The 144,179-nt window shown below is 39.9% G+C and overlaps 3 protein-coding genes across 6 annotated transcripts in view; 2 read left to right on the top strand and 1 right to left on the bottom strand.

The window, feature by feature from the left end:
• The window catches only part of LOC132773310 (receptor-type tyrosine-protein phosphatase V-like), a 76,996-nt gene extending 32,994 nt beyond the window's left edge, over nucleotides 1-44,002 (bottom strand). For 2 of the 3 annotated variants that reach the window (XM_060772490.2, XM_060772491.2), the window contains exons 1-15: nucleotides 43,817-44,001; nucleotides 29,906-29,988; nucleotides 25,381-25,441; nucleotides 21,858-22,124; nucleotides 18,150-18,416; nucleotides 16,580-16,849; nucleotides 14,543-14,815; nucleotides 12,246-12,527; nucleotides 10,480-10,752; nucleotides 8,109-8,378; nucleotides 5,755-6,024; nucleotides 5,052-5,324; nucleotides 3,222-3,494; nucleotides 2,103-2,375; nucleotides 1,350-1,622 (exon numbers count right to left, since the gene is read on the bottom strand). In XM_060772490.2, coding sequence (XP_060628473.2) covers nucleotides 1,350-1,622; nucleotides 2,103-2,375; nucleotides 3,222-3,494; nucleotides 5,052-5,324; nucleotides 5,755-6,024; nucleotides 8,109-8,378; nucleotides 10,480-10,752; nucleotides 12,246-12,527; nucleotides 14,543-14,815; nucleotides 16,580-16,849; nucleotides 18,150-18,416; nucleotides 21,858-22,124; nucleotides 25,381-25,441; nucleotides 29,906-29,988; nucleotides 43,817-43,901 — 3,493 coding nt within the window. In that variant the 5' untranslated portion in view covers nucleotides 43,902-44,001. Of the gene's footprint in view, nucleotides 1-1,349; nucleotides 1,623-2,102; nucleotides 2,376-3,221; nucleotides 3,495-5,051; nucleotides 5,325-5,754; nucleotides 6,025-8,108; nucleotides 8,379-10,479; nucleotides 10,753-12,245; nucleotides 12,528-14,542; nucleotides 14,816-16,579; nucleotides 16,850-18,149; nucleotides 18,417-21,857; nucleotides 22,125-25,380; nucleotides 25,442-29,905; nucleotides 29,989-43,816 lie in introns of all 3 variants that reach the window. The other variant, XM_060772492.2, reaches the window with a different exon arrangement.
• An 18,348-nt stretch (nucleotides 44,003-62,350) lies between these two features.
• PTPN7 (protein tyrosine phosphatase non-receptor type 7) lies at nucleotides 62,351-81,023 on the top strand. 2 transcript variants are annotated; one of them, XM_067468121.1, is made up of 10 exons: nucleotides 62,351-62,478; nucleotides 63,679-63,922; nucleotides 65,821-66,004; nucleotides 67,396-67,480; nucleotides 69,912-69,988; nucleotides 70,083-70,220; nucleotides 72,798-72,908; nucleotides 74,086-74,243; nucleotides 77,164-77,272; nucleotides 80,680-81,023. In XM_067468121.1, exons 2-10 carry the CDS (start codon nucleotides 63,789-63,791, stop codon nucleotides 80,701-80,703), a joined length of 1,020 nt encoding a protein of 339 aa, XP_067324222.1. In that variant the 5' UTR covers nucleotides 62,351-62,478; nucleotides 63,679-63,788; the 3' UTR covers nucleotides 80,704-81,023. The 2 variants fall into 2 exon arrangements, with proteins under 2 accessions (XP_067324222.1, XP_067324221.1); XM_067468120.1 differs by having other exon boundaries at nucleotides 77,159-77,272.
• A 13,510-nt stretch (nucleotides 81,024-94,533) lies between these two features.
• Nucleotides 94,534-139,328, top strand: ARL8A (ADP ribosylation factor like GTPase 8A). Its single transcript, XM_060772496.2, has 7 exons — nucleotides 94,534-94,808; nucleotides 117,605-117,685; nucleotides 118,778-118,851; nucleotides 129,791-129,884; nucleotides 133,298-133,365; nucleotides 135,932-136,002; nucleotides 137,373-139,328. The coding sequence occupies exons 1-7, from the start codon at nucleotides 94,686-94,688 to the stop codon at nucleotides 137,420-137,422; spliced, it is 561 nt and encodes a 186-aa protein (XP_060628479.1). The 5' UTR covers nucleotides 94,534-94,685; the 3' UTR covers nucleotides 137,423-139,328.
• The last annotated feature ends 4,851 nt before the right edge of the window (nucleotides 139,329-144,179 follow it).

Genomic DNA, 144,179 nt, shown 5'->3' with positions numbered 1-144,179 from the left:
TAAGCACATTTTCTGCACATAACGCAACTTTATCTGAATGAAAAATACATATTTTCTCCAGAAAAAAAATCCTGTGCAACACTTTGGGAAATCAGATTGTAGCTGTGTGCCTTCAAGTAATTTCTTTCAACTTTCAGATAAACTCATCACAAGGCTTTATAGTAGTTTCTTGGTTTTCAAAAACACTGTTTTTCAGCCTGAGAATAAATAATTGCAAATACTATTGCTATCCTTAATAAAGAGATTGTGAATCAGAACCATGCTGTTCATGACCAACACTTTAAGAGAGATAACAAGTTTAGAATCAGCAGATTGGTTATGTTACTTTATTTGCTATAAGTTATAGGATTCCCTAATGAGCATAGAGGATTCTGGAGGTACAGTCCAAAAATTAACTTTCCCAAGCTTTATATGGTTTTGACAATATAGATTTTGAGACATTTCACTAGTCTCTTTTAAAGTTTGAGGTTTTGAAATAGTTTTGGAGAGCAAAACAAAGATCTACGATAAAGGATGGTAGGATGGAGAGACTTCAGTGGAAGCCTTCTGTCTCTGGATAGGGTTGACCCAATCTCCTTGTAAAGCCATCCAAGGTCTGACATGTCCTAATGGTGACCTAGCATTGGCTTAAAGTCTTTGTCTTTTACTTGGGGATAGAGTCACCTGGAAGGTAACAACTAAAAATACTTTTGTTTTCACATATAGAGTATGAGCCCCATATCTGTAGGGATATGTTCTCAGACTTCACATGGATACATGAAACTGCAGATATCCATGATTCCTATTATTTTCATGGGTCAGCTATGGAGATACTGAAAACACGGAGTAGCTTGTAGAGGAGGTCCTAAGCCAGTGGTTCTCAACTTGTGGGTCCCCAGGTGTTTTGGCCTACAACTACCAGAAATCCCAGTCAGTTTACCAGCTGTTAGGATTTCTAGGAGTTGAAGGCCAAAACATCTGGGGCCCATAGGTTGAGAACCACTGCCCGAAGTGAGTGAATGAATGAAACCAAGGATAAGGGAAACGGAATACATTAGTCCAATTGGTGGCTAAAAGGTACAACTGATCCATGAACACATGTAAAACCTTTCTCTTCCGACAAGCTTTTGATGGGTGAATAACTCGGGACTATGTCTGTTCTTGTTTTTATTGTATTTTAAAGTTAATTGTATTGTTTTAATCTACTGCTGTACACCGCTCCGAGCCAAATTGGGAGTAGCGGTATACAAGTCAAAATTAATAAATAAAATTAATATGCCAACACATAAGCATGCACATCCCAATGAAAGAGAAAGCAAATCTTCTACAATCTTTACTTTCAGAACAATTACAGACAAATGCATACACACCTATTGGCATTGGCATCATCTCAGAACTATTCTCATACGGTCCTGCCGTGCAACTGAGGGATACAGAATAATTTCTCCCTGGCACCAGTCCCTGGAAAACATGTTGGATTTCCCACTGGACCAAGGTGTGACGCTGCAGCACAGTCTTGTTGCCAGAAAACCATAGCTGTAGCTGGCAATGTTCTGGCTTGCTGAGGGGCTTTCCCCAGGTCACTGACATTGCAGGGTTCCTCTTGTCGGACTTTATAGAAAGTTTCCTAGGAACTGAAGGATCTAGGATATAAAAACAAATTGAGAAATAGAGAGAGGTAATTGCTCAAAGCAGAGACTCAGAAGAATTAAAGGGAAAGAGTCAGCCTAGAGGAACTGCAGTGCTTGAGACAAATGAATGACTCCTTCCAAGTTTGGGATTTTCATACTATTTACCTGTGCTGACAAATATCTCTATTAAAGGGACTGAAACAAGAGGCTTTGTGTTATAACACCTGTGGCAAAATGAGATTATAATGCAGTGAGCTTTTAATATTTTTATATTTTTAATTAGGTGTATTATATTTTATATTTTTAACTGAACTGTCATTTAGTTGTTTCTAAAAACCTTTGATAGATCTATCTATCTATCTATCTATCTATCTATCTATCTATCTGCATGCTGCTTTTGAAATGTGTGTAAGCCAACTTGGATTCTATATAAGAAGAAAGGCAGGAAATGCATAAATAATTACATGAATTATTACACAAAACACTACTCACATGTCCAGTCACTGACATTCCGAGCTGGGATCCGATGGGGCCCAGCTGTGGAAGCAACTTCTAGTAAGTATTCACTTCCTGGGATAAGGCCTGTGAAGGTGAAATTTGTGACACCTTTCGCCACTGATGCCTTGGCTGCCACAGTGCCTGACCCAGTGTAATACAATGTTAATACATAGCCATCATGGCCTCCTGCAGTCGGCTCCCAGAAAGCATTTAGCTTGTCAGTGTAACCTTTGTTTGAAATATGCACTATGCGAGGAGGCAGAGGACCTATGAAAAGAAAAGGTCAGGTCAGAAAAGAAAATGGAAGCTGGGTGGAGTTCTACCTTTATGTAACTGTTGACACTGTGCTGTATGTTTGCAAATCCTACTCTATGAAGAATGTTCTACCTAAGCAATGTAGCCTTAAACAATAAGAATTCCTGCATGCCTTCAATACTGTTTCTAGAAATTTCCCCATTTGCTCATTCACCCAACTGTAATACATAGTGATCAAGACATCCAAGAAGCTATACCATGTGATAAGAAAACTTTCCAGATGTACCTATAATCACATTAAAGACTCCTTCCTATGTGTTAGTGCTTTACTTGAAACTATCTTCTAGGCAGCCTGGTCTAGGCAATGCATGTATATATGATTTGCATGTACTTTTTGGTGTAACCAGTAAGATGTTCTTGAGTTAAATAATTTGCATACTGATGTTTTCATTTTTTTGCCAGAGCTAGTCTCAAACAGACAAAAGAAAGTCCATGTGTTCACTTGCAAACTCTACTAGAGACTGATTCTTAATTGAACCAATTTTCATCCCTCTCAAAAATATGGCAACATCCTGAAAATTTAACCTAATCCAACACTGTATTTACGCATTTTATGTGCTGCTTTTCTTCTATATGGCTAAAGGAAGAGGTTCTCCTTAGAACAACCCTATAAAATACTTTCAGGGGACATAATGACCTGCCAACATTCATCCAGGCTGGATCTACACTGCCATATAATCCAGTATCTGATCCCAGGTTATCTCCTTTGAGTTGGATTATATGAGTCTACACTGCCATATAATCTAATTTAAAGCAGATCTCTAGACCTCTAGAAGAATGGCACCTTGCTTTACTCACTTGTCCAAGCACTGAAGTTCCCTGATGATGATCTAGTCGGCCCAGCCCTTGAGACAATCTCATACAAGTACTTCGTGCCTGGTATGAGACCTGAGAAGGTGAAATTGGTGGCATCTTTCCCCAGAGACGTATGTAGTGCTGTGGCAATGGGTTCTGAGGGGTACAAATTCAACTCATAGCTATCCAGTCTCCCAGAGGTTGGTACCCAAGACACACTCAGTCTACCTGGTCGCCTTTCATTCCATGTTTTCATAAAGGTGACAGGCAAAGGAGCTGTAAAAAAGAGAAGGAGCATATATGATAAAGTGAGAAATGGTGCTTGACATAACTGGCTAGTAGTTCTCCAGGATTTCCAACAAAAAGATTTTCGCAGAGATCACTGCTTGCAAAGCATGGACTTTGCTGCTCAGCTATAGCCTTCCACCACAATCTAGTTTCTTTCTTTTAGTCTTGTAGTAGGATCATGGATGGCAGAACAATTTTGTTTTAATGTTTATATATTTATATATTTTAAACTGTATTGAAATACTTTTAATGTAAACTGCTTTGAGTCTTCTTGTGGAAGAAAAATTAGGATATAAATAAACATAATATACACAATAAACATAATAATAATAATAATAATAATAATAATAATAATAATAATAATAATACCATCTGCCTGTGACAAAGAATTGGTGGGATCACAAGCCTGAAAAAGTTACAGAAAATGAACACGGCAAACTACTCTGGGACTTCTGACTTCAAATTGACAGAATTTTGGAGCACAATACCCCTGACCTCATGATCGTGTTAAAAAACAAAGTATGGATTGTCAATGTTGCAACCCCAGGCGACAGCAGGATCGAAGCGAAACAACAGGAAAAGCTGACATGATATGAGGATTTAAAGGTTCGAACTGCAAAGACTCTGGCACAAGGCAGTAAAGGTGGTCTTAGTGATGATCAGCACACTGGATGCAGTGTTGAGAGACCTTGGCCTGCAGTTAAAACACAATAGGCACTGACAAAATTATCATCTGTCAGCTGCAAAAGGCCACCCTACTTGGATCTGCTCTCATTATTTGCCAATACATCACACAGTGCTAGATGCTTGGGAAGACATGTGATCCAATACAACAGCCAGCATAGTGATCTTGTTTGCTGTGTACTAATCTTGTTGTGTTTCTAATAATAATAATAATAATAATAATAATAATAATAATAATAATAATTCAATCTTCCTAGGTGTTCTGGGGGTCCAATGTGTCTCCCAATGCCTGGTAGCTACCCATCTCTTCAGAATATAGGCTGCACCAAGGGTATTTTGATATTTTTCTTATAGAACATAGAGCTCATATTTTAACTTATCAATTCTATTCATATGTTCTATTTGCCATGTGCTGCGAAAATAACTGACTACGATGCACATAAGTAAAAATAGGCACGTTCTTGGTGTGTAAACTTCCTATGTTTGCCTTTGAGAAATTGTTCTGAAGAATTTATCAATAGCAATGGAATGTCTACATCTATATGACTTTACTCATGCATGCCCTTTTACTCATGCCCATACCAAGCAAATTTCTTTTTAATAATATGAACTTGGCATAACTAAGGATAGTAATATCCTAATATGGGGAAAAGTATTTTGATTCCATAGAAGATTGTGAAGAAAAAGGCTGGGAAGAAATCAAGTAGAGGGATCTGTAGGATGAATGAAGATCCAAGAAGATCCTGAGAAGGAAAGAAGTGTGGGCCTAGAACTACACAAAAAGGCTGTGCAGATATGAGTAATGGGTCCATCCCTAGACTTTAGGATCAGAGGGTCTAAAATCTAACCTATGTGACTTACATGTCCATGCAACAGCGATGGTTGAGGAAGCCTCAGCTTGGCCTTTCACTGCAGTGACCTGCACAGCAAACTGGCTTCCTGCTGGCAAACCTGTCCAGAGGAAATCCTGAGAATCTGGTCCCACCTCACGAATTCTCTCCAGCCCTGGAGGTAACAGACTGTACAGGATCATTCGATAGTGGTCCCTGCCTCCTGGGGGCTTTGCCCAAGCTGTGTACAGCACAGATGAGTTGGCAAGGTTTTTCAGGGTCAGGTTCACAGGAGGAGCAGGGGCTGCAGGATAAGATAGGAAGCTTCAATTAGAAATACAGGAATTCGACTTTCACAGCCCTACATAGCTCACAGTGATATTGCAAGAATAGAAATCAGCTTCTGTACTAACAAAATCAGCAACAGAAAGCGGGGTTATGCAAAATGCACTCCATCTAACACATGAAATACAGAATATAAACAGATCTCTTATCTATAGATCTAGGGTGTAACGAATGCCACAAGACATTCAGTGCATGAATCCTAGCGGAAGAGTCACATCTCGATGAAAACCTGTCTGAACCTTTCACATCAGAGTGCACTATAACTCCATGGCATTGCCAACTAAGATCAGCTGAATGTCACCATGAAACATTTTCTCAGCATTAGGCATTCTTTCATCTAAGATGAGGCAACTCACTGGTTCACCACCCCAAACCAATCCCGCACTTACGTGTGCAAGCTGTATCATTCCTGGAAGCAGAGCTATAGGGTCCAGCCAGTGACCACACTGCAATGAAATAGCATGTGCCTGGGGCTAGCCCCATTATTGTGGTGTTGGTGTTGGCTTTCTCGACTGCCACATGTCTTTTGGTATCGGTGGCTCCTTCTTCAGATACAGAGACCATATACCTGTCTCTCTGTCCAGTTGGAGCCTTCCACTGCACATTCAACACTGAAGAGATATGACTGGTCACCATCAAGGACAATGGCATCAAAGGCACTAAAAAGAGAAGTGCAAAGAGCTTCAAAAACAGTGACACAAAGTATGGCCCTGGCTCGGGTTTCATTTTTACCTATGTTGTGTTATCTCTTATTACAATTTAAAACTATTTAAATTCATTAAATTTTACAAAAAAGTTACGCTACAAATACAATTGCGCTGGTGGTGGACACTCATAAATAGTATTATCATATTCTAATGCGGCAGCATGAACGATAAAAAACTTTGAGCTCAACCACCACTATAATAAATCAAATTAAGAAAACAATCATGAATAGCAAAAACAATAACCTGGAAATTACTTGATATATTCAAGTATAAGCCTAGTCTTTCAGCCCCTATTTTAGACTGAAAAAGCTCCCCTCAGCCTGTACTTGAAACAAGGTTATTTATTATTTTATTCTGTTATTAGTATTATTTTATTACATTTATTATTTTACTCTAATATTACTGTTATTATTACATTTTCATTATTTTACTCTATTATTATTATTATTATTATTATTAGATTTATTATTAGATTTATTATTTTACTCTCATTATTATTGGAAGGAGATGTAAGCACATTTACATTGAAGAAGGTTACAATAATGGTTTAATCAGAATTGGACAGTCATATTTTAAATTACAGTTTTATGTAAATATTCAAAAACATTTAACCTACTGATACCAATAAAATTACATTAATGAAGGCATCTATTTTTATTTTGAAATTTAGCAGTAGCTGTTGCATTTCCCACCTCGGCTTATACTCAAGTCAATACACTTTCCCAGTTTTTTTGTAGTAAAATTAGGTGCCTCAGCTTATTTTCAGGTCGGCTAATATTTGAGTATATACGGTGGTTACAGGCACTCTTCATTGACTAGACTGGACAAATGGCCACTCGTCCCTTCCATTTATTATTTTTCTATGAATAACTTCAGAAAATTTATCAATACTTTTAATTTACAATGAAGTTACTAGAATGCAATGGTATTGTAAAAGATCATTATGTAATGTTTTGAAGTAACAGCTTGTATATAATGCTAAATCATGGTTAACAATAAATGCAGGTGATGGGCAGAAAGATAAATAGCAGGGGAGCTTGAGGGGCCACAATATTGTTTGTTTGGCTTTGTCAAAATGACAGAAAAAATAGCCTTGCACTGGGAGAAAGATGGGATATAAATAATTATAAACCTCAATTGGTTAGACCAGTGGTTCTCAACCTGGGGTCCTCAGATGTTTTTGGCCTTCAACTCCCAGAAAGCCTAACAGTTGGTAAACTGGCTGGGATTCCTGGGAGTTGTAGGTCAAAAACATCTGGGGACCCCAGGTTGAGAACCACTGGGTTAGACAGTAACTAAAATATGTTGAAAAAAATCTAGCAATACACAGAAGACGGACAAACAGTACGACCGCATAGGAAAAAAACCCAGAAATGAGCAAAAGAAAAACAACAACCCCCAAAAAACAAAACAAAAACAAAATTCAACCTGACATTAAAAAGTGATGCTGCTAAGAATCATAGACTTGTACAGGTCTTAAGAAAGACCTAGTCCACACAATCTACAATAGCCCTCAGTAAGCCTGACAAATGGCCACAGTTACTGGCTCTGATGATTGGGAGTTATGAGCACTGTAGTCCAAAAGTAATGTTTCTATGTTCTGGCATTGAAGCTGCAGCTGGTGTTTGGATTTAATAATAAATGCACCATTTTCTAGAAGATTACTTATAGGAAGAGTAAGAAAGATGGAGACTGCTGCAACTGGCTACATGACTAAGATTAAAAAAGGCAAAGTTGTTTGTGAGAGTTAAGTAAAGCTTGAAAGGAACCTTAACCACCTATTATCTTGTAGACATGTAGCTACTTATAAAAGCACAATTATACTTTTCTCCATTTCTGGTCATCATTAGACTCAAATGTCATAAGCATAGTTAAAAAGATACATGTGGAACATTTACAATTTCAAATTATTTTTCCCAGACTCTGCCCTTTCTAGCAGGCAAGTAAAAACTGAAAGGTGGTCCCAGTCCATTTAGCAAAATGTGTAATCCCAAACTGACAAGTGCATCTTAGATTGCATAATGCCTAGATTGTACCTGTGTATCCAATCGCCGTTTGAGATGATATGTAATGAGGTCCAGCTCTGGAGACAATCTCAACACGGTACCGGGTTCCTGGCACAAGGTTATCCAAAGTCACCTGGGTCGTCCCATGTGGCACTGACACATTTTGGATAATGGACAGGGATTCCTCTGAATAGAGTTGTACCCAGTATTCCCGTCCTCTCCCTGATTCCATCCAGCTCACAGTCAGCTGTTGGGGGCTCTGACCACATTTCACACTTACATTAGACAGAGACAGAGGATCTGCAGTGGAATGAAAACTTGGTTACAGAAGAAGTACACTAAGTGAAGCCCAAATCAGTTGTTTTAACAAAAGCATTTGAAGTTTACAGTACTATTTACTGCTTGGGTTGAAATTTGCCTTTTAAAATTACAATGATTTGAGTACTTACCTAGAAAGAAATCAGTTAGTATCATGGCAATTTTATTAGCTGTCATGTAGTAAAGTAAGGGTCAATTTGTGTTGGTGATTTTGTTGCATACTTCACATTAATTTAGAAGTGTGAGGCTGGATTGGAATGGTGACTTTTCTGCTACTAAACTACTTACACAGTTCTTATAGCTAGGAAGAACTGCACATCTTGCACATCTTGATTTTCCTTCTTTGTTTTGTGCTATATAATCCTTAGGGGTCCAACTTCCATTGACTTACCCTGGGAGGTTCACCCCAGCCCAAGTGACCTGGGTAGAAATAGTTGCTTAACGCCCAAATTCAACTATTGTCTGTGCAAAGACTGAAAATGTGGAAAGTGGGGGGAGGTGCAGAATAGGTATGGCACATGTCTTGAGATTCTTTTGTATGCCCAACTTTTAAAATCAATGATAGTATTGGTTAATTTTGTTCCAGCTCCAGAAAACTGCTTCCTGCACAGAAAATTCTGTAATAGGAGATGATTTCTGTACAAAGAATAAATAGTATTTTCTGTACAAAAGGGGCATTTCCTATACAGAACATGATGTAACTGGGGAACTGGGGTCCTAAATAACTGGCGCTCAGGCTATCCTTAGCCAACAATTCAGTTCAATTGCTGTCTAATGTATATGGGCCCTTGGACTGCTCTGCACCAACTTGGTGAGGCTGTTAAATGCTGGACTCCAAAAAGTTACATAATGCAGAAGCAAGCAAAATATTCCCAATGCAGAAATATTATTTTCAGTGCAGAAAGTGTTCTTTTGTTTATACAAATCAATCATGAATTTTGTACAAAAAATAATTCTTCCATTACATGTGAGGAGATGCTAGACAACATCAGGATAGGTACTAAAAAACTTCTCTACCATATCCTACCTTTATTGTTGTTGTGTTTCATTCCTGTCTTATGGTGACCTAAGGCAATTCTATAACTGGGTTTTCTGGAGCTGAAACTTGGCCAAGATCACCTAGTAGGCTTTAATGGCTAAGCAGGAACTCAAACCCTGGTCTCCAAAGTCATTGCCCAACACTCAAAGCACTACACCATGCTGGCTTTCTACCTACTACATTATTTATCAATAAACTGATCTTACAGCAATAGGTTGTGCCAGTGTTTGAAACCAAAACAAATCTTGGAGAGGGCTAGAACTACATCCAATTCCAGCACAGAAAAATATTCTCAAGGGTGGATATACAAGTACTGCTTATTTGCTAAAATATTAAATTGTAGAATTTACAGGTGAACAGTATGCCTAACATTTGCAGAATCCTGTCTAGACATTATGTATATATCTTCATATGACCATATAAAGATTGCTAATGCAAGTTAGGAAAACAGAACAGCAAACATACATTAACTAAACATTCATGAAGCATTAGAACAGCATTATCAGTAGTGGAGATATATGCTGCCCTGTTGATAGAGGAAGAGTCTATAATCAAAAACCACTATGATGATGCCAGGTAACTGATTCTGAACATATTCAACTTTCATTTAATTTTAATTATTGCCATAAGATCCATCGGAACTTCAGGGCAAACCTCAATATCAAAAGAATATTTAAAAATAATCAATTAGTAATTGAAGCTGTCCAGCATAAAGCGACAATAGCAAAATGAAGAAGGTAAGATCATTCAGATTAGCTTAAGTACATTGTCTATACTACTGATTGCTTAGAAAATTCAGTAGCAACTCAGTGCAGCCAGATCATGGCAACTGTCAGGATTATTAGTACAGGTACACTTTTCAGCTGCGTGGGAATAAAAAATGATCTTTACATAGCAGGTCGATTGAAGAAAGGTATCATTCCACATCCCCATGAAACTGAAAAGTGACATGTATGTCATTGTACCTATTCTTGAGTGTGGCAAATTAGGGAAGTCTCATTCCTGATGCCTTTACACCTTTCAGATACAGTTTTGAATACTCACATGTCCATGCAGAGACAACCTGAGATGAGGCTCGGTATGGTCCTGCCAATGCTGAAACCTCCAGAAAGTACTGGGTGCCAGGAAGAAGGTCCTCAAATGTGAAATTCTGCTTGCCTGATCCAATGGTAACATTCCTTTGCAGCAATGGATGCTCCTGGCTGTAGAAACGCAGGAAGAACTGGTCTCTGTCACCTGGGGGTATTTCCCAAGAGGCAAAAAGTCTGGAGGACCATCTGCTACTGACCAATGTCACACCTGAAGGAACCAATGGGTCTGAAAGGAAACAGATTTCTCACTGTGTGGTTGGTGACATCTGGACAGAAACAGCAGGGGAAGAGAGATGGAACATAAAGGTTTTTGCAGGTCTTCTCATGAATGGGAGGTATTTTAAGAAGAAAAAATGGCAATGTTGGGAAACTGGAGAATTCCTACTGGTAATTAACATTTACATGAGATTAAAAAACTGGAGTGCAACCAAGGAATCAAAATTGCATGCCAGATAGTTTAAAACCAATAAGAAGGGTTTCTTTGGTTATGTCAGTAGAAAGAGGAAGAAAAAGGAAATGGTAGGGCCTCTGCGCAGAGGTGGTGAAATGCTAACAGGCAGAGCTGCTCAATACTTTCTTTTCCTCAGTCTTCTCCCAAAAGGAGACTGGGGTCAACCTGAACTATATGGAACAGACAAATAAGTAAAGAAATAGCCCAGGAATACCTGGCTACTCTAAATGAATTCAACTATCCAGGGCCAGATAAACTACATCCAAAAGTACTGAAGGAACTAGCAGAAGACATTTCAGAACCACTGGCAATAATCTTTGAGAATTCTTGCGGAACTGGAGAGGTCTAGAGGACTAAAACAATTACCATTCAGTAAGTCTGACATCAATACCAAGAAAGATTCTGGAGCAGATCATTAAGGAGGCAGTCTGCAATCACTTAGAAAGTGATGTTGTCATTACTAAAAGTTAACATGGATTTCCTCAAAAACAAGTCATGCCAGACTAATCTTATCTCTTTTTTCGATAGAGTTACAAGCTTGGTAGATGCAGGGAATGCCGTGGATGTGGCGTACCTGGATTTCAGTAAGGCCTTTGACAACTAGTCAAATGTGGCCTAGGCAATGGTACTATTAGGTGGATCTGTAATTGGTTAAGTGACCGAACCCAAAGGGCGCTCACCAATGGTTCCACTTCATCCTGGGAAGAAGTGGCTAGTGGATGATGATGATGATGATGATGATTATAGCACAGCAAATGAGATATATCTACCGTATTATTATTATTATTATTATTATTATTATTATTATTATTATTATTATTATCTTTAGCCTGCAGAAGAGAAGGTTGAGAGGAGCTTCCTGACTATATCAACTGTTTAACTGTGGAACTCTCTGTGGTTGGAAGCGCCTTCCTTTGAAGCTTTTAGTTTGATTGTGCTTTTCCTGTATGTAAGAGGGTTGGACTGGATGGCCCATGGGGTCTCTCTTCTAAGAGCGAGTGTCACCAGCTGTTGCTGGTCCTGCATCTAGGTAATAAAAAAAAGAAACACCTGTGAAATGCTATTTTCTTCACAATTGTTAAATCTTCTATTTTTACCCTAAAACTATACTATAAAAACTCTGCTGGAAGTAGAGTCATTGGAGTCTGGGGGGCTTTGGGGCTGTACATGCTTTGTAATCCAGAATGCCTTCACCCCAAGGTACAAATATTCAGCAAAAGTGACTCAGGGAAACTTTCCATTATTTCTCCTGAGAATAGCATACTCACACGTCCAGTTGCTAACCGTCTGAACAAGGGATTGATGTGGTCCGGCTACTCCCACCATCTTCAGAGTGTACTGACGTCCAGGAAGCAGCCCTTCAAAGGTGATGTTTGTTCTCTGTTTGCTCATTTCCACAGTGACATTTGTGACCTCCAACTGAGATTTGGTCTCCATGACAGTTCCTATATAGCGGCCTCTCTCTCCAGGTGGGATTTGCCAAGAAGCTTGCAGAGATTTTGTGCTTTTACCTTTGTTGCTGAGGCTCAGGTGCTTTAGAGGCAAAGGATCTGAAAGGAAGAGATTGAAGGTATTTGTAGACATTTTTATGCAAAGTAATGTCCACATCTAAAATGCACCTTTTGGATCCAAAAGGAATCACCTAATCAGTGGTGCAAAGAGTAGAATGGGGGGGGGGGTTGCAGAAATCAGGGACATTGTCACTAGAATAAACAGAAGGATATCTAAATGCAGCAGGGCTGGCTTAACATGTTTTTATATATTAATTAATCAATGTGACTATTCAAAATGGGAAGATTACTAAATGCAGAGTCAATGATTAGTAAAATGCACAACTGCTCCTCGCCAAGCTAAATGTCTTCATGACTCAGTTGAATGTGTGCTTCCTACATTCAGAAACTGTCTATTGACATTGCAGTAGACAGGTTAGCATTCTCCTATTTTATCTCTCTGGTCCATGGATGACAGTATTCTGTTGTTTATCATCCATCCAAATCTCATAACATCTTTTAAACCATCCTTTAGATAAGGGATACACAGTTCTGTGTTGTTTTAAGACAACTTCATCACTGGTTATGTTGGTTATGGGTGACAGGAAGTGTATAACAAAATCAGACCATCAAGTGGAGTTTTAGATGTTTGAAGAGTATGCTATCATCTTCAGTTACATTTTCTGGTTGCCTTCCCAGTTGCAAGGTTATATTTGACCCTTTTCTTTTCTTTGTCTAAAACTGTTGTTGAGCAGTAACTTTAATTAGGTTAGTAAATTTTACGTCAAGTTTGGCTAAGAAATGAAAGTACTTCCTGAACCCAGAATTTCAAATTAGTAAGAATTGCTTTGAAGGACATATTTCAGCTAGAATGATTCACAAGCTACTCCTTTTTGCTTCACATCCTGCTTATATCCACTTCAATTGGATAAATTGATGTTTTGATGGTCACATTTTTTTTCAAAAAAGCACCTGGTCCTTTCATATACCCACTGGAATGCCTCTAAGACATATGGGTATATGTGGCTAAGGACAAGATGGTAACTCATAGTACATATACAAAAGCGGTGAAACTAGCTGATGAATTTTTACTTAATACTGGTCATGACTGTTTTCTTCTGCACCTGACTATTAACATAAGAGACACAGGGCAGATGACGTCACATTTATACATTGGTCTACTCCCTGTCCTTCAGCTTCTGGTGCCTGTGGTAATTGTGTTATTTTCTCCGATGACAGGATTGTCCCAGATGCCACTGTGGTTGCACTTGAAAAAAAATGGGGTCTCTGTGAGGTACAATCCTGCCATATAGTCAGCCCTAGTCATGTCTTGCCTGTAGACAAGAAGCAGATGGATACTACTTTAAAATGTTAAGCTTCCCCTTGATGGTCTGAAAGAGAGAAGCACAAACATAAATGCAGAATCCTGCATGAGAGAACTGGAATAATATATTTCAAGATCTTTGGGGAAGTAGAATGTAGCAGTCAATTTCCTCTAGGAAGGTAACGAAGAAGTCCCAAATACAACTGCATCCTCAGCTTCATGATTTGCAACAACAGATATAGAGAAGCATACTTTTTTCTCTGACATTGGAAGTGATGCATAGCCTTCCTAACTGGTAGCCATAGATAGCCCTAGCTTCCATGATCATGTTGATGCTCCAGTCTCTACCTTAATCTAGAATCATAGACTTGGAAGAAATCACAAATGCCATCCAGTTCAACACCCTACCATGCAGAAAAATCTAATTGTCTACTGGAGACCAGGGGATTTACTGTGGACTAAAATTAAATGACCGAAACTCCATTTAAGCTATTCTTTGAAGAATGACTGAAACTTCAAAGCTGTTCTTTGAAGTCATTCTCCAAATCCTATATATTAAAGTTGGTTGTATGATAGAAGGAACATCTTCACCTAAGCCTTCAGGCAACAACAAAGAAAGCAACTTATTTTGTACTGAAGAGATGGTGTATCTTCTTCTCCAAGGAAACATGTATGTCTTTCCTGCCTATCATTTAAATATCTGTTCCTTCTCTACCCATCGGGAAGACCAAAGTGTTGAGACATTGCTTACATGTCCATGCAGAGATGCTCTTTGCAGATACTTTATATGGTCCAGCAACAGCTGTCACCCAAAGAGTATAGAGGCTCCCAGGACTCAAGTTATGGAAGGTAAGTTGTGTAGTGTTGCCTCCAACTGACATATTTCTGATGGATACACTGCTTTCACCTTCTTGCAGAAGAACCAAATAGAATTCTCTTTCTCCAACTGATGAATTCCATGATGCCTTTAAAGTGTTACTTTTGCCATAGCTATTCAAACTTAGGTTAGTTGGCTTCATAGGATCTATGGAAAGCAGAAAAGAGGGATCAACACTGAATGCATTGGCCAGAAATGTAAGTCTCTGAGCAGATTGTTTGTCTCTCTTACTACATGTAGATAATCAATTTATTTTAATCAGGTTCTTTAAAAATAGCCAATCAATCTGATGGCTTCCTCAAATCTCAACTGCTCGGATTTCCTAACTGTTCTCTTTCTCATTTCTTGGAACAACAGTGGGTCTTGAAGAGGTTTAAAGATTGGAAATGCTAATGCTGAGAAAGCAAGATGATAAACAGCTGATTGGTTGGAATCCAAAGTTTAATTATTCACTTCCAGCAATCTGAAAGGCATTTAGTTCTCCATATACAAGTTTTTCCCTCTTCTGAAACTAGGTTTTGTCTGCCAATTTTTCAATGTATATCCAATCATTAGGAAACACATTTTAAATTTTATATGAAGGAAGGTATGGTAACTAATACTCTAAAGTCTCACAACCCATCTAAATTGGAAAGCTAAGTCAGACCAATCCTTGTACAGGAGACCAACAAAGAATACCAGGTACTCCAGGTAAAATTTCTTAGAAGTGAAATGCAAAACCACCTCTTGAGTTTTCCTTGCCTAAGAAAACCCTATTAAATTCATGGGATTGCCATAGATTAATGGGCAACTTGAAGGCATGCCTGCATGCACACATATACACTTAGAATACAGTTTGCCATTGAAGTAGTGTAACATATTTGTAGTTATTTTTAATTAAAAGTGCATTTGTATCCCAGTATCCTATAGTGGGGATGGGGGAGCGAGTATGGTCCTCCAGGTGTGTTTGGACTGCAATGCCCTTCATCCCTCACCACTAGAAGTTGCAACATAGTCACACTTGGAGGGTCATATCTAATACATATTCATGCTAACCAGTAATCAAGTACAGTTTAGACAAAAAAAATCCTGGGAATGGGCTGTGGAGAGTATTATTTACATTGCCTTGCTCATTTCACATAGACTCAGCAGTTTCTCGTTACATTTACATGATATACCTACAAATTATAGCTGACACACTAATGTGACACAGCACACAATTTGGGAAGCTGCACTAGATATTCTTTTTCACATACAGAGCTCGAGACATGAAGTTCCTTATGAAGGACACTAGGCATATAACAGCTAGAAACCAAATAGATGCAGTTTTACCAAAAGATACATTTTGCTCATATTTCAGCTTGTTAGGAGGGATCTGACAGATATGGCTTTATTTAATATCATGTATACTTTGTAGTAGCATTTCTCAAATGCTGGGCCAGGGACAGGCATGTAGCCGGGGGGGGGGGGGGCTTGAGGGGCTTCAGCCCCCCCCAAAAAAAAATTCTCATGGTGGTCCGCGAAAAGGCCTTCCTGGTGCATTATTTAAACTGTTATGTTTATTCATATCATGATCTGATCACCATACTCAATATATCCCATATGCATGGAGGGGGTATTGGGATAATGACACAAAAGGTTTGCTAGGCTAGACCCTCTTTCACTCAGACTCAGCCCCCCCCCCCGAAACTCAGCGCCCCCGAAACCCCCCTGAAAAAAATCAGCCCCCCCCCCCGAAATGAAATCCTGGCTACGGGCCTGGCCAGGGATTACCAATGGAGATTATCCTGTTTTTCAGGGATGCTGGTGCCACAAGCCACCCAATATTTTAGCAGGAGGGAGAAATTAAAGAAACGGTGTGATAATATGGTAGGCTTAATGTAAAATGTGAAAATGGAAGCATTGTGAGCACTACTGTGCTGTCATACTTACAGGTATAAGCCGTAACCTTGGACCCCTCAACCCGGTAAGGTCCAGCTGTGGCGCTGACCTCCAGTCGATAGGGGCTACCTGGCTTCAGGTGTTGAAAAGTATAGTTTGTTAGGCCCCTCTTTACTGAAACTGTAGTACTCTCCGTCATGGTATGGAGGTTCTGGAGAGTGAAATGGAGCCATTCTGCTCCACCTGCATTGGACCATGAGGCAGTCAAATTTGAGCTGGAGCCACTGTTCTGGAATACCAATGCTTCAGGCACAACTGGAGCTGTTGGGACAAAGGAAGTTTGAGATGGGTCATTCCTCAACACAAGGGAGTAATTACCCAGAGAAGCGGAATCCTTTCTCTCTTCTCTGTGGAAACAATTAGAAAACTAAATCCCAATAAAAGGGAATTTGGAAAAGAACTCTTAATTGCTTTACAAGCTATCCAGGATGTAAACATGCAAAGGCACATACATTTGATGACATCTCATGGATACAGGGGTTGTTTTTTTTTGGGGGGGGGGGATGTTAGGTGGTATATCCTACAATAGCCAAAAGCAAGAATGAGCAACTGTGACCACCCAGATAGTGACATGAATAGCATATTTGATACACAGAGTGGAGAGATGGGGATATGCATGGACCCCTTTGCCTTCTGAGCCAAAATAATACAACAGGGTTCCCAGGGAGAGGGAGAGGGAGAGAAGAGAATAGAGAAATCAGGGTTCTGTTGCCAACACCTCTGTTTCCCCCTTGGCAGCACCAGTGCTATTATGTTAAGCCTGACCTGGCCTATAAAAGACTAACAAAGACCTCTGTCTGTTGAGAACTGCTGCTCACAACCTCCACAGAGAGAGGACAATGAGGAAGTCTCATAGTAGGATGGCTGAGCTGTGTCAAGTGTAAAGAGAGAGAGTAAAAACAGCACTTCATGCAAGAAAAACCAATGAAGAGGAGGCGAAGAGAAAGTACGTACCATCACCCTTCATCCACACCCCACCTTGTTTCCTAGTGGTAACAATGGAAGTCCTCTGCAGTGAATGTAACGTCAGGTGTAAATAAAGGAATAAAGGCCAAGGACAGTAGCCACCCCTGCCCAGCAGCTGCTTTCACAGATTTCTGAGAGGAGACAATGTACTCCCTTCTTGCCTACACTTGGCACAGACCACTCCCAGGTCGCATCCATTATACACAATTGCACCCAGCTGTTTTTGGTCTACAAATCCCATCAGCCTCCCACTGCCAAAAAACATTTTCAGAGCCACAGTTGCCCATTCCTGGCCTAAAGGAACAGAGAGAAACTGATTTTCCTGCTTAATTGCTTAAACCCCAGTTATCCTCTGTGTACATCAGAGTAGATACTTGCATGCCTGTCTCACAAGCTGCATAGAAATTATGATTTAATGCTAAACTTGGCAGATCAGTCTCTGTGCATTTTATTCCTCCTGAACTTGCTACTTTTCAAGTTTGCAATGACAAGAATAGAGCTCTAGCTGATTCATCTCTAGAGACAGTTTCTCCTCCACAAACTTGATTTTACTCCCTAACTAACTCCTTGGGCGACAGTGCCAGTTTCCAAATACCTGTCCAATGCCGAGCAATGGTGCTTGCTTTGTAAGGTCCAGCAAGTGTAGTGATCTGTAGGGCATATTCACTGCCATTTAGAAGCTTCTCAAAGCGGTAAGTGGTGGCACTTTTGGGGATGGTTACATTCTTGACAGCTGTCTGGGATTTTATATGGTAGAGAACTAATTGGTAAGCATCCTTTCCACCGGTCGCTTCACTCCAGGATGCCAGTAGCACTGAAGGACTGTCATGGCTCAAGACCACATTCCGCACAGGTCCAGGAACTAAAACAAGATGTAAGATTGAAACACAGAGTAACCATTTAATAATGCCATGTAGTACTTAGTATTTTAGATTCTTTACCCATTGCCCTCATATCCTAATCAGACTTCCTTCACTAGATTACTGTGCATTTCAGGAGACTGTTTGTTGTTCCTGTTCCAGGTGATGTGATCTATATGTCTATAACAATTAGATATAACTTGTATTGCTAATTTCAGTGTCTATAAACTGAGATTTGTTTGGCCTAGTTATCCATTAGAGCTCATTCCCATAGGTTTTAATACCATCTAGGACTTTAAGATCATCTGGGGAGGCCCTGCTCTCGATCCCGCCTTTCTCGCAGATGCGTTTGGTGGAGACGAGAGACAGGGCCTTCTCAGTAGTGGTCCCTTCGCTATAGAACGCCCATTCCAGGGATATAAGATTGGCTCCCTCCCTTCTAACATTCCACAAAATGGTTAAGACCTGGCTCTTCGAGCAAGCTTTTACTACTTGAGCATAATTAGATGAAAACGAATATATGGAACAACCTATTTATTTATTTACTGTATTTGTATACCGCCTTTCTCAGCCTATCAGCGACTAAAGGCAGTTTCCAACAAAACAGTATACATAGTATCATAATACAATTTAAAACATTAAAATTACATAAATCACAACAACAATAAAACAACGTCATTGGTGTCTCCTTATTGTCAAGCATTGTCCAGTTCCAACTATGTAATTGGACAATGATTTTAGTAAGGCTATGCCAAGGATTCTGTTTTATAGACATTGTTTCATTTTAAATGTTAAATTATCTTAATAATTGTTTTAACTGTATTTTGATAATTGTTATGGCATCGAATTGCTGCCGACTGTGAACTGCTAATCCATTTCCAAATCATTTTATGCAGGTTGTATCTTAGCTTATTCAAACAGTACAGGTTGAGCATCCATTATCCAGAATTCCAAAATCCAAAGTATTTCACAACCTCAAATCATCTACATGGATGGCTGGGATAATGACACTTTTGATTTCTGATGGCTTCATATACACAAGCTTTGTGCCATGCACAAATTATTTTTAAAAATTGTACAATTACCTTCAGACTATGTGTATAAGATGTAAATGAGACCTAAATGACTTGCATGTTCAGACTTGGATTCCATTTCCAAAGTATCTCATTATGCACATGTATGCAAATATAGACATTTCAAAATCCAAATAAATAAATAAATCTAAATTACTACTGGTCACATGCATTTTAGATAACAGATACTCAATCTGTATTAGGAGGGTAGTATGAAATGAAGATGCATATGAGAAAGTGCATGACTAAGTAAATGTACTAAAAAAAAACCTCACTAAGTTTAGTCCTAGAATGGTGTCTGCAACCCTAAAGCTTCAACCCTAAAGCAGTCATTCATTATGCAAATGTCATAATTTTCCAGGTGAAGGTAAAGTATTAATAGATAAATAAATGTGTTCCTTTTGTATTTCAAAGGCACTTTCACAAGACCAATATGACTCAAATTCATTCCTGCAGCAGCTTGACCAAACTCAGTGAATCAAGTTCGTCCAGCTTCTCAAGGTCATGTGTGCTAAAAATAGGTTTTGTGAAAAAGTATAAATGGAGTGGGTTTCTTTTGGTAAGCGTCTGCACATTTTTGAGATTTAAAGAATTCTTCATAATTCTGAAAACAAGTTGCTGGGAACAGAACCACATATATTACTGACAGTGCCAGCAGAAAACTTTAGGCTGTTTCTGTAATTAGTAGTTCCTGCCGTTCCAGTGTCCACAAAGATCTTATGAAAGAGTTGCAGACAATACATACTGCATTGTTACATCAGGAACAGTCTGCCATGGAACAAAATTGCTGCCAATACCCTGCAAAAGTCACTCTAATGAGCAAACAAACAATTACATTGGTCTTCTGCACCAGTCATGTGGATGAGACGTACTTCTGTGCAACTTTGTATATTTAAGGGTACAATAATGGAAATGGAAATAGCAAGCCAGAGAATTATGAAAAAAAATATATCAAGCTGTATTTTATTTTGTGCAAACTGGAACTGCCATGACTCAATGTAAGGTATCCCAGGATCTGTAGTTTGGTGAGGCCCTTTTAAAACTAAATTTCAATAATTCCAGAGCATTGAACCTTGGCAGTAAAAGTGGTGTCGAACTGCATTAATACTCCGGGTAGTTCAATGGGACTTTTCAGCTGGAAAATATTTAAGAATGAGCATTTTCAGACCAGACTAGGAGGATAATGCTGTATCTACAAACACACAAGACATGCTGTTTTTGACTATCAGCTTTGCATGTTTCTGGAATTAAAGGGAGAAAATAAGAGTGAACTGCCTGCCCCCACCCATCCACATACACAGAAATAGCATCTGGAAGCTGTGAAGCAACGAGTATAGTATTGCATAAATGATGTGCCAGGAGCACATTTTATTGGCCCAAAATTGCATGTGCAAGCAGGAAAAAAGTAATGGTGCTGCATTTGTGCTAAATGCTAGAGGCAGAACCACAGAAACACCATGTTATTTTTAGCTTAACTCAGCTCAAGCAGCTCAGTTTACAAGAGGTAGTATAAAACCTCCTTTCATCCAAAATCCAAATCAGAATTAAGATAACTTTATGCATGACATAAATGTCAGGTTTTGCATTATGAAGTATGTTTCCAGAACATTTGCAAAACCAAGAACAGAACAAAGGCACCCAGGAACTTGCCTGCTATATCTTTTTAGGCTGTGGAAAGAATACAAATGGCAGAAGAAAGCAGATGAGAGCAGGATAATTTAATTGCTCTGTTGTTGTTTCCATTCAGTGGCTGCAGTTAGCTCTGGCACTCTAATGGGTTTTTGGTTTTTATACTATCAATGGCTGTATGAGGTTTCCACCTGGTACATAAAGCATTATGCCTGAACAATGGTTTGGATGCTTCAATTACTCCCAGTTCTTATTGGAAAGAGGCTTTATGTATCTGCAGAAGAAATACTTCTCTGTGTGACACCATGACTTCAAAATGGCTTATGGGATGCCTGTGGCGCCATCTCTATTTTTTGGGAGGACAGGTCAAAACATGTTTAAATGCCCAGGTATATTAACTGTATTTCATTTTAGCTGGCTGCATAATAATATATCTCATTTACTACACTGTTGTTTAAAGTCTTATTCTGTTGTACTAATGTAATAAATGTATGATTGGTCACATAAACCATAATGTAATCTGACTATTCTACACACATATATACTCCATCCTAGAAACACCTTTTTTGAAAGGTGCATTTTATATAAAAATCAAATCACAGATTAGTAAATCTGTGTTGAATTCTAAGTGTGAAAATGAGAGTGAATGTCTTTTACAAATAATCCAAATGCCAACAAACTATGTATTCAATATTGTGCAAGATAGCTATATTTATCTCTCGCTTAATCCCTTTCACTTACCTGTCCTCCCAGTGACTCTGCGACTGGAATTTTGTGTGCAAATTAGCAACGCAGTGACTTCAATGTTGTATTGTGTCCCAGGAAGCAAGCCCTCAAAGAGAAAGCTGGTGGCATTAAGCCCAGCCGATCCATTTTGCAACACTGTGCTTGTGTCAAATTTGTATAGAACAAGTGAGACGTTCTGGACACCTCTTGGGAGTTTTTCCCAGGTCAGAAAAAGGGAGTTGGAGCGTCCCTGGTTGCTGACACTCACGTTCAGAAGGTGGCCTGCAGAAAACAAATAACAAAGTGTTCACTCTTCGCCAGTGTATGCCACCCCAGAAGTTTGTTCTCTGCTAAATGCTATGTCTCTGCCTGACATAAACTATCCTCAACCATACTGGCTAGGGCTGTTTGATGTTGAAGGGCTAAACCCTTTGGAAATCCAAAGGTTTTCAGCTTGCAATCTACTTTAGTGATTCCTAAACTCTAGTCTTCTGGGTGTTTTGGCCTTTAACTCGTAGGAGCCTCAGCTGCCTTGGCCAATGATGAGGGATTCTGGGAGCTGAAGTACAAAACAACTGGAAGACCAGCATTTGGGAAACACTGATCTAGACCAGGCCTGCACAACTGTGTCCCTCCAGCTATTTGGGACTCCAGCTAGCTAGCTTTTCCAATAGTCAGGAATTTGGGGAGCTGAAGTCCAAAACACCTGCAGGTTGTGTAAGTATTTTTCTTCTTAAAGGATGAATACCTTTGAGAAATCCCACAAGGACATCAACAACACCTACAAACAATATCCACTTCCCGATCAACCTGAACCTGTCTTTTCAGTTGGTTACCTTCTAGATCCTATTGTGCAACTATGTCATAGAAATATATATACCACCTCATACCAGAAACACATTATATACATCCTGAATACAGGAAAAACAAAAACAAAAAAATCTATCAAGCTTTGTAATATCTAGAATTTTCCCCCTCTCTGTCCATGAATATCTGTTAATTGGGAATTACACTTCATGCATTTGAAGAAGTAAATTCTAGTCAATGATAATTGATACCACAATACAACTATTAGCCTTGATTGATCTGTAAGACACTTCTTCTTCTCTAGTAAGCTTTGCTAAGCAGGAGGGGAAATGTGTGAATATTTTGAATGTTTCATAATTAGCAGATCTCATTCTGTGTTCTTACACATGGTAGAGAAATACCATTAAGACGGAAACCATAATATTTTCAAATGATTTATAAATATTTCCCTCTGAAAACAAAGGTCTTTTAAATGTATCATTTATATATTAGAAATATATCTAATATTCTGTTTGCTTGCAAAAGCTGTTTTCAATCTGTGCAGCTTTATCTAAGATATTTACATATGGTCATTGCTAACACATTCCTGTTGGCTTGTGTTGAACTATTCTACTTGGCAACTCTGCAGACTGAAACTAATGTTTGCGTAAACATGTAGCCATGTTAATTCATAAAACTTCCAAACAACTGTCAGAACTTTTGCAGTCCCTGACCCAACAGAACATGGCCTCACTTGGTAATAGGGAAGAAAGAGAGAAACCTTCTGCATTAATCCGGGAAAAAATTCCCCTTCACAATAAATGGGCATTTGTTTAATATTTAATGCATTTCTACATCAATTTTAGTTGTAGAGATATCACATATGTTCGAAATACTCATTGTGCAACATTTTGTATCCAGATGTAATTAATACGTGCTTATCCTGTTTATAGGAACAACACTGCTTGAAAAAATGTTCCTAAAAATGTGCAGTCCACATTAATCAAGAGAATTATCTTTTCAAGATGTAACTAAGCCTTTGTTTCTAATAATATACTATAAAGACTTAACAATCTTTTGAGGCTTATCAAATTTGTTAAGAGACTTGAGTTATTACAAATTGGACCGTTAGTCACTTCTTTTACCACCTTATCATACTGTGGCATTTTGGCCCCTTACAACACTTGGAGGATGGGACTTGCTGAGCACCATCACATGATGCTCAGCAGGCTGTGCCCCATTTATTCTCAAAGTGCAGAGGAAGTGTCACAAGATGCTTCCTTGGCCACGATGCCTTGGTGTTTTTCAGCCATTTTCTCCATCTGATGGGGAAAATGGCAACACACATTTCCAACCTTTCCCCTATCTGATGGGGATAGGGACAGTGTCCCAATGCACCTTGTCATATTCTGCCCCCCCCCATCTGCTGGGGGAAGGAGAGAGGGTGCACAGAGCGCCCCGAGGCATCCCGCAAAACTTCCAGCAAAATAGTACAGCGTGGAGGAATATGTGAAGAGGTCCTTTGTCTGTTTTGTATACTTATTCATTCATCAGGGTGGGAGAACCTTCCCAGGATTTCTTGGGGATGGCTGTTAGAGTGATCTTTCCCTAAATAATAATAACAAATAATAGTAAACTTTATTTATACTCTGCTACCATCTCCCCAAAGGGGACTTGGGGTGGCTAACATGAGGACTAACCCAAGAATTATAATACAGCAAAGTAAAATACAGCAAGCAAACAATAAGCATCAAAGTAAAATACAAACAATAACAAATATACAATAAACAATGCAAAATAAATGATAGGGGAATAAAACCAGAATGGGCAGGCAAAATGCACAGAATAAAATGGATAAAACCGTGGGTAAGAGAAGCAAATGGAGTAGTGTGTGTCTGAGAGGAGAATCGTGTTTGGAACCCGTCATTCCAAATTTTGCCATTGCCATGGTTTCTGCCATTGTAGTTGCCACTGAAATTTGATGTACTGCACTGGCATTAATTACTCTCACTCAAAACCAATATGGGATTGGTTTTCTTTCCTTTGCTTGGGACCTCCACCCACTCTGTAGCCAAGACCAGCCAAGAATGATATCAATACCACCTGCTTGCTTTGAGGTCAAAATGAAAACCCCAAATATTTGATCAGTGGTGAGGGGAAAGCCTGATCAACCTCCTTGTTGCTGATATCACGGCTGGACACCTCATCCTGACCTCAGAGGAAGTGACTTTACAAGCTGGACTCTGCTGAAAAAATGCTTGGCAGCAAAAACAGTGATGATTGGTGCATCAACAACCTTGAGAAAAAAGACTCAATTTATTTTGCCATTCTGCAGATTTTCTAAAAAATGGAAATGCTTGCCACCCACGAATCTGTCCTGACTATTTCCTGATACCACCCCAAACCAGATGGACACACTATAAAACTATTTTCCCCCCAAATATGCTGAGTAAGAAGTAAATTTTTAAATACATGAAAGCCTAAAAGAAGCACTTTCACTGTTAAAACAGCTGTATGATAGGTAGGTGTTCCTACAGCACTGCAACAGAGGTGCATACTAATTTTTTAAAATTTGTTTTGGTGTAGACCACCCTCAACTCTTCCTTGGGGCTGTTTCTTAGGAAATTATTCTGATTTCAAAAATGTTTGCACCCATGACAAATTTAACAATACACCTTCAAAGTGATTATTTCAATAGTGTTTTAGTTTTTTCTGTCTGGGAACTTCCAGGGGAGAGAATAAGAAAACTTACTTTTTTTGTCAGACACACCTTCTGGATTCCTTTGCCAATCTGTTTGGTTGCATCTGTCATCCTGCAAAGTTGAAACAAATAAATTCAAGGAGTATTTATGTTTTCTGTTCCCACTTGCCAATTGCCTTGTTTGTTTATTGACAGAGCATGCTGGGACCTTGTTTGGTTATTGATAGGACCCAGTGGCTGCTGGGTTGGACCACTTTCTGTTCCTTTCCATCAGCAAGCAAAAAACTTTTTATTTAGATTTTGGCTGTTAATGGTTGCAGAACCATTAAAAACTATTATGGATTAATTGTGGTGTTGTCATTTTAATCTCATTGCTAAATATTTTGATATTGTTTCAAATTACTGCTGTTTTAAATAGAATAAAATCATGTTTGCACAAATCTTTAAATGTGTTATAATTTTGGGTGAGGGGATATTAGATATGTAGATGGATAGGCACTTCCTGATTGGACACAGGAAGTTTTTTAATAGCTTCATGGCTTTCATTAGTACTGTGATGTTAAATCAGGTCAGGAGAAAGGTACTGCAAAGAATTGCCAAGTTGCATGCACTTTTGCATGAGAGTTCTGGCTATACTGACATTGTGGATCAAGACTGTGAGAGCCAGGACCTCTCCGGACAAGCATTTTGAAGTCCCCTCCCCTAAACTACAAGCCCCAGAAGTCTGCAGGAGGCAGTCATAGGATTTAAGTTGAGATTCATACTCTTTGCCTACTCTTTCAGCTCTAGTGTGATACTGGCTACTCCACTAACAGTACTAGCCAGCTAGAAGGCTAGGAGGGAGAGGGGGAGAGAGGCGCTGCTTGGGCCCCACGCTTGGGGCCCGCGACACCTCTATCGCCTCTTCAGTGTCCCCTTTCTACTTAAATTCTTTTTTTTAAACCCACAAAACAATGAGTCTGTAATAAGCAAACCATGAAGGAGCGCAGAAACACTGTATAGCTTGATTCTTAGCCTTTGAATACCACTTTGATGTTCAGAAACCAGCAGGTTGAAATTTCCAGAACTTGGCAAGAAATATAATTTACTATAAACATCAGGAGAGAATGCTTCTGGAGCATGGGTATACAGCTCAAAAAACTTGCAACAACTCAATTTACTATCAGTGCATTCCTTTTTCTGCTAAAGCCACATTCCCAGTGACTCCCAGAAAGACTGGCAATTATCCCAGCCAGATAACCCTGGGAAAGTAACAAATAGTGCATGTTGGCCATTATGTCATGATAGCATCCTCTACATCCAGCAATCATAATAGTTATTTTACTTGATAGTACTGCTGGCTCTCATTCTGCTTTAAGAATTTAAGATCTTTATAAAAAATGCTTGAGAAGAGGCGCATGCTAGCCCTGCCTTCCATCCTGAAATATTCAGATTACTCTTTTCAAATGGAGAATGGTTTTCTGAAATAGTCAATCTCTTTTGTTTGGGGAAGTCTCTTCACACAGTTTGGGACCACGAATAATCAGTTTTCCAAATTTCACAGAGATCTTCTGGACTTGATCACCTTTCATGTGTAGAGGGCAATAAAATATGTAAGGAGTATATGGCGATAGCATGCATCCAGTCCTACTTTTCATATATTTATTATAGACATACTATTTGCAATGGGTCTTCATCACATCTTGCAACAGTGAGAACACTCTTGAGAATTATGCATCGTATAAAAGTGTACACTGTACATTTACCTTCTTACTGGAGGAAGTGGTCTTACTAGGATTTTGCTAGGGCTTCCAGACAATTCTGTAATATGCTTCCAATGGAAGCTGTCTCAGAGTTGCAGTGGATACTTCTCTAGGAATCTCTAGATCCTCCATCGCAGCTTTATTTTATGCTAGGAGTGGAAGTCAAGCAATTTAATGATGTTTGGTTATTGCCACCAATTCAGGAAACTGCAATCTGGATGGAAATGCAACTTCCATGGATATGTGGGTCTTACTCTACTTCATTGTGTTTGTCCTGAATATATTCCCCAAACCACAATGAATTAACCTAACATCCTTGGTGTCTAGAAGTCCTACTGTTGTCGAACATGACACTCTCTACCACAAAAGATTTATAATTCTCCTAGGACATGAAAGCAGGCTCCGTGAGGCCTCCATGACCCCGTAACAGGCCAGCAGCAGCCAATGCCCCTCAATGACCGGTTTCCAACTTTTATATATTTCTATTACAATTCATAAACATATGTTGATTCATCCTGGCAAACAAGTAAGTCTGTAGCAGCGAATCTCTTATACAATAAACCCAATCTTACATTTTTGATAAAATGTTTCCTATCCCTCCTCAAATGTGTCAATTTCCATCTGCTTTTACCCCTGCCCATCCTCCCTCACATGTTTCCCCCCATAATCCTATGCCTATATGCCTACTTATGTCTGCATACTTGCGCATGAGCAGATCCATAACAAAAATATCAAAACAATGTTTTTAATCTCTTAAATTAAACATAGCTATGTGATCTGATTAGACTGTACCCTTCCTCCTTATTTCGTAGTTTATGAAATGTATTAGTCAAATATGATTTCTGCACAAAGCCAGGCATCAAGGTCACCGTCCCTTGCCAATCCCACTGAGGAATTTCCCGAGACACCTGGAATGGCATGTCTTGAGTCAAAGGTGACAATCAAGATCCATTATGTCCACAGACTGGACAACAGGTGATTTCCTCTGCAAAATTTGATAACTGCCTGCTCACCAGCTGATTATTTCTATTAAGCTGACCATGATAAGTAGGAACTCCAAGGATACATGTATATTGGATCCCTTTGTCTGACATCCAAGGCAGGATTAAAGGGGGTCGTCACCTTTTGTCTCAGGGCACCTCAACCTCACCTTTCCCAGGAAACTTCCTCCTTACCCAACATCAGGACAATTAATAACAATCAAATACTTGTTTGCATCCCTGGGGGGGGGGGGGCTCACAGACTTTTCCAGGGCTTGCCTCCTCTCAAGAATCCTGCCCCTCAACAGCTGATTGGCCTTCCCTGGGCCAATCCCCCTCCATCTCCTCCCATCTGCCAGGGAATCCCCACCTGGAGGCAGCAACATCATCAAAGCAGTGACCAATGGAAGTGTGGCTCCTAGCCTATTCTACTGCTAGCCAATCAGGGAAGGAAGCAGATGGAGTGGGAAGTTTTGAATAGCTGTCAAATGTATAACGTCTTGCACCTTTTGTATCCATGTTATGCATGTATTTTTGGCATTAGCCTTACACATATCCCTCCTGGCCGGATTGCGAATAAAACTCTGTTGCTGCTTTCAACCTTGGTGAGTGTGTTTTTGATTGGGAAATATCCGGATTACTGTAACGCTTGCCAGGCAGACCTGCTATAGCCGTGGTCCTTACTCTAAATTCAACCACATTACTTTCTTATTCTCAAAGGCCTGTCTTGGGAGTAGGAGTGGAAGCCAACCTCCTCAAAAACTAAACAACTTGGAGTTGGATAGATTGGCCTTTTCCAGCTCTACGATTTATGATTCTATGGTGAATATCCTTACATATACACACACTGATTTTCAAATATTGGCAAGTATGGAAATTGTATAGATTGAATCACAATTCATGTTCTCATTAGTTGCAGGGCACCTAGAACATCTATTCCTATCCCAGCATGGTCCTGGGGTATGAAGAATGAAGATCTTAGAAACATAACCCTTTTTAATTACAGGTTCCAAGGTCCCCCTAGCTAGCACAACTGACCTCTGTGACTGAGAAAACTGGGAGTTGTAGTCCAAGAATAAACTTTTCCATGCTTGGAAGGAAAGTAATTTAGCTTTCTAGCAGAATCATCTGCTTAGCTGAGTAAACTTGCTCTCCAACTCAGAAAAAACTAGACAAAATGCTGAGGAACTGCAGCTAGGAATGCACTGTGGAGTAAACAGAAGCTAGCAGGCCCTTTCTAAGTGCGGGTCACAGGGCTATGTTTGTGTCTGACTAGCTCTCATCCATTCTAGCCACAAAAGCACCAATAGGCCCTTAGGGGTTGGCAGAAAGGTTACTTGGAAATCTCCCAAGGAGGGGTGAGGATTCCGCTATTGCCATGCAATTCCTTCAGTTAATTCTAACAAACTCAAAAGGCAGAACTTCATATCCCACACAGTTTGACTTAGTGTTCCTGAAATGTTGAAATATACCATCCCATTTAAGTCAGATTCAACTGCATATTCCACAATGAGGAAGGGGCCCAAATTGTTCTTTACTTTGGGTAGTGAAAACCAGTCCTGTTTTTAAGTAAATGTAGATTTACTATCATGCCGGGTTAGCCCACTGCCTCAACACAAGCATCTGTGGTTTAGTCAAGAGGAGAAATTGGGGGAGCACACAACAGCCAGGGAGGGGAGAACCAATATGTGGTAATGGGTAAAAGTGCTAATTCAATGCAGCTGTGTGGCCGGCAGACAAGAATGCTGTCATCCCCCTATGGGGCTAGTTGCTAGGGGCTGTACAGGTCCAGGTATCCAGTATTCACCACCACAATGCAAGAAAAAGCAGTAGAGGATGGAAAAGTGGACTTACCTCAACCAGGATCTGAGGATGTATTGGCAAAGGTGCCCAAACCATGAGCAGCAGCAGTAGCAACAGCATCTGGCACTCACCAGCTGGGGAAGGGAAGAAAAACCACAGGGGAAACAGGATGAGGATAGAGAAACAGCAAAGTTATTCCTCTTCTAATAGAAACTGTCCTTCATCCAGCAATTGTGTTCCTAGTACAGCAACTCCAGCCGACTTCCCACATTCGGGTGTGACATCAGGGCACTGGCATGCAGGATGCCAGCTAAAACACCACCAGTCAGCTCGCCGGGGAGTTCAAAGGTGTATGCATGTGCCCAGTGGGTTTGTGAGAGAGAATGAGGTGCAAGTAAGTGTGTGTCTGAGAGAGAGAAAGCAAAAATAAGAGAGAAAGAATGCTCCTGTTTGCATGGAGAAGCATTTACCACTCCCTCTGTGAGTGAGAGTCTGTACGTGTGTGGCTGTGTGTGCAAGCAAGCCTTGCCAGCAGTATTCCTCCATGTGGGAGTGTCTGTTTCTATGGGTGTGTGTCTCCGAGAGGCTGTCTTTGGCTCTGGTGTTTGGAGCTGCTCTCTTCGGAAAGAGACCAAGTTTGCTGAATCTGACAGAAGCTGCTGGGAGTGACTGGGGGAGGTTCACTCTTCTTGCACACAATTAAAACAGATGATCACCAAGGCAAGTTGTACATGTGTATGAAATCGGCATGGGTGTCTCCCTGCTCTCTTTGTCTCTTTCTGTAAGAGTTAAAGAAACAGCAGAAGCAGCATTAACCTACTGGAAGTCTTTCTTTGTTCCAGGAAACTCAAAGGTCCAGAATAAAAGTTCATTGCAACAGTTTGAAGAACACAGGTACCAAAGCCTCTGACACAAAGAGCAGCTGGTATCTCAAACTTGCCTGGAAAGGAGATTGTTTTGAATGCATTTGTTTTTATGGCATTCCAGTGAAGAGAGACGATTTACTGTACTGTTTCTAAGAGCCATTACGTAATGATTTGGACTCATTATGGGGTTCTGAGTTATTAGATCAATAAAGTCTTCTGAGTCTGGACTCATTTTCATGGCAACCTGTTAGCAAACATTGTCCCTCAAACTGATGATGTAAATGAGTTTGGTCTGAACTAACAAGTGTCACGCTAGGAAAGTGATATTTCAAACACTGCTGAGATCTCCAGGGTAAAATTAAAAACTTCTTGGTGTAGATGAGTTAAAAACTGCAAACTGCACAGCAACAAGCTGTTTCCTGCAAGGGTTTTCTGATAATCTTTTCTCCCCCTCACACACTCATGCACAAACACCAACATGCATATGTGATTTTTACTCTCAAAACTTTAAAGTTGTTTCACTATGGAATTCAGAGTTTCAGACAGATTTTGACATATTTCTAGTTATCAATATTAAAAATTAATATTAAATACTTTCATCTTTAAACAGATATCAACAAAGCCTCTTCATTGAATTAAATTCCCTTGAAATACATTTATTTTATAGAGTCTTGAGCTTAGTTCTTCCCACTTATGGGAGTGGGGAAGAATTATAGGGGTTAATAATTCTCACATAGAAGCCCCCAGTGGTGCAGTGGGTTGAAGCTCTGAGCTGCTGAACTTGCTGATCAAAAGGTCACAGGTTCAAATCCAGGGAGCGGTGTGAGCTCCCACTGTTAGCCCCAGCTTATCTAATTCTCACATACTGCTACTGGATTCAGAGCTGGGCGCATAAAACTAGGTTTGCAGAAGTGGACTTCTCCCTTCGCCTCACAGCCCCCTTCCAACTCCCTGAAAATGTTCTGGGATGTGCAGTTTAAAATTCTTAACCAGAGAGTTCTTGGGATTTTGAAATATCCCATTTTCTACTTCATAAGCTAGATGGTGTGAGATACCTGTGGACAAACATGTAAACAAATGAGTGGGGCAGGTGAGTTTGAACAGTAACAAGAATGCAAAATAGTAACAGAAATGCAAAAAACATTGGTAGGGTAATGAAGTGGCAAGTTCAGTTTCAACAAGGGTCATATAGAGTAATTAGGGGATAAAGATGTGAGCCCAGATGGGTTAATAAACATATGAATACAAGTTCCGTATCTGTTGTGTTGTATGGGCTCTGGTCCAGAAAAGATATATAACAAAGTGGGCATTAGAACCTGCTACTTTTTGTCTGCCCACTGGTGTTATAGTCTTTGTGGTTTGCCAGAAACCAGAGTTTCTATTCAAACCGCTGTCAATGGACTGGAGTTTACACACAAATCCTAATTCGCTTCTGACTAATTTTTGTTTTTCTTTTGGAACCCAGAGCAAGGTGGACAGCCTTGCAAGGAAGATACATATTACTTTGTTTACCCTCAACTGGAAACTAGTTCCTAGCTTACAATTTTCTGGGACAATAAGCAATCATTGTGTACATATTATAGTGATGAGATCTGGCGTGGGTGGCAGAATAGAAATGTGAAGGCAGCCTGTGTGTCAATAAAAAAACTGTGATGAAGGGGATGGCATTAGGAAATGAGAGGAAGAGTTTTAGGAAGAATTTGTCATACTCTTTTGGTAGTTTTGTGTTTTAAATACATTGTTGTCCTTCTTGACTGAATAGGCTTTAAAAAAAGAAAAGTATCCTACACTTTGTGATAAATTAAGGAGTGACAGAAAATTAAATTGCATTCTCTACTGGGTTGTGCTTTTTCCAAAACACTGTCTCTTCTGCTCCTTTCCTCCATTTCTTTTCCTTGAAGTTTATCACTTGGACTCCGCAAGTGAGCCTAGACTCACTTGTAGAGAGGAAGCCCAATGGTGAAGGAGTCCTACAAGGATGTGGTTAGTAATCCTTAGTAATTGGCTTGCTCTGCTGGATGATGGGAAAATCAAAAGGCCTGCTGCTCTGTGGGGAAGGGGATGGATATTTTTGCCACTGGACAGAACAGAAGACAGGAGGCCAGCTGGCTCTTGGAGGGGAGGCTATTTGGAAAGGCTCTTTTCCAGGCGTCCGCGGTTGCAGACTCAGGCTTTGCATTTCCTTTTGAATTGGGGGTTGCTGCCAGCTTTAGTTCCAATCTAGGCAGATCCCAGCCATGAAAGTGCACAGTAAACACACTTTTGCTGTGGCAAAGACACAAATAAGCAGGATAAACCCAACGTTAACCAACAGCCACAGGATAAGTGAATGTGGAGGAGAACAGGAGAATGACTAACCAGAGCATGCTTCAGAAAAGAAGTATTATTTCAGTTTACTGAAAAATGGACTGATAAACAGAGTTGTAGAGGAAATCAGTGAGTGTCATCTTTAATGGTTAGAGTAACACTGTAACATGGGGATCAAGATTTTAGTTGGCAGTATGCACTCAAACTTTCTGGGTGACCGTGGCCTTGTCATTTTGAATTCGGCTTGTCATTTTGTGGTGAGCATAAAGTAGGAAGGATAATAGCTATGTATGTATTGTCGAAGGCTTTCATGGCTGGAATGACTGGGTTGTTGTAGGTTTTTCAGGCTATATGGCCATGTTCTAGAGTAGGGATCCTCAAACTAAAGCCTGGGGGCCGGATACGGCCCTCCAAAGTAATTTACCCGGCCCTCACCCAGGGTCAACCTAAGTCTGAAATGACTTGAAAGCACACAACAACAACAACAACAACAACAACAGTCCTATCTCACCAGCCGAAAACAGGCCCATACTTCCCATTGAAATACTAATAAGTTTATATTTGCTAAAATTGTTTTTTATTTTAATTATTGTATTATTTTAAGTGTTTTTGCACATAAGACATGTGCAGTATGCATAGGAATTCATTCATTTAAAAAAAATTATAATCTGGCCCTCCAACAGTTTGAGGGACTGTGGCCTGGCCCTCTGTTTTAAAAGTTTGAAGAATGCCATGAGAGGCATTCTCTCATGATGTTTTGCCTGCGTCTATGGCAAGCATCCTCAGAGCTTGTGAGGTCTATGTATGCCAAATTAAAGTCATTGGAGTCTAAACAGGATTGAATAAATAAATAAATAAACAAACAAACAAACATAGCAGTTGAACAATAACTATACCTGCTAAATGAAGAGATGCAGCTATGAAGATGAGAGGACAGTATTCTTACTTGGCCTCACAAACTAGAACACAAACTAGAATTTCTGTATTGGGTAATGCTAGAGTTTTCACAATGACAAAATAATATGGAAGAATGTTATCCTTTACTGAAAGTTATTTACTGGGAGAGAGGAATATCTCTTCTTGAGTTAGTCAATTTAAAAGCATACCTCAGATAAATGTACACATTCACATGTTCATGTTACAGTAAATGTGAAAACACTGAGCATATACCATCATACAATGTGTGACAGTATAACACTGAAAGTTAAGAAAAGGGCATTGTATCATTCCAGATTGCCTTTGCAGTTACCTTGATTACTACTTTGGAGCTATATTCCTGTAAATTCAATCTTCACATAACAAATGAGCTTACATAATTTGAAGGGAGCAACATTTCTTTTTAGTACAACAGAAATGACTTTAAAGGGTGCTACCATCAAGCACTTCTGGACTTCAGTATTTTTTCAGCAAAGAACCTTTGGGATTTACCTTTATCTAAGCTACTCACTAGAATGGATTCTTTGTGAAGCAATGTTTTTTGGTTTTCACAATTATTGTTTTTTTTTATTACGATTTGTTTTATGATAGAATGCTTATATTGTTTATTTATTGTTCAATGTATTGCTTATTATTTTTGAGGCATTGAATGGCTGCCTTCGTGTTGTAAGCTGTCCTGAGTCCCCATGGGGAGATGGGGCAGTATATAAATAAAGTTTGATTTATTAATGATTGATAATGTAAATTGTCTCTAGTTCCATCTGAATCTTCTTTTGAGCAAGATAAATATAGTAAATAAATAAATAAACATGACCTCCTTCTTGTCTGTTCTTTAACCCTGTTTCACTGTTTAGGCCTGTCTGCTTATTTCATTCTTGAGGCTGCCTTTTTATTTACTCTTTCAGTCTGTTCCTACAGCCATGATCTTGACTTTCTCCACATTTCCTGGCTTTGAGCTGTTTGAGTTGTCAACAGCAGAGCTCTGGCGCTCACATACATTTAATCAACAACTAGAAACTCATGGAATTTATCCATGGTTCTTTGGCTTTCCACCATTTTAGAAAGCATTTTCCTAAAACAAATGTAAATCAAATGGCCAAGAGGAAATTCAGCAATTCATGGGCACAGTTGAAACTTAATGGGGCTGTAGCTCAGCTGTGGTGAATATGTGGCCCTCCACATCTTGTTGGGCTTTGCTTTCATCAGCCTCAGTCATGGTGATGAATGATAGTTGTTGTTCAAGAATTTCTAGAGGTACGTGTTTCTGATCCCTAATATAATGCTAGAACTAAAAAATGAGGCCTATGGTTTCTCCCAGGCAGAGCAAATCATGATAAATGATGAAGCACTGTTTGGCAGCTGAGGTTAGGAAGGGCCTTAGGGAAGTGTTGTGTCAGAGACTAGTGATATGAGCAATTACGAGCCTCCTCATATGACAGATATTGATTGCTGCTACCTGGGTGGAATCAACAAAACAAGTGTGATGGTAACACTTGGAGATTTTCACTGCACACGCTTTCTGTGTGCACTGTATAGAAATTCACTTATCTATCTTAACATTGAATTCTGAATACCCAGTTCTTCAATATACTTCTGCCTGATACTATTTAAAATCATAATGTAATTATTACAAGATTGAAATCAGTTCTATATTGAAGGGAGACATTTCCAGGCAGGACTGGGCCAAGATGTTTTGCTATTTCAAGTTAAGAACAAAAAGATGTTGTTCCTACGCCTAGGGCACATACAGACTCCAACTGGACTGGCAGTTGAATTTTACATTGGTAAAATTTAGGTGCTGTTATTTCACTTGAAAACAACATCCCACTACACATACAGGTCTGTCCAGTGATACTTAGTTGCCACTCCCCAAATACCAGAGTGTGTTGTCAGCATTTCATTCTACCAAATGATAGTGCCATCCCCTTTCACTCTCCTCTCTTTTCCACTGTTTTGCTAAGATACTGCTGCACTTCTGGTTGCTGTGTGTTGCGGTTTGTTAGTTTATATTGAATCTACACAGCAGTCTTCCCAGTTCCAGATCCCAAATTGAAGTACACAGAGTATAAAAGGAAAAATGTCTTTACTCTTGAGTAATTGACACATGCAGCTTTATAAAGAAAAATACAGTAGCCTTGAAAACACATTGTCCATCATTGTCCATCGCAGAAGAAAAAACACTTACAAAACAATGCATTAATCTGCTTCTTTCCAGCAAACCTTGCAGCATAGCTCCATCTCTGATTGCTTCATTTCACCCACTACTAGCATCAAGAAAACCTTCACCTGATATACATTCACCTTAACTTGATTGCTACATTGTCCATGTGTTCTTCCTCAACACACATATAAGCAAGGGATGATTCTTGTCAAGACTTACACAATCATTTACTGTAACACTCCTCCTTGTGTGTAGAGGAAAACACAATACATAATACAATTACATGGTACACTCAAAAATTCCCAAATCATTCAAAACATTCTGATGTTTCTGTACACTCAGTGGCTTAGTTAGTACATCAGCTAGATTTAGATTTGTATTACAATATACCACATCAATTTCACCATTTTTCACTGCATCCCTTACACAACTGTACTTAATATCTACATGCTTGCTTCTTTGTTTTACTCTGGCCTGTGTTGCCATTGTGATGCATGTCTGATTATCCTCATATATTGTTGTTGGATCTTCAACAGGTATTTGCAAGTCTTTAAGCAGTTGTTTGATTACACAAATCTCTGTATATGCTAAGCTAAGTGCACCAAACTCAGCCTCACTAGAACTTAAAGCTACATAACTCTGCTTCTTCGACTTCCAGTCAATTACAGCATTAGAAAACTTAACTAAAACCCCTGTTGTCGATTTCCTATCAGTACAGTTGCCGAAATCACTGTCTGTATATACCTGCAAGGATAGTGAATCATCTGGACTTAACGCCAAACAAAAATCTTGTGTTTGCTTTAAATATCTTGCCACCCTCTTAAGTCCATTCCATGCAGCAATGGTTGGGTTGCTTGCATATCTGCTTAGAAAATTCACAGCAAATGCAATGTCTGCTCTGGTGTAATTACATATGTACAATAACTGACCAATAATGCTCTTGTATAAAGCTTTCTCTTCAAATAGTTCAGCATTTTCCACTTCGTTTTGAAAACCTAAAATCATGGGTGATTTAACTCCTTTACAATCTTTCATGTTTAGTTTTCCCAAAATCTGCATTATCTTCCCTTTTTGGCTTAACACAAAACCTTGTTCAGTTTTCATAATTTGTACACCAAGAAAATATTGAATTGGACCAAGGTTTCTTAACTTAAAATGTTTTCCTAACTCTTCTGCAAACTTGTCAATTTCTGCTTGAGTTTCAGCCAAAAATGATACATCATCAACATACACAAACAATACTTGATAATCATGTTGTACATTTCTTACATACACGCATGGATCTGCTCTGCTTCTCTGGAAACCCATTTTGGTCAAAACATCATTTAAACAATCATTCCAGAGAAGTCCGGCCTGTTTCAATCCGTATAAGGCGCGATTCAACTTAAAATATGTATTGGTATCTCTGTACTTTGAACCTGGTGGAGGTACAATATATATATTCTCCTTTAGAGTAGCATTCAGATATGCTGTACTTATGTCAAAATGATATACCTTTAAATTCAAACATGCTGCAAGAGTTAAAATCAATCTTACAGAATTAGGACTAACAGTGGGCGAATACACCTCTGTGTAATCTATGTCCTTAATCTGTGTAAACCCTCTAGCAACAAGACGCGCTTTGTACCTTACTTGACCATTAGCATCAATCTTTTGCTTAAAAATCCATTTTGTGTCAATAGGATTACTCCCTCTTGGTAAATCTGCAGGTTCATACACATTTAACCTTTCCATGCTTTTCAGCTCTTCATCTATAGCCTCTAACCATTTTTCTTTCTCTTCTTGTGGCAAACTTTTTATTTCCTCAAAACTTTGAGGCTCATAATTAACTAAACATACTCTTACATTTTGTATTGTGAACCTGTCAGGTTTCTTTCTGGTTCTTTCACTTCTTCTGAGTAAAATTTCCTGACTAGTTCCCTCTCCAGGATCTTCATTCACCTCATCATCCTCATCTGAGGGCCTAGGCCTCTTACATTTTCTAATTATAGGCTTACTTATGAGTTGAGGTGTAGCAGCACTTTCTTGCTTTGTGTTTTGTCTACCTTGCTCATGAGTTTCCTCTTTTGAAATAGGAAAGAAAACTTCCTGATTAGCATGAATCTTATCCCAATTCTGGCTACAGGCAAAGTTAGCAGATCTTGATATAACAATGTTTCCTTCATTATCTAAAAATCTCCAAGCTTTGGCTCCCTGTGCATAGCCAACCATTGTTAATCTCCTGGCTTTATCTTGGCCTTTCCTTCTCAATGGTTTGGGTATGAACACCCATGCCTGTGTCCCAAAATTCCTTAAATGCCCTAATGGAGGCTTCTTGCCATATAACATAAAATAAGGAGTGTTCTGAATAGGCTCACACCAGAGTCTATTAATTAAATAACATGCAGTCATTACTGCTTCTCCCCATAGATTTTGGGATAATCCAGAATCTTCTAACAAAGAATCTTTCACTGTTTGAACTTTTCTTACTAGTCTTTCTATCTTTCCATTTTCTGCACTTTGATAAGCACATGTGAGTCTGTGCTTTATCCCCTCTTTTTTCAGAAAATTTTCTAAACTATGTGAGGTAAACTCTCCTCCTCTGTCAGTTTGGAGAGCCTTTACTCCTACTCCAAATTGTCTCTTCACATATGCCACCCAATTCTTAATAATCTCAAAAACTTCACTCTTTTGTTTCAACAAAAAACACCAAGAAAAACAAGAATAGTCATCTAATATACACAGTATATAACAGGCTCCACCCTTACTCGGTTGAAACGGTCCGATTAAATCAGCATGTACTAACTGAAACTTTTCTTCTGAGTTTCTTAAACTTTTCTTACTAATTGGAGCTGACTGTGCTTTAGTTTTCTTGCATACATTGCAATCTAGAAACTTCGTGCAATGTTTTAATTTTATGCCTTCACTAAACTCTGGCATTTTATACAACACTTTGAAACTTGGGTGACCTAATGTTCTATGTAAATCATGAATGCATCCCTGGTGTAATGGAGCATTCTTACTTACTACATTTACATCACTTGTGTTACCTCCTGAGGTCAACACATACAAATCTCCTTGTAATACACCAGTTCCACATAACTTATTCCCTTTCAAAATTCTGACTTTTCCTCCAGAAAAATTAACTTCATAACCTTCTTTATCCAGTTTTCCAACTGATAATAAATTGTACTCAATCTCTGGAACTAAAAATACATTCCTTAATGTTTTACCCAACTGCTTAACATAAACTTCCCCTTGTCCCTGTACTTTGTACTGTTTTCCATCTGCAAGGGTAACATTTGAACATTTAGGATTTAGAGGGTTACAAATCAAACTTTTGTTGTTCACTATATGCTGTGAACATCCAGAGTCCACATAAAATATGTCTTCATCTGTTGGACTCCCTTGGGACTTCACAATGCTGACATGCAAGGAACTCCTCCTCTGGTTCACCTTCTTCCATCCTTGCTTCTTCTGCTGCTGTTTTGGACAATTCCTCTTTAAATGTTTTGGAGACCCACAATTGAAGCACCTTCTTACCACACAAACTTTCTCTTTCTCCTCCTCGAGTGCAACTCCGGCTGACTGCTTTCCTTGAGAATGCCCTGCTGTATTTGCAGTCTCCAGGCAACGATCTCTTCGCCTTTCGCAATCAGCAAGAATTCTAGCAGAAATATATTGGAGGTTTAATTGTGCTTGTGGGAGTGATTCCAAAGAATTTACTATCCCATCAAACGAATAATCCAAGGATGACAGGACAATGAAACATTTGTTTGGCTCTGTGAGATGAAAGTCTCTCTCCTCCAATTGCAAAAACAAACTCTGCAATATCTGCAAATGGTCTTTCAGACTTTCATTCTTCTCCAGTCTCTTCCTGTAAAGTCGTCTTGCCAGTACAGCCACTGTTGCTGCCGAACTGGAAGCATGTACTTCTCTGAGTCTCACCCAAATTGTGTTGGGAGTTGGCAGACTGCTTATATGAACCAATTGTTCATCGTCGACTCCTAACATCAGAGTAGACCTTGCTCTTTCCAGAGCTCTCAGCTGCTCTGCTGTAGCTGGCTGCTGCACTGGGTTCTCTGTACATTCCCACAAGGATTCTCTCCTCAAATAACTTTCCATTCTGACTTTCCAAATGGAATAGTTATTGCCATTTAACCTGGCCATAGGAAAAGCAAAATTCATTCCAGTATCCATCTTCTTGTTTTGCCAACAAAACACACAATGCAAAATCAAAAATGTCTTCAAAACTGGAACTGGAGAAAAATAATATCCAACTGGGCAATCTGGTCAGACTGGGCAAACTGGGCAGACTGGGCAAGCTGGGCAGACTGGGCCCATAACCTGTTGCGGTTTGTTAGTTTATATTGAATCTACACAGCAGTCTTCCCAGTTCCAGATCCCAAATTGAAGTACACAGAGTATAAAAGGAAAAATGTCTTTACTCTTGAGTAATTGACACATGCAGCTTTATAAAGAAAAATACAGCAGCATTGAAAAACACATTGTCCATCATTGTCCATCGCAGAAGAAAAAACACTTACAAAACAATGCATTAATCTGCTTCTTTCCAGCAAACCTTGCAGCATAGCTCCATCTCTGATTGCTTCATTTCACCCACTACTAGCATCAAGAAAACCTTCACCTGATATACATTCACCTTAACTTGATTGCTACATTGTCCATGTGTTCTTCCTCAACACACATATAAGCAAGGGATGATTCTTGTCAAGACTTACACAATCATTTACTGTAACACTGTGGTCTTGTTTTTAAATGCCTCCCCTGCTCCTTTCGTATTTTTATATTACACAACTGCTAAATGATACCAACTACAAGTTTAACTCACTGGGCAACTCTAAGTAAACTTATCATCTTTAGGTATTCATCTGGAATATGAGCATATTAATGTAGGCCTATATTAACGTAGGTGATTATAGGGATTCATGTCATAATGCATGTGAAGTCTTGTCAACAGAGTGTGTAATGTGTAAAGAAATACAGGAATAAGATGCCTAAACTAAAATGGGCATAACTACAAATAAGTCATTCACATAACATCTTTATTTTTTTCCTGATGTGTACAGCTGCAAAGCTACAAGCAAAAAAGCACAAACTAATAGAGATAGAAAGATGCTGGCTTTTGAGTGTTCTGGCCCTGACCAGTACTAAATGGAGCCAAGTTGGCAGCAGTGCAGATGTGTTGCCTTTCTCTACATGCAAAGTAAAAAACTGAGCAAATCTAGACAACATAGTTGCCCTATTCCAGTTCCTAAGCTGGTGAAAAATGCACAACTCCTTGACTGTCATGTGAGAAGAGATGACAACAGGACAATAGAAGGACAATGAACTTGTGGAAGCCAACCTCTTCCTCTGCTCCCTGTGGCTTCAAGCAGAGTTGGACTCAAAACCAAGCTCAGGAGGTTTCTCCACCCAATGTCTGGAACAAGGCCTGGAAACAGGGGCTGCCTGCCGAGTCATCACATTTTCCATAGAGTGGTAGAAAACACTGCAGGGAGCAGGGTATGTGAGTGGGATTGGGGGTTGGAGATGCTAGAGAGCACATTGTAATTGGAAACAGAAAAGGCAGCAGGCTGAGACACTAGCTGCAGAAAGGAAAACCCTGAAGTCTTCACAATATTTCAGACATCCACTATAGGAACAGCTGTGAGATGCTTGGTGCATAGCTTTGGAGGAAGGAGTCCTACATACAGGATTTGCTAGGACTGAAGAACACGACAAGACAATCTTCTTGTTTATATGATATTTTAAAGAAAGGTAGTGATGGAAGAACTGCGGAAGAGAAGTGGAGGGCCTTTCTGAAGGTTTTAATCTTTCAGACATGAGCTAATTTCTGTATCTATGGCAGGCAAAATGTCAGGAGAGAATGCTTCTGGAACATGGCCATACAGCCCGGAAAACTTACAGCAACCCAGTTCTTAAAAATTGCTGACTGGATATTGAAATTGAAGTCAGGACTGCTGTCCCTTAAACATTAGGCAAAACAAGAATTTGGGGCAGGTAAGTGTTCTCATGAAGGAGAGAAGGATGCTGCCATTGTTGAAATACTGTCTGTTCACGACTGCAGGCTCGTAGCCAAGAGTGCAGGATGGAGCCCTGGCCACTCTAAATGTGCTGCTGGCTTCCTTCAGAACAACCATTGTCTTACTTGGTCATGTTATCCTGCCTGTGTTTATTTTAATATCCTGGTGGAGCATATAATAATGCATAACTATGGTACTCCACCTACATTTTTCTTAATTATGCTGTCCTTCCTTATTATAATCAAGTCAGTCCATCACAACATCTTTTGTTACAACTGTCAAAAGCAGAGGGACTCATCTCTGCTTCTCGCAGCACCTTTTCATCATGAAGTTATAAGACTGGCAAGCTCCTTCCCAATTTCTATCCCAAGCAAGCTTCACATTTAGATGCATGTGGTCTACCAAGTCTGTGTAGGTACCTCTTCAGCCGCACCATTTCCAGATTGTCTGTACCAACATCTGATAGTACACAAAGTATAGATGCCAAACAGGTTAAACAAGTTTCCAGGAAGCCATAGAACACCAACTCAGTCCTCTAATAAGGCCATGCACTGTTTCCCATAGCTTCAGCCATGCAGGAATCAAGTTTCTTTCTAAGCTAAGCAGCAGAGAGACTGTAAAGCCCACACCTGCGCATTGTTATAAAAGCAATCTATTGTTCTGCAAAAAGAAAAAAAAGAAAAAAAAAGAATAATGTGGCTCCACCTTGAAGACTAACAGATTTAGTCTAGCAGGCACTTCCACTGCTTACACTTAACTTCCTTTTCTGTCCCTGTTATGTGTGACCTGCACCCTGGTTTAGTCTCAATTTTAACCCTGACTGAGAGCAAGTGTGTTGATGTTTTTGTTCTTTTTGTTTGTTTTGAAGGAACATTTTTTTCTTTACACCCTGAAAACATGAGCACATATGCACCACTGTGTATAATTTGCTTCAGATTGGTATAGACAGAGGGTGTGTATGTGTTTTACTTAGCAAGAAAAAATGGGGCCAAATACAAAGGTGCTGCTATTTTGGGGCAATCCCTGGGACTGGATCATTCTGTCTGTCTATCTTGGGGAAATCTTTTACTGTTTTTGCTGCTTCCAGCAAATCAAACCCTATGCCTTCCACTGCAATATTTTTCAAGGATGCAACTGTCCTTTGTACCAAAGTCTGAAGAGTGAACCGAGGGTCAGGAAATCTCCACAAGCTCCTTCAGACTGTTTGACCATTTGAAAATAAATGCAGTACCTGGGAGTACCTCCAGTAGAAGTCAATGAGACTTGCTCTTGAGTGGACATATAACATGTTACAAATAAACAATTTAACCAGATATTAAAATCTTCACATATGCTCATCCCAAGACAATATCAGATTTCATGATGATGAAAGATCTATGTATGTACTAGCATACTCCATCCATCAGTTTTATACTGGTTCAGTTAAGACTAGTTCAGACTTGGACTAAAATGCTAACCTGTTATGTCAGGAGCTGACTTGAATCAAAAATAACCTGAAGCATATTCAGAAGATCATGCTACCCTATACAGGAGGAGGAGGCTCAGTCCAGAATCAATGGATGTTGTCCCAGCTATCCATGAAAGGTGTAACACAGCAAACATAGTAACTAGTATAAGCCTTTTCCCAATCTTCCCCCACTGCTGATTTCTCTTTTGGAACACCTACCTGTTCTTACTGTACTTCTCCGATATTCACCTTGCAAAGTCTCTCCTGGCTGTGCAATGAACAGACATGGCTGCTTCTGGCACATACAGCCTCCTGTCTGCTTTCTCAATTATGTACAGCGCACAGCTAGCAAGTCCCAGCTGGCCTTTGAAGGTTGCTTGCTTAAACGTGTCCAAATCCCTTTCTCCAAAGTTCCCTGCTGAGGAGGGAATCGGCACCTAAGACCTGCACTGGGAGAAAACAGGGAGTGGTTTTAAGCTGCTTGCAGCTCTGTCCCAAATGATGTGCTTCCAAACAACCATCTGCACATAGCCTTCATCTACTTCCGCTTGGAAGAGAAATTTCTTTTGTTCTCATATTTGTTCTTATTCTTTTGTTCCTGAACATAGACACAGTATATCTTTGAATGTGTTGGCTAGGGATGGTGGAAACTTTGGTTCAGTACTTCTGGAGGGTGCTAATCCAGATAACCCTACAGAGGCAAAGTGCCAGATACTGCCCAGCCTTAGCTGCAGGAAAAAATTATTGAGATTCTACTGAAAACATTGGTTGCAGGTGAAATGGAAACCGAGTATCTTTCTAGAGGAAACGTGTGTCACAAGACATAATTGCACAGTCATGCTGAGTGATGCTTCTCCCATTAAAGGTCTGGTGAATGCCTTCATAAACCTTGTGGGATCCAGAATGTAAATGATTATACTCCCCCAGAAGGGACAACACATCATTCTTATGGGGACTCTTGCTTTCCACACCTTTATTCTCATTTCCTGTGCCCTGCTACAGTACACTGCTGATACCCAAATGGACATGGTGGTGCTGGGTTTGGTTCTCATTCATATTCAGTGAATATTGTGGCCATTGTGCCAGCCTCAAACCTGTTCCTGGGGTGTTTAATTCCACTTCCTAACTTGGATTTAGAGCCTGAATAGAACCGCCCCAGGTAATTTTTTCTTCAGCTGCCTTGAATATATGATGATGAAAAGCTTGTGGGTCAACAGAAGTCAGAATCAGAAAATCAGAATTGCTGACTGGGAACTTGCAAAACAAGGTTGGAGAAGCTATAGCTCTCTTGAGGTTGTCCAATAAGTCCCATGTAGCCTGGCAGTGGTAGTGCATGATGGGATATATTATCCCATTAACCCAACAGGCTTCCTTTAGTTGAAGTGAAAGATGCCATCTGCCATTGTCAGTGCCGTAGGAGGACAGCACAGCACCACTTGTTCAGTTACTTCATGTTTCTGGATCAGGATGCAAGCACTGCCTCCTTAATTTCATGCCGCAAAATACTTGAGGTGAATCTGTCATCCCTCCTTTGGAAAAATGCATGTAACCTGATCTACTAGGAAATGGAAATATTGTTAAATTAGAACTCTTGAGAAGGTTATGGGGAATTGTGCCCTCTTGTGGTGCATAAGTATGGCGATTTAATATACTATTTGATATACCATGAGGAAGATGGTACATTGTGAATCGCAGTAAAGAGCCCTTTATTTTTCTTTCTGCTCTCATGAAAGTGCTGATCAAAGCTTGGGATCCCATTGAATTGACACATTGCAGTGAAAATGTGGTGGTGGGGGGAGTTTACCTTTATGTGAAGGTAAACTGCTATTGTCAGAAGATATCAGAAGGCTTGATAGGTTTAAGTGGGAAAAGTGAAGGGTAATGTGGGAAGAAAGAGAAAACAATTAACCACAGGGAAAATAAAATATTAATATGTAGTAGTAGTAGTAATAATAATAATAATAATAATAGGGTTACTGTGATATTTTTGGGATGTATGGCCATGTTCCAGTGGACTTGGAAAAATATTGCCAAGAAAATCGTTCAATAGTTTCACCTTAGAGTCTGCCTAGGTTGGAAACAATTTGGAAACACACAACAAAAATCCTACTTAGGAAACAAATATTTTTGTTTCACTTCTTCTTTCTTCTTCCTAAGAAGATGTATCATTCACTGAAGCAGCTTCATCATATTCTGTTTGTGTGCACATGTGAAAAAAGACAGGAAGAGAGAATTTTGCCCAAGATTTTGTGCACTCTCCTTCAAATACAATTGTGGGAAACCCAAATTTTGCCAACGTTTCACAACTGAATCTTAAAATTTGTATAAAAGATCGTAGTGAGCTGGCCCTCTTATCCCAGGATCTCATGTCCTTCTTTGCATTGTGGCTCAATGCTATGGAATCCTGGAATCTGTAGTTTGCTGAGGCACTAACACTCTTTGGCATAGAAGGCTAAAGACTTTATAAAACTAAAGTTCCCATGATTACATAGCATTGAGCCATGTCAGTTAAAGTGGTGTCGAACTGCAATAATTCTACAATGAACATACAACCATACAAAAGGGATGGGTTAAATTGGTGATTTTGATACTTTTCATCAATAGTTTGACAGTTTGAAGCTGGAAAACATGTGGAGGCAACAATCAGACTAGGGAAGTTACTTTTCCTCTGTTGCTAAATTGCTTGCACAATTTTTAAGGTTTTGTAGCAATAGGGAGGGAAATATCAGTCTTGCACACCATGATTTTTTTTCTTGCTTCCTTGAAATTCCATCTTCTATTGGACTTGGAATTAGCTGTTCTGGGTCTATTCTATCTTTGTGTGTAAGGAATGTTTAACCCCAGCAGCTAAATACTGCTGTGTTGCGTTACATCTACCATCGTTGTAATAGAAGTGCCTTGGGGTTTATTCTACCTTTGCGTGCATGGAATGTGGGTTCTGTTATGTTACATCCACATCATTCTTGACCACCAAAAATTATCTTCAAACAGTAACAGGTGGCACCAAATAAAGACTTAAGGAGCCCTGGAGTGACACCCAGTTCCAGAATAAAAACCCATTTGTATTCTTTTTCTTATTTTAAATAATGTTCTCTATAATTTTTACTTCTTTTCAATTTTTCTAGTCTTTCTAAGTAAGGGTGAGCAAGCAGAAATCTAGATAAGATGGAGGAGCTTGGTACATCTCTACCTTGTGGACCTCAGCAACTCCAAATAAGAAGCAGATATTGACCACACACATTCAAGCATATCTTTCCAGAAACAAGAGCTAGAAACTTATTTTTTCCTGCCAAACTTCTTGGATTTCTTGGTTCCCGCACCTTGTTTTCTATTCTCCTGAATAATTGTAACAAATACACAACTTTTGTCACACCAAAATTCCCAACTATATGGTCTACAGTGGGAATGAGCAAAATTGTGGCCTGTGGACATTGATTTGAAGTCCCCCAAAATGTGATGCAGAGGGCATTTTAATCATGTTTGGAGACCCAGTGGACCTCCAAGGGGCCCAAAACCATTTTCTCAATTAGATGTTTTACTTCAGAATGCCTAGAAATGCCCTCTAGGAGCTAGGGAGTTCCCAAAATATGCCCCCATGTTTCCTAGGGCTTTAGGGTGCATTTGGAGACAAAGGTGTTTTCTGAGGGAGCAAGTACGGTGGGGAGACATTCCTCCAGGGCCTCCCTTAGTCTTCTTAAAGAGTGTAAATTTGTGACATAGTGAATGAAATATTGGACCAAATGAGGCACAACTGGTTTACAATTCGTTGGATTTGAAATGAATGCCATGCAAAACTATATGCGGATCAATTGATTCTTTCTAAGCCTGACAGGACTACTTTTTTCTAGCACTCGAAGAAGCCAATTGTCATTCTGGATATCCAGAACAAGGAGGAAGAGGGAGGAAGGAAGAGGAAAAGAATGCAGAAGAAGTATTTAGCTACCAGCTTATCTCTGCCTACTCTCACTACGCTTCTGTCTGGTAGCCTTCTTCTGAAATGGATACAGGTTCAACAGTGTCCCTCTCGCTACATCCACCAGATGGTACTGCTGAGGCCACCAAATGGAGACAAAGCAGTGCTTCCATTTTGCTGAACTGCTGGATCACACTTAGTAACTAAAAATCTCATACTCTGTTTTCTTTCTTCTTTGAATTCCTTTTTAATTTCATTGTGTGGCTCTGCATCCAAAATGAACATTTTCCTTCAGTTCCCAATTTTCTAGCATTACAGAAAAACAGGTCACAAAACATAATCTACACCTAGGATTCACATTTTCTATGTTGTCATTCCTGCTGGGTTTCTTTGGATGATTAAAATGTATTTCTAACTGCTCATTTGAGGTTTTATGTTAACTGACGTGCTAGAAATGTCCAGAGTGAAGAAAAATGCCATCGGAGGTGGCAAAATTTCTATTTCAGGAAGGCAATGTGTTAATTGCCCTAACTTAACTACATTCCCTATAATAGTACTTACTTACTTACTTTTACTTACTTAGGCGATCCCTTGTTTTCTGAGGAGGATTGTCTTCCAGTACTCTTGTGGGTCCGTATGTGGCTGTGGAGCCCCATTCTTGCTCTGCATCTTCTTCCGCAGTGAGGGCATTGGTTTCTAGGTGGAAGGCGGTCTCGGTCGGGGTTGGCTTGATGCACCCTCCTCTTGGCACACTTCTCCCTTTCACCCTCCATTCGTGCCTCTTCAAACTCTGCAGCACTGCTGGTCACAGCTGACTTCCAGCTGGAGCGGTCAAGGGCCAGGGCTTCCCAGTTCTCAGTGTCTATGCCAGAGTTTTTAAGGTTGGCTTTGAGCCCATCTTTAAATCTCTTTTCCTGTCCACCAACATTCCGTTTTCCATTCTTGAGTTCAGAGTAGAGCAACTGCTCTTGGAGACGGTGGTCGGGCATCCAGACAACATGGCTGGTCCAGCGGAGTTGATGGCGGAGGACCATCGCTTCAATGCTAGTGGTCTCTGCCTCTTCCAGCACGCTGATGTTTGTCCGCCTGTCTTCCCAAGAGATTTGCAGGATTTTCCGGAGGCAGCGCAGATGGAATCGTTCCAGAAGTTGCATGTGATGTCTGTAGACAGTCCACGTCTCACAGGCATAGAGCAGGGTTGGGAGGACAACAGCTCCATAAACAAGCACCTTGGTATCCCTACGGATGTCCTGGTCCTCAAACACTCTCTGCTTCATTCGGAAAAATACTGCGCTTGCAGGGCTCAGGCGGTGTTGTATTTCGGTGTCGATGTTGACTTTGGTGGAGTAGTAATAGTAATAATAATAATAATAAGAAGAAGAAGAATAACTTTATTTTTATACCCCACCTCCATCTCCCCAAAGGGACTCGGGGCGGCTTACATGGTGTCTAGCCCAAATAACAAAGTTAAAACATAACACATTAGAGTGCATATCAACAAAATAGTAACAAAAGCAATATAACAAAATAAAAACAACAACATTAAATAGTGTATAAAATGAACATCAATATAAAATGAACATCAATAGCATTCTTGGGAGCATTTTTGAGTGATTCATAGAGCAGAAATTTTGGACTAAGTGGACAATTTGTAAGTAGCAGCTAATAAATCATGATATTATAGAAAAATGGTAAGGAGGAATAACTTAAGAGCAATTATTTGTAACAGCTTATTTTAGTATGAAAAGTGCTATTACTGGATAATTACTGCTGATGTTTCACATGCATCTATAGCAGGCATCCTCAGAGGTTGTGGGGTCTGTTGGAAATTAGGAAAATGGGGTTTCTATATCTGTGGAATGTCCAGGGTGGGAGAAAGAACTCTTGTCTGTTTGAAGTAGGCATGAATGTAGCAATTAGCAACCTTGATTAGCATTTAATGGCCTAGCAGTTTCAAGGTCTGGCTTCTTACTGCCTGGGGAATCCTTTCTTCGGAAGTGATTAGCTGGCCCCAATTGTTTCTTGTCTAGAATTCCCCTGTTATGGTTTTAGAGTTTTTTAATACTGGTAGCCAGATTTTGTTCATTTTCATGTTTTTTCTTTCTTTCTGTTGAAATTGTCCACATGCTTGTGTATTTTAATGGATTCTCTGTATAGTTTGACATGGTAGCTGTTAGAGTGGTCCAGCATTTCTATGTTCTCAAACAACATGCTGTGTCCAGGAGGGTGGACACTTTTGTATTTTTCACATGCTTACACAATAAATTGCTCTTTTTTCACATTGCATTGATTATGGGAACAAATTACTTTCCAAATTTCAAATAAATCAATGAATAGGTAAAATGTCAAAGGCATGCTGGAGAAATAAAATTATAACCCTCAGGAGTGATGTGAAATTCATTTTCTCTGCTGACATGACAGGGGGAGTACTACATAAGCAATGGAACATTTTCTTTTTAAAAAAGCAACACCAAAGCACATGAGCAACAAAATTATAATGTACTTGTAGCATGTGAACAATGAAATGAATGAAATGTTTAATAACAAGAATAAATGGAATTATGAAGTAAGATAATATTGTACTTCTTTTTTAAAAAGATCTCTTCCGTTCCAATAGATACTTCTTTCAGCTTATTTGTGTCGTCGCGCTTGGGGGCTATTATTCTTAATGAAGGAGGGATGGACGTGGCATCTTTCCCCCAAGGGATTGCTTCTTGCCCTCCTATAGGAAACTGGAATTCCCAAAGACCCAAAATGCTGTAAATAACTCAAAATAAGTTTTATTGATCACAAAGAGTTATTTCTTTAAAGCAATGAGCTGGAAACTTCAGAGGGGTGAAGGAAAATATACGTTACAGTCTCAATTAGTCCTGAGTCCATGATGTTTGAAGCTGAGAAGCCTCACCAAGTTTCCTCTTTCCTCAATGGCTGTGAATGCCGGAGCAAACCACAACCCCAGTTCAGATGGCCTATGTTTTGAAGACTCAGAATCTTCCTTTGGTGCCAAAAGAACCGGTTTGAAGGCGCTTGAGACTTCCAACGTCGTTCAGGTTGGTCTGAACATGAAGCACAAGTCTCAAGGGTAAAAAACCTCAGAACTGGTGCTAAGGGGTAATTTAAATCAGCGTCTTTTAGAGTCAAGTCTCTTAATCACGTCCATATGGAAGGAACTCTGATGGCAGAATGAAAAGAAAGGAAGCACTCCCCTTCTGCAGGAAGAGGTGGAGCCAAACAGTACTGATTGACAGCTATAAGTAACCAATCCATCCAACTATACATAAGCAGGGTAAAAAGGCAGGATTAAGCATGATACAACAGTTTAAATCTTGCAACTAACAGTTCTACACATAGGTGGCGCCACTTGCGCTGTCACATTATTCACAAAGTTTCCTTAAGGTACTATGGCTTTCACACTACACAATCATAGCACTATGATATTACTTTGACTGTCAAGGTTTCATCCTATGGAGCCCTGGCATTTGCAGTTTAAGTGGGGTACTTAAGAATTCTCAACCCGAGGGCTGTAGGATTTTACCAAACTACAAACTATTTCTGAATGGGCACAATGTTCTTTACAGAAAATAATACTGCACAGAAATATTACCTTTAGCAAAGAAAGGTCTGTTTACCAGACAAAACAGTTGCTTGCAAATTTTCTACAGAGAAAGTTCCAAACCGCAAATAATCTTTGAAAATCGTGCAATTTTAAGAGCTTTCTCACAGCAGGAATAAAATTGCCAAATGATGTTTCTTCCTTCTTAAAGTAAAGAATTGCATTTCTAAGGTAGATAAGTATCAGGATAAAAGAATTTTAGAGCCTGAAAATATTGTTGTTGTTTTTTAAAGCAGCAACTTCTGGAAGGCCCCATCCAATCATGGATACCAGTTACTTATAGAAATTATGTTCCCAGTGCTCTTAGGAATGCAGTTAAGGAATTGCAGATTGGGAATAAGCAGAGAAACTATGGCAACTGAACCAACCTGGCAGCCAGGTGAGCAAGAAATGCTTAGGCCCTGTGCCATGACATGTCATATGAGATAGCAGTCTCTAATATTAATATTTCCTGATCTTGTAATGTGAGTATATCTCCAGGAAGTGGAATCTCTCTCCATCTCCTCTGTAACTATGGGATGTAGCTATGCACCCTACTGGGAAAATTAGTTAGAATGGACCCACTAAGTCCATTGCTGAATTGTGAGTCAACATTTATGTGTCTATTTTGGACTATGCTCTAGGTAATCCCTTGTAGCCTGAGGATGATAGCCCTCCAAGTGTAGTGTCTTGGTAGTGAATAAATAGGTTGCTGTGGAGACCTATTCTTGATCTGCATAGACTTCCGTACTGAGGATATCGGTTTCCAGGTGGAAAGCAGTCCCGGTCAGGGTTGCCTTGATGCACCTTCCTCTTGGCATATTTCTCCCTTTCTCCTTCCGTTCGTGCCTCTTTGAATTCTGCAGCACTGCTGGTCACAGCTGACCTTTCGATGATACCACTGATAGGATTCAGGCTGTAATTGACAAAATTCTGAAGACTGAGCTTATGAGAAGCTTGATAGTTGAAAAGGTTGGATAGAACCAGAGCTTCAAAAAATTTACATAGCAGTTTGTATGATGATTGCACAAAAACAGAAAGGTCTATACACTTTGGACTGCTGGTACGAGAAGTTGTGGTGTCTCATTGAAAAACTGCAAACAGAACCACACTCAAGAAATAAACTCCATTTAGAATACACAATCAGAAAACCTTTGGGTCTCATTAAACTACAAATTCCCAAACTCCACAAGATAAAGTCATAGCTGTTATTGTGATATAATAATCCTATAACAGTGCAATGTGATAAGATCCTTAACTAAATGAAGCCAGTAGCAAAATCAAAATAAAGGGGTTTTTTTTATTCCTTTGGTTTCTCACATTATTTTCTTCTGTGTTGTTTAAACAAACCTGAATAAGAACCTTGCTGTTAAAGTCTAAATTGATCCCAAGAGAGATACCATTCCCCGCACAAGTTTCATTTTGCACAAAGTGCAAAGCCTGGGTGCAGAAAGCCTCACACCTAAAACAGAACTGCGATGTTCCTAACCACTTCCTCTTCCACCTCCTCTGCTTTTTCTCCTTCTCTCAACCATCTTGTCAATTTCGCTTCCTGTTATTGATGACTGTAGCCAAAACCAAATGGAGGCTGAAAAACATGAATGTAATGAATCAGTTCTCTATAAATGTTAACACCCACTCATAACATAATCTGTTGATAGTTTAAAAAAACAAACACAAATATGCTAAGTGTAAATTTGCTTGTATGGATGAGAGCCTTTGAAAAAGCCCCGACATGAAGCTTAAGTAACAGAGAAAACAAATTTCAGAAAGGAACCCAGAATAGGCCCAAATGAACCTGCAAATAATGTGAGCAGTATCCGTGAGTTAATTCACTTTAGTACTGAAGTCTTGCAGACACAACAACATCATCAGCTAATTTTCACCATTGCTGTTGGGGTTTTTTAATGTTAATTTTTGTAAAGGACACATAATACATTGCTGATTATTTTTCTCATTATGCAAACAACATAGAAGGAAAAATAAAATGCAGTAAAAGAAGGAAAACCAGCTAGACTCAATGGGGTATTTTAGGTGCTACACAGGAGTGCAGTCATCATCTCAGAAATATAAAACATGGGATGTTGTAAGTTTTTCTGGTTGTATGGCCATGTTCCAGAAGCATTCTCTTCTGATGTTTCACCTGCATCCTTGGCAAGTATCCTCAGAGGTTGTGGGGTTTGTTGGAAACTGGAAAATTGGGTTTATATATCTGTGGAAGGTCCAGAGTGGGTGAGAGAACTCTTGTCTGTTAGAGGTAGGTGTGAATGTTTCAAATGGCCAACTTGATTAGCATTTGATGGACTGACAGTTTTTAGGTTTAGCCTTTGACAATACAATATAAAACATTCTTTGCAACTTTTAACATTTGAAAACTCATATGCATGGTCAAGATGGGAAAAGTAAAGGAAGCTACATGAGGCCCCATAAGTTTGCTTTTGCCTAAGCCTACAGGGAAGGGCAACAGCTCACAATTTCTTCTCCCATCATTGTGTTAATTGAGTGAAAACCACTTTCACATTTTGGAATCAGTTTGCATCAAATGAAGAGCTGAGGACAGAGAGGGAACATGGGAGGAGAGAAGAGAAGTGCATACAACAAAAATACCACTTATATAAGATAAACAATAATAAAACTCAACAAACAGTTATATAAACATGCTGCACTGTTCAACCTCACAGCGACAACAAACAATATCATGCAAATTTTAGTACAGTCGTATCTTCTTATGAGTAGCTTGTAGTTTAGGAGAGAAGAGAAACCAGGACACTTCTAAAAGCTGCTGGAAAAGTGGGAGGCCAGAGGATTAATCTAAACTACCCCCTGCCTAACAAAGTAGAAGGGGATGACAGGATGTGCACAAAGCAAAAGCAACCAGAGTCTAGGTAAGTTACATTTTTGGACTACAGCCTATGGAATGTCTCAACCAGGATGGCCATTTGTCCAAGAAAGTAATCGCCCTCAGCTCTAAGTTAATATCATGCAACATAACATTGAATCGAATTTTTGCCGTATATATATTGTGTTCTGCCTTGAGTCCCCTGCGGGGTGAGAAGGGCAGAATATAAATATTTCAAATAAATAAATTTCAAATAAACAGCACTTTTCAAATACATGCTTGTATCCTTCTTAAAAATAAAAGTTTAATAAACAATTCCAAAGAATATTATTTCAGCATTTATCAAATATGTTTTAAGATGGAGTCACTTTTGAGACAGCAGGAATTCATCAGATGATAGAGAACAAAAGGACAGGAATCCGCATTCCCCCACCTGCTCCTGCAGAGGGTATTGAGACAATATCATGTGTAATCCATAAATAATGCAAAACCTCCTGGTTCAGCCTTATGGATATTACTGATATTTGTGCTAAAAAAAACACCCATACACAGATTTCACAAAATGATTCCCCCCCCCCCCCTTAAGACAGCCTCTACCTTTTGAAATTGCTCTATAGGTTTGAAGGAAATTCTAAAGTTTCAAAAGTCAGTTTGCATATTCATTATCCCACAATTCAAGTACCATTTACATAATTAATTTGTTATAAGCTTTAAATGGGGTTGTTTTTATTCAGAAACACAGGCAGAGAAGCCAAAGGAACTGAATCTCTGATCTGTTGAATAACATTAGTTCTATTTCCTGTCAAATGCTCTCAATATACGGCTAGACAGGAGATATATAGATATAAATAGATAACATCCTTTAAACATGAATACGTGTGCACGGCGCACACACATTCATATATATGGTGATGAGACACTTACTGTTTCAAGGTAGTTGGCTGGTTGTTTGTTTTTTTTTCCACAATCAGCAGAAGTTTAGTTTTTTATAAAGTATTTTGAAACAGAATATGATTTGAAATTTCTGTCTGTTCCTCAAACCTATTATTTTTTATTAATGTCTTACATATTGTGATGTTTACTGCTTGTGTAGCCATTAATTCTTACTCGTGAAAATATTTTCATGTTTAGGGTTTATGGTTCTTTTTGTTTACCATTCCACAATTTGTTTTTGCAATACTTTGAGAATTCTCCATGTAGGACCTCTTCACACAGGGCATTTTTTACCCATTTTGCCGCTTTTCATCATGGCAAGGAGAGGCACCAAAAGGTGCTTTTTCCTCCACTACAGGGAGGAAAGTATAGTTTGGGTACCTCCAATGAAGCTGCCTGCACTTTCCCTTCAATTTCCCCATGTGATGGCAGGAAGGGCAGTGTGGCAACATGCATTGCCATGCAGTGCTGCCCTTTTTGCCATCTGATGAGGGGAGGGAAAGGGTGCCAGAGCTCCCTCTTTCATCCCATCCATGTGATGATGGGAGGAAGGAAGGCATGCAGGGTGCCACAAGCTGCCCTGTGTACTTTCCCTTTTGCCAGCGATTGCTTGCGCAAAAGGACTGTGTAAAGAGGTCCATAGTGTTGTATAAAATTCAATGTCTATTGTGTCCATATCATTCCCAGTCATATTTGACACACATTTAGATGCCCATTAGCTTTAGTTTATCTAGATTCTAGATCATCATTGTTATTACATATTCATGTTTCTGTAATCACCCCGTTTTCTGGTTATGTGCTCTTGAAGCATTTGGTTTCGTTCTGTTTCTGTCTGCTGCCCTTTTTGCGTTATTTGGATTAATTATGCATCTATAAATATGCATAAAGAAAGCATATGCAAATATGTATGGAAATCTTGTCCTCCTTTTTCTTTGTAGGTGAAGAGGTTTTCCTTTACTGGTGTTGCATATGTGGCCACTCTGATACCAAGTCCTAGAGAAAACTCAGAATTAAGCAGAACAAGATAGATAAAATTATCTGTTTCTTTAAGAAGCCCCAGCAGATCTTATAATAACATAATGTGAGACAAACTGAAAGCCAGGGTGTTCTTTTCTGAGTGGATGATGCTCACTAGATATATTAACTTTATTAAGGTAGACAGCTTATTTTGAGCCCTTCATTATAGACACCAGCATGTGATGGATGCTGCCTGGCATCCCATGCACTTCTTATCTTCATCACAGAAACTTTAATACTTATATATTTTAAATGCTGTGATATTTGTCATTCTGACTTTATGCAATTTTCCTTTATACGAGGGTTGAATGAAAAGTAATGTCTCTGCCTTTGTAACTCCTCAGATGGCAGATGGCAGTACTGGTATGCGGCAGGTACTGGCTTGTTCAGTAGACTCTCCTTTACAGTTCCATTTTGGCGGGAAGCCTTAGCATTGAACGGGTGTGTTGTTAAAGTGCGAAATATGACGGTCGGTCAATGCGACTTAAGCAACGTGCAGTCATTGAATTCTTGATAGCAGAAGGTGTCACCCAAAGGAGATTCATCAGAGAATGCAAGCTGTTTATGGTGATTGTGTTGATGTGAGTACTGTACGTCGTTGGGTGAGTAAGTTTAAAGATGTTGAGGTGGGAACATCTGACTTGCGTGACAAACAAAGAGTTGGATGTCCTGTGACAGCAACCACTGAGTTTCACAAGCAAAAGGTTGACAGATTGATTCAGGATGATTATCATATCACTCAGAGAGAAATTTCAAGCATAACTGGCATTTCATAAGAACACATGGGTCACATTATTGCTTTGCTTGGCTATCGGAAGATCTGTGCACAATGGGTTGCAGAAAAAGGGTGTTGACTTCTTCCGTGACAGCTTCAGAAAACGTGTTCATCATTGGCAGAAATGTATCCAGTTGTCTGGTGATTATGTCAAAAAGTGAATAGTGGTAGTTAAAGAGCACATTCTAAGGATTATTTCTGTGTTTGATTTATTAAAATATTCCCATCCAAACCCAAGTAACGGTAGAGGCATTACTTTTCATTCAACCATCGTATGTTCCCAGTATTTCCTCTCTGTGCTGCCAGTTACTGGCTCCTTTTATCTGCAGACAATTCATGTCTAGCCCTGTAGGTTGGAGCAGCCACTTCAGGCAGCAAGTTGTGGGTATCAAGAAAGAGCGGCAGATTATTAGCTATTTAGTTGGTTATGAAATAATTGGTGAAGGTGAGAAGTATTCGACAGAGCCTGCATTGTCTAATAGTTTGAATGGTGGAATAGGACTCTAGGAGTTCTTGTGAGACCAAGGTTGAAATCCTTGCTCAGTCATGGAAACTTACTGGATGACCCTGGCCAAGTCACACTTTCTTAGAGTGCATCTACACTATAAGTGGGCAACAGTCGACAGGGAGTTCTGGCATGGGCTGGTCCATGAGGTTATGAAGAGTTGGAAGTGATTGAACAAATAAACAACTTCCTATAGAATTAATTCAGTTTGACATCACTTTAATTGCCAATACTATGAAATCATTGGATTAGTTTGGTGAAGTACCAAACTTTGGCAGAGAAGGCTAAAGGCCTTGTAAACATACAACTCCTGTGATGCCATAGTATTGACCCATACCAGTTAAAGAGGTGTAAACTGCATTAATTCTCCAATGCAGATGCACCCTCAGGCTCCATCTTCACTGCCAATATAATGCAGATTGAACTGCATTATATGGTCATATAATCTGGTTCTCTGCAGTTAAACTGCATTATATGAGCCAAGCTGACCGTACAAGGCAGTTCAATCTGCATTATAATAACAGTGTAGATGAGGCCACAATTTCAGTGGAAAGCAAAGGCAAACTGCCATGAACAATTTCTGCCAAGAAAATGTAGTGACAGCATTGCCATAAGTCAGAAATGACTAGAAGGCACCCAGCAAGAAGTACTTAGCAGTAGTTCTCAACCTGTGGGTCCCCAGATGTTTTGGCCTACAACTCACAGAAAGCCCAGCCAGTTTACCAGTTTACCAGGATTTCTGGGAGTTGAAGACCAAACATCTAGGACCCACAGATTGAGGACCACTGGCTTAGAAGCTTTCCTGCATTGTATGCCAAAGTAATATGCCTACATTTGGATATGATGCACTATTATTTGAGTGAATGGGTGAAAATGCTATTTCCTGGATCAACCCAGGCAGCAGAGTCTCTTGAAACAGTACAGCTTTTCTGCACAGACTTTTCATTGTCTCATTCACCAACCTACTTGGAAATTTTGAGTGTTTCCTAATTTTCTTTGTTTTCAGAATTGTTAAACTTAAGGCTGAATTTGAAGATAAGGCTACCTAATACATCATTAATACATCGCTAATTTATAGTTACTGTTTCATGCTTTTATGTAACTCTAGTTACATGTGTTGTGACCTTTGTCTGCTGAACATGCCGTCCAAATTTCTACCCACATCCTTCTCTAGTAGGCTTGTGGCTTGTTTTAAATATTTATATTAATATTAATATTTATACTAGGGTGTTTTAAATGTTTTTTAAATGCTTAAATGTTGTTTATGTCTCATGTTTAATGGTTTTAATGATTTTAATTTAGTTATATATTAGTGTTAAGTTATTATGGTTTTTTTCTGTCTACATCTATATTGGCATTGAATTTTTGCCATTAGTATGTTGTAAACCGCATTGAGTCCCCACAGGATGAGAAAAGTGGTATATAAATATAGTAAATAAATAAATAAATAAATAGGAATGGCTAGTTCTTCATAGGTATCAGAAACCAAATATCTATCTAGTACACAGACAGATGAATTAATTTAATAATCCTCTTTCAAGACTGTAATGGGAATAAGCACTAGGGTTATAAACAGAGGTGGCCCTAGGTAATTTTCAACGGTAAGCAAACAGTATTTCCCCCCCCCCCCCCAATCGCTGATATATATTTTCTGTTCGTCATGGGAGTTCTGTGTGCCATATTTGGTTCAATTCCATCATTGGTGGAGTTCAGAATGCTCTTTCATTGTAGGTGAACTATACATCCTAGTAACTACAACTCGCATATGTCAAGGTCTATTTTCCCCCAAGAGCGCCTCAAGAGTGCCCCTGGGCAAAATCAACTATACTGCAAATGCTTACTTTGCATAATGGGTTGAGCCGCCCCTGGTTATAAAGAGCAAATATAATTAGGAGAACCATTGGGGTGCACCTTGACACCATTTTAACTGCCATGTCTCCATCCTAGGATTTGTTGTTTGGTGAGGCACCAATATTCTTTAGCAGAGAAGGCTAAAAAAAAAAAAACCCAAGAAGCAAGGAATGGATGTATTGCCCTTCTGGGTTCCCACTCTGCCCTTTCTCCCAAAGGGAGGCTCCCTCAGGGGTCTGACTCCATACATTTCCCTATACTTGCACCATCACTATAAGCAGGGATCAATATTGACCGTTTCTCCTGAGGTCCCAAACATAGCAGGAACCAAACAGCCCATTCACCCACCTCTTCACCCCTGTGTCATGCCTGTGACACCCATCAGAGTACATGAGCTCCTATTGTCTCTGAATCCCAGGATCCATCACAGGCTCCAGAGATCCCATTATCCCAGACTTGGTAACTGTGTCTTCAGAGATAATCTCCTCGACTGCCCATTAGCTCCCAGCCCATATTCCATTCCAGGCATTTCAATGTAGGCGACACACCAGGTAGCAGACATGCTTCAAATTCAACCAATGATAGTTTATTGAAATTCCTGCCAAACTGTTCAGCCAATAAGTGATTGGGAACCACAGACATTTACACTTTCAGCCAATCTACAGCCAGGCATGGATGAGCTTCCGGGTCCAATGAAAACATGAATCTTGAGAACTTCACCAATTGCCTTCATTCGTCATGTTTCCAAATGTGCGAAACTTACCTATAATATATCCCTGTTTGGATCAGAGAGACATGCTAGATTTGGGAACTGCCCCATTGTCCACTATGGCCAGAGCTGAATAAACTGATTTCTGTTCTGCCTGCACGTCCTGCTGTATGTCTCATTGACCTGATCCGGAGCTGCTGCACATCAAGTTTTCATTTCAGACAACAGATTTATAACTCCGTGATTGCATAGCATTGAGCCATGACAGTTAAATACTTCTACAGTGTAGATGTCCCCAAGACTCAGTTTTCCCTTAATGTTTCATATTATCTGAATATAAAACACTACCCCATAACATATATATCACTTGGCTGGTGCTTCAAGGGCATTTTTACATGTAAATTTCTTTTAACTGGGTTTAACTGGCCAGAATGTACACTGTAATGACAAGCATTTTTCTTCAGTATTCATAGACTCATAGCTGGAACAGACCACGGGGGGCATCCAGTCCAGCCCTTGCTACCATACACAATGAAAGCACACCCAACACCTGACCATCTAGCGACTAGCCTCTGTTTAAAAGCCTGCAGAGGAGGAAACCCAGTGCGGATTTAGGACAAATGAGGCCCTGTGCTAGTTAAGTTATGAGGCCCCCTTCCTTGAGCCCTAAAGGAGGAGGTAGGCCCACTAGGCTTACACTGCCTGTTTTGTGGCACACTTCCATAGACTACCATTATGTCTGGGTTTGCTCTGAAACAAAATGCTTTCAAATTTAGAATTGCACTACATAAACAAAACCCATAATAAAAAAATTGGGCAGAAAGATCCCCCCCCCCCCCCGGGCCAATAGGGCCCAGTGCTTAAGCACACCTAAACACAATGGTAAATCTGGCACTGAGGAGGCCCCCTTAGTAACTACATTGACATGTGATGTAATTGGTATGTGAAGTTGCAAACGGGTATCCATGTTTCCCACCCCCACCCCTTCTCTCTCTATATATATCACAGTCATTTGAACATGCCCCCCACCTGAAGAGTATTCTGTCTTAAAGCTAAAGACCCTTAAGCTAGGAGAGCCAAAGGAGAAAAGGAGGAAGATGTGAGCGCAGATGCTTCCCATCCACAGATAGCATCCGGTCAGCAGGAGCTAACGGTGGTGCAATGGGTTAAACTCTTGTGCCAGCAGGTCAGTGGTTCGAATTCAGGAAGCGGGGTGAGGTCCTGTCTGTCAGCTCCAGCTTCTCATGCGGGGACATGAGAGAAGACTCTCACAGGCTGGTAAAACATCAGGGCATCCCCTGGGCAATTTGCAGACGGCCAATTCTGTCACACCAGAAGCGACTTGCAGTTTCTCGTTCCTGACATAAAAAAATAATTCTGTTCAGCAAACCTAGCAGATAGATAATCAGACTCTCTCACTGCTGTCAGATGTATAGTGTTGTTCTTTATATTATAGCAACTGTTGCCAAATTTGCATCTGGATATGTAAATTTTAGCATACCAATTTTATGAAAATTTGTTCTTGTCCTTCCTCCTTCCTCCTTTCCTTCTTTCCTTCCTTCCTTTTACTGCATTTCTTCCTTTTGTGGAATACACAAGTGGATACCATGGGCTGCAACATTGATGCACACATGCCTCAGAGTAATCACCGTCAAATACAATTAAACATATTTCTGAGTACCCATGTATAGGATTGTTCTATGAGAGGCTTAGGAGCCTTTTAATGTCTAATCTGTAAATACTCTCCTGTTATGGGAGACCAAATGCTTATTAGTAACAATACTATCTCACTATCAACATCTACACACACCATTTCTGTTTGAGCCACAAATCTGGCTTCTCCTGATAACTAGGGTCTAATGTCAGAATGTGACTCATATTTCAACCCAATGATATTTTTTTTATTGTCACATTGTTCACCCTTGCACAAGACTGGATTATCAGTGGTGCAAAAGGAGCCTATACTCCCAGGCATTCAGTATGTGTTTGGCAGCACCAAACACAAATGTGCACATTTTGTACCATGAGGCTGTCAAGAGTTGATAACATTCTCCACTGATCCTTGCCTATTTCCATACTACTCAACTGTCCTGATTTGGCAGTTCCCGTTCTGATTAATCCACAATTGTCCCACTTTTTCAACTGTTTTAAAACTGTTTCTCTCCTCTCTTCAACTTTTTCTCTCTTGGTTTACTTCAATTGCTGAAAATTGAGTTCAAAGTGCAATAGTAATTTGCACTCCATTAATTGAACAGTACAGTGAAGGGGCGGGTGGAGAAACCTTTTCTAGTAGGGTCAGGCAAAGGCAACCTGCTGCAGCCTCTCTTAGCTTGTGTTTTCAAATTCATAACTTTTGTAATCTTGACCACACTCTGATGTTGCTTGGCCCCATGAGTTCCAGTTTTCATCTATGAGATACTGGGTAATATGCATTAAGAAATACATCATGTTCTATTAGGTTGTTCAAATAACTGCCAGATGGCAGTTCTAGGTGAAAGACACAGAGGTGATTCTCCAGCTCTGCACTTGGGGCTTAGCAGATCAGATAGCGGATGGAAGTTTGTGGCCAGTATGTGTGTGGGTGGCTGCAAGGGTGGAGCAAGAGGGGGAAGTGTCATGAGCAACTTACTAGCTTGGTGATAAGGAATTTCCTGTATTCACTTGGCTTATTTTTCACCTTGTATGCTCAGTGTTTGTAGCCTCATCACCACCTCAAGGGGACATGAGGGTTTTGACAACAATCCTGGGTGAGTTGAGATCTACTTGGCTACACTGGAAAGGGAAAGGGGAGGTTAACATATTTGTTACAAGTAGGAGGAAGAGGAGGAGAAAGGCAGTCTTGGAGCTAAGCAGAGGAGTAATTTCTTTTCTATAACCTCTGATGAATTTGGAAATGCTTTTGACTTTTGCTCTCCATGATAAAAGGCACCAATAGTACTATCTGCATTATGTTTCATTATATCAACCTATTCATATGTCTCTTTGCTTATCAACCTTTAGTACAGTAGCGTCTTGCTTATCCATCCATCGCTCATCCTATGTTCTGTATTATCCAGTGTAGTCTATCTCCCGCCCAGATACACAGCTGTTTCAATACATTGCAATGTTTTGGTGCTAGATCTGTAAATACAGTAATTGCTACATAATGTTACTGTGTATTGAGCTGCTTTTTCTGTTGATTTGTTGTAAAACATGATGTTTTGGTGCTTAATTCATAAAATCATAATGTAATTTGATGTTTAATAGGCTTTACCTCAATCCCTCCTTAATATCCAACATTTTTTTCTTATCCAACATTTGGTTGGCCCATTTATGTTAGATAAGTGAAACTACTGTATTTCTAAACTGACCTGTGGTATTCATAAATTGGTGGGTAAGTTATATTCAGGCGAGCCTTTAGCAACTGGTCTTCATGGTAGTGGAGACATCCTATTCATGAAGAAAAGAATGGATGTAAACAAATCAGATACATAAACTGGACTCTTGTGAGCTGAGAATTCATATCTGTTCCTCAGGTTGCTATCTACAGGTTTTAATCTAGCGAATGCACATGTATGTGGTAATATTGTATAGCTTTCTATACAATACAACCTGGGACACTTCTCAGTCTAAAATACCCAGAGAACCTACATTTCCTGGAAATTGGAATAGGAAATGTAGATCCTTGAGAGTAATTTCCCCCTACAGTGTGGGTATGTCTTAATGCACACATGTTTGCATTTTCTTGCAGTCACATAATCTTGTTGTGCTCTTTTATCATGTACCAAGGTCACGAATATGTTCAGCATTTAGAGCAATATCATCTCTTTCTGCTGCATGTAAAGCTTATCATGTTAAGTTGAGTTGTCTATCCCGTCTCTGCCCCCGCCCCCTGGGAAGAGCTTGACTGACAGGCATTGGGGTAGTGGAGCCCTTGGTAATGAATGGTCTTCTTTATGGGTATCCAGGTACTTCTTTATGTCCATGGGCTCATTGACCTACATAGAACCAGCTCTTGGGGCTCCACTGGCTTCTCCCCCCTCATATCTTAAGACGAAGAATCCTTTGCTGGCACAGCATGGTCCTGGCTTGTTCAGTATGCTCCACAATCAATAGTTCCAGCAGCCTGCAACGTGAAGAACTGGGAGCAGGAATGGAGAAGGCTACCAGCAAGAGTCAGGAAGTTAAGAAACATGTGCGGCTGCAGGATAGGTAAGTGTTATTGCTGCAATGTTTCAAAATATTGCATAGACATCACATTGGAATGTGCAAAAATGTGTACATACAGAAATCATAGTGCGTGAGAGGTGATGAATTTGGAAATACTTTTGACTTTTGCTCTCCATGATAAAAGGCATCAATAGTGATATCTGAATTATGTTTCATTATATCAACCTATTCATATGTCTCTTTGCTTATCAACCTTTAGTACAGTAGCGTCTTGCTTATCCAACCTTCACTCATCCAATGTTCTGTATTATCTAATGCAGCCTCCCTCCCTCCCGGATCCACAGCCATTTCAATACATTGTGATGTTTTGGTGCTAAATTAATAAATACAGTAATTACTACATAGAATCATAGAATCAAAGAGTTGGAAGAGACCTCATGGGCCATCCAGTCCAACCCCCTGCCAAGAAGCAGGAATATTGCATTCAAATCACCCCTGACAGATGGCCATCCAGCCTCTGTTTAAAAGCTTCCAAAGAAGGAGCCTCCACCACACTCCAGAGCAGAGAGTTCCACTGCTGAACGGCTCTCACAGTCAAGAAGTTCTTCCTCATGTTCAGACGGAATCTCCTCTCTTGTAGTTTGAAGCCATTGTTCCGCGTCCTAGTCTCCAAGGAAGCAAAAAACAAGCTTGCTCTCTCCTCCCTGTGGCTTCCTCTCACATATTTATACATGGCTATCATATCCCCTCTCAGCCTTCTCTTCTTCAAGCTAAACATGCCCAGCTCCTTAAGCCGCTTCTCATAGGGCTTGTTCTCCAGACCTTTTATCATTTTAGTCGCAATACACGTTACTGTGTATTGAACTGCTTTTTCTGTCAATTTGTTGTAAAACATGATTTTGGTGCTTAATTTGGAAAATCATAACGTAATTTGATGTTTAATAGGCTTTTCCTTAACCCCTCCTTATTATCCAACACTTCACTTACCTAACGGTCTGCTGTTTATGTTGGATAAGCGAGACTCTACTGTATGTAATACTTTAGGCTTTCCCAGGCACTCCATACTCTTTTTAATCAATTTGGAAAAGGAAGAATGGCATATTGACTGGAATCTAGGGTATGAATCAAGATAACCCAATTCAACCTTGCCTTCAATATGTTTATCTCTTCTTGCCTCCTCTCCTCTCTCACTCATACACAGTTTAACCCGAGTGGCATGTCTAAAATGCCAGAGTGGCATGGCTAAAATCATGCTCTCAGCACTTAGCACGAAGGAAAGTGTACAAATGTAACCACCACTAAATAAATCTTGTCTTATCTTCCAACCACACATTTGTTTGTGTCCTATGGGAGATGAAAGCAAGCACCTCCCATATTGTGATTATGGGAAGGAAAGCCTCTCTTTGGTGTTGCATGGAGGGAAGCATTCAAATGGGCATTTCCTTTCTAACAAAAAGAGTCAGTTTGCCTTCCACCTCCCACATCAGCATACTTAGTCTGACACCCAAGACAACAACAGTAATACTACTGAATTAATTTTAAAAACAATAATTGTATTTTTTTAATCTGCTAACCACTTTTTGTCCTCCTGTAACCGCTAGAATTAACACCAAACTGATTAGGACTTTATATATAAAGAAAGACAGCATGATGTAGTAGCATGAATGCTAAACTACAACATTGGAAACTGGGATTTGAACCCTTCTCAGCAACTGAAACCCATTAAGTGACCTTGGGCAAGTCACACTGCTTCAGCTTCAGAGGAAGGCAAAAGCAAACCTCCTCTGAATAATTAATGAGAAACCTCAATGATAAGTTAGCCTTAAGGCTGTCATAAGTTGAAATGACTTGAAGGCACAATACAAGAATAAGATAAAGACTAGCACTTGATTTTTTGAGATTGATACTTCGTATGTTAAGTGTTTTTTTTTTCCTTTCAGAAGGGGCTCCAGTGTGTCACTGGTCCTGGACATGAGCTCCTTGGGCAACACAGAACCCATTCGGTCAGTCTCCACTCCTAGAGATGTGACAGTGCAGGTCTTGAACACAGCCAGCCACATTCTTTCTCAAAAAATGCTCCAAGAGCAGACCTGGAGACTGGAGCAACTTCAAGAGGAGTTTGCGGTAAGATAGTCTTTCTTGCCCCCATCTTGTTTCAAATCTCACCTCCTCTAATAAACCTTGCTACTCCCTCAGTTGATGTTGGTCCAAGATAGTTTGTGGGCTGAACGAGAAGACTGGGCCATGTTTCCCACGATTTGATGTACAGAAGCTAATCAGATAGATTGCTGAATCTTATTTTAGTGTTAGGAATAGGACAGAATTCTCTACAGCATAAGAGAACAACAGCTCTGCTTAGGAGGCATAGGGCAAGTTGCATGGTGCACTAAATGCTGTCCTGAAACACTTCAGAGCAATTGTTCTCTTTCTACCTAATGGTAAGACAGACCAACTAACGACAATAATGACAGACGTTTTCCTCTCTATTTAATTTCTACAGGCTAAGTCAAAACTCAGCTCCTTACAAATCTACTATAGCAAAGATGTTGTGCTAGCATCTTAACAGAGAAGAACTGTCAGACATAATTTTTACCTCATTTTCTTATGCCTTTCAACTGTCCTGATTTTGTGGGGACAAATTGAATTGATCTGCTGTCATTCACTTTTTGAGCTGCTTTCAAAATGCCACGATTTCTCTCTCCTCCCCCAACTTTCCCCCTTTGTCATACTTTAATTGCTGCAAATTGAGTTCAAAGTGCAAAAGTAGTTTGCACTTAGGATTGCTAGAGCTTAATGGTTGTGTAGAAGAGGAATTTCAACAGATGTTACTTATTACTTGACTCGTCTATATAACCATTAAAGGTACATGAGCCTTCTCCAATTTTCAGTCTGTCAACCCTATTTGCATTCACCTAACTCAGGGTATACTTACATGGAAAACATAATGCAATTTGACACTGCTTTAAGTGGTGTAGCTCAATCATATGGAATCATGGGAGTTATGGTTTAGTGAGATACCAGTCCTCTTTGGCAGAGAAGGCTAAGGAACTTGTAAAACTACAGTTCCCATGGTTCCATAGCATTGACTATGACAGTTAAAGGGGTGTCAAACTACATTAATTCAACAGTTAGGATGCAGTCTCTGAAGGAGGAGAGGAAGGACTCAAACTGGTGTCCTCCCAAGTAGGATGAGACTCTTCCAGTTTGTCTATTCTTCCTCATTAATAACTTTTGCCATCTTGATGACACTCTGATGTTGTTAGGCCATGTGAAATGTTGAAGGATATGTTCTCTATGCAGAACTGGGTCTAGTTCGTAATGGGAGAATAAAAGATCCCTAAAGCAGCCTTGATCGAGTGATTGGCTGAAATAACACATAGCTTTAAAAGCAAAACAAAAAAAGTATCTACATGACTAGAGAAAGAGCATTAATTCTCTTTTCATACACTTTGGGTACTCTGTATTTCAGAATGGAAAATGATTTCAGTGATTCCTCCTTTTCTCCTCCTTAACAGAAAATCCCCTCAAACTTTATCAATCCTGAAGAGCTGGACATCCCTGGACGAGCTGCAAAGGACAGATACAGATCCATTTTACCAAGTATGTTCACCTTGGATCCATTTCTTAACAGGAAGTGAAAGGAAATGGGAAAAGAACAGTCTGATGGGTCCATAAATTCTCTTTTGGATTTTGCTTAGTGTCTTTCTCAAGATTTACTATTATGTCAGTACTATTATGTTCTGCCAAGGGCAAGATGGATGGATGGCATCCTTGAAGTGACTGGACTGACCTTGAGGGAGCTGGGGGTGGTAACGGCCGACAGGGAGCTCTGGCGTAGGCTGGTCCATGAGGTCACGAAGAGTCGGAGACGACTGAACGAATGAACAACAACAAATTATGTTCTACACTTCACCGCAACAGAGAAAACTATGAGCTGTGATAGCATTCTCAATGTCCTTTTCTCATTTCTCATGGTCCTTTCTCTAGAATAGGATTGTCCTCTATAACTTTAGACAGATAATCACCCATGTCATGGCCCTGGAGCTGTGGGCAACTATTTGCATCTTACACCATGAGAAGAGCCATATGACTCTTATTCAAGTGTTGCCAGCAACATTCATATGCAGAAATCGGATGCAGGACAGCAGTACTATAAAGTCCATGACTTGATAAAGACTCTGGTCTTCATAGTCAGAAAATAACAGTACAGCATCTTTTTTAATTACACCAAGGCAGGTATACAAGAAAAATATATTCATTGGTAAAGAAACTGTGTCCTGTTAGTGCAAAATAGTATATAATCATAGAATCATAGAATCAAAGAGTTGGAAGAGACCTCATGGGCCATCCAGTCCAACCCCCTGCCAAGAAGCAGGAATATTGCATTCAAATCACACCGAGATTGAGCTGAAAATCCTATTCAGACATACCTAGCCATCTATTTTCTACCTCCTGAACCTACGCTACAGAACTAGGGGATAATACAAACCAACCAAATCCACAACTTTTTGGAAGAAGGTTGGGACACCAATTTAATTGTAATTTAATTTGCACACAATAATACTTTCTAAGTGTGAGTCCTATATAATTTCTGTTGGTTCATTAATTTATTATTGTTCAGAGCTATTTGTTATATGGGTACTTGTGACTTTAAAAGCTATAGTGTGGCGAGCTAGAAATTATCATTGCCAAGTATAGACAAAAGATGTCACCTTACTTGGCATGGATGGCACCCACTTGCATAAGTTGATGGCACAAGTTGATAGTATCATCAACTTGTGCAAGTGAGGTCCCATTCCAACTTCTGTAATGACATTAGTTCTGAAATGAATTCTCAGCAGATACATTTAATATAAATGGAAGCTTGAGAAAGGGCACAAAAGCAATGAAATTTCAAATATTATGATGGTCCTCCCCAAGAGGCTTATGGATCCAGATAGATTCCTGATGGCTCTTGGGAGCTTTCCTGCCACTTCAGTAGGTGATTCTGTTGAAGCCTTGGCAAACCTCTGGAATGGGAAAATTGCTAAGGCAGTTGACACAATCACTCCCAAGCATCCTCTCTCACAGAGCAGATCCAAACCAGCACCTTGGTATACCATGGAGTTGGCAGCAATAAAGTGAGTGAGATGGAGACTAGAGTGATGTTGGCAACAAGCTTGGAGTGATTCCGACCGAGCATGGGATAGAGCTTATTTAAAAACCTACTTGACAGAAAAGGAAGCAGCACAAAAGTCTTATTTTGTTAGCAACATTGCATCCACAAAGAACTGGCTTTCCAAGCTGTTCCAAGTGGTTAGAGGACTATTATATCCTAGCCCCCAGCTGTGGCCCCCTGTCCACTCGGTGGGTCATTGTGAGGAATTTGCTTGGGACTTCATGGATAAAGGCACTCAGATCTATTCCGACTTAGATGCCAGTTCCAGCGCAGTGTCTTTGGAAGTTATGTGGGCACCTCCTTGTCCAACCTAAATTGATTCTTTTCCATTGGTGCAGTCTGATGAAGTGGATAGGGTCCTTTGGGGGGCAAGAACCACCACATGTATCCTAGAGCATTGGCAGAGTGGATTAATGAGATCAGAATGGCTCCCTCCCTATTAACTTTTAGGTGCCAAATAAAAGCTTTTCTCTGGAATCAGGCCTTTGATGAAGAATAATACAAGAGCGATAAGCGGAATAGTAACATTTGGGCTGAACCTTTTTGTGCAGTACCTTTATGGAAAAGTGGTAATTGGATGGATAATGGATTCATTTTATGTTTATTTAGTTTTAACTATAACTAAAGTGTAGAATGTATTTTAATCTGTAACATGTTCTATTATGATCTAACTGCTTTATTATGTTTCAATTGTTAATTTTTAATTATGTCTACTTCTTTTATTCCAATGTACCTTGTGCATTTTATACCTTGCTGTTAACTGCTTTGACTCCCCGGTTGGCCGGGGGGGGGGGGGGAAGCAAGATATAAATTAATAATAATAATAATAATAATAATAGAGCATCCAAGGTCTCCATGTAACTATCTCTCTAGATCCTCAGAGTCGTGTTTGTCTCAAGACAATGAGGAACCAAGAGGACAAGTGTTACATCAATGCAAATTACATCCGGGTGAGTCAAAACATCATTTGACATGGTAGTTCTGAAGATTACTATTGAATTGTGTCTTCTTGTTTATGGCTATAATTTCTTTTCCATGCTTTAGGGTTATGCAGGACAAGAGAAGGCCTACATTGCCACACAAGGACCAATGCTAAATACCATAAATGACTTCTGGACAATGGTGTGGCAGGAAGAGTCTCCTCTCATAGTCATGCTCACCAAACTCAAGGAAGAGAAAGAGGTACCTGGGGCATGAAGTCTATGTTTTTCCCCATCCTGGAAAGAACCTGAATGAATTGCTGGTTGGTGGGGGTTTAGGGTTGGTAGGACTTGATAAGGTCTTTAAAGCTAGAGCATAATGTCATATACACACAATCAAATAGTATCTGCAATCGGAACATTTTTGTTCTTACTATATTGTAGATACATCACTATCTATAATAAGGAAATAAAAATTGTTATCAAGGTATGCAGTTTGAGCATGCCTTATTTGATATTCTGTTATCTGAAATACTCCCAAGATCTAAAATTGTTCATGTGGGTGGCTGAGATAGTGACAATGTTGCTTTCTGATGTCTCAGTGAAATAAAGTGATGTTTTATGGACAAAAGTATTTAAAATATTGTATAAAATTACCTTCAGAAATGGATATGAAGTATATATAAAACAAATATGAACTTGTACATAAAGATAATCCAAAATCTTTTAAAAATCCAAAATCCAAAACACTCTTGGTCCCAAGCATCTTGAGTAAGAGATACTTATATCATATTTCTAATATGTGCTTAGTCTGCAAATATGCAAACACACAATATTCTAACATGAGAGTCTTAAAGCAGAGGGCAAAAATGCTGACCTTTCACCAGATTCTGAAACAGAGCATCTGCTACACCCCACACAGTCACTCCTGGATGCTTTCAGTCCCTTTAAAATAGCTGCTAAAATTCTCCCCCCATTTCTGGGTCCATCTATATTGTAGAGTTAATGCAGCTTTAACTGCCATTTGTGCCATTCATTTGAGGAGATATTTATCAGCAAGGATGCCGACATTTCCACCAGAGGACCATCTCTCTGCTATTGCAGGAATGGGATTAATTAGGTCTCTCGAATGACACTTCCACCCTTCTAAAATGCATTGCAGGTACAGTATAGCATAACAGTTTAAGGGTGAATGGACATCCTAATGAGTTGCAGGAACAAAAGCAGCTATCTTTGAAAAGAATAAAACATGCCCAAAATGCAAAGTTGGGCAGTAGCTTTGTTAGGACCAACAAAAATTGGCAGCCTGATTGCTAACCGAAGCCAGCTATAGGGAGCACACCAGACCCCTACTGAGGCAGCTCCACTGGCTGCCGACAAGTTTCTGGTCCCAATTCAAACTGCATCAGTGGTTCTCAACCTGTGGTTCCTCAGATGTTTTGGCCTTCAACTCCCAGAAATCCTAACAGCTGGTAAACTGGCTGGGATTTCAGGGAGTTGTACGCCAAAACACCTGGGGACCCACAGGTTGAACCAGTGCCCTACATGGTTCAGGTCCAACCTATCTTCATGACTGCATCCCCCCCCCCCCCTGTGAACCAGTGCGGGCTCTAAGATCTGCCAGGGAGGCCCTCCTCTCGGTCCCACCTCTATTTCATGCGTACCTGGTGGGGACGAGAGAGAGGGACTTCTCAGTGGTGGCCCCAAAGAGCTCTTCAGGCAGGCTTTTGGGAATGAGTAAGATATCTGCTAATCTAAGGACCAAACAGGTTAATATTGGTACTAGCACTTTAATGGCTGAATTGGGCTGCGGGTGGAATGCTGTACTATTCATTTTAATGGCAATTAGTACTGCATCTCATTCGTTTTTATATTGGATCTTTTGTATCCTAATTGATGTTGTCATTATTTAATATATTGATGTAATTTTACCTCTATTTTTATGTGTTATAGCACTTATATGTGCTTCTTTAAGCTATTCTGAGACCTTTCTGGGAGATTTTTTTTTCATGTCAGGAGCGACTTGAGAAACTGCAAGTTGCTTCTGGTGTGGGAGATGTTAGCAGGGTATAAATAAAGTTGTTGTTGTTGTCCCACAAGGTTTGGGATCACTTTAATTGTTCTTAACAAAATCATTACCCATATATGGGTATTGTTTACACCTTCTTCCTGATGTTCATTGCTTTACACTACATTTCTATGTATGTTTACACAGAAAGCAAAACACTACTATTCATTGGAGATTGTTCCATGTGGATAGTGTACACAGAATTGAAGCTTATTTCTGGAAGGTCAGGAAGCTGGGGTGAATCCTGGCAGATATAAAGCATATAAATGTATGGGGCAGTGAGTAACAATGACTGTAACTCAGGTATCTCCTTAACTCCTTAAATGGCTTTTGTAGTAATTGATGATGTTGTTGATGATAATGTTGTTGTTAATGCTGGACTGTGGATTGTTTTAGATTGTGCCTTGATTTTTGAACCCTGTTTTTTCTATGTTGTACATCGCTGTGAGTCGCCTTCGGGCTAAGAACAGCGGTATATAAGCAAAGTTAATAAATAAATAAATAAATAAATAAATAAATAAACTCCAATATTCCTTTAAGCCTTTTCTCTTCTCTAAAGCAGCTTTAAAAAGAAAGAATAAATGCTCCAGAGCTTCCTGCATGCCGCAGCCTTATCCAACTTACCAGTTGCTCCACAGGCTCCTTCCTGTAATACATGTGCTACTGTGGAGATGGGTCTTTGTGTCTGGTAGCTTTGTGGGTGCATGGTTCTGCTTTTTTGTATTATTTTAGGCTTCTGATTCATGGGGGTCTTTGTCCTTTTGATTTCAGAAATGTATCTGTTACTGGCCTGATACAGAGGCAACATATGGCTCTTTCACCATCCAACTTCAAGGAGTGTACAAGTATGATGAATACACTATCCGTAACTTTACCCTACAGGTAGGTCGGAAGGGCTGGGAACCGAAAAAAACAACAACTCCAAGTGTTGGTTATACATGTGGGAAGATGGAGTGGGGGGAGGATTTTTTTGGGAGAGACCTGGACACAATTTTATTTCTCTGGACCTGTGGAATTCCTTTACTTAGAATGGCTGTCAAAAACAAGCCTTTTAAAGGAGTGGGTAGTGATTTTATGCAATTACCTCAGCTATCTGATTAAAGAAGCATTTTATTTGGTCTTATTAGTGATTGTTGTTTTTGCTGTTTTTGCTGTATTTCTGTTGTTCTCTTTACTTTGTTACTTGTCTTTAGTTGTCGATGTTGTTACTATTGCTGTTGAAATAAAGGCAAGCTTTTAAAAAGAAAAAACAAAAAAACAAACGACATCTGCTCCAACTCTTTCATTTTTATTTGTTTCACTTTCAAAAGTCTACGGCCCCTTCCACACAGCTGAATAAAATCCCACAATATCTGCTTTGAACAGGTATATATGGCAGTATGGACTCAGATAATCCAGTTCAAAGCAGATATTGTGGGATTTTCTGCCTTGATATGCTGGGTTATATGGCTGTGTGGAAGGGCCCTACATTTTATACTCACAATTTTGCTTTTTTCTCTTTTTTCAAAAGCTTTAAAAATATTTAAACAATATTATGTAATCCTGATATTTCCTCCTATATTTGGAAGGTACCACTGTAGCACTTGAAGAAATGAGTTTGCTTTTAGTAAATAGTAATGGGACCGGCAACAAAATGTGGCCATACAAAATGCTTCTACACAATATTCCAGCCAACCCTCTGTGCACTTATTTTCATTCCCTCACTTCCTTTCCCCCCTCACCCAGCAGTCAAGGAGCATTTGAAGGGAAGGACTTAGCATTTCTCCTGCAAACCTCAGAGTCTCTTCCAACCTGTGAATACCTCCCTCAGCTGTTGAAACATATTCCAAATGGGAATGGAGATAGGATAGAATCGGTTTCTCCCCAATGCCATTTGTGAAGCCATGGACAACTCCTATAGTCTTTAAATCCTCCAGGCAGAAAAAAAAGGAGATGGGAAAAGTGGGAATTGAATGCCTTCAAGAGCAGTAATTATCTCATCATCTTTAAAAAGTCTTAAGTAATAGTCCTTATGCCTGAACACTATAATCAGAGGTTTACTATTGTATTATGTTCTCAGCTCAAAGACAAGTATCGTGATGTGAAGCACATTGTCTTCTCATCATGGCCGGACCAAAAGACCCCAGAGTCAGCCAAGACACTTTTGCACTTGATTTGTGAGGTGGAGAAAATCCAGCAGTCCTCAGAGAGCACGGGGCCTATTGTGGTGCATTGTAGGTGAGAATCTTTCTTGGATTGTATTTCTGCATGGCAAGGGATTGGACGGGATGGCCCTCGTGGTTTCTTCCAACTTTCTGATCCTGTGATAATGTTGCAGTGGCATCAGTGGTTCAACAACTTTGTTCTGAAGACAGACCTTTTCAGACTCAAACACCCAGATTCAGAATGTATATATCTGTTGATTTGGCAAAGCTTTGTTCCATCATAAGATCACTATGATGCTGGTCTGGAGTTTCTAGTTCTTGTTGAAGCATCATCATCATCATCATCATCATCATCATCATCATCATCTTTATCTTTATTTATACCCTGCCTTTCTACCCATGGGGACACAAAGTGGCTAACACTCCAAATTAAACAAGTTTAAAAGGTGCAATACAAAAGTATTTTTTTAAAAAAAAAAACCAATTAAATATCTGTGTGGTAAAAACAGAATTAAAATACAAACTAAAATGGCCTTTAAAACTCATATTCTCACCAATTCTACCCAATCTCCCCAAAGCCCACCCCTTACCCTTCTCAAAATGACTGTAGACATTAAAAGGTCTTGACCTGATTGAGGAAGGCCAGCAGGGATGGGATCATCCTGGTTTCTCTTGAGAGGGAGTTCCACAGTCTGGGAGCAGTCACTAAGGCCCTCTTCCATGTTCCCACCAAGCGCACTTGAGGGGATGGTGGGACCAAGAGAAGGCCCTCTCCAGTAGATCATAGATGTCTCCCAGCTTAACATTTACTATGTGACTTTGGCCCAATCACTGTATCTCCACAGTATTGTGTATTATTTTCAAAGACGTAGCTGTATTCACCTATAGTATTAGTATACTAAGAGGTCTTTTTGCACCTTAGAAACTATGTGAGAGAAGAGTTGGTAGAAAGAAATCTGTTTCCTCAGATTCATGGAGTAAAGTGCTTAGGAGCAGACTTCTATTGGCAGACCTTTATAGGCAGACTGTATGTGCAAATAATAATAATAATAATAATAATAATAATAATCACACACACACACACACATTCACACATGCAGGGGTAGGTTGCAACTGTAATACTAGCCCTGACCAGAAAGTGATCTGTCCATGACAACTTGGAGGTATTGATCACCTTTGCCCACAGATCTGTATGTTCTGAGTGGGAAATTTCATCAAGGGCATGACATGCCAATTGGGATAGCCCATGTTTATCATGGATACCATGAATTCCCAAGCTGCACCTAAAAAACTGGACTCTAGTGGTATGTTGAAGTCACCCAGAAGCAAATGTCTGGGCAACTGCAACAACACTTCTGAGACCAGTTTTGCAAGTTTGGCCAGAGAGTCCGTTAGGCAGCAGGGAGGACGGTACATTAACAGTCTATCTCTAGTTTTCAGACTCAGGTACACACACTCAATATGATTCATAGTAGGTGGTCTGGTTAGGTTAGCCATAGAAATGAAAAATGTGTGGCTATGGCGACAAGTTTAGTTTTGATTATGGTTGCCAGGGGACAAAAGGAATAGGAAATGTTTGCCTAAAGTCAATATGAGCAGATGACTTTGTCTGCCATTCATATGGTTATTGGAATATAGGGAATGTAGAGTGAACCAGAAAGAAAATATGATGAACTGGCCAAGAGGGTCCTCATGAGGTTGAGTTGCCAACTAATGTCACAATACATGTAGTGTGCCAGGAACCACTGTCTTTGTTCAACCCATTGTTTATGGCCAGGAGTTTGTGGATATATACCAGCATTCCACACAAGGATGGATATGTTGTCAAGAACATCATTTCAGATATGATCATAGCAAACAAAACCACTTAGGTGTTCTCACACACAGCTACTCCACTTTTGATAATAACAAATACTGCCATGGACACAGGCATGGCACCACAATATGCCAACATTGTCATGGCTTAGAATGTGTCCTTAACTCCTGTGCCCAAAAATCTCTCTTTTAGCTCAGGAACATAGATTCATAATTTGGATTCATGGAGAAGACTCAGGGGAAAGACCCATTATACTAGAATTTCAACAATTTCTGTGTCACCATCAGCCTCAGCCTGAAGCTATGCAACAGAACAAGTCCATTTTCTGCACACGACTATAAAGTTGCACAACAGACATCTGAGCACCACACGATATTGCAAATCCACTGACCTGCATACGTATTTGCATGCCTCCAGTTTCCAACCTGACTTTAGGCAATGTCTTTCTTCTTTCATTTGTCCCCCAGCAATCCACTGAAAAATATACATCTTTGCATAGTTAAAACTGAACTTATTACTTCATCATCATACCCACATGTTTTACATTTCTATGCAGACATAGAGTTTACCAGTAAATTTCTGTTCCCAGACACTTCACTCATGCATATGAGAGTGCATCTATATAATCAATGCAGTTTGACAACACTTCAGCTACTCTTGCTCAATGCTATTCTGGGATTTGTAGTTTAGTTAGGCACACCACTCTTTGTCATAGAAGGCTAAAACTACAGCTTCCATAATTCCACAGCATTGAGCCATGGCAGTTAAAATGGTGTCAAACTGGATTAATTCTTCAGTGTAGATGCACTCTGACAAAGTAGACTTAAGTCTATGAAAGTTTATGCTATCAACTTTTTAAAGTTAATATCTAAGGTGTTACAAATTCCTTTTCCATTGTGGTTATTGTGAGGATAATATGACAAGGAGAAGAGCAATCCACTTGAGCTCATCAAATATAAGTAGTAAATAATAATGCAATAATTATTTACTGGCATTGAAGTATGGCCATGTCCTAAACACACAAGATTGATACATATGAGAAATAACATTCACCCTCAGTGCACATGTGTTTGGATGTGGATGGTGCTTCCCTTTTGATATTCAGAATTTTTCTCAACCTCAAAACATATATATTGTACTGTGATCTGACATTATCTTGGTCTTCTATTCAGTGCAGGAATTGGCCGGACTGGCTGCTTTATTGCTGCACAGATTGGATGCCAGCAACTGAAGGCCAAAGGAGAGGTAGACATTTTGGGGATAGTTTGTCAGCTCCGCATAGACAGGTTTGTATTAAGTGACAAAATGTTTTCATTCTATGTAGAAATTAAACTCATTCCTCAAAAACTGACATCATTAACATGATGACCTCCAGATATGTTGGACTCTGCAGCTCCCATACCATTGCTGGCTATATCGGTTGGGGATGGTGGAGGATGTAGTCCAACACATTTTCTGGCTGATATGGTACAAAATTTTCAAAAAAATCAAAGCATTAACTAACAAGAGAAGTATATACACTACAGTATGACCCCTTTATCCACAGTTTTATTTACCCATGTTTCAAAAATCTCTCACTTGTCAGAAGTGTTTGTGAGCCTCCAGTGTTTGGGTCCTCCAGTGTGATACCATGGTATTTTTCCATTCCAAGTATAGCAAAAAATAAAATAAAAATAAAATACAGAATTTGCTATTATCCATGGTTCAGGTAACTACAGGGGTTCTTGGAATATATTCCCCAGGATCATACTGTATCTGCCTTTAGATTTGTCCTGTGTTCTTGGGAAGGCTAGACTTCCTTGAAAGTTTATAAAAGTTGTTCAATAAAATTGTTAGGATTTTACTAATTTATTGCAAAGTTTTATCCTGTTCAAACTAGCTTATCAGCAAGCTTAGAGCTATTAAAATGCAATCTAATTAATATGCTATTATGCAGTTTGACAACACTCTTGCTCAATGCTATTCTGGGATTTGTAGTTTAGTTAGGTACCCCACAAGCTTAGAGCTATTAAAATGCAATCTAATTAAAATTAATATGATGACATGTCAATAGGCACAGCATACAAACATTAGAAACCATCATCAACAACTTTTAAAAGCTACAGAAAATGTCACTACTAAAATTCCCTTCAAAACAAGAATGCGTTAACCAACTTCTCTTAAAGACTTGCTCAGTGTTATTGATTTTCTTATACAATTTGCTGGTGCTTTGTATTATTTGGCATGTTCATGCTGTGATAGCAATTTGTCCTGCTTTATACAAGATTTATTTATTTTATGTATGTCCTGTTTTTCTTCTAGTGTGGGAAACAGGGCCACTCATAACAATTTAACAACAACAACAACAACTTTATTTTTATACCCCGCCTCCATCTCCCCAAAGGGACTCGGGGAGGTTTACATGGGGACAAACCCAAATTCAACATGGTTAAAATATAATCATGGCCTGCATAGTAAACAGTTTTTAAGCTCGGGCGGGCGGGCTGCTGCAAATCCTTTGCAAGGACAGGGATGATGGGTAAAGTGCTGAAGCTGGATAACAAGTTAGGGACTGGGACGGCAATGTAAAAAAGAACACTATGTCTCTAGTTAGGGGACAGCCACAGTAGTTTTCGATCGTAACTAGGGGTCAAAATTATCTGGGGAACTATTGAATGAAAAACACAGTGGAACACCCATGTTTTTAGATCTTTACAGAAGGTGGACAGGGTGTGTGCCAATCTAATCTCCCTTTTAAAACAAAGTTCAAGTAAAATCTTATATTGCAAATGTTTAAAAAAACAATTAAACCATTCTATTAAAAATCATTTACAGATTGAGCATTCCTTATCCAGAATTTGGAAATCCAAAATTGTCCATAGAAGCAACTAAGATAGTGACATCTTTGCTTTGTCATGGTTTAATGTATGCAAAACTATTTAAAATATTGTACAAGGTGTGTCTATAAGGTGTATATAAACTTAGATTAATTTTCTATTTACATGTGGATCCCATCTTCAAGATATCTCATTATGCGAATTAAAAAAATTCAAAATCCAAAAAACCTTTTGTTCTAAGCAAAAACACAGGACACCACATTGAAAACACCCTTCTGTCACATTATTTAAGAACCACAGGCCTGCCTAAAGATATATTACTTAACTGCCAGCAGAAAGAAAGCTGAGAGGAATCAACTGAATCTTTGTATCTTATGCAGAGTTCGACAACCTGCGAACAGCCACCAAGAAGTTTCTCTCCTGTATTCTCGCCTCTGATCAGATTGAGAGAAAGCTCTCCTATAAAAAAATCCTTGGTAGGCTCATATAAGGAGATAGTTTTTTTACAATGTCTAGACTAGGCATGGGCAACTTCAGCTCTCCAGATGCTTTGAAATTCAATTCTCACAATTCCTAACAGCTGGTAGACAGTTAGGAATTGTGGGGGTTGAATTCCAAAACACCTGGAGGGCCAAGTTTTGCCCATGCCTGGTCGAGATCCAAGACACACAGGGTTTCACAGTTATAACTACCATTTTGAATTCTACAAAGAAAAGAACTGAGAGCTAGTAAAGTTATTTCAATACAGGTAGTCCCCAAGTTATGAACAAGATGGATTCTGTTGGTTTGTTCTTACGTTGAATCCCTAGTTGCAGCCTTATAAGCCCATTGTTTCCAAAAGCACCCTCACATAGTGTACATTACATTAATCCAGATGGGATGTAGTCAAGGTATGTAGCCAGATCTGACATCTCCAAGAAGAAGCACACCTGGCACACTATGTTTAGTTGTACAAATACATAGCTGGCCACCACCAATACCTGGATCTCACTTTAGATGTCTGTCCAGAAGTACAATTCAGTTGAGATATCAGAGGGAGTGTAATTCCATCCAGCACAGGTTGAATGCCTATTCCTCAATCTCCCTTACTAGTGTACAGGAGCATTTCTGTCTTGTTTGGATTAAGTTTCAATTTGTTCACCTTCAACCAGGTCATTACTGGCAGCAGACACTAGTTTAATATGGCTTCTTTGGAATTAGGTGGGAAAGTAGAGATAGAGTTGGGTGTTATCAGTGCATTAAACCTCAAAATTGCAGATAAACTTTCTCATGATTTAGCCACAGTATCCTATGTTCTGATAACTTCCCAAATGAACTACTGCAATATATTCTGTGTAGGGCACAGAGGCTACATGTACAGATGACCACTGGTCATGTTAATAGGAGCAAAAAGGAGTAAGCATATCATGTATTTTCTGAAAGTAGTTCACAGCATATTAGTACATAAAGCCACATTAATTCAGAAGACTTGTAAGAGTTGCATTCTCTATTACTGCCATTTCTAAACCAGGAAGGCTTTGCTAGTATACCATAATGTGGCTCATAAGGCAACAATATGCAGCATGACTTTCTTGATGGTGGCACCCATATTATGTAACTAAATTCTATTAGATAACCTGTTGTGTAATTTGTTATTTTAACTATGTCCTTTTCTTTACTCCTAGAAGATGGGAAAAGTGTACCATCACAATTGTTGAGTTGTAATTATTACTGGAAGGTGTCACGTGCACATGAGCTGTTTACAAACCTTGAGTAGCTCTCAATTTGCCATTTCAACATTGAGGAAACAGAACAATTTGGTATAATGTTGTGCACAGAATGAAATTATTGTTACTTTTAATGGATACATGGCTAAATAAGTTTTCTTTGTATTACAGAGGTGGAATGATACAAACCAGTGAACAATACCAGTTCCTCCATCACACGTTAGCGATGTATGCTTCACAGCTTCCTGAGATCACAGACTCCTGATGACATATTTTTGTTTGCCTGCTACTTAACACTTGGCTTAATGGGACATTTTTCTGAAAGAACTACCGTATTTATATTTCAGCCAAGTGTTGTGTACATATGAAGAATTATTGAGTTCCTGGGTAAATGTACTTACATTGCAACCCTCCCACCTCCTGAAAGCAATTTAAGTCTTGGTATGTTTGCTTTCTTAATAATTTGTGTAAAACCAGATCTTCATTTCAAATTAATTAAAATAGTTTGTTCCAGACATATGGCTGATAACTGAATTTGCTAACCCAAATCTATTAAAATGATCCTAGTAGCTCAAGCTTACTATCGTACAAATAAAAGAGGTCAGGTCATCATAATGGAAAGCTAGCCTCATAGATATAAGGTTAGCCTCATACAACTCATACAACTCTTCTTGGCTGAGTCACACTGCAGGGTTAATTGAGACAATGCTATAAGAAGATACATAAGATGAATCAGGTTTCTACATCTGCCTAGGTCCACATATATGCAGTTGTCATATATGCAGACTATCCTATTCATGTGTGAACATCAACACACAGTGCTCTTCTTTTGAGGACATTGTTGGCATCTTAATGTTATTCTACAGCTGGAACAGTGTAAATGATGTGTTTAAACATCACCAGGCAAACATATGAAATGTATACAAGTGATCTAATCTAATGCTTCCAGCTTAAATGTGGATTCAGTCTTGCCACAACAGAAAGGAAAGGTGCAAGTAAAAACAATGCACCTGTATCCACAGAGGATACATTCCAGTATAGCCTTGTAGATACCTGGAATGGTGCATAATAGTGTGTCTTAGGTATTGACTATACATAGTCTATAACAGTGGTTCTCAACCTATGGGTCCCCAGATGTTTTGGCCTACAACTCCCAGAAATCCCAGCCAGTTTACCAGTTGTTGGGATTCCTGGGAGTTGAAGGCCAAAACATCTGGGGACTCGCAAGTTGAAAACCACTGGTCTGGATGCATCCAATAGAATCACTCTGAAAGACCTAGCAGAGTGCTTTCTAAACTGTGTTGTGACACATTAATGTGTTTGCTGCAGTGTGTAGGTGTGTTGTGCAAAACTAAGAAGAAGCCTGAGTCTGCATGAAATAATAAATCAATCATATATTAAAAATATATAAATGAAATATTTTAATGAGATACGTTGTATCTCCATATAATTCATGATTACAATTTAAGTATGTGTCCGTATCTCTTATAAGGGATTGGTTTCACCAAGTTTGCTGATAAAACTGAATTACTATGTTGCAAAATGATACATGTATAAAAAGGGTTTAACCAATGTGAAATGTTTGGAAAACTCTGACCTAGATCTTTCCACTTCTTGAGAAAAATATTTTTGTGGAACATGAGTAAGTGAAACCATGCACATTGGATCCATGGTTAAGGGAGTCATATTTTATATTAACCTCCTGGAGAGTCCTTGCAAGTTGTAGCAACATATCAATTAAGCCTTACAAATTGTAGCAAGCTAATCATACTCTCCTAGCTAACCTAGGGCCCTTCCACACAGCCCTATAGCCCAGAATATCAAGGCAGAGAATCCCACAACATCTGCTTTGAACTGGGTTATCTGAGTCCAGACTCAGATAATGTGGGATTTTCTGCCTTGATATTCTGGGATATAGGGCTATGTGGAAGGGCCCCCAGAGTTTTGTACTTAGCCCTTTGCTCTTCAGAAGAGTTGAGCTCACCAAAGCTGGATAATTTGCTAGTTGCAGAATACCCTTCCTATTGTAATAACTAATGTACCACCTTGTTTTTCCTATTAGCATTCCTGGACAAATGAATGATTCAGATGTATGTTCCCCTCCAATTTTCATTCTTTGACTCCAGAAAACAATTTCTTTGAACTGATTTCTTTATGCTGACTGTGCATAAAGATGCAAATATAGGCATTGCTTAGGGAAGCCAATTACCTGCATTCTAGCTGTAATGGGCCTAGATATATCTGAACTAAACATATGCAATTCAGGACATAAAGAAAAATATACAATACAGATGTAAAAGTATATCCAAGTGGAGGGTATATCAACACAACACTCAACAAAAACCCCTAATTCATTCTCTAGAAAAGTGCTTGTTAAGCTTATCTGATTTGGAGGCATGGCAGAGATTTTTCTCAATGCATAATATTTGTATAATATCTTTCCTGAAAACTTTCTATGAACTGGCACTGGTCCACACTTTGAGCAGAAGTGCTCCTTGAAAAACATGTGTTTCCCTAATGGATTCAGCTAATTGAAATGAACATGTGGAATATGGGGAAAAGGTTTTATGGAATTTCAACTCATAGACTAGCCTAGTTCTGTGTGTTGGATGGCCATTTCTGGGAGCTGTAAGGCCAAAAAGCAACCTTTCTAAAGTCTGTGAAGATGTCTATATTCTCCACACATGTTTTTTAATAGAGCAGATTTATTATGGGCAGGAGGAAAGGTGGGCAGCGGGGAAAAGCATCCTTAATAATGGGGACGTGACCTACCCCAGCAAGATTAATCTTCGGGGATGGCCAGCCATCCCACATTTTTCCACTTTCCTCTACTTCTGCACATTGTCTTCTATCAGGAGTTGGGGAAACACCTGAGTCTGGAAAACAGACTGCACATATTTTTTATTTATTTGCAGTATTTATATCCCACCCTTCTCACCCCGCAGGGGACTCAGGGCGGATCACAATGCACATATACATGGCAAACATTCAATGCCAAAGACACACAACATATATAGACAAACATCCAGCTTCATGAAGGTATGTTCAAATTCCGGCCACCGGGAGAGCTGTTGTTTCACCATCCTCTTGTGACACTGATGGAGTACTTCCTCATCCTTTTGCACACTGATGGAGATTTTTATGGCGGTGTAAATTAGTTAAATTAGACAATTAGATATTGTCTTCGCATGCTGGGAAGATCTTTGAGGGACTTCATTAAGCCAGCGGGAAAAGGTGGTTAGAAAATGGGGAAAATTTAGTGTGGGATAAGGTCCCTAAAGTGATTCTAAGGGCCTGTTTACTGGAACGAAATAAGGCAGGGTGGGGGTGGAGTCCAAATTACATATGGGATCTATTCATCCTAATACCTTGCCCCGCATTTTAAAAAAATGTGGGATGCTCCAGAGTTTCCTGAGGCTCCTGAGCTCATCTGCATTTTGTGGTGGCGTGAACAGTTGAGCCACTCCCTATTCAGATGTGGCCATGTCTGTTCACATGGCTATCCTGCTTTCTCTGGTCTCAGGCAACCCAGGGATAGTGGATAGCATTGACCTTCCCCCTTTGATCCTTTGCTTACTGTAATTGTGACCACTGGGCATGAAAGTGGCAGTGGTAATTGCTTGTCATATCCACTGATGCAAGCCAGTGACAGAGTAATTAGAGAAGGGCAAAGAAGGAAGTAATTTTTCCTTTTCCCACTCCTTTTCCTTGTGCCTCTCTGGCCAGTGACAGTGGATGCAATGAGTGATGACCACCCCCAGTTTTGTATGCAGTGTTCACTGCTAAACCAAGGATAACAGGGAAAGTAAAGGTGTAAGTCCAGAGAGGCTGAACTGGTTTAAGCACTGCTATGCCTTGTAGACTCTATCCAGCTACCAGGACAGTTCAGTGCCATGAAGAGTGGCCATCTGCTAGCTGCCAAACTGGCTCAGGAACTGGCTGTGCAGACACTGGTAGTACCGGTCCAGAGTACCCCACTCCAGATTAGCCAACTGTATGTGGCCCATGTAAATGGGCCCTGTGAGAGGGAAGGGAAATCAAAGAATCCTTGGTCTGCAGTAAGAGCCTTGCAACTGCAGAATCCATACTTTCGGTTCCTCTTACCCATTTCTGAATAAAAGGTCTCTCTAGGAATTTTCTAGGCCCCCTAGGGAACTTTATGCTATGTTTCCTTCAGAAGTTACTAGAGAGTTGTGCTGGGGGGCCTAGCAAATTCCTAGATTTTTCCAGTGCAACTCTATAGTATGCTAGGACTGGAAGTCAGGTATTTGATTCTAGCCACAACTTCAGGTAACTGTGGTCTGAGGGAGAATGTATGCTCCATGGATATTGGGGTCTTACTGTGTATCTCTTTAAGGAAGCTTCACCAGTCTTGTTTATTAGTTACTCATCATAAACATAACTTCACAGAATATATAAAACAAAACACTAAGTATTAAAGTATGGAATTGATAATATAGTTCAATTAGTGTTACAAGACACTAAAGTGTTACCAAAGTGGTGCATTAGCAGCACATTTTTCAAGAGTGTACTTAAAACTGCAGAGAATTAAGCAGTTTGAAATTTAGAGATCTGGTAACTTTCCTGGGCTTTTGCTCTCAGACTACAGAAATATAATTGCGGCCACACTCCAATTCCCAATGCACTTAACCTTTGCCCTCAAAAATAAATGGATTTAACTTGTTTCTATCTTGCTTTAATGATTTTAAGAAGCAGTTACAGCAGAGTTTCGCCGATGCTTCACAGAGCATTTGAGAAGTAAAAATAACCAGTATTATGGAAATTACTATGTATCACTGAATCCTGTCATTCCTCATTAGTTGCTCTCATACATGTTCGCAAATGCTCCTGCTGGTTCAGTCAATGCAAGGGAGGACAGAAAACAGTCTCATCCTGGTTTTCCACTACTCTTTTTTCTGGCAAAAAGAAAGCTAATTGAAAAGGATGATTCTTTTCAGCTAGTTATGATTGAAAGAGAAACCCAGAAGACATAATACAACTAGCTGTCCTTAAAGTTTAAACCTATAATACTAGTGAAGATCTTAAAATCCCTGTCCTTCTGCCATGGCTTCTCAGTGCTGGAGCTTGGTATCATGGAGACCCAAACTTTTTCACATTGGGTTGAGAGATATATATTGTAGGTGGGACTTGTGTGTCTAAAGCGTTTACAAATAACCCACACTCCCCACATGAAGCATATTAGACTCTTCTGGAGATGAACCCAAAGAACAAGTATGGAAGTTTCTTGGGGAATTATAGATAAGTGCCATTTGCAGATCAAAACGTGCCTCTTTGCTCTTTCAGTAAGCCTTATTTATTTATTTATTTATTTATTGTATTTGTATACCGCCCCTTTTAGCCTTCCGGCGACTTGAGGTGGTTTACAAGGCAAAATTCAATGCCAAAGAAACACAAGTACAATATAAAAAGTGTTAACATCCATGAAATCATAACAATAAAACATAAATCAATAAAATTCTCATTAAAAACATTGTTCAGTCTCATTGTGTAGTTGTTCTGATTCCTATGTCAATATTTGCAAATGCTTGCTCAAATAGCCATGTCTTGAGTTTTTTCCCCGAAATGTTAGGAGTGAAGAAGCCGATCTGATCTCCCTTGGGAGGGTGTTCCATAGCTGAGGGGCCACCGCTGAGAAGGCCCTGTCTCTTGTCCCCGCCAGATGTACTTGTGACGAAGGCAGGATCGAGAGCAGGGCCTCCCCAGACGATCTTAAAGTCATTGATGGATCATAAGGGGAGATGTGTTTGGTAAGTTGGCCCAGAACAGTTTAGGGCTTTAATAATTCTTAGTGGATTTCACAATATCAACTTACTGCATAGGATTCTGAAAATAGAATAGGAGCTTCTTTTTATGTGCATTTTAAAAAGCTAAAAATAAGTTGTACTATTTACAATTGGCTTTGCTGAAAACAAGAATAACCCTTTCAAATGCAATGTAGAGGTTATTTACATGGGCCAAAAGCCTGTACTAACTGTGAATGGACCACTGATAGTTTTCACAATACACAGCGATTTCTGGTTTGGGGCTTTGTTTGTTTGTTTTTGCTATACTCCTACTTTGCCCCCACTTTAGGTTATGTTGGGGAGTACTACAGAGCTTGCTTGACACTTTGAGTTTCAGGGCAGTCTAGGCAGTTGGATCAAGTCGAATTCTTCTCAATTTTCTGTCAGGACAAACACTGTTGGCACCAACCTTTTCCCCTTCAATGACTATGACCAGCTACGTTGTGTGTGTGTGAGAGAGAGAGAGAGAGAGAGAGAGAGAGAGGAGTGACTTGAGAAACTGCAAGTCGCTTCTGGTGTGAGGGAATTGGCCATCTGCAAGGACGTTGTTCAGGGGGTGCCCAGATGTTTTTGATGCTTTACCATCTTTGTGGGAGGCTTCTCTCATGTCCTGCATAGGAAGCTGTAGCTGACAGAGGGAACTCAACCCACTCTCCCTGGATTCAAATCGCTGACCTGTTGGCCTTCAATCCTTCTGTCACAAAGGTTTCACCCATTGCATCACCGGAGGCTCCTAGGTATGCAGTGACACAGAGGACAGCTCTGTGAAGCAGATGCACACCTAGTTTGCCTGGACAATGGCCCCAGATTCCATATACATGTGCAGGATCTAGGGCTATTCCAAGTCAAATGTGCATCGGGCTACTCTACCCAGTGTAGATGAGTTCTTAGGCTCACCTGATATATTCCTTACTGTGGCTTCCTGACCGAACATAGTTATTTTGTATAGTTTCATGGCATTTATGGCTGCTAGCGAGAAGAACTTAACACCCTTTGCACTAAGCTCCTGCAGTTTCCAAAGGCTATAGCTCAGTGATCAACCATACACCTGACATGTAAAAAGTCTGAGGTTTGCTCTCCAGCATTAGTTAAAAGGATTTTAGATGGAAAAGAATGAGTTCTGTCTGAGTTCACGAAGTGAGAGTGAGAACCACAATTAAGTAGCATTAGATTACATAGACTAATAGATATATACATTGACTTGCTGTGTTCATATTTCTTCTGTAATCCCCTGAGCTGCTTGTAGTCACTGTCAGCCGTGATTTCTCTAGTCTTAGCTATTAAGATCCTGTTATTTTTGTCTTTATATGAAGGCCCTTCCACACAGCCCTATATCCCAGAATGTCAAGGTAGGAAATCTCACATTATCTGAGTTTGGACTCAGATAATGCAGTTCAAAGCAGGTATTGTGGGATTTTCTGCCTTGATATTCTGGGATATAGGGCTGTTTAGAAGGATCCTGGGTGTATGGGTCTTTTAATTGCCTATAGACTTACAGCAATCATGGATTGCATAGAGTTTTTCCTTAGACAAGCAATACTTTGAAATAAACCTTACAGCTCCTGGTATTCATGGTGATCTCCCACCCAAGTACTAACCAGGATTTAATCTTCTTAGAATCCAAGATTAGACAGGATCCGGCGCCTTTGAGGTATTTATGCTGTGCATATTTAATATCACAATCAGTTTTCATAAACTTGTAGTCTAATCCACAAGTTACTGAAGGAGAAGTAATATCTGATTTATGCTTTATGTGAAAGAGATGTAATTCCTATCAGATGTACATGTCAAAATACAGTGTTAGAAAGGAAAACATCAATCTAGAAATGCGGATGCAAGTCATTGTCTGTTTAGCTTCCCAGTGCATATTCATTGCTTATTTACAGATGCAATCTAGAATCTTCTTACAGCATTATAATAATGTAAAAATAATGGCAGAAATGTTTGTGTCCCCCCTCCCCCCCGAGATTGCTAAACGTGGTCTTTCAAGCCTTCTCTCTCTGTGTTGACCTGGTGGGTGAGGAACTAATTAACTGTTGTGCAATGGCTGAGCTCAAGGCCTTGATGCCCTGAGCAGTCTGTTGTGCAACTGTGAAAATCAGCATTGCTATGCTGGGGTAGATTGACACACACAGTATAACAGATCTTGGCCATGACAATTCTCCTTTTCAAGCATTCTGGGAGTTTTCATGAAAACACAGGAAGAACCAATGACAAATTAATAGTCAAGCAAGCTATTAATTTGCTATCAAGTAATAGGCACTATAATTTGATAGGATCTGCTTAAATTTAGGCATTATCCTACTGCTCTGTTCTTGTTTAAGAGACAGTAAAAACATTTCTTGCTTCATTATCAATGTGTCCCCTAAGCCAGGATTGAAGAAAGTAATAAATGCCGGCAAGGGAAGGCCTTTGTAAGTGACAATATTTTAAAGAGGATTTTAAAACTCACCATTTTTTACCTCTTGAAATTATTTGAAATAAACAGTTCCAGGGAAAAAATGTGTTGCATTAGTTGCAGGACAACCAATAAAGCTTCCAGTTAGGATCTTGTGTACCAAGTGGACACAAACAGGAGACAGTCACTTAGCTTTCCTGGTGTCAATGAATTTTGCACTTTGTAGATCCAGTATAATCTAGACAACGGTGGTTTTTTTCAGCACTGCTACAATACGCGTGTAGCTGTGTTCCACTGAATACCCTACCTGCTACAGGATTAGCAACAATAAAGCTCCCACCTCCCCACCTATTAAGCTACTAGAATCCATGATCTCTGGCTCATCCATAGCTGTGGATAATGCAGATCATCCCAGAGTATGGCTCATGAAATGAAGCAGAACCCTGCCTCCTTAACAGATTCAAAAAGCTGGGCCAAAAGTAGCAAAATAGAAAAGTGCAAGGTACCATACTTAGGCAGAAAACTACAAAAGGTGTCAATATAGAATGGGCAACACATGACTTGAGCACAGTACATGTGAAAGGGATCCTTAGTGGGCCCTAAGCTATACATGAGTCAACATTGTGATACGGCAGATAAAAAAGCCAATGTGATTATATGCTACACCCATAGTGTTTAGATTAATGGAAGCAATAGTTCCATCTTGTCTACTTTGGTCAGATCTCACCTGGAATGCTGCATCCAGTTCTGAGCACCACAATTCAAGGATATTAACAAGCTGCAATGTCTCTAAAAGAGAGTGACAAAAATGGTAAAAGGTATGGAAACCATGCCCTGTGGGAAATGCCCTATAAAGCTTGGCATATTTTTCCAGGGAAAGGTTTAAAGGTGTCTTGATAGTTATGTTGAAATATTTGAAAGGATATCAAATACATTGGGGGCCGGGGGGCCAGCAATGATAAGATCTACCAACCAAAATGTTGCAAGTTCAAAACCCTGGGTTGCCCTGCTCATGGTTTACCTAAGCAATTCAAAAACAACTTTAGCTGTAATTAGATAAAATAGGTACTGCTAAAAAGCGGGGGAGGTGTTTTACAACGCCATAAAGAAAGATCAGAAAATGCTGGGTGACCAAAAGGAAGAAGGAAGTCCTGATGGCTCTTCGTCATAGAGGATGGAGCAACAGCACCTCCTGTGGCTGGACTCAATCTTCCAGAGCATCGAAACAATACACCTTCTTTTTGTTCTGTCTGTCTGTGTACAGTCTATATAAAGTGTCATTGAATGTTTGTTGTGTATGTGTGCTGTGATCTGCCCTGAGTCCCCTTTGGGGTGAGAAGGCGAAATATAAATAAAGTGTTGTTGTTATTGTTGTTGTTATTATTATATCATATTGAAATTGAAGCCATCTTGTTTTTTGCTGCTTTAAGGACAAGGAGGAAAGGATTCAAATTACAGGAAAAGTGATTCCATTTAAACAATAGGAAGAATGTCTTGATGGTAAGAGCCAGGCATGTAGCCGGGGGGGGGGGGGGAGGGTTCCCCCCCGAAATTCTCATGGTGGTTCACGAAAAGGTCTTACTGGTGCATTACTTAAACTGTTATGTTTATTCATATGATCTGATCACCATACTCAATATATCCCATATGCATGGGGTATTGGGGTAATGATACAAAAGGTTTGCTAGGGTAGACCCTCTTTCACTCAGACTCAGCCCCCCCGAAACTCAACCCCCCCCCAAAAACCCCTGAAAAAAATTCACAAACCCCCCCCCCCCCCCCGAAACGAAATCCTGGCTACGGGCCTGGTAAGAGCTCTTTGGAAATGAAATACATAATGTTGGAATGTGATGGAGTCTCCTTCTTTGGATGTTTTTTAAACAGAGGCTGGATGGCTATCTGTTGGCTGAGACTGCCTTGATTGTGTGTTCCTGTATGGCACAGAGTTGGACTGGATGGCCTCTTTGGTCCCTTCCATGTTTCTATGATTCCCAAGCCATTATTTTGCATCTGGCTCTGATTGGTGGACCAAAGGCACTAGTGGTCTCTGTCTGAGAATTCTAAATATGCTTTTCTAAACTACAAATCCCAGGATTCTATAGGATGGAACCATGGCAGATAAACTGAAACCATAATGCTATAAATGTGTACTGTGAAAGAGCCCTTTGTTTTTAGTTAAAAGTGAAATAGATCAAACAAGCCTGGGCAATAAAAAGAGCAGTTAACTTGCACTATATATTTTCTTTTCTTTGATTTTGAACTCAACAGAAATGTCTTCTTTATGGTTGCAAAGAAAAGGAAAACAAATTGTACAGTCATAAAGAGTCTTTATTTGGAGCAGAAGTTAAAGCTATTTCCCCCTACATTACTGTAAGAAAAAGATGCAGTTACATTTCGAAATGAGAGAATTAAACCAGATATGAATCACAATCTCAGTGATGTCATATCAAATAGCAGAATTCAAACTGATTTGAGTTGACTTCGTTTAGAAACATCTATTGTTTGTCTTTATAAATTCCTGTTTGATAGACAGCTGCAATAATATTTCTTTAAAATTATCTCCCCACCCCTTTGCTTCCAAATCCAGGTAATACCATACATACTTTATATATAGTCGCCATTCAGTTCAATACATTTTGTCATCTGTGGGATGAATTTTGATGCCTGTGTCATAGAAGTTTCCCTCCACCTTTTTCAGACAGTTTGTCACTTCTATTTTCACCTCCTTGTCATTGAAAAAGTGTTTTCCACCCAGGTATTCCTTCAATTTAGTGAACAGATGATAGTCACTGGGTGTGAGATCGGGGCTGTGAGATGGATGACTTAAAACAACCCAACCAAATGAGGCCAACAACTCTTGTGTTGTATGAGTGGTGTGGGGACAGACTCCCGCCATCACCATCCCATGACGTTTGTTTTGGATGGTTCTGTGAAGTTTCTTCATGGTCTCATAATATATTCCATACCCATTTTGCCACATGCTGTCTTGACATTATGTCCTCTCCATAAACTGAAAGGATTTCACAATGAATCGCAGTGCCGTTCATGCTTTCATTTATTTATTTATTTATTTATTTATTATTGCATTTGTATACCGCCTTTCTCAGCCAAAGCGATTCAAGGCAATTAACAGTCGGCAGCGATTCGATGCCATAACAAATATCGGGGTACAGTTAAAAACAAGTATAAAAACAATTCAACATTAAAATGTAATATAAAAATGTAATATAATTAGCATTTAGGTAGCGTATTACAGCACAAACTTTACACTTGGAGGGAAACGGAATGAGGATGCTAATCTCTAACCTTCATCACAATGCCAGCCAATGAGCTACTGGTGATTGGCACTGCTCGTTCACACAGCAGCAATACCAACTTCCCTTGGGAAAATTCCCTGCGAAAGCTACATGCCTTGTAACGTTACTTTCCGGATAACCCTCAAAGATTCAGAATTTATCTTTGTGGGGAAGGAATGTATCAATGAGAATCACAACTGAAAACTTATGGAAAAACAGGCAAAGGAAGTGACTGTTTGACAAATGGGGAAGTAACCCCTTGCCATACATTTTCAAGACCAAACAGTATTTCATGTCAATGCCTTTAACGACATCAGTACAGAAAATGAGCCATTTTTTGGTAACAGCCAGTACTTAGGCAACTGGCTTCATTTTGACAAATGATAAGAAAAATAAAAGCACAAAGCAAATTTTAAGCATGTTTTTGTAGTGCATATTAAGATTGTGCAAACCAGAAGCTGGCTACATGAGGAAGCTTTGTAAAAACAAAACAAAACAAAACACATTGAAAATTCATAAACTGTCATGAAACAGTGAAAGGAGATTAGTTAAAAATACAAAATGGCTGGCTATCGAAACTGGAGACATTTTCCATGTCACTGTTCCCCAAACAGTGGAGTGTTCACAGATTATGCATGTTCCAGAAGTATTCTCTCCTGACGTTTCGCCCACATCTATGGCAGGCATCCTCAGAAGTTGTGAGGTCTACTAGAAATTAGGAAAATGGGGAAAGATGTCTACAGCCATCGTCTCTCCCACCATCTTAGAGCTCAGTGAAGTTTTATGCAAAAGCAACAAGATGTTGAATTACTCACCCACCCCATATAAAATGGATTGTCCCTTCTATCTCCAGTGACCTTTAGTAGCCTCCACTCAGATAATGTAACAAAGTGTTCCCTGGTCAAAGTGTTCCCTGGTCAAAGTGGTCCCTGGTCAAAGTGGTGGGGAATGTCCAGGGTGGGAGAAAGAACTCTTACCTGCTTGAGACAAGTGTGAATGTTGCCTGGGGGAATCCTTTGTTTGGAGATGTTATCTGTTCCTGATTGTTTCCTGTCTGGAATTCCCCCATTTTGGGGGGTTGACTCCACTAGCTGCCATAGCTCAATGTTTTTATTAGGTGTTTCTAATTTTTATATTTTCATGTTTAAATGTCCTCTTATCTTAGGATTCATTGTCCTATTGAATTCATGCTTAGCTATATGTTGTTTAGATTTAAGACAGTGTTGTAAGACAGTGGTTCTTAACCTGTGAGCTGTGGACCAAGAGTGGGCCATGAAAACGAAAATCTGGACCGCGAGCCTCTTTCCTCTTTCTTTCTTTCATTTATTTTTATTTCTGCTCCTTTCACGCTAGCTGTCACTCCTTCATTGTTGCTGACCATGGCATATGTTCTGTATTAGAAACTAGAGCTAACGTGGTCTATCCAATGCAATTTTCTGAATCAGCACAAAACGAATGTTGGAGAGTGTTCCCTGGTCAAGATGGTCCCTGGTCAAAGTGATCCCTGGTCAAAGTGGTCCCTGGTCAAAGTGGTCCCTGGTCAAAGTGGTCCCTGGTCAAGGTGGTCCCTGGTCAAGGTGGTCCCTGGTCAAAGTGGTCCCTGGTCAAAGTGGTCCCTGGTCAAAGTGGTCCCTGGTCAAGGTGGTCCCTGGGCAAGGTGGTCCTTGCTCAAAGTGGTCCCTGGTCAAAATAGGCCCTAGTCAAAGTGGTCCCTGGTAAAAAAAAAAAAATGTTGGGAACCACCAGGCCTGTAGCGAGGGGGTGGTTTTAGGGGTTCACACCCCCCGAAATGTTTCAGATTTTTTTTAAAAACCTGTTTTACTCATGAATTTTAATTGGTTAACCAAATCCCCATGCTAAGTCTATGAGACGCAAAAAATTAAGAGTCCCTTCAGAACTGCAAGCACTATCTCAGGCAAATATTGACAATTTATTCACTACTTGCAGCAATAGCCAATGTAGCGAAACAACCAAGTTGGGGGGGGGGGATGTTGAATGCTCTCATTAAGGAGGCCAGACTTGGTGGAGGTGGTTGACTGGGGTGGAGCTGCAGGCTATTGAAGGCTGCTCTGCCCCCTGCTGTGCTCTTTGCTTCAGCGTGAGCTAGGAGGCAGGTTTCAACACCCACCCACCCCCGTGAAATTTTCACTCCCCCCCCCCCCGAAAATTTCATTTTTTTTTCTGGCTACGGCCCTGGGAACCACTGATGCAAGGCATTTAATCTTGCCATTATTTGCTGTAAACCGCTTTGATCCCCCCCCCCCCCCCAGAAGTGAGAAAAGACATAAATATAGTGAATGAATAATAATAAATTATGCTGTGGAGCCCTGGGAGTTGTAGTTTGGTGAGACAGCAGCAGCCTCCTTGGGCAGGGAAGGCGAAAGACCTTGCAAAACTCCCAACGCATGCATCTGTCTGCGAGAGGCGCATGCGCCAGCTCGCCTCCCGCCGTGTCTCCTCCGGCGCTGCAGGGGGCGCTGTAGGGCTCGGCTGCCGAGGCCCTCGTCGAGCGGCGAGGCCCCGCCCCGGTTCCGCCTGGCCCCACCCATCGTCGGCGGAGGGACCCGAACCGGGAGGCAGCGCAGGGCGGCGGCGGCAGAGGCGGCAGAAGCGAGGAGGCCGGCTGGTTCCGGAGGCGGGGGCAGAAGAGAGGCCTGGCTGCGCGGGAGGGCTGCAAGGATGCTGGCGCTCTTCACCAAGCTGCTGGACTGGTTCCGGGCGCTCTTCTGGAAGGAGGAGATGGAGCTGACCCTGGTGGGGCTGCAGTACTCCGGGAAGACCACCTTCGTCAACGTCATCGCGGTGAGGAGAGCCAGCGGGGCCCCGCAGGGCAGGAGTGGGCCTAAAGGGGGGAGGAAGGGAGGAAGGAAGAGCCGCCGCCGCTGCTTCCCCGAGGGGAGGGGGCCTATCTGCTCCTCACTCGGGGAAACAGAAGGAGCCCCCCCCCCCCCTTAAATGGCGGAAAGAAGAGGAGGAGGAGGAGGAGGGTCTAAATGTTGGGGGGGGGGGGGGGAGGGCGGCGTGTGCAATGCGGGCAAAGCCTTCCCACGTTACTCCCCATCTCCACCCCTTCGGTCACGTTGTTTCTCCTCCAGAGTGGAAGAGGCAGGGCTCTTCCCTTAAGACACAGAATGTGTGTGTGTGTGTGTCTATCTCTATCCATATCTATCAATATATGTTTATATACCTATATGTAATTTTTAGCATTATACATTTTGGGATGGAAGAGGGAATACTCCTTAAGAATATCTATGTGTGTATCTCTGTGTTTGGATACACACATACACACACAGAGAGAGATGTGTGTGTATCTTTATCCATATCTATCAATCTATGTTTATATACCTATATGTAATTTTTAGCATTATACATTTCGAGATGGAAGAGGGAAGACTCCTTAAGAATATCTGTGTGTGTATCTCTGTGTTTGAATACACACACACACACACAGAGATGTATGTGTATCTTTATCCATATCTATCAATATATGTTTATATACCTATATGTAATTTTTAGCATTATACATTTCGGGATGGAAGAGGAAAGACTCCTTAAGAATATCTGTGTGTGTGTCTGTGTGTTTGGATATATATACATATATATATATATATATATATATATACACATACATACGGGGGGGTATCTTTATCCATATCCATCAATATCTGTTTATATATCTATATATAATTTTTAGTATTATACATTTTGGGATGAAAGCGAGAAGACTCCTTAGGAATATCTCTGTGTGTATCTGTGTGTTTGGAGATATATATATATATATATATATATAGAGAGAGAGAGAGAGAGAGAGAGAAGTGTATCTTTATCCATATCCATTAATATATGTTTATATATCTATATATAATTTTTAGTATTATACATTTTGGGATGAAAGAGAGAAGACTCCTTAAGAATATCTCTGTGTGTATCTGTGTGTTTGGATATATATATATATAGAGGGGGTGTGTGTATCTTTATCTATATCTGGTTGTTGTAAGTTTTTTCGGGCTATATGGCCATGTTCTAGAGAAAATGCATCTAGAACATGGCCATATAGCCCGAAAAAACCTATAACAACCCACTAATTCTGGCCATGAAAGCCTTCAACAATACATTCATCTATATGCATATCTATCAAGATATGTTTATATAGCTATATGCAATTTTAGCATACATTTCGGAATGGAAGAGGGAAGACTCCTTAAGAATATCTGTGTGTGTATCTATCTCTGTGTTTGGATGTGTGTGTGTGTGTGTGTGTGTCATTTTTATTATACATTTCAGGATGGAAGATGCAGGACTCTCATTAAGAAAATTATATACAAATGGGATGTATGAATATGTGTGTGTGTCTATCTATATGTTTGAATAGATCTATATGTATGTAATTTTTATCATAAATTTCAGGATGGAAGATGCAGGACTCTGTAGTTAAGAAAATTGTATACTATTGGGGTGTGTTTGATATATATATATATATATATATATATATATATATATATATATATAGTGTGTGTGAGTGTGTGTGATTATTTATATATTTTTATCCCACTTTTCTCCCATAGGTGGGATTCAAAGTAGTATTCCATGGTTAAAAACAACAAAAATTCATAACATAAGAATACAACAAAAAACATCAAAGTAAACAAAAATACACACTACATAAGCCAAATTTAACAAATGAATAAATTAAAACATTATATCATGATTCCATTAAAAAAAATGACCCTCAGGCAATTAAGGTTATCCATTAAAAGAGTTGTTTTAAGCTCCATTTCTTTTAGGCCTTGTTAAAATATTGCTGGTCTGAAATAATATTCCAAACATATACATTCATCTGTATGTATCTGGCCATTGCCTCCCCCCCCCCTCTAAAATTTTAGAGGGCTGGAAGAGGTAGTATTCTCATTAAGAATGTACATATCCACACACATATATATACACACACACGCACATTAAACACGTGTGAATAGAAGGAGAGAGTCTTGCCTTTTCCACCTCTGTAAAATTAATATGACAAATTATAGAAATATATATACACACATTTTCTTGAGAGAATCATGTCTCTTCCATCTCCTGTAAAATTCTAATGACAATAGTGCTCTCTCTCTCTATATGTTTATTCATACATACATACACATACTACACACACATACACTTTTTTCTTGAGAGTCCTTCCTCTTCCACCCCTGTAAAATTGTAATGTATACATACATATTTCTTAAGGAAATATGTATGTATACATTTTTAAATTTTATCATAGTTTTACAGGCCTGCAGCCAACCCCTCCCTCTCCAATATTGTAACTGTTTTTAATGTAGTGCAGATTTGGAAAAATGCATTTAAAAACACACTGATTTTGCAGATTTCATTCCTCATTATGTTCAGTCCAAGCATCTAAGTCAAAAGCTGTGTGATGATGGAGCAAATCTTGAGATTGTTTTTGGATTTAGGACACCACATTCCTGTAAAAGCAGCAGATGTTGCTTGCAGCGTTTTTCTTGTGACCCTCAATTTTCAGGCCTGGATCATTATTCTTAATCTAAACCCGACTGCCAGATGTGTGCTCCTCTGTGTTTGGATTGGAAGGCCTGCCAGTCCTTTGTGGGCCTGTGTGGAGGAGGGGGGGGGGTGACAAGGGGAGAATCTAGGCTCAGGACTGCTGTTATCTAGGCTGAGTCCCTGGTGAAGCGCAGAGACGCTTTTCTGCGTCTCTTGTGGTGGATGGTAATTTCATCTCCCATCTTTTCCAATCAATACGGCAATTAGCAGGGCCGTGTGCATGTGTGAAATTATTTTTAACTACAGAAAGGCAAATTTAAAATCAGGATTTTCTATGACAGCATTTCTAAGCACGGTCTTAAGAAACCATTTTGAGCAGGCAACAGAATTTCAGTGCCAGAGAATTTCCCTGATGGAAAACCGCGACTTACTTAGCCTGGTATTAACCCCCCCCCCCCCCGACATTCTGCAGTAGTGGCTTCAAAGTGTGCATTCAAGGAGACAATGCATGGGATGCAGAATATTGGCCAAAGGGAATAACGATAGCGATGCTTATACTCTCTGTTTGAAGGCCTTGAAAGCGGCTGAGCCATCAGAGCTGTGCTGTTGATTTAGTGGAGTACATTGTTCTAGGTGAGTTTGCAGAACTGGAGTCCTTCTATCTCCTGCTCTTCCTGGAAGCGGGATTGCAGCATGGCTCAGACCAGAATCATGTGACACCGTCTCTGAATACTAAGCGTTTTTGTGGATAGGAGGAAGGGATGGCAGCAATGAAGGTTACAATGAACAATTGCTTTTCCTTATCAGGCTTTCGTAAATGTGGATTTGGGGACCACCATAGCGTAGTATTTCTACTTCACTCAGGATTAGGTTTATATACCTAGAAGCCTTCTTTAATAAACAACAACAACAACCCAGTGTTTTAGTACTCTCCCATCATTTCCAGAGAGATTCATCTTAATGTGAATGATTTTTGTGCAAGTTATGCTGGATATTCAAGGATATAACAAAATGTTTAGCTTTTGTGAATCCAAGCACAACATTTAGCAATACAATCAGCCCACCATATTCAATTCTTCTATATTTACAATCATAGTCTGAACATGTTGTTTTTTTTAAATCCAAGAAGCAAGTTTTGATTTTGCCATTTTGTGTAGGGGACACAATATTACTACATCATTGTATTTAATGGGACTTGAGCATTCATGGGCTTTTCATGTAGGGGACCTGGAACCAACCCCCCAGTGGATATCTTTGTAGTTTTCAAAATAATTTATGCTTAGTGGTTTTAAATGTATTATCCAGGCTCTCTTCCTTCCTTTTTCTGTAATGTTTGGAGGGAAGGGAATCTTAAAGATGTAGGTCTATATTCTCAGTACTTATTTTCTGAATTGATTTCTGAGTGCTGAAGCAATGACAATGCAAATTGGTAATATGCTAAATACTGTATACTGTCTGGTGTGTTTATTCTAGAAAAGATGCTCTATTACTGACTACGCATTTAGTGTTTTCTGGGAAAAGTCAGGTCTGTCTGGCAAATGCCTTTTAAAGGTTTCAGCCAAAGCTTTATTTCAACTCAGGACTCTTGCTTCTTCCCTTCTTTGTAAGAGTCTTTCCCACCACCTCCAATTTTACTCATGATCTTATAAAGGTAAAAATACCCTTATCAAGTTTTAATCTCATCACACCTTGTGAGGTAGTTGGAGGCTTAGTGTGATAGTGACTTGGCCAGTGAGTATCATAGCAAAATAAAAATGGTGAGTATTCCACCAGTCTGACTTAGAAATAGAGAATGGAGTGAGCAAAACAATTAAAATTAAATTAAAATCTGAACTTATTCTCTGTCCAGTTTGTTCCAAAGATTATACTTTACTATGCTCTTAATAATGCCATTGGGACAGTTTGGATCTAGAGATCTCCTTCTTTGTATCAGGTACTTCTAGGAGCTCCTGTTTCTCGCCTTAAACAGCAAAGGCCACTAGTTAGATCAGGGTTCAGTAATTATGGGTTTTCAGCCAATGCGTTAGAGTTGGTGGAAGTTGTAGGTCCAGAATATCTGGAGGGTTATAGCTGCTCATCTTTTAAAACAGGCCTTCGCAGTTTGCATCCCTCTGGGTGTTTTGGACATTAGCTCCCAGATTTACTGAGGCACTGTTTTACAGTGGCTCCGGTCTTTCCTGGAGGACCGTACGCAGATGGTTGTCCTGGGGGACACCCGTTCGACTCCCTGGCCAGTGGCCTGTGGGGTCCCTCAGGGTTCAATTCTGTCCCCTGTGTTGTTTAACATTTACATGAAACCACTGGGAGAGATCATCCAGAGTTTTGGAGTTCAGTATCAAACTTATACGGATGACACTCAACTGTATTACTCTTTTCCACCGAAAGCCAAGGATGCCATCCTGCTCCTAAACAAGTGCCTGTCATCAGTAATGGACTGGATGAGGGCTAACAAGTTGAAAGGAAATCCAGACAAAACAGAGGTACTCCTCTTCAGTTGGAAGGTGGATCAGAGTGTGGGGTAACATCTTATATTAGATGGGATCACACTCCGCCTGAAGACACAGGATCACAATCTGGGGGTGATCCTGGGCTCATTGCTTACCCTGGAACCCTGGATCTTGCACCTTGAGACACCAGATTTGGACATGGTAGTCCACATCTTGGTCACATCCCATCTGGACTACTGAAACACTCCCCACATGGGGCTACCTTTAAAGATAGTTCAGAAGTTACAACTGGTTCAGAGATCAGCAACCAGATTACTAACTGGGAGTTGGAGGCCGAAACATCTGGAGGTCCGCAGGTTGTGCAGGTCTGTTCTAGCGACTTGTTGCTGCAATAATATCTGCCAGGATTCCAGGTTATATTGTAATTTCTGTAAATCCAGTTCTTTATATCCTTCCTGTTTTGCCTAGGGATTTAAAGAACGATGAGAATACTATTTCTCCTTGTTTCCTGGTGTCCTTGCTGCTGACAAGCCATTCTGCTTTGCAAGTTTAAGGGGAGGAAGCAGAGTAGTAACCATAGTGAGTGGACACAGAATTAACCCATTCCAATTTAGGTTCAGACTTTGGTTTGATAGGGATTCTGTTTATATAGCCTGTTAGAATAAGCTTTGTTCAAGACCTCCTGGCACGTGACCACTTTGAAAATAGTTCTTCTCCGTCCAAGGGTGGTGTCATGTTGCCGCTGCTTCCCAGTTTCCTGATGACAGCGCAGCATTTAAGATACATCTTATGATAGGGTGAGCCTGACAGCTTGTTGTGCAAAATATAGATATTTGCGCAATGAGAGCTCATTTCAGTATTTGTCATCTTATAGAGTACTGGGTGTAAGCTGAGGAAGCTTTTAGTCAGTTTCTGGTAACAGCTGAGGACTCTGAATTTCAAGTGGGAGAGAAGAGGGCAGGCTAGTGGGCCAAAGAGGGAGGTGCCTCCTGCTCCTTTGGGCCCTGCTTTTGTGTCTGACAGCAAGAGCCCTTTCTGTTCTTTAGGGGACAAGCTCATCTCCGTTCAGTTGTCCTTTGTCTCTTTTTCTCTCTTCGCTCTTCAGGCCTTCTGCCATGCGATTTCTTACACATTTGGCTTTGTCAGATGACCCCATTCTCCTCTTAATTAATACATGTTTCTCTAGAGCACTGTGGTTGTGAAGGGAGAACTCTTTTTTGCTCTTTTATTGTCATCTGTTCCCCTCCCACCCAACACATCCCTACAACCTGTCAGTTCCTGATTTACTTCCCACTTGTATTTGGCAAACATCTTATTAGCTTCCAGGACAGGGTCTGTTTTTTATGCCCTGTATAGGACATGGCATACTTTCTTTGATGTGAGTAAAGAAATGGTCAACAGCATAATAAGATCCAAGCCCCATCTCCAGAGGTATCTAAACATCGGATGTGTACTGAGCATTGCAGAGCATGGATTGATTGGTGGTTACTCTGTTTCATGCCTCATGAAAACTCATGTTCTTGCAGTCAGAACTTTCTGAATCAGAAAGTCTGTGGTTTAAATAATTTTCCCATGAATGTGCTAGGTAGGTGGATCTCGGTATCTCTTATTCCCCGTCCCAACCTAAGAGTAATAGAGAGGTAATATTAATCTTGCTTGCAGAATCGCTGTAGTGCTTTTGAATGCTCAAAAATGCTGTCATTGCTGTAGTGTTAATTGTATTAGTGTTAAGTCTAAAAAATGACAGTTTATTTAAAAAGAACAATGCTACTTATTTTCATTTTTATTTTTAACCTAATTAAACCATTAGTGGAACTAGCTCTGGTAGACTTGTACCTTATAGCAGTGTCCATTCTTGTAAATAGCTATAAGCAGTAAGGCTGTGCCTTTGGACACACATGACCTCTTTAAAATTTTCATCATAGTATTAATTGCAGTTATATAGCTATAAGACTTTCCAAGCAATACTCTACAGAGAGCTTTTAATATATACGGTTGCCTTATAATTGCTTGAGCACAGGAGGGAAGTTGCATCAGATAATCCATGCCAGCACTTTTGGAAGGAGGGAGGTCACTCGTAAGAAGACTATAATATTATATAGTAATGTAATTGGAAGCAATTACTTGGCTGGGGATAATTTTTTTTCTAGTCTGAACAGCAGGCCTGAAGCAGTCACTATTCTGAGTGCTGTTGAATAAAACAAATGTTAGGACCAGGAGACTGTGTGTGCTTCTATATAGGATTTGATAAGTGTTAAACGTAATATACATACAATATGACTGTGATGTGTAATACAGTGGCATTTTACAGAGTATGATTAGATTGCTGTGTTTCTTCAAAGAGAAAAACTAGTTTTGAGCCAGATGAGAAATGAAAGCAACCCTTCTTTAAAAAGTCATGTTTTGCTCTTTTAGCATCTGATGTCATGCTATTTGTTCTTTGCATGCCTTATCTTTCCTGGAAGATTCTGTGCAAGCCCTGAATGGCTAATGAGCAAAAGAACTTGAAGGAAACATGACTTTCCAGTGTTATCTTAGAAACAATCACAGCATTAAAAACACACCTATGTAAAAAGAAAGAAAGAATGACAAAGAATTAGAATAGTAGTCGTTCTCTTCCCTGACTATGAAGCAATACAGGTATTTTGACCTGAAGTTGGGCAGGGAAACAACAAAGTTATAGACGAGGTTGCATCATCTTTATATATAAAATCTCAGCCTGCATATGCTTGTGCACGGAAAACTCAAAAAGCAATTGACTGACTGACTTGACATTTTGACACAACGTTGCATTCCAATACATGCATGTTTTTGTTGCGAAATGAAATTAAAACACAACGTTGCATTCAAATACATGTGTGTATTTAGAGTAAAACTAGCAGTCCAGTAATAAATAAAGTTGAATCTGTGATGCCCAAAGCAACCACTCACAGCCTAGCTTTCATTTTACCTCAGCAGTGTAAGAAATGAAAACAGAGCATTGAAATTTTGAAACAACATTGCATTCGAATACACACGTGTATTTAGAGTAAAACTAGCAGTCCGGGAATAGACAAAGTGAAATCTGTAATGCCCAAGCAGTATAAGATTTGAAAAATGACCATGAACAACCAATCGCTGCACAGCTTTCATTTTATGTCAGCAGTAGATGACCTAACAACCAATCACAGCACAACTTTCTTTTCACCTCAACAGTATAAGCAATGAAAGCTGAGCTGTGATTGGTTTCTATTGGCATACCACTCATTTGACAACATGACGTTTGAATACTAATGACTCCAATTTCCAGTACGCCTTGCATTCGCTATGACTATCAATAAAGCACAGGGATAATCTTTGCAAGTGTGCAGTTTGAATTTAGAAAACTTGTTGCTTCTCTCATGGGCACTTATATGTCACATTCTCCAGAGTCAGTAAACCATCAGATTTTTATGTTTATGCAGAAAATGGACAAACCAAAAATGGAGTCAATCTACTAGTTTTCCATTAGAAATTGATTTTTGTAAATAAAAAAAAAACCCTCTTTCCTTTCATTTCACATAGACACAGCAACACAATTCAGGGTATTGAATTGAATGATTTTCTCAGTGAATCTGTTTGCAACAATACTTGTATTTAGTATCCCATTCATTTCAGCAAAGCATGGTCAGGTTTAGCTAGTATAGGATAATATTCCCTCAGATAAGTGTGGTGGCTTCATAGAACATAGTTGGGATTTCCTTTTGGGAAATCAGTGAGGCTGTTTCTTTTTGTATAACTCCTGTCACTTTGGACCATTTTTGTTAGATGTGTGCAAGAATAGAGTGTTGGTATATTTTATTTGTTTCACTTGGATTCGATCTTTTGTTAAGAGTTTTAAAATGGGACACCTGGTTTTCTGCTCCTCATTTTACTCTCTTGACATTGAAATGGGTAGACTGAGGGAGTGATTGGCCCAGTAACCACCAAGGGATCTTTATGGTTGTGCTAGGCTTTAAACTTAGGTCTTTACAGTGGTAGCCTAATTTTGAGAGAGCAATTGCAGCAGGGGTCAATATTTGTGCTTACCGCAGACCACACATCTGATTTTTGGCCTTGACCAGAAAATGCTTCTAGTTACAATTTCTACATTTCTTGGGATTGTTTGGGGGTTTTTTTGGAGGGTTAATCTGCATTTCCTGAGTGAACTGTTGAACATTTTTATCATTTTTCTGTCAGTTTTCCCTAATGGCTTTTATTGGGGAGAGGTGGGTTGGAAAGTGGGGATGGGTTTCTGGGGTGCAACATTCTGGTTCTTGTAGCTGATATGTGTATCTCCTTTTGTCAGCAAGACCTCTCTTATGTTTGTATGACATGAGTGGATCCCTAGCCAAAGTGACTTTGTTGTAGATTGATTCTGGCCTTTCAGACTTCTTCTTGGTATCTCATCTCAGCCCTTGAATTGATTTTTACTGGATCTTCAAATCTCTTTATTCTTTTTCAGTTCCATGAGGATACAATAGTCAAAGTTGGAGAACCAGGATATTATAATGCAACTGACTTTGTAAACATGGAATCCACAAGCAACAAATTAAAATGAGCAGCTGTTTTAACTGCTGGAAGCAGTCGTGATTCTCAGTTTTGTGGGACACACAGGATATAAATAAGTAAATTAATAAGAACGTGTATTATTAAAAATAACTTAGATTTCCTTCTCCCCAGAGCAGTTGTGGGGTAGAATGGGAAAATAGAATATGTTTTATTTGCAAATTAACACTATTTGATTTTATTTATTTATTTATTTACTGCATTTGTATACCACTTTTCTCACCCCTGAGGGGACTTAAATAGGTTTCCAACATAATAATGGCAAAATTCAATGTTGTACATACATGTAGAATTCTTCTTTCAATCTCTGCCTTGGATTTTGAAAGGACTAGTCAGAAGATCACTTACTGGGGGATGTACATTAAGTGTGGGACCAGTATTCCAGCAGGGCTAGTACTTCATAAATGTCAGTGTTCATTTTGGATTATGCTGATTTTGATTTTATTGTAACTGTAAGACGGTAGATTTCTCCCTATATGCCAGCACCAGGCCTGTTTCCTCTTTGCTCCAGGATTCATTTTAATCTCTGTGGAAGAAAAGATGCAGACTGCCTTTTTCAGAATCTGTTTCATTGTTTTCTATTTGAAATGGTGATGTTGACACTGCAATAAATCATTTTATAGCCTGTGACCCATGAATAGTGTAGCTGTTGTTGAGGTGTGTATAATCTCTCAGAATTGCATGTGCCATCTGGGGCTCCTTGGAGTTGCAATTCAGTAACATCTTGAAGGTCACCAGTTAATGTTGGCATTAACCTGGAGCAAGCTAGAAACTGGTTCCCATCTCTGTTCCACCATGGAAATCTTTGACCCAGTCACATTTCTTCAGCCTAATCTACATTGTGTATTGGTGGTTGTGAGTCCCTGAGTTCATTGGAACAATAATAAGTTTCAGATGGGGTGATAAGTATCTGGAACTATCCACAGTAAGATATGCAATCAGCTAGTCTTCATTCAAGAATGGACCCAAAGCAGTCTTTCAGATAACTGAATGAATTATCTACCCACTGCTTTATTGTTCCTTGTTATCACCTGAACTTCTCTGTTTACTGTTGGGATATCTCGCAAGCTTTCCTTGGATTCCTGGTCAAGAAGTGGCAGTGGGCATAAAATGAATCATGCAGCTATCTCAACATGCATTGAACATAACATATGACCATGGTAGAAATATTCTATGTTTTATTCTTTGTTTTGTTGTTATAATTCATGTTCTTTTCTCCATTAAAATGCTAGCAGTTTTAGGTATTTGTACTCTTAAGCGCAATTGAAGAAACTGGCTCTGGCAATTCTGATTGTGTTAATAAAGCAGAAGGGCCTGTTGCTGGAAGCTTGCATATAAAACAAGCAGCTTATTTTGTTTTATCCACACCCACACTTTGATTTGAGAATTCATGCTTTGACTTGAATGCGCAGTTTGGGATTGTGGGCAGATGCACAAGACATGACCATATCTCAATGACTTCCATTGTTGCCCAGGAAGAAAGCTGGAAAAAAACCCTTTTTGTTTTACTACAGTCCCAGAAATTCCCAGGCAGAATTGCCAGTGTCAGAGGATTTGGGGAGATATAGTCCAAAAAGCAACTATTCCAAAATAAGACAATGGTAGGGTGTATGCTTTGATTGCGAAAGGCTTCAGATTCTGTCACCGTGGAAGACTTCTGGCTGAAATCCTGGAGAGGATATGCCCCCCTCATCCATCCACTATAGGGCATTTTGCGGAGGAGAGGGTTGGAAAAAAACCCACAAGATTTTAAGGGTGTAAATGTAGTAGAAATGCTCTCTAGCCCCACAGGCAATTTTTGAATTAACTCTCCCACTTTTTTACAACATACACATGTATTTGCCCAAAATTGACTTCTTAGAGCCACAAGATGATCCTGGGCCTGCACTTTGCCCGCTCCAATTTCTACAATATTGAGATGGTGATGTAAGGCAGCTTTTCATGTTCTGCACCCATGCTTGATTACAAGGAATGAAACTCCATTCTTACTGTTGGGTAAACTTTCTTAATCTGAAAAAAAGGCATAATTCAGATTGCAGAGTGTTCATCGGAATGAAGTCTTCATTGAGAGAATTGTTCTAGTAAAATGTATGTGTAGAATACTGCTCAATTTTTAATACAGGAAACAAGCTGGCATGGAAAGAGTGGAAATGTGTATTGAAGGGAGCTGAACTAGAAGCCCTGAGGGAGGGAGGGAGACTCATGCCGAGCCTAAAAGCTTTACCAGCAGAAACTCTTGCAGGCATACTGACTACAAGTTGCACAACCTTGGGGATTAGGAATTCGCTTTTTCTTTTTTTTAATGAAGCGAGACTTGCAAATCCCCTTCGAGAAGCATTCAGAATTCCTTCTGTGCAGTTTGGTTAGCCTAAAAGAAATGTAGGGAATTGGATGGAACATATGGTAATGTTGCTTTCATAATACAAAAGTCTCTGGCTTCTTTTACCGTGGAATTCTCCCTGTCTTGCGTTGGACAACAATTTCAAATATATATCAATTAGTACTTGCTTACTTAGTCTTCATTCTCAAAATCTAGTTAGAATTGACTGGTGTCACATTTTAAAATTTTAGCTAAGATAGACTGATACCACATTCTTCCTTTAATATCATGTAACGGTGCAGTCTCCCAGTTGCTTAGTCATCTGAGCGGATTGTAGTTGACCTCACACACATAACATATTTCTTGTATAGCTGTAACTGCCATCACTGCAGTGTTCTTCCCCAGAGGCAGTTTTGTGAGATGAAACAGTTGTATCTCTGGTACAGTTGTTAGTCCTGTAGTAATTGACCTAAATCATACTTTAGTCCTGACTAGTGTAGACCATGGCACAAATAGGGATAGATTCTTTACATCATACACAAAAAGAACAGCAGTTAAAAAAATACTTTTATTTAAAAAAGACCTTGCAGATTCTGGAATTATATCTTCATAGTTCAGACCCCATATTAAATAATGGTTGGTAACTAAAGCTTACTTAGAGCTTTGTACAATATCCAAAATGCAGTTATACTCGGGGGTGGGTGGGTGGAATTTCATCTCAATACAAGAGCACAATAGTACAAAGTAGAATCTAAATAATAATTTGATCATTTGGAAGTTCAGCCAAGATTAGAACTCTTTGGATAGTTCACATTGTCTTTATAGATAGAGGCACAATGTAATTGCTTTGTCATTACAACCTTCATTTTGGTTCCCAATAACCACCAGAAGTCCTGGATTTGAGATTTTATTCAGATTGGCTATAGAGTAAAAAAAAAAAAAAAAAGGAAACTATGCATGGCAGCAGGAAAGCGGCCATAATGTTATTAGCAACTCTTAGCCTCAAATTCTTGTAAGCTATTTTAGATACTGACAAGATCTGGCAGATACAAGCACCTAATGACTATATTAACATGAACCCAGCTGTAATGTTTGGCATATTTTGATAGGAGTTATTAGCTAGCTTCAAATAATTGAATGTTATACCTTTCATACATATTTGATAGTGATAAGTACCTTCAATAATATTCCCTATAAAATGATTCTTAAACTGCAGATGAGAAAGAAAAAGAAAATAAACCATCCCTTTCCTTCTTTAATTCTGATGAAAACGCCATTTTGATTAAGAATAATCATTTATTCTTACTCTCATAAGTTTAATCAGCTGCAGAGTTTTATCAGGGTTGGGTTTTTCGGTATGTTTTTAGATAGAAAAGAGTTACACTGCAGTTTTCTCTCCCCCTCTTTCTGTTATCCTCACTAAACTGCAGAGTTAAGAGCAGCATTTTCTGGAGAAGGTCTTCCTCCCAAGTCTGTATTCAGCCTACTATAGTTATGCTACTCATAATTATTTAGTTGTCTGTTGCATTTTAGTGATTGTTGTATCATACTTGGTCCTTATTATTTATGCTAATAGATATTATATTAAAGACAAATGCTTTTGGTATTAACTGTGCATGTCTCTTTTCAAACATAACAAAGGTGACTATTGTAAAATAGCTATGAGAATGAAACTAAGGTATCTATGTTTTATTGATACCAGTATATTCAGAGTGCTGTTATCTTCAGTACCAAATATTTCCCACCGAGCAGGTTTGCAGTTTGAATACATAATCTTGATAGCACACTGACACAGATCAGATTACAGGAAATTTAAAATCTTCATTCTTGGTTGGAATGATACCCAGAATTTGTCACACTCTCTCAAGGAGGACTAGATTCCAGTTTCTCACTATTTCTCACATTTTCTTAGCATTCTACACATTCGCCTACTAGGCGAAGAGTGGAATTTTGAGCTGAAAATGTATAGTTGTCTTTGAATCTTCATTTTCAGCTTCTTATTTGTATGAATGCTTTACCAGGGATATTGATACCTCATTCCTCATAGGTTCAGACAGTATACACAGGGAGGTTACAGGGTGTAAACCGCAGCCACACAAACATTTATGTCAAAAATATGTGCTTTGCTGGTTTGGCCTCTATGTATATTTGAGGCATATTCATGGGATTCCACATATAGTAAGGTGATGACATTTTTGTGGGGGAGCCTTTTGCACATTCATCAGCCACTCATGTGGCAATTTATGGGCAGCGGAGAAGTATTTTCACAGTGGGGACATGAGCTCATCAGATCCTTCACATAATCTCTCAACATCTGTGAAGGGGCTGTATGAACTGTCTTGTTATTGGCATGGTAGGAGGTCATTGACATACTTGCAGAAGGCAGTAAAATAGTTTAGCAGAGACAAAGTCCAAAAATATAGAAATAAGTTTGATAGAAAACAATGTATTAACGGTGTTGAAGGATTTCGTGGCCGGAAACACTGGGTTGCTGTGAGTTTTCCAAACTCTATGACCATGTTTCAGAAGCATTTTCTCCTGACGTTTTGCCCACATCTATGGCAGGAATCCTCAGAGGTTGTGAGGCCTGTTGGAAACTAGGTAAGTGTGATTTATATATCTATGGAATGTCCAGGGTGGCAGAAAGAACTCTTGTCTGCTTGAGGCAAGTGTGAATGTGCAACTGGCCACCTTGATAAGCATTTAATGGCCATTAATTGCTTAGTACAGAGAGAGGATGGTACTTGCTGTTATATCTCAGCTTCACTTTTTCTTGTGGTTTGGCTAAGTTTACTAGTTATATATCATCTTCTTACCTTATGCCCAAAATATGCTCCGAAAGGTTATAGACTTGGAACATGGGTGGGAACTTTGACTTTAGGAGATTTGGATGTGACCTCCCAAAAGTCCAAGCCAACTAATAAGGAAGTATAATTCAAAATATTTGGAACTCAAGGTTCCTCACACTTGAAACTAGCACCTTCTTTTTCTCATAACACAGAGTCACATGTTACAGGTGTGTAGGTCACCCAGAACTTGAAGGACTGGGGTTGTGTCACCCATTTCCAGTGTATGTGTGTTGTCTGCAAATGTTTGAAGAGCATCTTCTGCCTCTTGAGTTTATAGAGTGGAGTTTCTTTTTAGATACAAGATCTAAGTGCACACACTTAGAGGCAAATCTATAACTCCACTTTAAATTGAAAATGGTATTCATTTGTCTTATACCATTGTTGTAACGATAAATGAGATATGGCTGAGGGAATGAGATCATTTCCTTAGGGTTGTCAGGGGGCATCATGGGTTGTAAATCTAAAGATACAAACTTGAGTGTGGAAATGACATCTCATTAATTGTAGTCTTACAAGAGATTTATGTGAGCATAAGGAGGATTTGGGGACTCCTTGTTTGAGCCAAGAAATACCCCAGGGTGGTAGTTACTGTTGTGTAAGTGAAAAGGTGAGGGGAAAAGCTCAACTGTAGCAAGTATGTATGTATGGTGAATCTGGGAGCAATACGAGGGGTACTGTGAAATGATGGAGCTAGAATTACTAATAGTCCATAAAATTATGGTCCCCAACATAATTACTCAACACAGGAATTTCCAAAGAGGATGCAGCTTCTACATAGATGTAGTCATTCTCTGATCATCATGTAAAGAACTGTTTTCAGGCATTAGGGTATCTTTTTATCTTTTTTGGGTAGGCTTTCCTTATACTGTATAGCACAGTGGTGGAAAACCTGTGGCACACGTGCCAGAAGGGGCACACAGTGGTCTCTCTCCTGGCTCGCTCCCCAGTTGCCATCTAGTACTCAACTCACTCACCCGCAGCCGCCCCCCCCGGTTGGACACTCACTGGTATAGGAATTCTTCTACTCTGGCCTATATTGTCTTGTATACATGAAAAAGCTCTTCTGTATTTGTTTTTTTTATTACTTTCTTTGAAATATTTTTATACTACTTGATATTGTGAGATCCCCACCTTGTGCACATGATTGTATAATCAAGCTTATAGACAGTGTTAAGAACATAAAAATAAAGGCACTGCATATAGAGAAAATGAGCAGTGACAATTATTGCCAATAAAGAAATGCCTATGTAATCCTTTTTAGCAGGTATTGAAAACTGAATAGTGGTTCAGCCTCTCTAACCTTTCATGTGGGATGTTAGTATAGTATTCGAGTGGGTATGCACTTAGCCATTTTAATAATTCGCTCGTAGTAGAAAAGCCTAGCTGAGAGAGGCCTGACTCTATTGTTGGTGCCAAAAAACAGTCAACCCATTAAGTGAATTAACTTAAGTGTTAACCAATCATTGGTTCAGTAGATGTACTGTAGTTGGCACTAACAGTAAAGCCATCTGTACTTAATACAAGAATGCAAACCATGTATCAACTACAGTTGATATAGATGGTTTGCATTCTTATATTAACAGTGTATACTCTTGTGTTATTTGAGTTTGCACAATATTTCCTGAATTAGCTCTTTGTGGAGTCATATGATTATAACATAGCTGCTGGTTGAGGGCTTTGGTGGAAGAGTATAGCTTACGGTGTATTTTATCCTGCACTGTAATACTTCGCAAACATTGCAGCAAAAATATGAATAAAATATTTACTTCATGTAGAAGAGCAGCCTTATAATAATGGGAGCATTTTGTGAAAATCTGATTACTGTAGAAAATGTACATGCTTCTTGATGGCAGTTGGAAGGCTCCCTGGTGATTTGGTTTATGTGAGCAGAGTTGTAGACTTCAGGGCTTTGTTGCTGAGGTAGCAAGGCAATAAGAGAAGAGAAAATGTTTTTTATTGATGGAGTTTACATGCACACAGTCCAATCCTTAATTTCTTTTTAAAAAAAGAGAGAGGTGCTGTGATTTCTGTGGGTTCCTGAAAGGATTCTGGAGTACTTTGTTTTGCCCTTTATTTACTGTACGTTCTTTCTTTAAAACGGGGAAATGATAAACATCTTTTATATTCAGTTTAACTTTCTGTCCTCAAAATGTGGCCTTTCATCCACTTCCATCCAGTTTTGTGTTTTAAGTGAGTCTCCTCTCATACATACACACAAACACACACTTAATTTTGATGCAACTTTCAGAAATGAGCTTGTCATACTGGTTAAAAGTGCAGAGAATGTGGTAGATCCATCCCAAAACCCAGTGATATAATGACATTTTATTTTATTGTAATCCATTCTATCAGTGTTCTTGACTGCAAATATAAACTTGAAGGATGGTCTGGCTGAACCAAAACTAGTCACGAAGACTTTCCGTTCCTGAGGTTAACCTTGTGTAGATGTTCTTCACAAAACAAATTACAGTACAACCCACAAATCCACGAACTCCCTGAACTTTATTGTAGAAACAGGAAACCATGGAGAATAGTGAACGCTATTGAAATGATGGTTCCACCAGAAATGACCATAGTCTCACTGAAATACCTAGAAAATTCCTAGAGAGGTATCCTCTCACAGAATTTTCCAAGCCCTCTATTGAGTTGCTATAGTAAGTTCAAGGGAAGGGTAATGCGGAAGTGAGTGCTTTGCATGTCTACCTAATGTACATTGGATCCCTATTCTAGTGTTGGTCTGTGTATAAGCCCTCCCATATTTTTAAGGTAATTCTTTTTGTGAAAAATGTTTTGATTTCTACACGAATATATATAGTAACAATCTGATGTGATAGTCCCATTTTCCCCAATTGTTTGCATCCTGGGGCTAATGCTGACCTGGATCTTTGATAGCGATCTGCTAAGGCCAGGAGTTCTTATTCTAAATACTATGTTAGTGTTCATTACACTTTCAGATGAATATTTGCTAGAATTTGCAAGACATATAACTAATATATATAACAAAATAACTCCTAAAGTCACACTTTGTAGTAGTCCATAAGCGTCTGCAGTCCTTCCTATCTCTATGTTTTAGTACAGGGTGCTCTTAAAGCCATAATGGTTTGGTTCAGCTAGACTGGCAAGTCTGAGATGTCACATTATGTTTTCTCAACATCCCGCCCGTCCGTCCCCCCCCCCCCCCCGCCCCAGTTGATTGTGTGCATTGTGCTGCTGTTCAGTACAGTGCTTTTATCATCCCATCCGCTCTTTCCTGGCTTTTATAGGGAAGCCCTTTTGTATCATTGGGGTGCCAAATACATCTTACGAGAGTGATGACCTTGAATTGAATGACTCATCAGGTTGTGGAGAATTGGTGCAACAAGATTGTCCTGATCTCATTTGTCCCATAGGGATGACAAATTATGAGGAGATGTGCTCAGAATGATCACATCTCTGTTGGGTAGCATGCATTACCCTGTAAAGGAAAATGCCTCAGATTTTTCTTCATCTCTCCATGACACTGATCCTATACACTGTACTTCAATCAAGAAGGAGTTGCTGTCCTTTTAAATATAGTTATGATGTATCTATGAAGTGTGTATCTCTTATAAATTGGAACTGCATAGGTTACACTACTTTGAATTGCACTATACAGGTAGTCCCTGAGTTACAAACATCCTACTTACAAATGACTCATATTTAAGAATGGGGTTGGACAACAAGAAATTAGAGAAATCTTTCCCTAGAAAGGGAATTTAACTCCTGAAAGAATAAACTTCTACAAAGAGTTATCGTGGGGAAAAGGTGTCTCAACTGAAGCTTTCTCACCAATCCTTGTTTCCATAGCAAGCCAAAATTTTCAAAATCGAATTCTCACAGGGACAGAAAGTGATGTGAAATCTTCTGAGGAGGAACACAGACAGCAAAACAAACACCCTTCACTATGCTGTCCAAAGTGTGTGTGTGTGTGTGTGTGTGTAGATAGATAGATAGATAGATAGATAGATAGATAGGGCTGGAGTTACAGATATATTATCAGTACTACACATTCACTAGGATTAGGGGCACAGGACTCTTGTGAAACTGGAAAGAGCTGCTGCTTTTTTCATATGAGAGAACATATTTCTAGATCTTCCAGTATGATGCTGTGGTCAATTTCTGGTGGAAGTTGGACAAAAAAATTGCAATGGAGTACCTAAAGATGGAAAGGCCTGGAAAAAAAATCAGAAAAATGGGGCTGTTTTCCCCCATGTTTCTCCCCTATTTTCCCTGTACTTAGGAATTCTAGGAATCTTCTAGAAAGTACCTAGAGGATTCCTAGAATTCCACAAAAGTCAAACCACAAATGTGGAGAGCCAGCTGTAATGTTGACCAGTACAATATGGTGGCTGTAGGTAAAACCTGGTCTCTTATTGTCATATGGACTTTGGGCTGCATATTATTTTCATAGAATCATAGAATACTACAGTTGGAGGAGACGGAGACTACATGGGCCATCTAGTCCAACCCTCTCTTCAAGTTTGCCACAACTTTAATACAACGTGGGCAGCTTCACTGAATAGCAACCCCCCCCCCCTTCCCCATGTGATCTTATTTGGTACAATTATGTCCTCAGTCCTATTAGGTGAAGTTAAGACTTCTCCCTGTTTGGTGGCAATGATAATTGAGCTGGTTCCAGAATTAATGGGTTCCCTATGTACATTTCCTGCACATCGTGCTTTGTTCTGTTTTATCAAGATCTACTGGCCATGCTTCACTTTATAATGTCAGGTATTGGGCATCAGGAGCTGTGACTCTTACTATTTCCCAACTTAGAAATGGCTTCCTCTCGAAATTGGGGCTTGGTTGCACCTGAAATACAGTGGCACATCTCTTCTTCTTCTAGGATAGATTTATGGTAGTGCCCTCCTAACTAGTACCAAGGAAGAAATGAATTAAATGCTTCAATTTTTAGTTATTAGTTGTTGAATTGTGGCATTTTATCGTTTGGTTTTATATTTATGTAGGTTGTGAATATTATTACTGATCCCAAGTAGAACAGACCAATTAAACCATTAGAATTGACCCAAATGATGTCTTGTAATTCAGTGATTTAATCAAGGGGTTTTCCATAATAATAATAATAATAATAATAATAATAATAATAATAATAATGGTAATAATAATAATAATAATAGTGGTTTGCAATAAGAATAATGAGATATTATAATAAGAATAAGTTCCATAACTTTTTATTGAGACAGTCAGTAGAGGTCCATCCATGGTTGCTGTCTTGTGTGTTTTTGAATTATTGAATTGTGCGGTAAAGATCAAACACATTGATTCATCAAAGTTTCTTGCTATTCGTCACACATATCCCTCCCAGAATATCATGTTTGTGAGTGCTAAAAATGCAAAAATTGACATCACAGTGGAAGTTACAAAATCCTTCACAGCAGATTAATGGTTCTTACCTTTTTGATTTTGGACTACTAGTAGTTATTCCTTATAGATTCTTATCTTGTAATCCCTATGGGGCAGAGATGGCAAAAGAGTTTGTTTGTTTGTTTGTTTTTGCAGCCCTTAAACCAGACGTGCACAACCTTTGGCTCTTAGTTGTTTGTCCCAAGATTGCCCAATGGATTTCTGTGGCCAAGTGGGGATTCAAACCCTGGTCTCAAGAGTCATAGTCCAATGCTCAAACCACTACACCAAGTGATTATATGTTAACATAAAACATCCCTCTTTCAAATCCATAGATAGTGGACCTTTAAAAAGATTTGGGGGGGGGGGGGGTTGCAGTCCATGCAGTTGTCCTTATCTGTTCGAGGAATTCAGGATTTACTAATATTACTTTCTAAGTTTATGTTAAGAATACTAGTGGCATATACAAACACAATCTTTTTAGCTGTGAAGAATCAGAACTCTTCATTTTGAACAGCTTCTTCAATTTTTACCTCAGTATCATCAAAGCCCCCGTGTCATCTATATCAACAAATGATTTATCTCCTTGTTTAGGAATCCCAGCATGCCTTGGATGCAGTTTTTGACTTTAGTTCCAGAATAGTTTTGTGATTAATAATATTTATAATCTTTAAGCTAGTAGAAAATAGGATATTTGTGGTCATTGCATCAGTGAAGTCTTCACACTCTGTGTGAAATGTCAAATTGAACTGCATGATATGTTAAACCCCGGGTGTCGATTGCTCTGGTTGATTTAGTATAGCATGTTGCTTTGGAGTAGCCTATTATTTTCTCTCTGACAAATATCAGGATATGACTTTTAAAGAGGAAAGCTAGGGAAGAAAGCACAAAATCTTTTTGAATAGTCTGGGAGCCTTGGAAGATTTGCTGATGTGACATGTCTAGAAAAGCTGATGGCTAAAGCACTCATTTTTTTTAATTTGAGAGTTTCATAAATGCATTGCTGACAGCTAGATTTTAACCAGAGACTTGCAAGCTCATAAAACTTTGCAGTTCAGATGAAAAGCCAGAGAATGATAAAAGAGAACTGGATAAAGACAGATTTTCAGTTTCAGATTGCAGCAATGTGTCAGCAGTACACAATGCAACCAAAGCTTGATCTGGGAAAACATAACTGTGTATGCCAGCCTACAGCAGGCACAATCAGTAGCAGCTGCATCCAGAATCCTTTACGGAATATGTTTCAATAGCAAATCAGAGAGAAAAGGGGAAGACTGATAAGCCTGCCTCACCAAATGTATAGAATAGATCTATACATGTGGCCATGAAAATGAAAATAACAAGAAAAGTGAAGGCCTGAGAAAGAAAAATCAGCCCTGGCTGAATTTTTGGAAGAAGCACTCAAGTGGTTTCTAGAAGACTTGTAGAAAATGTTTTTGTCTGCTTAGGCAATGCTTTCCTGACCTGGTTGTTTCATTTCATGTGGCCATATTAGTTCTGGATTTAAAAAACAAAACTGCTGAAATATATTGAACTGCTCTTTTTTGTGGTGCAAGAACCTATTTCTATTCTATCCATATTAGTTATATCTCTGATACCAATGTTTTCTTTTAAAGAAGCAATCCCCAGGTATGCATCTATTTTGTTAACTAAGTTATTTTGGTAAAAGTTATCATAAACTTTATGTAGGACCAATCCAGAATAACACTGATATATTTTTTTTTCCAATGCAAGCCTTGACTTTCCATTTTTGACTCAGCCCATGCAGAGATTTTTATTTTTTAAAAACCTTTATCTTTATTTCCTCTCTTTGTTTCTGATGACATTTAAATATTACTTTAATATACAATTGTTTTGACTTTGCAGATTTGATAACTAACAGGTCTTCTGCCATGGTTCTGTGATCAACTTTCTCCAATCAGGTTGGAGGACTTAGAACAGTGGTTCTCAACCTGTGGGTCCTCAGATGTTTTGGCCTTCAACTCCCAGAAATCCTAGCAGCTGGTAAACTGGGTGGAATTTCTGGGAGTTGTAAGTGAAACATCTGGGGACCCATGGGTTGAAAACCATTGACCTAGAGATTTCTAGATAGAACACCTTTCTAGGAATCTCTGGGTCTTCCAGTGGATTTTGTGGTCAGCTTCCAGCAGAAGTTGACTGTAGAGTTATGCTAGAATACTCAGACATTTCTAGGGATGTATTCTCTCAAGTTAAAAACAAAAAAAAATCGTCATGATTTTTTTCCACATTCACCTGGGTCCTATGTCACTAATCCCAGCAAATGTGGAGAGCTAATTGTATTCACATACTTCTGCTTCCTTTTCAGATTGCACATAGTACGTTGGGTTTTCTTATTCATTATGTTTTCTGAACAGAGTTGGTCTTTTTGTCTAGAAGAGAGATGGGTATCCTTACCTACTTTTCCATATGCTTAGGTAGCTTGATTGCAGAGTTTGTACATAATAGAAAGAAACTATCAAGAGTTTTAGATTATTGTGAATTACTAACAGACCTATTTTTATTTCACCCTAGTCGGGGCAGTTCAATGAAGATATGATCCCAACGGTGGGCTTCAATATGAGGAAAATCACCAAGGGGAATGTCACCATAAAGGTGAGAAGCCAAGTTATTCATTATGCTAAGCAAGCTGTTAGATTGACAGTATACTTTTGAAGATGAGCTTAGGGGTTTAATAAAATGCAAACTGATCAATGGAGTTGAATTAACCACACCTGCTTTATGCAAATCATCTACTCCTTCCCTATATAATAATACGGCTTTTCAGTGTCAAAGACTTACATATTCAGTAGCCATTTAATGAAAAAAAAGTGTACAAATCATTAAATATGTGAGGAGGACTTTTCCTATTTTCTTTTTATTTACCGTATATTTTGTTGTCCTTCTTTCAAGGCTGCAGAGGTTTTGTTTCATTCAAGGCTTCCCTTCCACCACTTGAGTTCAGTTGGTTGCTATTGTGATGTTTTATTAATTCTCCATAGGTTTTATATGATGTAAACAACCAATTCTGTATTTTTAAAGACATGTCTTATGTATAATGCCAGTTATACACAATTCTTTATAAATTATAAACAAGAAGAAAAGAAAAGATTGTTCAGGGATATTTTCTAGTTTTACCTTTGGTGGGCCTTTCTTGATGATTGCTTGGTCACTATATCCAAATATCAAGTACTCTGCAGATTGCACAGAGGATTTGCTTGGTTTATCCTCGAAGAAAGGATAAGTATTTTGAGAATTCCTTTCAATTAATGTGATAGTGGACACTTGATAAATTGGCATTTTTAATAGCTTAAAATTCTTCATTTTTATGTATGTATATTGACAGAGAAAATGTCACAAGGATTCAGTTAATGTAGGTAACTGCTTCCTTTCCTTGTTTTTTTGTACAACAGCTAGTAGAATATAATGGATGATATTAATTTAATGTATAAGCACCTTATGATTTCATGAAGAATATGGGAGTATGAGAATGTTTTCATGAAGTGGAAGTTCGACATCTCATTCAAATAGTTTCCTTAGCTACAGGGAATATAGGCTGTGAAATCACAGTGAGTGATGATGCCTGAAGAGGTGTGGGAAGATGTAGTTTGGGCTGTAGGAATATATGTGATTCATGGAGAATACTTGTTTTTGCAGGTTTTCACCTCCTACTTCTCATTTGCATTTTCCCTTGTTGTTTCTCCACAGCTCTGGGACATTGGGGGCCAGCCTCGTTTTCGTAGCATGTGGGAGCGGTACTGCCGTGGAGTTAGTGCCATAGTGTAAGTAGTTTTTTTCCTGGGTGCTCAGTCTGTTACCAAGTTTCTCAAAGTCTGTTACTAGATTCCATAATAGTTTTGATAGCAAGTGAGACGTCCCAAGATGGAATTCCGTAGAAGCATGAAGATTGTTTTGCCTCCAGGATTCCTTTGAGTCTCCTTTAAGAACAGGATCTTCTCCTTCTCCCTCTCCTTCCTGGATTTAAGCACACAGCTATTATATACACAGGCCTCCCCTCTCTGGCTTTCATCTGGAGAGTGTCCTAGTGATGAAATGGCTCTTCTCTGCTTATGCAAAAGCAGAGGACAAACCAAAATGAGATGGGGAGGATGACGACACTGGAGACACAACCATCCTCTGACAGATGAGAAAAGAGCTACCATGCTTGTGTAAACCTACCAACTCAGAAGTTGCCATTCTGTCTGTGTGCTTGGAGAGGTGAACCATCTGCCCATTTTAGAAACAAAGAGACCTCCTACCTTCTTTATCCTTTTTATTGGGACAGGCGTATCCCGTGCCCAGAAAATGTTGTCTAGCCACTATGTTGGCCTTTGTCCTTAATAAAATTTGACTTGTTGATAGATATGTAATTTGCAGTTCAGTATACTGGATGCATTTTCAAGAGTAGGTTGCATAAGTGGGTCAGTTCAGTTCTGCTTCTATTTTTCCTCAAAAAAACATAATAGCTGTGAAAGATATGAACACTTTTGCCTCCCAGATTTCCTGTCTGTCTCCCATTCAGTTTCTAACATTCTTAACTGGCCGCTCCTTGTGAGCTGCAAATGAATGTTTCCAGAAATGGTTTTGGGGAAATGAACTTGAGCATGACTGATTTTAGCATTTTGAGACATTCATAGTATTTGCTGTGTCCTTTGTCATATGTCCATTATCATATGATCAGTGTAGATGTAGAAGGGCAAGTCATAATCTAAGTGGATTTAAATCAATTTAGCTGCTGTATAAAGGCACTTTAAAATTTCACATTAGTGCCACTAACAGAATAATAATGTTTTGTTTTTATTCATGTGAAATAAACATAGGCTTATGTCAGTGTTTCAAACTCAGGCAACATTGTTATTTAATAACATGTGATCAAGTTAGAAGAATAGACAATGCATTCTTTCATGTTGCTAAAAACCTATATTACAAAAATGGGGATCTTCTTGGACTACATTTTCCACCATTCCTAACAATTAGCCATGCTGCTTGATACTGATGGAAGTTGGAATCCAATATCTGGCAAGCTACTGATTTCCCCATCCCTGTTCATCATTGGGGGGGGGGGGGGTATTATCTGTAAGCTTCTGAAATGTTTTGAAGCAGTCAAATCAGATACTGTAGTCTGAAAACTTAAGGCCCTTCCACACAGTCATATAACCCAAAATATCAAAGCAGATCATCCACAATATCTGTTTGAACGGGGCTATCTGAGTCCACAGTGCCATATAATACAGTTCAGTGTGGATTGTATATATCTTTGTGGAAGGGGCCTTAGATTAGTTATTTTGTATTTCTCTCAATCTGGAAATTTTAATAAGTAGTTAATATAATAATCCCTTGGAGACAGAAAAGCATGTGCATTTGATCTTTACTTAGTCCATTGATGATTTGCTAAGCCCGTTTTGTCTGACAGTACCTTTAAGGCAGTGGTTCTCAACCTGTGGATCCCCAGATGTTTCCGCCTTCAACTCCCAGAAATCCAACAGCTGGTAAACTGGCTGGGATTTCTGAGAGTCGTAAGCCAAAACACCTGGGGACCCACAGGTTGAGAATCACTGCTTTATGGTATCTCAACAGAGGCCCTTTCCAGCTATGTGCTGTTTGAAATCCCTTACCAAGAGATGCCAAGTGATTTAATATAGAGAGATTTCCTCTGCCATTGAGATATGGCCATTCCCAGTATGAATTTCCTTGTCTGTAAGCAAGTTCTGCTTTGTAATTCCAAATAAGTCTTGGATATATTGAATATATTGGGAGATAGCAGACGTTAGAAGCATGAGGTTCATTTCTTAAAATCTTCCTAAACCATTTGATTTATTTTGGCTAGTAACAATGTATTTTGGTCCTGTGCAGTACATGGATATATATATCTCCCACCTCTTAATGCTGCATTTCCCTATGCATTTTAGATGAAGTGCTAACTACTTGCTGCTTCTCCCCCTGGTTAAGAGTACATTACTTCTGTCCATTGGCACTTGAATCAAGTTTCCCTCAGTAAGGGATGTCTTGTCTGCATTTCAGGTGTACCTCACATCTAAGCTGAGGCCAGGTTTCTTTGTGTGTTGTAGAATAATGCGATGATCCTCCATTGGATGCCAGAATTGTTCCTGCATTTGAGCTGTGTGTGAGTGTTCATACTAGTGGGATGGATGGGTTACAGCACATTCTAATACCAACTAGATGCCACTCTTTTCTGCACTGCTCTCATAGGCACAAATAAAGCATCACTTGTGCATCAGGCCACTTTGACACTAATAGTTGCTTGTAGAATTTCCCAAGAGACATGGAAGGCAGCAGGAGAAAGATACATCAGATTCTGATGGGACAGAATCCTTCTGGATGGCTTCAGATTTCTCTGGTATCACCAAAAGACTTCTTCTCTTTGCTCTCTGAATCATGAGGTAATATTTTTTGGTTCTTGACATTATGCCCCATCTGAAAGCATTCACATTTTGAGAGAAACATCAATCAGTGGATGTACCCATTCTATCGTATTTTCTCTGGTTTGACTGGTTTGATGGGTACTAGCTGAAGCCTTCTGCTGCCCTCCTTCTGCCTTTTGTCTGTAGAACTGCTGTTTCTTTGCCATTTGCCTCATGGACCAAGTTCTCCTCCACAGACAGGCATGAGGAAAAAATGACTACTGTTCTTGGCCCATTTTTCAGCCTATATAACACAATATGTTGCCAGGGGCAGAGAAGAATTGTGAATCTGGTTACTATAGACCAGTGGTTCTCAACCTGGGGTCCCCAGATGTTTTTGGCCTTCAACTCCCAGAAATCCTTACAGCTGGTAAACTGGCTGGGATTTCTGGGAGTTGTAGGCCAAAAACATCTGGGGACCCCAGGTTGAGAACCACTGCTATAGACACACATAGTAGTGTCTAGGGCTGGGCAACCACGGAAAAATTTGTTTCTAAAATCGATTCGTTTTTTGGGGGGGTTTGCGTTTTGATTTTTAAAAGAATTCCGAAATTTTTCTTTTAAAAAGTTCGATATTTACGAAATTTCGTAAATTAAAAAACGATATGAAACAATTACGAAACAATTACGAATCGATTCGTTAATGGCAGACGTGACCGCGCAATACGCTAAAAAACCTCCAAATGGGACGGGTAACTTCTGAAGCTTCCCTCTCCCTCTGTTGTTGACTGTTGGTATGATATTTATAATTTTTTTTCACTGATTAAACAAACAACAACTATAAAACTTGCCCCAGACATGCGGAAATAATAACAAAACGATTTCAAAACGATAACGAAAAGAATTCGAAACAATTACGAAACGAATTTAAAAATTCGTTTCGTTTTTTAGTTGCTCCTGAACGGTTTGTTATCGCTTCGTTATAAATAAATAAAAATAACGAATTTTTAACGAATTACGAAATTACGAAACCGCCCAGCCCTAGTAGTGTCGCTTAGGCTTGCTTATGCATGGTTCTCCAAGTTTAGTTCTCTTGTGTTCGTTGTCAGAAGAATAGAGACAGGATGTATCTCTGTTGAATCCTTACAACCTGCAACAGTTTTTCCTGTTCAAGAAGAAGGAGAGAAGGCCATATACTAACTTTTCTTGGAAATGGAGAAGGGAGGAACTGTGGGAACTAACAATGGGGTAGAGAAAATTTGGGTTTCTCTTTTGCATTACATTGTATCTAACTCACATACATACATAGGGAACTTGTAAGTATGCATCCATAGAACGTGTCATAATATGCTGTTACAGAAAAAAAAACCCACTGAATTTGAAATGTCCTTAGGTCTCCCAGAGACAGGCTTAATTGCTAAAATAGACTATAAGCCTTCTACAACATAGTTCCCTGCATGGTTAAAAATAGTTTCAAAATATTTCATCTACTTACTGTGGATAGGGGGAGCCCCCGGTGGCGCAGTGGGTTAAAGCACTGAGCTGCTGAGCTTGTTGATCGAAAGGTCACAGGTTCGATTCCGGGGAGCGGCGTGAGCTTCCGCTGTCAGCCCTAGCTTCTGCCAACCTAGCAGTTCGAAAACATGCAAATGTGATTAGATCAATAGGTACCGCTCCAGCGGGAAGGTAACGGTGCTCCATGCAGTCATGCCGGCCACATGACCTTGGAGGTGTCTACAGACAACGCTAGCTCTTTGGCTTAGAAATGGAGATGAGCACCACACCCCAGAGTCAGACATGACTGGACTTAATGCCAGGGGACTACCTTTACCTTACTGTGGATAGGTTGCTTGGAAAAATGATAAATATTGAGTTTAAAAAATATCCAAAGCTATATTGCTCCATACCTTTATACTACATTTTGCCCTAGCCAGTGAATGTATTGGTCAAGATACATCTTGTGCAGGAGAGTTTACAAAAACCATGACGTACTGAAACCAAAGTGTCATATGTTGGTTATCTGTAGATTAGCTCTTCTCAGGAAGACACTAAAGTTTTGGTTGTGGTCAGGAAAACAAGAAGTGTACCTTAAACCCAGATCATTACCTGCAAACCTTAGCCTTCAGATAATTGAACTTCTCTTTTGGGTCAGCAAATACCCTAATTTGGCTTTTTTGCTTTAGTTAGGGGTGTTTTACTTTTTAAAAAATCTCTGGTTGCTAACAGCAGAAGGATATCAGCATATGACTGGTAGACAGAAAGAACGGAGCTCTGCGTTAGCAGAGCTAAGACTCATTCCACTGAGAGGGAGGCCTCCTCCTTGGGCCGGATAAATGCCCTTGGCGGCTCACATGTGGCCCCCAGGCCATAGTTTGAGGACCCCTGGTCTAGATCAAGGGAAGTCATGGTACCTTTCTATTCTGCTTTGGTCAGACCTCACCTGGAATACAGTGTTCAATTCTGGGCACTGCAGTTCAAGAGGGATGTTGACAAACTGGAACATGTCCAAAGGAGGGTGACTAAAATGATCTGGAAACCATGCCCTCTGAAGAGCGGCTTAAAGAGCTGGGTATGTTTAGCCTGCAGAAGAGAAGGGTGAAAGGAGACATTATAGCCAGGTATAAATATTTGAAAGGATGTCATAAAGAAGAGGGAACAGGCTTGTTTTCTGCTGCCCTGAAGACTACGACTTAGAGCAATGGGTTCAAATTACAGAAAAGGAGATTCCACTTGAACTTTAGGAAGAACTTCCTGACTGTAAGAGCTGTTCAACAATGGAACTCTCTGCTTTACAGTATGGTGGAAATACCTTTCTTGGAGGCTTTTAGACAGAGACTGGATGGCCATCTGTCAGGTGGTGTTGTTGTTGTTCATTCGTTCAGTCGTCTCCGACTCTTCGTGACCTCATGGACCAGCCCACGCCAGAGCTCCCTGTCGGCCGTCACCACCCCCAGCTCCCTCAAGGTCAGTCCAGTCACTTCAAGGATGCCATCCATCCATCTTGCCCTTGGTTGGCCCCTCTTCCTTTTGCCTTCCACCTTCCCCAGCATAATTGTCTTCTCCAGGCTTTGCTGTCTCCTCATGATGTGGCCAAAGTACTTCAACTTTGTCTCTAGTATCCTTCCCTCCAGTGAGCAGTCGGGCTTTATTTCCTGGAGGATGGACTGGTTGGATCTTCTTGCAATCCAAGGCACTCTCAGAACTTTCCTCCAACACCACAGCTCAAAAGCATCTATCTTCCTTCGCTCAGCCTTCCCTAAGGTCCAGCTCTCACATCCGTAGAATACCATGGCTTTGACTAGGCGGATCTTTGTTGCCAGTCTGATGTCTCTACTCTTTACTATTTTATCAAGACTGGACATTGCTCTCCTCCCAAGAAGTAAGCGTCTTCTGATTTCCTGGCCACAGTCTGCATCTGCAGTAATCTTTGCACCTAGAAATACAAAGTCTGTCACGGCCTCCACATTTTCTCCCTCTATTTTACAGTTGTCAATCATTCTTGTTGCCATAATCTTGGTTTTTTTTATGTTTAGCTGCAACCCAGCTTTTGCGCTTTCTTCTTTCACCTTGATTAGAAGGCTCCTCAGCTCTTCCTCGCTTTCAGCCATCAGAGTGGTGTCATCTGCATATCTGAGGTTGTTAATGTTTCTTCCAGCAATTTTCACCCCAGCTTTGCATTCATCAAGCCCCGCACATCGCATGATGTGTTCTTCATACAAGTTAAAAAGGTTGGGTGAGAGGATGCAGCCTTTCCGTACGCCTTTCCCAATCTTGAACCAGTCTGTTGTTCCGTGGTCAGTTCTTACTGTTGCTACTTGGTCCTTGTACAGATTCCTCAGGAGAGAGACAAGGTGGCTTGGGATGCCCATCCCACCAAGAACTTGCCACAATTTATTATGATCCACACAGTCAAAGGCTTTAGAATAGTCAATGAAGCAGAAATAGATGTTTTTCTGAAACTCCCTGCCTTTCTCCATTATCCAGCGGATATTGGCAATCTGATCTCTCGTTCCTCTGCCTTTTCTAAACCCAGCTTGCACATCTGGTAACTCTCGTTCCATGTATTGCTGGAGTCTTCCTGTCAGGTGTACTTTGTGTAAAAATTATGAACTTGTAAGCAAAAAACAGCCTTCACAGATAGCCATGTTGTCGCAGTCAAATCCCCCCACACACCCCCAAAAAAGAACCTTGCACAAAAAGGCCATATTTTTGTTACAAGATTGCTGGAATGTTTTGTACAAAAAAGTAGTGTTGCACATAAAATTAGACTGTGTGATGTTTTGTTGCACAAAAAGCAGCAATCTTGCTAAAGACACTTTTTTTGTGCAAAAATCTAAAATAAATTAACAGACTAATATCCTAAAATAAGTTCAGAAGTGCGGCTACAGGGCAAGAATTGTACAGAAATGATTTTCTCCACAGCAGGGAGAAAGCTGAGGAAATTATTCACCTCACTTGTAAGAACAAAGCTGTTGAAATTTTACATTCCTAATTTAAGCTGCTTTTTAGTGAAGAAGCTGGAATTCCATATGAAGCTATAGTTCACATCATTTGCCCCTTTGCTCCAGTGTTTTTAGTCTTGATTGACAGCAGCTCCCTGCAATCTCTGACAAGATATTTTTTTATTACTTGGTCTTTTTAAGTGGAGATCGCAGTAATTGAACCTAAGGGAGATACTCAACAGTGTAGGAGTTTCACATTTTACTGCATTCAACTTTTATAAAACCCAAATATGAAGATAATGACTCTGAAATGAAATTCCTCCCCGGTTTGCACTGCTTAAAATCAAATGGTGCAGCTGTTTCCAGTGTAGAAAGGACCACTTTGTGCATGTGTGCCATACAGGTGTTATGGTGTTTAAGCCATTTTGAGATCATTCAGGAGAATTTACGATGATGTTGTGTGCCTTCAGGTTGTTTATAGGTAAAAGTTTGCTGGGGTTCTTGGCATGATTTGTTCAGAAGGAGGATTGCCTTTTCTTTCCTCTGAAGATGAGTGTGTGGCTTTCCCAAGATCACCAAGTGGGTGTCCATGACTGAATGAGGATTCAAACCTTGTTTTCCAGAGTTATAACCCAGCACTCAAACCATTATACATTCTGAGGAGAAAAGTGGGATATAAGTCAGAGAAATAATGAAAATGAAGAGCTTCTCGGAATAAAACTCATTCAGCACTCATTTGGGTATTCAGATACAAATGTCTTAGAGTTAAGTCCAAAAAATCCTAAGCCTAGACCACCTTGGTTTGCAAGGATGTCACACTGAGAAAGGGGCAAGCTTTTTTCTGCTGCTCTAGAGACTAGGACACAGAACAATGGATTCAAACTGCAGAAAAAGAGATTCCACCTAAGCATTAGAAAGAACTTCCTGACAGTAGGAGCAGTTCGGGAGTGGAATATACTGCCTTTCAGTGTGGTGGAGTTGCTTTCTCTGGAAGTTTTTAAGCAGAGGCTGAATGGCCATCTATCAGGAGAGCTTTTATTGTATTTTCTTGCATGGAGGCTGGATAGGATAGCCTTTTTGGTCTCTTCCAACTCTATTCTGTGATCAAGTATGCTAGGTTAAGGCACCATATTAGCACCCTAGAGAAATAGGTGAACTACCAGTACCTGTCCACATACCCCGCTGGGAAGAGAAAATGTTATGTCTCCCAAGTTCATCCCTAATATCCTAATACCCTTTAGACCATTTTCCTGCAAACAAGAAATGATTTTCAAGTCATTTTCAGTTTGCTTCCAGTTTTAAAAAGAGCACCAAATAAAAACACATGGCAGAAATACCCTTGCATCCCCTAGAGAAATCATTTATGGGCAAATATTTACCCCAGAGAGCCCAGATAACCACAAAATCAGCCCTGGTGTAACAGCCCTTGGTCTGTACTTTTTCCCATCTGTGGTCTAGATAGAAGACTTAACTAGTTTTGAGCCTTTTACTATCAAATTCATTCCATCCCCAGCTATGTAGGAATTAACGGATTTTTAAAAACTCCTCAGCAAAAACAAACAAATGTTTCAGCCAACCTTACCTTGAATCCTCTGAGCTAGAATTACACATTTCAAGGACAAACTGTTCAGAACTCCTGGCTCATAGCTGGTTTCATGTCTGTATTGGTACAGACATTTTGATGTTAATACACCGAGTCAAGTATTTAGATGTTTGCTCGAAGCAGCAGCTACTATTTTCTTATTCAGATTTTATTCTGGTCTGAATTATTCACAGACATCTTGGGCGATCTTTGTTCCTAAGAACGTCTAACTTAGGGCCCTTAATTACTGGAATAGTTTGCAGGCTTACATTATAAAGTGTATTTCAGTATCAGGATTTGGAAGGTAGATTACAGTTACTTAATGCTTCCAGGTATTGTATTTCTAACCCTAGGACCCAGATTTCCATTTTTTCATGCTTTAGTTAGACAAAACAAAGTGACAAGAAGGACATAAACCTGCCTCTCTTATAAAATAATTAGTTTCCTTCCCTGTCCAGTAACTGGGAGAGACAAGAGCTTGAGGAGGGAGCTGGGCCTGATTTGCTGAGGCATAATTTAGAGAAGGTGCAAATCCAGTGTATGGGTGTGTGTACCACTAACAGCTGATAGTTTTCATACTATGGGGTGGGAAATGTGATCCAGAATTTGGCCTGAATGTTAAGTAAGCAAGCCAGGATGGTACATCCTATACCTAAAGTGGACTCACTTCACCATTAGCATGGAAGCAACCTAAAAGCACTGGTGGGAGATTGAGGGAATTAGATTGACAAGAAATCTATATTCATTCAAAATTGTTAACAGAAGTGGACACTATATAGTGTTTGGCTAGCTGTCAGACGCAAGGGATGTGGGGTGGGTAGGGGAGAAAAGAGAATAGTCATATCCACTACTGGCAGATGGTCTTCTGGGAGATTCATACCAAGACACTGTTACCCTCAACCTGAAAAGGCTCTCCACTCTGTATTGTGTTGGTTTATATCATGCTGTCAATACATAGTAATTTTCGAAATAATGTGGACAAAAAGATAGATTCTGCTCCCAGAGAGGTTGTATGCTAAGGTATATTTCCGTTTTGAATCTTGGACCACCATGATTCAGCAGGAGTGGAAAATGCCACGGCGTAGTGTTGAGACCTTAATCTTCTTAGGCACCTGTGTTTCTGTTCGCTCTGTACTAGATTCTGGCCGCTTCTCACCTTTGCTTGTGGTTCCACACAAAGTCTTTCTGTAGCATCAGCACAACCTGGGCTCCGTTAAAAACCCTTTTGCTGGATATCCTGTTTCATTTGGAGAAGTGTTAATTTGTACCCTTCCATATTGCTGCATGGTCCCTGGGTGCATCAATGCTCTTGAATACATATTATAACATGAAAGAATTTCATGCAGGAAATCCACACTCAGCATCACATATTTGCTGCCTACTGCCTTTTTAGGTGAGCAGCCGTAGTAGATACTGCCTAATGAATAATGTAACAGATGAAAGTTTGCCTCTGGTTAGTGAAATTCCCTTTGTGAAATCAGAAACTGGATTGTGTTTCCTAAAATCGTATGAGAGTTTCTTAGTAGGTTGTGGAGTGGCTTATTGGAAAAGTTAGGTAGCATATTAAAAGTGTGTAAAATAAACCCACAATGCATTCTCTCTACTAATGAATAAATGAATGTGGTTTCTATAGATTTGGAAAAAAAGTCATTACAGCAGCTTCACTGGGGTGTTTGGACCCATATGGTAGGGGCTAAGAAAAAAAATGGAGAATTTCAGTTTATTTTGAGTAAGACTTAATTTGTTCCTTTTTGAGATATGTTTCCTGTCGTAGTCAACTGCGAAATCGCACTTATGGTATTCCTGCGCCCGCGCAGGCCCAGCTTTCGGAAGTGCTATTTCGCAGGTGACTACTCAGGAAACTACGGTTACAGGTAATCAACCCATAATTTTGATTCATTGTGTTGTTGGAGGCTTTCATGGCTGGAATCACTGGGCTGTTGTAAGTTTTTCAGGCTGTGTGGCCATGTTCTAGAGGTATTCTCTCCTGGCAGCTTGCCTGCATCTATGGCAGGCATCCTTAAAGGTTATGACGTCTGTTGGGTGCCTGCCATAGATGCAGGTGAAATGTCAGGAGAGAATGCTTCTGGAACATGACCATACAACCTGAAAAACTTACAGCAACCGTTTTGGTTCATTGTTTTATCTTTCTCAATTGGGGGAAATGCCCAATCATTAGATGAGACAAAGACTCAAGAGTAAATTGCCTCTTTTGCTGGGGTGGTCAGGTATGGCGCCATATTAATTTTGTTTTCCTCTCTGTGGCTATGGTTACACTGTACAGCAGTACTTCTTACTTGTTGAGCTAAGTGCTAATGTCTTTGTTTTCTTACAGATATATGGTAGATGCTGCAGATCTGGAGAAGATTGAAGCCTCAAAGAATGAACTCCACAACCTGCTTGATAAGCCACAGCTCCAGGGCATTCCTGTAAGATATCCGTGGGGGGGGGGGGGGGGCGCAATGGTGCATTGATTTTGCCTTTCAAAGCCCCTAAGTGAGTCTTTTCCTTTAAGAAAGCAGAAAGGATTATTTAGAGCCTTCAGGGTCTTGGAGTGAGTGGGCAGGAGCCTTTAACAATTGGCTACTGTTCTAAATACAGAGCACCCGGTGGTGCAGCAGGTTAAACTGCTGAGCTGCTGAACTTGCTGATCAAAAGGTTGGTAGTTCGAATCTGCAGAGCAGGGCGATCTCCCGCTGTTAGCCTCAGCTTCTGCCAACCTAGCAGTTCGAAAACATGCAAATGTGAGTAGATCAATGGTACCACTCCAGCAGGAAGGTATCAGCACTCCATGCAGTCATGACAATCCACATGACCTTGGAGGCGTCTACGGACAACGCTAGCTCTTCGGCTTAGAAATGGAGATGAGCACCACCCTCCAGAGTTGGACACGACTCGACTTAATGTCAAGGGCTTTACTTTTACTATTATTCTAAATGCTGCAGAGGATGAAAGGCCTTCTGAATGTGTGCAGGACCATACTCAGCTGCAATTGAACCCATATTAGATCCTGGAGTCAATCTGTCCTATGTCTTTATGTTCTTCTCTTCCGCATAGTGATTTTAGCATATATTTTTCTAAGATGTAAATAGTTGAGCTAAAGATCTATTACTGTGAAATTGGGCAGATGGAAAGTATGCTGTTTGGAATATCAAAGGACAATACAGCACAAAAATATCCTGAAAAGAACTTTGCATGTAAAATTAATAGTGTTTAGCTATTGCCTTATATTCAATACTGTGGTTTTGTTTTTTTGTTTTTTTTTAAAAAAAAAAAAACAAACATTTATATTCCATCTTCTTCACAGAAGCCCATGATGGCTAATAGAAGACACTTTTGCTATTTAGAACAGTTCAAACATAGTAATCTGAGCTGTCCTGTAGTAGGATAAGCAGCTGCTAATTGTGATAAAAAGCAAGAGGTGTTCATTTGGATGGCTAGATGATAATCTGTGTGGTTCAGCATATTTTTTTCCATTGTTTAACATGTGGTGGCTATTGTCACTAGGGAATATATTCAAGACGGATGACAGATGTTCTTCATTAATATTAATCATTCCCCATCTCTTTCACCCTTTTCTTCCCATCTGCCTCTACTCTATAACACATTGTAACTAAAATGAGTATTCAGATCTGTAGGGCTTTAGTTACCTTTGTCAGTTGGATAGCTTTAAATTTATTTCTGGAATGTGCACCATAGAAGAGAAAGGTTTATACATGATAGGTTTTAAAATCTTAGGCTTCCCTTTGGCTTGATTTCTTCTCTACCTTTGTTTACTCTGCAAAAGATATTAAAATAATGGAAGAGCTTAGTCTGCTGTGTCTACTAAAGGAGAGCATTGCCTTATCGGCCATCCCCTTCTTTGTTCATATGAGAAAGGCTTTGTTGCTTTTTTTTTTTTTTTTTGGAACATGTGGAAGAACCAATACAGATAGGCCAGGTGGAAAACAACCCTAAATTAAATTTATCAAAGAGGCTCCTAATAAGGGCCTCTGAACAGATTCAACTTGTCTTTTCAGTTTTTCCTTTTTTCCCCCTTTATCGTGCCAGAAGCAACTTGAGAAACTGCAAGTCGCTTCTGGCATGAGAGAATTGGCCATCTGCAGAAACGTTGCCCAGGGGATACCCAGATTACCATCCTGTGGATGGCTTCTCTCATGTCCCCGCATGAGAAGCTGGAACTAACAGATGGGAGCTCACCCTGTCTTGCACTAACAGTGGTGTGTATTTTCAGAAAAGAGTAAAACTATAGCATTTCCCAATGCTCTAATCCAGGGGTCCTCAAACATCTTAAACAGAAGGCCAAGTCACAGTCCCTCAAACTGGTGGAGGGCCGGATTATAATTTGAAAGAAAAAAATGAATGAATTCCTATGCACAGTACAGTATCTTACTTGTAGTGCAAAAAACACGTAAAAACAATACAATAATTAAAATGAAGAACAGTTTTAACAAATATAAACTTATTAGTATTTCAATAGGAAGTGTGGGCCCGCTTTTGGCTGATGAGATAGGATTGTGGCTTTCAAGTAATTTCAGACTTAGTTTGTCCCTGAGTGAGGGCCGGGTAAATGACCTTGGAGGGCCGTATCCGACCCCTGGGCCTTAGTTTGAGGACCCTGCTCTAATCAGTGTTATCTGATTTAATATGTTTGGTTAAAATACTGAATTCAAAAATATTCAGAGCTTTGTTTATTTATTGGAATAGTGGTAGTAATGTAAAATAAGTTGACAGGAAGAAAGTCAACACATTTAACTGTGATACTAGAATTCTACAAATGCTATAGACTGCTAAAAAGACAAATGAATGGGCCTAAAGACTAATCTGAGCTCTCATTAGAACTAAGATTAAGCTGAGACTGTTGTGTATTGGGCACGTCATGAAAACATATATCTCATTGGGGGAAAAAAACCAAAAACAATGAGACTTGGTAAAGTGGGAGGCGTTGGAAAAGGGAATACCACATTCCAGGTGGATAGATGCAACATGAGTTTGAGAGACCTGAGCAGGGCTTAGATAACCAGATGACTTTGAGTTTTTCATTCATTTTGTAATTTTAAGTCAAAGTCGGCAAGATGACAGATAACCCCCCCCCCCCCAAAGTCCTTCATTTTGGGAGGGGGTGGTGTATTTGTCCCAGGGTGTTAGGTGGAATAATTTAATCAGGGAAGTGATGGCCTTAGGTTTGCAAGATTTGAGCAGGGTAGAGGATGTCCAGAGCTTTTAGAGGTTTCTCATTCATAGCATAGCAGTCTGTTGAAATTGGCTTGACAGCAAATAATAACAACATATGAGAACGGCATGTGACTAAGTGTTAAGGTCACATTTCTAAAGGGAACTGTACTCAATGTATTTCATATCAAAAGTTTAATTCTTTTGCAGAAATATCTTCATGGCCTTAAGTTTTACTCACTCATTTTGCACTAGTTACCAGTTCTTAAAATTACTTACGTTTCTTCAAGTATAGAGAGATACGTAGTAAACACCACTTGTTTGAATTAAATTGCTCAGGTTTCAAGGTTGCTCTAATCTAAGCACAAGTACCACTGTTTTCCATAGATTTTCCTAGTGTTCAGGATTATGGTGTGGGATTAAAGTATCTGTCTTGTGTCTTCGCTCTTTTGAGAGCCATAGAAAACTGGCTTTATTCCCTGAATCCAAATTTGCAGGAAGCTCCCTCAATTAATGTCAGATTCTGTAGTTCCAAAATCACCAAATTTCTTAAAAACATGAAATGCAGAGATTTGCCTTATCTAATCAATGGACTCTCCCCCAAACTGTTCCAGAAGTTGACAGCTACCAGTTTAAATTGAACTGAGATCTGTGGCTTCTTCCTTTGCAGGTCCTAGTTCTTGGGAACAAGCGAGACCTGCCTGGTGCCTTGGATGAGAAGGAGCTCATCGAGAAGATGTAAGTTGTTGCTGGTGTGACTGAGTGTTGCTGTTGGTCCCACCTTCTCAGAGCCAGATTTATGTCTCCATTGTATGGGTTATACCTTTTTATTCTGTGTAGACCGCAGAAAGGCACTGTTGGTAGGAAATGACATATGTTGTGCTGAGCAGGTGAATGTGAGTATCTGACAATATAGTTTGAAAGGAGTAGGATTAGTAATAATATTATCTGAGCAGAATTGACTTTGGGTTTTTGGTAGGATCCGATCCCTCAGTTTGGGCTAAGTGACACATTGCTAGTAAGTTGTAGATCAAGGTGGTGTATATATGTAAATGAAAGCACAGCTCATATAGAAAATACATTAGCTGTAGAGTACAATTGCTCCAGAACACTTGTAGGTTATGGAAAATGAATTGGCCAAACCTTGAATACATGCAAGACAAAATGTGTAGTTAGTTTCTTAATTCAGGCACATTTCCCCTAAATTCAACTGATGATAGACCTATTGATCAATCTCAAATCAAATCAAGTCTTTGAAGATTAAAAAAAGCTTAAGAGCACTTCTCTAAATCTACAGTAAATGTTTTAGCTTCTTGTTGACACCATAGAATCATAGAGTTGGGAGAGACCTCATGGGCCATCCAGCCCAACCCCTTGTCAAGAAGCATGAAAATCACATTCAAAGCACCCCTGACAGATGGCCATCCAGCCTCTGCTTAAAAGCCTCCAAAGAAGGAACCTCCACCACACTCCGAGGCAGAGAGTTCCACTGCTCTCATATTTTCCTGAAGAATCCTGTCAAATTTTAAAATAATTTGTGGTTGATGATGTGTATGTGTGTAAAGGGGCAAAACTTGTTTGATGGATGTGTATCCCATTGTTTTTGACACTGGCACTTAAGGAAGAGAAGCCTGTCTGGGACGATCTTGGGTTCTGTGCCCCTACTTCTTTATGGAAAGCTTATGCCAGCCTTTCTGTTTTCAAGCTGGCACAACACATTTTGGTTTTTTTTTTTTTTTTTTGCATTAATGATGAAGCTTGGAGAGGGTCTCAGTATTTGCCCCTTTGCATCTTAGTATCAAGGTAAACTAAAAAAGTGTAAAAACTTTGGAGACTGTGAAAGGTTTGAACCTTACCACACGGTGGCAGCAGAAGAAAGCTTTTGTGCCTCATTTCTCGTGTTCTAACTGATACGTCCTTTTAGGACAGTCCTGTTAAAATACGGAAAGCGGAATTTGACTTAGGTAGGCCACTTAGAAAATTAGAAGAGGGTAGAATTTACATTTTGAGAATTTGCATCTAGTAAATTTAGCATCTTACAATAATCTTCTTTTTGTCACAGAGGTGGTGTATACTAGGCTCATTCTAACCATACCACATTTTTGGTTTATGCTGGCTAAGCATTGGGGCAGAAGAGCTAGGCGAAGACTGTATACCATTTTCTGAAGATCTATAAGCACTTTCAGACAGTGGTGTGCATAATTTCCCTTAATCCCTTCACATCTCTAAAACAGCAGCCTTAAAATTCTCAGTATGTCCTTGTACCTTGATCATTTTTCCTTCTCTGGAGCAGAACAGACTGGCCTGATGTTGTTAAGTCCCTTTGGGCAGCTTGCTCTCGTAGCTACCAAACAACCCACAACCTTTTTCTTGATTTTCAAGCTGGGAAATGATTATTAGGAGGCAGTATCTGCTTAGAATCATAGAGTTGGACAACACCACAACAGCCATTCGGTCCAACCCCATGCCATTCCAGAAAACACAAGCAAAACACCTCGACAGATGGCCATCCATCCTTCTTTTAAAAAAACCAGAGAAGAGACCCCAACACTCTGCAAGACATTATATTCCATTGCCGAACAGCTCTTACCATGAGGGAGTTCTTCCTGATGTTTAGGTGGAATCTCTTTTCCTGCAGTTTGAATTGATTTCTCTGTGTCCTAATCTCCAGAGCAACAGAAAACAAGCTTGCCTCCTCCTCACTGTTACATCTTTTAAAATATTTAAATATGGCTGTTACGCCCCTCTCTGCTTTCTTTTCACCAAGCTAAGCATACCCAACTCCTTAAGCCACTCCTATTAAGGCTTGGCTTCCAAACCTTTGATCATTTTGGTCACTCTTCATTGGTCACCTTCCAGCTTGTCAATATCCTTCCTGAATTATGGTGCCAAGAACTGGACATAGTATTCCAGGTGAGCTTTCACCACAGTAGAATACAATGGGACTGTGGTTTCCCTTGATTCTGACACTATACTCCTGTTGCACCCTATAATTGCATTGGCTTTTTTAGCTGCTGCATCACACTGCAGCTTTAAAATAATTGAAATGTTTTTTTGTAAGACCTAAAAACCTCAACTCTGGTTAAATGTGAAGTTCATGCATGCTATTTCTGTGGAACAGGCATGGGAAGAAAGAAGAGGCAAGAGCTTGTTCCAGCACTCACAGTGAAAACTAGACTCTTACTTGCACTGCTGCTTGTTTGTTGCCTTGCCCGTTGCTATATCAATTTGTGTATGTCTTCTTCTGTGTATGGTGCTTTTCCCCAAGAAAGTTTGATCTCATATGCTTCTTTTTCCCTTGCAGGAACCTGTCTGCCATCCAGGACCGAGAGATCTGTTGCTATTCCATCTCTTGCAAAGAAAAGGACAACATTGGTAAGTGTGGAAGGGAAGAGAAGGCTACAGAAGTAAAATAAACCCCTCACATTTTCTGAGATTATGGGCACCAGACCCCTGTGAAAGTGGAAAAACCATGAATCAAGAGATTGCTATTTTTCTTCCCTCAGAGAACATCTCTCTAGGAATTTCTAGCTCTCCCAGGATGATTTCTGCTGGAAGCTGGCCATAGGAATCACATTGGAGAGTATTGTGATTCCTAAAGGTATATTATCTCTAGGTCCCCCAGAATGACTGGACATTGACTGTAGAGCCATAATGGAAAATCTAGAGATTCCTGGAGAGAACATATTAAGGAGCTCTTCACACTTACCTCCTCATTGCTCTGTTTCGCCAGCAATTGCCAGTGAAATAGCACGCACGCGAGTAGCTTCGCAGCATCCCACACATCCTTTTTTTCCTTCCTCATCGCAAGGGCGTTGGAGCCCTGTCCCCATCAGTTGGGGGAAAGGGCAGAAAAATATGAGTAACTTCGTTGGAGCTACCAAAAACACAACTTACCTTGCGTTGGTGGCAAGGAAGCATCTTATGAGTGGGGCCAGCTATCACTTGGGACATGGAGGCCATGAAGTCCTGGTAGGAATTAAGTGTTCAGTAATGCCTAATTAAGGCCTCCCGATGGTGCAGTGGGTTAAACTACTGAGCTACTCAACTTGCTGACCTAAAGATTGGCCGTTCGAATCTGGGGGGCAGGGTGAGCTCCCACTGTTGGCCGCAGCTTCTGCCAACCCAGCAGTTTGAAAACATGCAAATGTGAGTAGATCAATAGATACTGCCTTGGCGGGAAGGAAACGGCACTCAATGCAGTCATGCTGGCCACATGACCTTGGAAGTGTCAGCGGACAACGCCAACTCTTTGTCTTAGAAATGGAGATGAGCACCACCCCCCAGAGTCGGATATGACTAGACTTAATGTCAGGAGAAACCTTTACCTTTAGTTTTAATGCCTAATTCAATGAAAAGACTTTACCAGATGGATGGTTAATTTTTATCTCCCATTATGTGAGTAGCCTGAGTCAAATTTTGCAGGGTGCGATTGCTGTTATAATAGCCCACTGGCAACTGTTGGAGCCTGCTCCCTCAAATGGTGGGGCAAGAGGGATTATTTTAGGCCAAGATACAGAAAATGTAGTTCACTCAAGAACAAGGATCATTCCCTGTATGGAGAATATGTTGGGGCTGGGGATACAGCTTCAGGATACAGTCATGGCCTCAGTATTTGCGAAAGCATAGCTGTAGCTGTGAGCCACCTGCATGCTTCCCTTACTTACCTCCAGCAAAGCAGCAGGCAGATTGATGCTTCTTGATTTTTTCCTGTGTGATCATTAATTCTATCTTGTATTTGACAGACATCACCCTACAGTGGCTTATTCAGCACTCAAAGTCCCGGCGAAGCTGAGAGCCCTTTGGCCAGATCTTGGATCGGGAAGATGCCATTGTAAAAGCCCAAACGCACCTCCTTCCTCTTTCCCCCATCTCCTGCTCTTTCCATCCCTTTTGCCCACATCCCTTTCCCTAGATGGGTATTTTTAGGGGACCCCAGACTCCTCTTCTGCTGAGATTGAACTCCTGTTTTTATTGTAAAGAAACTGTCTGCCCCCCTTCCCTTGCTCCTTACTCTGGTTTTGGCACTGTTCTGTTGTTGTCGGTGTGTGTACAGTATATATATATATATGTATATATATTTTAATTTTTTAATTTAAGCAATTAACGCTGTTACTAAAAGGGGCCTGTTAGCTATCAAAGGGGCAGTGGCAAACGGAAGGGGCAGGGAACTACCTAACACAGTATTGGGAGTGTTGCAAAGCCACTGGGCAGTTGGGCCCTTGCTAGGAATGGAGCATGGCTTTGGACCCCTCAAGAGACCTCCTTCTCTTCTCTCCTGTCTTTCTCCCTCTGTGTCAGAATCGAATGCACTCTGCCCTCTCTGCTTCTTTCTCTGCTGCTCCAAGCTGCTCAGTAGTACGGGTGTGGAATGAGCCCCTGGGAAAGGCTCAGAAAGCAGTATTGATCACATTTAGTCTTCTGGTATAAGGCTTTAGAGGCAAGTTGGTGCCATCTCATTCCCCCTGCCCCTTAAAATCCCAGGGGAGTTAAAAAGCCTCACTGTAGTTTCTTGGCAAGCAACTCACACTATATGTCTCCTTCTCAGCTTGTTCCTGAGATCTCTGAGTATCATTGCCTGCCTTTGTTCTGCACCATCTCCTATCTGGTGTGGGTTGGGAGCTCTCCATTTTTGCAAGCCTGTTTGTCAGTCTCCTTTCTCTTTAGGGCTGGAGTCTTTCTGTAGGTATACAGTGTGAGACTGTATACAGAAGTATACAGAGTTAGACACACACATACACATACAGTGGTTGTGTAAAGTTACAATCTCGGTGTAGTGTTTTCGTGTGGGCTACCAAAGAAATCACATCTGAAGTGACAGGGCTCATGAATATTCTGTTCCTAGGCCTTCCCCTTGCAAAAATCCCCATGTAGATTTTTCAGCATATGGCTAGGGGAATGGCTTTATGCACAGGTTCTCCTGGGGTGCTTCTTCAGGTCTTGGACCCCCATGATGTGGATTAAAGAACAGAAACGACCAGAGATGGGAGTGATACTCTGCCCAGTTTGCAAGTGTTTCTGCCATCACAGGCTGGTCTAAGAGGAGTGTTTGGGGCCTTTTTGGTCCTTTATTAAGTCAGTTGAAGAGGAGTGAGGGATCATTGATCTTTGGTGTGTGCACACAAGTTTGCTTGAAGAAGTTGTGCTCCACTATGTGCTGGACAACACAGTGCCAGAGTTTCTATCTAAGGAGGTCCATGCAGGCTGGCAGAGCTGGCCGCTGTCACGTGTTCGCTGTCTGCTCCTCTTGGGATTTAGAGCAACTGCAGCAGGGTGTCCAGGAAGGGGGTTATGGGAAGGGTTATCAGGCTTCATGTGTTGGCCACTTTGTCTCCCTGTTAAGGGCAGTTGATTATAGGCCACGTGTGGTCATGTCTTCCCCTGCCTGGCTTAAGCAACGGACAGGTGTGAGACTGCAGAGCCCTTCCTGCCCTTGCCTGGCCCTTTCCTGCACAGTGCTGCTTCTGAGGTCGGGAGGTGGCTTTCTAATTGCATCTTTTCTTCTCTCCATCTGTTCTCATTTTCACAGATTTGCACAAGGAGATATTTTTCCTTTTTTTAATTTAATGAACTGTAAAGTGTCATTTATTCCTTTTTTAAAATATATTTTGGCTCATATTTTGACCTTCTCTGTTGGGAAATGAATCTTGTAACAGTACATTTTTGCCTCCTAATAACAATAAATTAACAATTTTGTGTTGGTGGTTGTCTTTGCTCGGAATTGGGTCATGGTCACTCTTTTTCATTTTGTTTGAACCTGCTGCCATCTACAGACTTAGTTTAGCAACTAAAACATTCTGGCCTTGAAGGATTTGCCTGTACGAGAGAAGAATGACACAGCAAGGAGAGATCAGAAGGCCAAAATACTCAAAAGCACCAGATTCCATCCCTAAATACTCCAAAAGCACCAGATTTCATCTCTTATGTATATATATGCTCCTTCATGTTGCCTGTTGTCTTATGATAATGGCATGAATTTCATAGGATTTTCTTTAACAAGGAATACTCAGGGAAGGGTTTACCAATTCCTTCATCTGAAACATAGCTTACAGCACCTAGTATTAATCAGTGCCCTCTCTCCCAAGTACTACCCAGGGTTAACCCTGTTTAGCTTCCTAGATCAGTCATGTCTTTACGGTACTTAGGCCCATGAAACCTATATGGGAGGATAACAACACAATAAAGAAACCAGAGTTAATCTTTAGATATTTGCAAGTGTCCTTGGGAGTCATACAAGTTGATGGGATCTGAATTGACTGTATGGATCTCCTTGCATTTCCTTCATCTTTAAAATAACAGCTGTGTAGTTCTGTGTTGTAAATTCCTGCGCTGTCAAGTGATTGGCCTAAATGACTTTTGGAGGGTTTTTTTCCCAATTCTTCAGTGATTTTGTAATATTGTGGGTCCATGGTGAAGCAACAGCAAAAAAATAAAAATAAATTAACATTTGGAATGAGAAAGATTTGTTAGGTTCCAATTGGAGGAAACAATACTAGAAATTGTCAGCTCAGAGCATCCCACAATCATCATAATGTTGAATCAACACAGTGTATGATAAAGGTCTCACCCCTTAGTGGTCTCAATGTCAGCCCAGATTTTGATGAAGCCCTTTTTTGGTCTAGCAATGAAGATGGAAGAAGAATGAGTACAAGCAGTCCCCAAGTTACGAACGAGATAGGTTCTGTAGGTTTGTTCTTAAGTTGAATTTGTAGGTAAGTTGTAACAGGTACATTTTAAGTGTAACACTAGCGAAATGTATGGATGGATGTGTGCATGCATGCATGCTTTGAATAGAATAGGGAAGAATTAACATCCCTTGTTTTGCTGTCTGTGCCTCTGTTCAGAAGATTTCAACACACTTTCTGTCCATGTGATAATTGAATTTTGAAAAATGTGGCTTGTTGTGGAAACAAGGATTGGTGAGAAAGCTTCAGTGGAGACACCTTTTTCCCACAGTAACTCTTTAAGGAGTGAATTTCCCCTCCTAAAAGTAGATTTCTCTCACTTTGTGTTGCCTCACCCCAGTTCTTGACTGTTAGACGTTGATAAGTCAGATGTTTGTAACTCTGGGACTGCCTCTACACCATCTTTCTGTGTGTCTGTGTATATTGCCACTCTTGTGCATACATTTTCCCTCTGTCTCCTGGGTTTGTAAAGAATAGGTTCTCCTCTTCTTTCTGGGTGGCTTTGGACATTCTGACATGATCAGGAATGGTGATGGAGCCAGACACCACTCTAAACGGCAGGAGTGAATCTGAGGCCAAGAAGGTGACAACAATTGAGCGGCAGCAAGGAGTGAATTATCAATCCAAATGAACTAATGAAGTTTTGCTGGGAATTCAGACACGGCAATTGTATTAGTCTCTAAGATGTGTCACACTTTGCCAAAAATGTGTTCATGTTGCTACAGATGAATATAACTACCCTTCTGGAATCTCATTTATTAGCAGTACTTTTCTCATATGTTAAACAGATTTAGAAGTGCTAGATTTTGTACTTCTTTTTTTAAAAAAATTATTCCACTTTTGTATCCATGGTAATTTAATAAATAAGGATAAGAATCAGTTCTGGTTTAGATCAGAGAATGATAAAACCAGGCAAATGTTACTGGGGAAACTCACAAATGGAGCCTGATGGACTCATTGCAAGGCACATAACTTCCTCATCAGCTGCAGCCAGACTGATCTTGTCTTGTATAAGAAAAGGTATCAGCTTATCTGTCACCTTGTCAGTAGTGTAATGATAGGGATTTTTGGGTGTTCAAATGTTATTTGATGCCACCTGCCATCATCTGGCTATTGCCCATGCTGTTTGGAGATTTTGGAGTTCACTATCATGTAGACAACCACTCTCCCCTTCACTACAAAAGCCATTACTGATTTAATCATCTTGTCTATTCATCTTAGCAAGTCTTAGTTCCAGGTTGAATTGTTTGCTGAGATCATTTGCTGTGGATTTTTTCCTTGCCACAAATTATTGTGAAACACATTAGTGACCATATTCAGGCCTTGCTGTTCTTTGCCTGTCGACTTATAGCAACTTTATGAATTTCATAGGGTTTTCTTAGGCAAGGAATACTCAAGAGCTGGTTTTGCCATTGCTTTCTTCTGAAATGCAATACAGCCCCCTTATCCATGGATTTGATACCCGTGACTTCACTTCGCTACACTCTAAGAATATTTTCCCCTGAAACTATTTGTAAGCCTCTCTAAACCCTCCAGTGTGGTTTTATGGTGTGCTTCCAGCCAAAGTAAAATCAAAATACAGGGTTCACAATTATCCAGTTTCAGGTTTTGATGGTGAAGTCTTGAAGCATATCCCCTACATATATGGGAAGTTGTACTGTATAGCCTACAGCACCTGGCATTTGTTGGTAATCTTCCAGCCAAGTACTAACCAGGGCTTTACATCACTCAAATATATGTGTCCTCTCAAACATACCCAATGTTCTGTCTGTGAGATAGGGAAAAGGGAAGTCTTCCAACAACTCCATCAAATAAAACACTGAGTTATTGCAAACAATGGACTGTGAACTCTGTTTAGTTGTGATACTTAGAATAAATGTCTGGATTATTTAATTGTATGTGTAGATCTGTATTGGTGAATCTCTTGGGGGGGGGGGTTGTAGTAAAAGAAATAATCCCACTATGTAATGTATTAAGATTTGAATACCATTCAACTGCTCTCCTTTTGTATTTCTGCTTTTTCACTTGTGTATATTAGATTTTGGAGCCCCCGGTAGCACAGCAGGTTAATCCGCTGAGCTGCTGAACTTGCTGACCGAAAGGTTGGCAGTTCAAATTCAGGGAGCGGGATGACCTCCCTTTGTTAGCCCCAGCTTCTGCCAACCTCACAGTTTGAAAACATGCAAATGTGAGTAGATCAATAGGTATCACTTCAGCGGGAAGGTAATGGCGCTTCAAGCAGTCATGCTGGCCACATGACATTGGAGTTGTCTATGGACAACACTCACTCTTTGGCTTAGAAATGGAGATGAGCACCCCCACCCCTCCCTCCCAGAATCGGACATGACTAGACTTAATGTCAAGGGGAAACCTTTACCTTTTTTATTGGATTTTGGGAAAGTTGGCCCCATCCCAGGAACTGTCTGTTATTTGATTTGCTGTTCTTTCTTTAATCCAGGGGTCTTCAAACTTTTTAAATAGAGGGCCAGAGCACAGTCCCTCAAACTGTTGGAGGGCCGGATTATAACTTGAAAAAAAACCCATGAATGAATACCTATGCACACTGCACATATCTTATTTGTAGTGCAAAAGACACTTAAAAACAACACAATTAAAATGAAGAACAATTTTAACAAATATAAACTTATTAGTATTTCAATGGGAAGTGTGGGCCAACTTTTGGCTGATGAGATAGGATTATTGTTGTTATGTGCTTATAAGTCGTTTCAGACTTAAGTTGACCCTGAGTGAGGGCCAGTTAAATGATCTTGGAGGGCCGTATCCGGCCCTCGGGCCTTAGTTTGAGGACCCCTGCTTTAATCCATCATTGGTGACTGTGCAAATCATTGCCACCTGGCCTTTGGCTACTGGGATTATTCCAGATCCTATTTCCCTTCCAGCAGTAGCATTCTGAGCTCAAACTCCCAGCAGGGGTAACACAGTATGTTAAGTGCTTTCTCGTACATAGTTGAGTGAGGAGATGACCTTTCCGGCTACCCAGCCCTGACCCCAACATCTCTCAAATGTTAAGGCACACTAGCCTCCTCCTGCTGTCCCTCTTCCCACAAACTACAGTTTTCCAGCCAGGCTTGGTCTTGGATGGTATCTCTCCCTCCCTCCCATCCATTCTCCACCCCCAGATCTCTAACCAACCAGAAGCCATTGAAACAAGCCGGGCATTGTTCTTGCTTGGCCCTTGCTCAGGGTAAACCAGCAGGGGGAAAGCACTGCATGAATAGCAGCTTCCATCCATTCCCTCCTGTCCTCTTAGATATTCAGGTCACATCAGTGCTAAGGCTACACACAAGCCCCTCACCCACTCTGGCAGGCTGTGAATCAAGAGTCTTGATTCAAGACAGTGACCTCTCTCTCTGGGTCTCTGTCTCCACCATTTAGGCCTGTTGTACTCGCTAGGAATATTTCCAGGTTTGTTGTTGGTACATTATCCTCAATATAGCTAATTGTGCACCTTCTACCTGAAGGTAAGGGATGTGTCACCCTCCTGGCAGATGCCAGACTACATATAGCTGGGGCTGATAGGAGTCAGAATCCAGGAACGTTTAGAAGGCTGTGCATTCTTGTACAATATAAGTTGTCACAAGGGAATCCTATTCAGCACAACAACTCTCCACGTGTATACTGTCCTTTGGGTCACTTGCAACCAGCCAAAGGGGGAAAAATGTCAGCCTGGCTGATGGTGAACAGCTTTTCCTGTTTCCTTTGTAATGAATGGGCCTACTAAACAATCATGATTTCAGTCCTTTCATCTGCATGTCCAACTCCTTTCTCCTTCCTTCCTCTATGAGTATAAGGAAAGGTCTGTGCACAGTCAGTTGCCAAAAAAGTGCTAGATATTCTTCAGAAATT

The sequence above is a fragment of the Anolis sagrei genome, chromosome 4, assembly GCF_037176765.1.
Source record: "Anolis sagrei isolate rAnoSag1 chromosome 4, rAnoSag1.mat, whole genome shotgun sequence".
Classification (NCBI taxonomy): Eukaryota; Metazoa; Chordata; class Lepidosauria; order Squamata; family Dactyloidae; genus Anolis; species Anolis sagrei.
Note: the sequence above shows the minus strand (reverse complement) of the source record. Positions and strands in the feature narration are given on the sequence as shown.

What these genes read in the sequence shown, in the direction of transcription:
- PTPN7 (XM_067468120.1), top strand. Translation starts at nt 63,789, where the DNA reads ATGGTCCTGGCTTGTTCAGTATGCTCCACAATCAATAGTTCCAGCAGC. An exon ending in AACTTCAAGAGGAGTTTGCG is followed by an intron (nt 66,005 to 67,395) that starts GTAAGATAGTCT and finishes CCTCCTTAACAG; the next exon opens with AAAATCCCCTCAAACTTTAT. An exon ending in ATACAGATCCATTTTACCAA is followed by an intron (nt 67,481 to 69,911) that starts GTATGTTCACCT and finishes CTATCTCTCTAG; the next exon opens with ATCCTCAGAGTCGTGTTTGT.
- ARL8A (XM_060772496.2), top strand. Translation starts at nt 94,686, where the DNA reads ATGCTGGCGCTCTTCACCAAGCTGCTGGACTGGTTCCGGGCGCTCTTC. An exon ending in CACAGCTCCAGGGCATTCCT is followed by an intron (nt 129,885 to 133,297) that starts GTAAGATATCCG and finishes CTTCCTTTGCAG; the next exon opens with GTCCTAGTTCTTGGGAACAA. An exon ending in AAGGAGCTCATCGAGAAGAT is followed by an intron (nt 133,366 to 135,931) that starts GTAAGTTGTTGC and finishes TTTCCCTTGCAG; the next exon opens with GAACCTGTCTGCCATCCAGG.